The 112046-nt window shown below is 43.2% G+C and overlaps 1 protein-coding gene across 1 annotated transcript; it reads left to right on the forward strand.

Annotated features, from left to right (window-relative positions):
• The first annotated feature begins 17140 nt into the window (after window positions 1–17140).
• LOC142737618 (cilia- and flagella-associated protein 337-like) lies at window positions 17141–110024 on the forward strand. The gene is made up of 26 exons (XM_075849709.1): window positions 17141–17189; window positions 50750–50965; window positions 52536–52624; window positions 60226–60318; window positions 62809–62854; window positions 66427–66473; window positions 66810–66927; window positions 71082–71151; window positions 71473–71713; window positions 72295–72400; window positions 75521–75672; window positions 77244–77346; window positions 78992–79098; window positions 81967–82061; window positions 82164–82215; window positions 82295–82340; window positions 82958–83011; window positions 84436–84598; window positions 85408–85497; window positions 89885–89943; window positions 94506–94647; window positions 94727–94766; window positions 94860–94948; window positions 95329–95474; window positions 106799–106878; window positions 109194–110024. Exons 2-26 carry the CDS (start codon window positions 50759–50761, stop codon window positions 109354–109356), a joined length of 2598 nt encoding a protein of 865 aa, XP_075705824.1. The 5' UTR covers window positions 17141–17189; window positions 50750–50758; the 3' UTR covers window positions 109357–110024.
• Window positions 110025–112046: the final 2022 nt, after the last annotated feature.

Below are 112046 nucleotides of genomic sequence, written 5' to 3' on the forward strand. Positions count from 1 at the left end.
ATTCAATATTATAAAAAGTTTCTGACGTCCCTAGGCCCTTATTTTCTAGCCTCCTTTAATTCTTGCTCGGCCTCCTCCCCCATCCCTCCTGACGCCCTTAGGGCGCATATCGCGGTGATCCCCAAACCTGGGAAAGACCCTACACAATGTGCCAGCTACAGACCCATATCCCTCCTCAATACAGATATCAAATTGTTTGCTAAAATTCTAGCGGATCGTCTCGCACCATTGATTGGAGGAATCGTACATACGGACCAGGCAGGGTTCATGGCAGGTAGAGAGGCACGAGACAACACAACTAGAGCCATCAATCTGATCCACAAGGCCAAAATCTCCAATATACCTCTTATGCTTTTATCTACAGATGCGGAAAAAGCGTTTGATAGAGTTAACTGGACCTTTATGGAAAAAACCCTCTCACGTCTGGGCCTTGGATCACATATGCTGGGCTGGATAATGTCGCTATATTCATGCCCATCCGCCCGAGTTCGAGTAAATGGCCTTCCCTCAGATGAATTTGCTATACACAACGGCACCAGACAGGGTTGCCCCCTCTCACCCTTGATATTTATACTGACACTAGAACCCCTTTTACGCCATATACGTGCAAACCCGGATGTGAAGGGACTAGAAACAAATACTTCAGCTAACAAGGTGGCGGCCTATGCAGACGATCTGCTTTTTTTCCTGACCAATCCAACTGTCTCCCTTCCCAATCTCATGCGGGAATTCCAACGGTTTTCAAGTTTATCCAACTTTAAAATTAATTTCTCTAAGTCCGAGGCCCTGAACATCTCTCTCTCTCACCTCATCTTTCCGCAACCTTGAAACATTCTTTCAGTTTTAAATGGAACCCAACAGCTTTGAAATACCTTGGGGTTCGCTTAACAGCAGACCTGAGAGATCTCTTCCAACTAAATTTTCCCCCACTCCTTGCTGAACTTAAAGGCAATGTGTTGCCAGAAAAACATGTTTGTTTTTTTTTAATTAAACATTTAGTGCGTAGGTGATTAAACATTGTTCAAATTTTTTTTATTTTTTTCACGAGTCAGGAAATATTATAAATTAATTCTAATTTATAATATTTCCCATTGCTGGTCACTAGATGGAGCTATTCCCAAAATTGCAGCATTGCATGTGGTAAAGCAACCACATTGCTTTATGCTGCAAAATTGGGTAAAAAGCCCTCGCTCTAGTGAGCTCTCAGCATCCCCCCCCCTCCTTTATCCTGGCTAGTGCCGGGATAAACGAGGGGTTTGAACGGTCTAACCTCCTACACTGTGTGTCGCCATTTTTTGAGCTAACACACAGTGTAGTAGGTTTACATACAGTAGTAAACGTACACAAACACGAACATACATATAAATCTCTTACCTGCTCCTGCCGCCGCGGCTCCCTCCGGCCCGTCCGCTCCGTCTGCTGCCGCTGGTCCAAGTGCACAAGTCCGGAAGCCGCGACCGGAAGTAGTAATCTTACTGTCCGGGCGCGACTTCCGGTCCACACGAAAATGGCGCCGGACGGCGCGCATTTCAAATTGGACTGTGTGGGAGCGGCGCATGCGCAGTTCCCACACAGACGGCGTACATTGAAGTGGATGGGACGGGAGCCGTTCGCAGTCCCTATGGGACTGTGGCTGCCGTATTCCATGTCTGTATGTGTCGTTAATCGACACATACAGAAATGGAAAAAAAAATGGCAGCCCCCATAGGGAAGAAAAAGTGTAAAAATAAGAAAAAGTAAAACACAAACACACAAATAAATATAAACATTTTTAATAAAGCACTAACATCGTTAACATATTAAAAAAAAAATTGTGATGACACTGTTCCTTTAAGGCAGATTGTGCCAGATGGGCCAAAGGTGCCTTTACTTGGATGGGCCGTTGTAACATCTTCAAAATTAATGCTCTCCCTAGGCTACTATATTTATTTCAAACCCTTCCCATAGCCATCCCAACGCAGTTCTTTAAAACGGTCAATTCTCTTCAGATTACGTTTGTGTGGAATGGTAAGACTCCACGTCTTTCCCGCACGTTATTGTGCCGATCTAGGGCATCGGGAGGTCTATCATTACCTGACGTCCGCACCTACTACATTGCATCTCATCTTGCTCGGGTAGTTGATTGGTGCAGACATGCGACCGTTACGTCTTGGGTGTCTTTGGAGCAGAGTTTTTACTCTATCCCAATATCGGCCCTTCCATGGCTGCACCGTAGCCAACTCAGGCATCTCCATCATCACCCTACTATAGGCCCAACACTAGTATGCTGTTCCCTCCCCTCGGTAAGGGCATCTTGCTTGCCAATCCCTTCCTCTATGTTTCCGATACTGGGCAATCCATCCTTTTCCACTGGCTTGACGGACCCAATTTTCCGTATATGGCAATCCTTGGGATGGTATCGTGCAGATCGGTTCTTAAAGGACGGTGAATGGCTTTCTGCTGCAGATCTGGCCCAGATTGCTGATCTCCCTCCGTTGGGACACTGGCGTTCGCTGCAGCTGCGACACTTTTTGACGTCTATCCCAGCCCCTATGTCCTACCAGGAGGAAAAGACTCCACTAGAGACCCTCTGTACAGGCTCTGACTTGATTAGACATACATTGTCCGCTATCTACAAAATTCTCATGGACCCCCCAGATATGCCCACTCCTACATACTTGTCAAAATGGGAAGAGGATCTGGGGATATCCTTCTCCCCCGCACAAGGGCAGCGTATACTCCTTATGGCTCAAAAAACCTCCATCTGTTCAAAATACCAAGAGGCAAGCTTCAAATTACTCTCACGTTGGTATAGGACCCCAGCCCGCCTACATAACATCTTCCCCACAGTGTCCCCTATGTGCTGGAGATGTGGGCAAGACATTGGTACCCTCCTCCATACCTTCTGGTCATGTCCTGTCCTTACCTCATTTTGGGAAGGTGTAAAAAGGGTGATAATGGAAGTTACAAATACAAATGTAACTATGGATGTGGCCCTATTCCTTCTTCATCATTGCGACATTCCAGCGAACAAGTATAAGCGTTCCCTGCTTCACTTCCTAGTGATGGCAGCTCGTCATTGCATCCCACTAAGATGGAAGGATCCATCTCCCCCAACACTGTCCCTCTGGGTTTCACAGGTTAACGACATCATGCATATGGAGGACTTGACATCCGTTATCCACGATTCAAGCTCCAGGTTCTGCCAAACTTGGGCCCAATGGATAGTTTTTCAGGACTCGGACTCCTATAAAGACATCATCTGAGAGCCGCATCCCTTTAATCAGCCGTAATAACACCCTGGTCTATGGGATGCTGTGGAGGGTCCCCCCCCCTCTCCTTCTTCTCTCCGCTTTCCCCTTCTTTCCTCATTCTCTAGATTGGGAGTCTAGCTCCAACCACACTTTAGAGATTCTTGTTCCCTTGTTGTTATTCTCTCTTTTTCATTCAGTATGCCATTTTATAACAATGTACTTATTGTTTTTTCTGTACAGTTGTCTTTGGCTTATGTATCCTAAATGTACATTACCCTGTTGTATGTTCCCTTTATGTTATTAAATGGACCTCTTGGGTCAACAAAATAAAGAATTTCAAAAAAAAGAATTAGGCCTGATTTACACGAGCGTGTGCGTTTTGCGCACGCTAAAAACGCGGCGTTTTGCGTGCGCAAAAGGCACTTAACAGCTGCGTGTGTCATCAGTGTATGATGCGCGGCTGCGTGATTTTCGCGCAGCCGCCATCATTATGACACTCCGTTTGAATGTTTGTAAACAGAAAAGCATGTGGTGTTTTTCTGTTTACATTCAGTTTGACAGCTGTTGCGCGAACCACGCAGTTCGCACGGAAGTGCTTCCGTGCGATCTGCGTGGTTTTCACGCACCCATTGACTTCAATGGGTGCGTGATGCGCGAACAGCGCGCAAAGAAAGGACATGTCATGAGTTTTACGCAACGCACTCACGCTGCGCAAAACTCACGCACTGTCTGCACTGCCCCATAGCCTAATATAGGTGCGTACGACACGCGTGAAAAGCACGCGCGTATATTACGCTCGTGTAAATGATGCATTAGGCCGCGAAAATTAATGTCAACATTTCCACTAAAATGTTGAATTTTCTCATTTTCACAAGGGATAAAGGAGAAAAAAAAACAACTATTTTTGTAAAGCAGTTTCTCCCGAGTACGGAAATACCCCACATGTGGTCATACGTTTTTTCATTAGAAATGAATTAACCCTTTCAGGACTGATCCATTTTTTGCTTTCTTATTGTAGATTTTCACTCCCCGCCTTCCAAGAGCAATAACTTTTTTATTTTTCCATCAATAGAGTGGTGTGAGGGCTTATTTCTTGCGCGAGGAGCTGCAGTTTTTATTGGTACCATTTTTTGGTACATAAAAAGTGATTAAAAAGTTGTATTACATTTTTTTTTTTAGAGCTAAGGTGACAAAAAAAAACAGCGATTTTGGCGGTTTCAATTATAAAATTTTGTCACGGTGTTCACTGTGTGAATTAAATAATGGTATATTGTAATAGTTCGGACTTTTATGGACGTAGCGATACCAATTTTGTTCATTTTTTTTACATTACTTTAGAAGAAAAATGGGAAAAGGTGTTTTGTTTTGTTTTTTAACTTTAAAAAAAAAATTCTCACTACTAATAATTGTAATTCTTCTACACGTTTTATTAATCCCCTTAGCGGACTTGATCCAGCGATCATTGGATCACTGGTAAAATACACTGCAATACTAATGTACTGCAGTATATTGTTATTCTTACAGGCTTCTGTAACAGAGCGAGCGGTGTACCTGTCCGTTAATACCGGATGATTCAAAGTGAAAATTGCAATTTTCCACTGATATGTCATTTTAGTGTATAATATGTTGTACCCAGTTTGTTCTTACAGAAGACAAATACCTCATAAAACGTTAAGTGGGTTCTCTCGGGTATGGCAATGCCATATGTGTGGGCGCAAACTGCTGTTTGGGCACGCTGTAGACCTCAGAAGGGAGGGAGCGCCATTTTGCTTTTGGAGCGCATATTTTGCTTGGTAGTAGTTTTGTTTGGGGTATTGCTGGTATTTCAGTTTATAATGTGGGGGGCATATGTAATCTGTGCGGAGTACATCAGGGCGTAATAAGAGGGTATAATAATGTTGTAAATAAATAATAATTCATAGATATGTGGCCGGTGTTTCACTGATAAATGGCGCCCGATCTTATCCGCTTTTGGAACACGCTGCACATTTTGTATCGCCGTATTCTGAGAGGCAGAACTTTTTTCACCACCGGAGCCGTGTGAGGGCTTATTTGTTGTGGGACAATCAGTAGTTTTCATTGGTACCATTTTGGGGTACATGCAATTATTTTTGATCACTTTATTCAATTTTTTTGCAATCCTGACCAAAAAACAGGAATTCTGACACTGTTTTTTTAGGGTTTTTTGTGCGGCGTTCACCGTACGCTATAAATGACACTTTTACTTTATTCTGTGGGTTGGTACAATTACGTCGATACCATATGTATATAGGTTTTTTTCCTTTTTTTTAGCGTTTGCACAATAAAATCGCTTATTTATAAAAAAAAAGCTGTATAAGGGATTGTTTTTTGCGGGACGGATTGAAGTTTTTATTGGTACTATTTTTGGGTACATGCGACTATTTGATCACTTTTTATTCTTTATTTTTGGAGCGGTGGTGACCAAAAAAATTGCGATTCTGTCGTCGTTTTTTATTGATTTTTTTGGGGGTGTTCATCGTGTGGGAAAAATAACATTATAGTTTTATAGTTGGGGTCGTTACGAACGCGGTGATACCAAATATGTGTACTTTTTTAACGTGTTCATTTTTTTTCTATAATAAAAGTCTTATTATAGGAAAAAAAAGCATTTTGTGTTTATATAACTTAACTTTTATTTTTACACTTTTTTTAAAACATTTTTATTACTTTTTTTTTACTTTTTTTACTTGTCCCACTAGGGGACTACGAGACTTGCAGCTTTGATCGCTGCTAGAGTACATTACACTGCACACGTAGTGTAGTGTAATGTACTCTAACTGTCATTGTGACGTAACTGTCACTTTGACAGGAAGCCGAGGTGGACCGGCCGGAGGCTGCTCCTCCGAGGCTTCCGTACATGGCAACCCGGAGGCTATTGTCTAGCCTCCTATTGCCACAACAAGCATCGGCAGCCCCCACTTCGATGTGCTTCAAACCACTTAAATGCGGCGACGGCAATCCGTCGCTGCATTTAAGGGGTTAATTGATGAAAGCAGCGGCGATGGTCCGCTGACCGGCAAGACTGATGTGACAGCTGTCTAGGACAGCTGTCAGCGTGGGCTTGTCACTCTGTGTTTACACAGAGTGACAGTTTGGAATACTGACGAAAATGAACGTCATGATGCACGATCTAGCAGCCGACCATGACGTTCATTTTCGTCATCGGTCGGGAAAGGGTTAAGGAATCATCCTGACTGGCGTCTTGCTGTTTCCAAGCACTTCAACACTCTCTGTTTTTTACGAGAATTGATCTCTAAATTCTCTATTTCTCATTTTGTGGATCCACCAATTTCAAATTTTTATAGGGACTTTCCAGCCAGTAAAAATTGATGGCCTATCCTCAGGATAGCTGATGAGTATGGGTACGACTCCCGGGAAGCCCGCCGATCAGCTGTTTTGAAGGGAGTGCAGCACTTGTACGTGAATCGCTGCTAAATGTGTGTCTAGGATTCACAGTGAACAAGTAGAACTGAAGGGGAAGCTGCGTTCGTACGAGTGCTGCACCCCCGTTTAAAACAGATGATCGGTGGGGGTTCCGGGAGTTGGACCCCGACCCATCAGCTATCGATGGCCTATCCTGAGGCCATCAATATTTTTTGGCTGGAAAACCCCTTTAAGACCACCACCATTCCCCTGTCAAATGAGGCATCACTCAGTGAGCCTCTTCTAAAGAAGCTGGATTTCCAGAAAGTTCGCGTTTGTCGCTGTAGGTTCTGCTTTGCACGTTTAGAGTACACACCTGCACCATGGCATCCTGGAAGGTGCGTGGCAACAGGACATGGCTGACCCCACATCTTCGATAATTCAAGCTTCTAAAGTTCTTTTTGAGGCTTCCCTTGTTCCCTTGAGTCAGCTCGCTACAATGCCCGCGCATCGGCTAATCTTGTTGCCATGCAGCGTGCTATTTAGCTGATATCTTGAGCGGCTGACCAGGCTTTCTTTTATTGGTGACGGACTTTTTCAGAAGCGTTTGGACTAAATTATTGCATAGGCTACTGGCGCTAAAGCCCCATGCACACGACCGTATTTTTCATCAGTAATTACAGTCCGTAATTACAGACCCATTCATTTCTATTGGCCACGGACACCTTTCAGTATATTTTCTGATGGGTGTCCATGCTGAAAAAAATGATACAACCTGTCCTATTCTTGTCAGTAATTACGGCACGGACACTCCCATAGAAGTCTATGGGAGCTTCCGTAAATACGGACGGCTATGGATGTGCATCCGTAAACCGTCCGTATTTACAGAAGCGTTGCTAGGCAACATGATGACATAATTTGCAGCGTCCCTTTTTTTTACGGATCCATATATACGGATGCTATACGGACAGTATTTGCTGATACCAATCTGTAAATATGGATGAATTACGGATGCCTACGGATCGGTATTTACGGATGGTATTTACTGATAGATGAAAATACGGTCATGTGCATGGGGCCTAAGGCCCCATGCACACGACCGTAAAAAATCTACGTAATTGCGGATTGTAATACGGTCCGCAATAACGGACCCATTAAGTTCTATTGGCCCGGACACCTTTCCGTATTGCTAAGGATAGGTGTCCATGCCGTAGAACTGTGCCGGGAATCCTGGAGCATGTCCTATTTTTCGTATTTTACAGGCCGTGCTCCCATACTTTGTATGGGAGGACGGTCCGAAAATGTGGGCTGCGGCCGTCGGCGGGCTGTGATTACGGGCACGGCCGTGTGCATGAGGCCTTAGAGTTCTCTTTTTTTCCCCAGATCCACCCGTGCTTATCCGCAGACTCCTCTCTGATTTCAGGAATATTGGTCCTTTCCTAACTCCTCCTCCCAGAAGTCATTCTCTTACCAGAGATTGTACAGGAGGACTGCGCACACTTCCTTCAAGTCCAGACCAGCTTGGCAACCACACCCTAAGGCCTCATGCACACGACCGTAAAAACTCCCGTTATTACGGGTCGTAATTACGACCCGTAATAACGGGCTCATAATAGAACATGTTTTCAGTACGGGACAGTAGTTCCACGGAGAGGCCGGGACTCCTAGCATCGTACATAACTATGATGCTAGGAGCCCGGCTCCCTGCAGTGTGTTCGGTCCGGGATTAGCGGCCGAAATACGTTCCGTCCATTACGGACCAAACATGCTCGTGTGAATCCAGCAGCCTCACACAAAAGTTTTGTATTTTTTTAAGCTGGTTCACAGAAAAAAATAATTGCAAATTCTACTGGACCAACTGCCTATTTAGAGACAGGCAGCAGCTTCAGGAGCGACATCATAAGGGTAGGAACACACTAGGCAGATACGCTGAGTAAAACTACACAGCTTATCCGCCCCGGTAGCCGCATTGAATTCCGCCAGCAAAACCGCACCAAATAGTGGCGCAAGTTTCGTGAGGCATGTCCGCTGCGGGAATCCTGCAGGGAAAAAAAAGTTTAGACTTGCCCCGGCCGTAGTCTAGGCGACGCGTCTCTCTTCTGAACGAAGCCCGGCCTCCTGGGATGACGCTGTAGACCATGCGACCGCTGCAGCAGTCACATGGGATGAAACGTCATGACAGGAGGCCGGGCTGCGCTAAGAATAGAGGATCGCGTCACCAGGACTATGGCCGGGGTAAGTCTAAACTTTTTTATAAATTAAAAAAAATACCTTTTTTTTTCTCATTTGTCATTTTTGCGGCAGAAGCGCAGCATTTCCGCAACAGAGGAGCAGCGATTCTGCAGCATAAATTGACTTAAAAAACCACACCGCAGGTCAATTTTTTTTGCAGCGTGTGGATGAGATTTGTTCAAATCTCATCCACTCTGCTGCGACTGTAATACGCTGCGGATTTTCCGCAATAAAACGTGTTGCATAAAATCCGCAGTGTTCACGCCTAGTGTGTTCCTACCCTAACAATAAGGCCCAGTTCACAGAGTTTTTGGGCCTTGATATTGACTCAGACACTGCGTCGGAATCAGGGCCACAAAACATCCAAAACTGCCTCCCATTGATTTAATCTGAAATCAATGGGAGCCAGTCGCGGAAAAAATAAAAAGCAGCACGCCCTTTCTTGCCGCGGTTCCGCCTCTGACCTCCCATCGAAATCAATGCGAGGCAGAAAATGCATTTTTCGCTGCGTTTTTTGTCTGCTGTCCTCAATCGCCGCAGGCAAAAAACGCAGCAAAAAACGCAACAAGATAGTGTGGGCAGGTCAAAATCTGCCTAACAATTCTTTAAGGAATATTGAGGCAGATTTTTTCTGCCTGCAAAATACTCTGTGTGAACAGGGCCATGCATGATCAGCACTTTGAGACACTTTACTCACTGTGTCAGAAGAACTGCTGGCTCCCACTCCAGTCCTCGTTGTCAGGCGATGTCTTCCAGGCGATGTCTTCGGTCCAGACGTCCAGTCCTTCACTGCCAGCGAGGCTCCAGAAATGGCGGGGATCGTAGAACGCCTGCCGCCGTGCTACATTTGGACTCCTCCCCCTCTCCTTACGCAGCTACGCGGAGGTGGAGGAGGTGGACGAGGCGGAGGAGGACGAGGCGGAGGAGGACAAGGCGGAGGAGGACGAGGCGGAGGAGGACGAGGAGGACTGAGGCTTAGGAGGCGGAGAAGGACGAAGAGGACGAGGCGGAGGAGGACGAGGCGGAGGATGAGGACGAGGCGGCGGAGGAGGCGGAGGAGGACGAGGCTTAGGAGGCAGAGGAGGAGGCTTAGGAGGACAAGGCGGAGGAGGACGAGGCTTAGGAGGCGGAGGAGGACGAGGCTTAGGAGGAGGACGAGGCTTAGGAGGAGGAGGCGGAGGTTTAGGAGGACGAGGCGGAGGAGGAGGAGGTTTAGGAGGACGAGGCGGAGGAGGACGAGGCTTAGGAGGCGGAGGAGGACGAGGCGGCTTAGGAGGACGAGGCGGCTTAGGAGGACGAGGCTTAGGAGGACGAGGCGGAGGAGGAGGACAAGGCTTAGGAGGCGGACGAGGCGGCGGAGGAGGAGGAGGCGGAGGAGGACGAGGCTTAGGAGGCGGAGGAGGAGGCTTAGGAGGACGAGGCTTAGGAGGCGGAGGAGGACGAGGCTGATGAGGCGGAGGAGGAGGACGAGGCTTAGGAGGCGGAGGAGGATGAGGCGGAGGAGGAGGCTTAGGAGGAGGCTTAGGAGGACGAGGCGGAGGAGGAGGAGGAGGCTTAGGAGGACGAGGCGGAGGAGGACGAGGCTTAGGAGGCGGAGGAGGAGGACAAGGCTTAGGAGGTGGAGGAGGAGGCTTAGGAGGCGGAGGAGGACGAGGCTTAGGAGGCGGAGGAGGACGAGGCTTAGGAGGCAAGGGAGGAGGCTTAGGTGGACGAGGCGGAGGAGGACGAGGCTTAGGAGGCGGAGGCGGTGGAGCACAAGGCTTAGGAGGCGGAGGAGGACGAGGCTTAGGAGGCGGAGGAGGCCGAGGCTTAGGAGGAGGAGTCGGACGAGGCTTAGGAGGAGGCGGAGGAGAAGGAGGCTTAGGAGGCAGAGGAGGAGGAGGCAGAGGAGGACGAGAGAGGACGAGGCTTAGGAGGAGGAGGACGAGGCTTAGGAGGAGGAGGAGGAGGACGAGGCTTAGGACGAGGCTTAGGAGGAGGAGGACGAGGATGAGGACGAGGCTTAGGAGGAGGAGGACGAGGCTTAGGAGGCAGAGGAGGAGGCGGCCCAGGTAAGCTGTCTCTGCGTCGCTGTCCTTGTGTGCCCGTTGGTGCGTCTCGCTCGCGGGTGTGCGCTCCGGCGCGCGCGGGCGCGCACGAGCGGGCGGGCGCGCTTCCAAGCGGGCGGTGTTTGACGGCCCCCACGACGAGAGGGGGGGCCCGCAGCTCACGACATTACTTTGGTGAATTGCAGGGGCCTGTTTTTTCTACCAAATGCAAGTTGTGGCAGTTGCCAGGCCCCCCTTTCAATTAGGTTTGGCCGGGCCCCTTACAGAAGTACCCCTAATACCCCCCTGATGGCGTCCCTGATCTGATGAGGCCTAAGCCCCAGAAGTCCTCCTCTGCCAAGACACAATTAAACTAAAAAAGAAAAAAGGAGACACTGAGCCACATAGTGCAGGTAAAACGAGAGATGTTAGGAGAGCAACTAAGTTATTAGAAGGTACTCACCTTGAGTGTAGATACTGGCAGGTATCACAATAGGGAAGGTGTAAAAGCAAAAGCTGCTGCCTGGTCCACAGACACAACAAAACTGCGTTTGTTGTCAAAAATTATGAACAAAAAGAAAATGGAAAAAAAAAAGAACCAAAGTGGCGCTGCTAATGATAAGCAAAGAGGCTAAGCAAAGTTCATAATTTAACTTTAGTTTTGTTCATCAAGACACAATTAACTATTATCTACCCACTCGTACCAGATGTATGACTGGGGAGGTCAATTTCTTTCCTTTTAGGATTTATGGCTTGCTCATGTGGATGACAACAGGGTTCGAGAGGCGGTGTAGACAGGTAACAAGATAGATTTCTCAGCCCTTCCTACAGGAAGATTCTTTCTGCTGAGTCTACTTTGTGCATCTGAGATCGCGCTTCTACTTTTTGCAAGGATGTTCTGTTTAATCACCTTTGCGAGAAGTGGAGCACACCGAACATGGATCTCTTCGGTTCACGTCTCAACCACAAGGTTCACTCCCCTTCCGCTCTTGCCCAGAGTGCTCAAGAGAGAGGGCATTAACCACAATCCTGGTGGTGCAGGACTGTCAATCTAGTCTACCTGCTCACGGTCGCACATCCTCCACACAGAGAACAATTAAAATGAACTAAAAAATATACAGGGTGGGCCATTTATATGGATACACCTAAATAAAATGGGAATGGTTGGTGATATTAACTTCCTGTTTGTGGCACATTAGTATATGGGAGGGGGGAAACTTTTCAAGCTGGGTGTTGACCATGGTGGCCATTTTGAAGTCGGCCATTTGTATCCAACTTTCGTTTTTTCAATGGGAAGAGAGTCATGTGACACATCAAAATTATCGAGAATTTCACAAGAAAAACAATGGTGTGCTTGGTTTTAACGTTACTTTATTCTTTCATGAGTTATTTACAAGTTATGGGTGACATTATGGGTGTCAGGTCCGAGCATTCCTAGATGAACAGTTTCCTGGAAAGTGGATTGGTCGTCGTGGGCCAGTTGAATGGCCCCCTAGGTCTCCCGATCTGACCCCCTTAGACTTTTATCTTTGGGGTCATCTGAAGGCAATTGTCTATGCTGTGAAGATACGAGATGTGCAGCAACTGAAACTACGGATACTGGAAGCCTGTGCTAGCATTTCTTCTGCGGTGTTGCTATGAGTGTGTGAAGAGTGGGAGAAGAGGGTTGCATTGACAATCCAACACAATGGGCAGCACTTTGAACACATTTTATAAGTGGTCAGAAACTTGTAAATAACTCATGAAAGAATAAAGTAACTTTAAAACCAAGCACACCATTGTTTTTCTTGTGAAATTCTCGATAAGTTTGATGTGTCACATGACCCTCTTCCCATTGAAAAAACTAAAGTTGGATACAAAATGGCCGACTTCAAAATTGCCGCCATGGTCAACACCCAGCTTGAAAAGTTTCCCCCCTCCCATATACTAATGTGCCACAAACAGGAAGTTAATATCACCAACCATTCCCATTTTATTTAGGTGTATCCATATAAATGGCCCACCCTGTACACATTTTGATGTGTAAGAGGACCTAAAGAGAGGCGCTGCTGTTAGTGAAGATAATGATGATGACGAGTAATTAGCAAATAAATAACTAGTTTTAATGGAGATAAGAAGGCAACGCGTTTCAATGCTGGACTAACGTCTTCATCAAAATGTGTATTGTTTTTAGTTCATTTTAATTGTTCTCATTTACTGCGGTAACCTTCACGGTTTACCGGATTGGACCTGGCTGCAGCTGTTTAAAACTCTTTCCCAGCATTGTGCCTGTGTATAGCACAAACCTACAAGGTGAGCCTTTGCCTTCGCTACCTTATATGCCTATCTGTTACCATCATTTATTTTTCACTATGTGGCGCCGTGCTCTCTTCTTTCTCTCCTACAGCTGTCCACACATCAGAGGCGCTTAACAGTGTGGCTGTTGAAGCCGAGATTCTGAGTGCCGAGGTCTCGCTGAGCCAGTCATTTAGAAAATATTGAAGGCCAGGAAGCCTAATTGAGCCAAGGTGTACCACCACTGCACCTGGAATGCCTATTTTGCCTGGTGTAAACAGCATAGTCTCCATCCCATGGTATATTCTACACCTAGACTCTTGTCTTTCCTACAACCAGGTCTTGATCTGGTACTTGAATTGTCTTCACTTAAGGTTCAGGTTTCTGCCCTGTCCATCCTTTTTCAGGAAATATATATTTATACATAAAGTGGGGTGGATTATGACACAGTATTGTGAAGGTAAAAAATATATGGATAAAAGTGAATGCAAGTTTAGGGGTTGGAAAACTCTAAACTGGACCAAATAAAAAAGTTTTTGTATGGTGTCACTTTAAAGGGATATTCAGGGACCAGCACCTACCTGAAGGGTGGGTGTCCCCCAATCCCTGTGCTGCCTCCACTCTTTGTGCTGCATCCAGGCAGAGAATGAACAAAGATGTGGTGCGGCTCTCTTCATTCACTTCTATAAGATTTACGGAAACAGCCGAGCTAGCATGCTCGGATATGCCATAAATGAGTGTAGAATAGTCCTTTCACAGCTTAACGACTTATAACAGATATATCCGTCACTGGGGAGTTCTGGTTACCTTTCTCTGAACCATATATCCGGCACTGGGATCTTGTGGATACTACCAAGTGTACCCATTAGATCACGGTGGGACCGCGGCTCTAATACACAGCTGGGCTTCTGTTTTTGACAGGGAGTGGTGGCTCCCTCTGTCAGCCCATCGGCGTGATGTAATTGCGGAGGGTTAATGGGTTACCAGGGCAGCCGGGGGCCTAAGTATGGCCCTCAGGTTTGCTATTGATTATGCCAGAGGCATGGCCTAATATATTGCCTGTCAGTGCAATAATTGACTGATCAGCAATAATCCTTTGGAATACTGTCGCGATGTGGGGTGTGGACCCACTGGGCCGTACCTCGTAGCGGGATGGCAGCAAGCCAAACAGGTATAGTACTAAGTCTATAGTCCAGAAAAGGGTACCTGAGGCAATGTAGGCAGTAGCACGGCAGGCTCGGCTGGGACCAGGCGGCAGGTAGACGTCAGGCGTGGTGCAGTAGAACAGGCATGGAGATGCAGAAAACACGACAACAGTTCAGCACGGCAGTAGACCAGGATGGTACTGATAGCACGGGAAGCAGGATACAGGTACGGGGAACACTGGGAAGCTGAAAGACACTTAGGAGACCATTTGCAAGACAGACTAAGGGAAACAACAACAACGCTCAGGCGAGCATAAGAAGGGCGGTGACCCTCTTATAGTCCAGGAATTCAGGAGTTGATGATGATGATTTCCAGGTGCCCGCGCACACCCTCCGGGAGACAGGCTCTATACCTGGAAGTGAGTGCCGGCACCTCACAGGGGGGGGACGCAGCACAGCAGCAGGACATCCATGGCCGCGGTCGTCGAGAGGTAAGTTAGAACAACATTCCAAAGTATTATAGAAGTGATCAAAGAATCATTGCTTCAAGTCTCCTCGTGGGGGGGGGGGGGGGGGGAGAGGTAAAATTATGTTTAATTTAAAAAAAAATACACTCCTTTAAAGAGGCTCTGTCACCAGATTCTCAAATCCCTATCTCCTATTGCATGTGATCGGCGCTGCAATGTAGATAAAGTTTTTTTTTTTTTAAAAAACGTTCATTTTTGGCCAAGTTATGAGCTATTTTATATATATATGCAAATGAGCTTTGAAATGGACAACCGGTCGTGTTTTTTTTCGTATGTCCAACTGGGCGTGTATTGTGTTTTTAACTGGGCGTGTTTACGTGTATGACGTTGACCAATCAGTCACCAGTCAGCGTCATACACTCCTCTCCATTCATTTACACAGCACATAGTGTTCTTACTAGAACGATGTGCAGCCACATACACAAGTGTCCTGATAATGAATACACATGACCTCCAGCCTGGACGTCGTGTGTACTCAGAATCCTGACACTTCTGAATCTTTTCTGTGAGATTACAGCAAGCCACGTGTAATATCGCGAGATTACGAGGTAAACGAGATTTCGTTTCCCTTGCTGGAAATCTCACAGAAAAGATTCAGAAGTGTCAGGATTCTGAGTACACATGACGTCCAGGCTGGAGGTCATGTGTATTCATTATCAGGACACTTGTGTATGTGGCTGCACATCGTTCTAGTAAGAACACTATGTGCTGTGTAAATGAATGGAGAGGAGTGTATGACGCTGACTGGTCACTGATTGGTCAGCGTCATACACGTAAACACGCCCAGTTAAAAACACAATACACGCCCAGTTGGACATACGAAAAAAAACACGCCCAGTTGTCCATTTCAAAGCTCATTTGCATATATATATATAAAATAGCTCATAACTTGGCCAAAAATGAAAGTTTAAAAAAAAACAAAACGTTACTGTTCTCTACATTGCAGCGCCGATCACATGCAATAGGAGATAGGGATTTGAGAATCTGGTGACAGAGTCTCTTTTAAGGGTTTGTCCACTTTCTGGAAAATGATGACCTATCCACTGTATGGGTCAACAGTATATGATCGGTGCGTGTCCGACATCCGGACCCTGCACTGATCCGCAACTCTGGCTGCCTCCGTGCACCGGATGTTTGGAACGGGATGCAGTAGTTGGACCCGGAAACAGATGGCTCCGACCACTGCATAGCGGCCGTTCGGTGGAACGGCAGCTCTGCTCCTATTCACTTGAATACAGTACTGCAGCTCGGCCGCTATTCTGTGACCAGAGCCATCTGCTTCCGGCAACATCGTCCAGCGCTCGGAGGCAGCCAGAGTGCTGGATCGGTTCAGGGTCCCGGTGTCGGATACGTACCGATCTTATACTGATTATCTATCTGGTGGATAGGTCATCAGTTTTCAGAAAGTGGGAAAACCCCATTAATTAATAATAAACCACATTTTTTATTGAAAATTATTATATTTATTTAAAAAATGGTTCACCATAACAAAAAATACATACTGATCAGCTGGTTGAAGCGGCCACGGCCACTACCAAATGTACAGAGCTGTGTCTGGTAAGCAATAAAGAGACTGCAGCACTAGCAGGATCTCCACGGCCCCTTCATCAGAGTTTGTCTGGTTTTGAAAAATAATTTTTAAACACTATTAACGCATTCTAATTTAGTAAAGGATAGCCTCATCTGTTAGCCAGAGCGGAGAACTTCTATTCAGAGAGCATCTCATGGAAGAGCCAAAATGTCCATACATTACATAGACAACCCATTAATTTCAACTTACTTTGCCCTGTGGTAGTGATGCAGGGGAATTGAACACTTGCAGTCAGATTACATCTGATCGCTGGAGTCCCAGCAGCACGAAACCCTTTAATCAGCTCAATTTCAAGGAATCTTTATAAGAAAATAGATTGGTCGCAAGCGGACAATCCCTTTAAAAAATATTATACATAGCTTATCTGCATTATCATTTTATCAGAAATCTCTTCAAAAATATTTATGGACCCTTTTGGATTTCAAAACCGTACAGAAACTTTATATTTCTTTAATTCTAATCATGTCTTTTCACACATTGAAAGCTGTGACTATAGGAAGGACATGTAATTGAGCAATGCCACTTTTTGCCTTTGTCCTGTTTACAGAGATTATGTTAAGACGTATATGGCACTAAAAAGGTCAGTGATCTCTGTAGAAAGGTATTTGCATTCCCTATTGTTCTAGCTCTTCTTTCCCAGTGCCACTGAATGTTTCCAAATTATGTAACCATAGCAACTTCTACATGGCTAACTGCATGAGCTTTTCAGTTCAGACCTGCGGCAGGGACTACACTGCACACTGGTTCAAGGCAGCGCTCTTCTGTACCCTCTGATAGTAAGTACTGGATTCCTACCATCTCTTTCGAAAGTTATTTTATGTGAACAATAACTATTCTCATAACAAAAATTGTTATGTCATCTAATACGTACATCTTAATGTGGAAGACTAAAAAAAAATATTATTTTTTTATTAGTTAATGGATAACGGCGTTGATTATGGGCATTTACAGTGCTGCAGTTCTACTACTAGGAGTTGAGAACCAAGACAACCCTTCTCTGGCAATCCGCTGTTCTTTGCAGATCTGTCTTCTGGATCTTACCTCAATCAGCCATATATTTAGTGCCAAGAATGGGATGGATCCCATCACCTGTACTCAGGAAAGCCATTACTAAAAACATCACCAAGCATATATAGATCGGCTAAGCATGCATGTTTAATGCCCAAGTCAGAGGAAGATTAGTCGCTGTGAGACACTTTTCCATCCAGTAGCATAGATTTGTAGAATTAGCCTTTTCCAGGGCAGCTGCACTCTGAGGGTATGTTCAGACGCACTGTTTTCAGACGTAATTCGGGCGTATTACGCCTCGAATTACGCCTGAAAAAACGCCCCTAATACGTATATAAACATCTGCCCATTGCTTTTAATGGGAATTACGATGTTCTGTTCCCACGAGCCTTTATTTTACGCGTTGCTGTAAAATAACGGCTCGTCAAAAGTAGTGCAGGACAATTCTTGGGACGTTTTTGAAAGCGTTTTTCATTGACTCTATTGAAAACAGCTCCAAAAACGGCCGTAAAAAACGCTGCGAAAGTCGCGAGTGGCTTAAAAAACGTCTGAAAATCAGGAGCTGTTTTCCCTTGAAAACAGCTCCGTATTTTCAGACATTTTTGGTTAAGCGTCTGAACATCCCCTTAGATGTTACTGCTCCAGAAGCAGTTGTGTTCCCAGGAGTTCACTATACTTGCTCTCTCCTAAGGGTATGTGCACACACACTAATTACGTCCGTAATATACGGACGTATTTCGGCCGCAAGTTCCGGACCGAACTCAGTGCAGGGAGCCGGGCTCCTAGCATCATAGTTATGTACGACGCTAGGAGTCCCTGCCTCGCTGCCGGACAACTGTCCCGTACTGTAATCATGTTTTCAGTACGTGACAGTTGTCCTGCAGCGAGGCAGGGACTCCTAGCATCGTACATAAGTATGATGCTAGGAGCCCGTCTCCCTGCAGTGTGTTCGGTCCGGTATTTGCTGCCGATATACGTCCGTATATTACGGACGTAAATAGTGTGTGTGCACATACCCTAAGAGCACAGGATGAATGAATCTTTTTATTCTTATGCTGTGTATTTTGCATATGATTTGGTATACCTTTTTTCCCCCTGTATGGAATAGCATAGTCGATTATGCTATTCCACACAGAGGCATCCAGCAAAAAAAAGAATACCATGCGTACATTTTTTTACTTTTTTTCTTAAGTAGCCTATGGGCTGCCGCCGTGGCATTTGTCAGAGGATTACGTTGGAGTTATACATCGGGAAATCCGACGTATACCTTTCCTGTATACCTTTCCTATATCCTTCAAAGGCCAGCAGGATATTGTCGTGTATTAAAAGAGGCATGGACTCGCGGGACAGGGATGTAATAATGCCACTTTACAAAGCATTAGTGAGGCCTCATCTAGAATATGCAGTTCAGTTCTGGGCTCCAGTTCATAGAAAGGATGCCCTGGAGTTGGAAAAAATACAAAGAAGAGCAACGAAGCTAATAAGGGGCATGGAGAATTTAAGTTATGAGGAAAGATTGAAAGAATTAAACCTATTTAGCCTTGAAAAAAGACGACTAAGGGGGGACATGATTAACTTATATAAATATATTAATGGCACATACAAAAAATATGGTGAAATCCTGTTCCTTGTAAAACCCCCTCAAAAAACAAGGGGGCACTCCCTCCGTCTGGAGAAAAAAAGGTTCAAGCTGCAGAGGCGACAAGGCTTCTTTACAGTGAGAACTGTGAATTTATGGAATAGCCTACCGCAGGAGCTGGTCACAGCAGGGACAGTAGATGGCTTTAAAAAAGGGTTAGATAATTTCCTAGAACAAAAAAATATTAGCTCCTATGTGTAGAAATTTTTCCTTCCCTTTTCCCTTCCCTTGGTTGAACTTGATGGACATGTGTCTTTTTTCAGCCGTACTAACTATGTAACTATGTAACTATGTAACTATACCCTGCTCAAAATAAACAACTTATTAAAATCTAACACAAATCTTTTATTGTTCATTGTCACAAACCTCTCAAAAGTCTGTAATCAGAAGGAGAATTATCTCCACAACAGCGAATTATCGGCGTACTGTAAGGACACAAGGAAGTAGCGTGCCATATGGGCTTTACTGATGTATACATGGCTGAATAGGTAGTGTTTTCTTATTGCAGTTTTTTATTGCAAGGTTAGCTCTTCATTTTTTTTATGCAAGGAAACATTGACAGTGCTAATATTTGAGCGATTTACAGTGAAACAAATAGATGTGTAACAATTTGTATATACAGATATTGTAAGAATATGTACCAGTGATATATCACGTTGGCTGTTATAGTAGGTCACATAGCTTACAATAATTTATGTAACTGATGTAATGAGACCAGTATGAAATTGGCTATTTTTTACAGTAGAACAGCTTACATCGGAGTACACACAATGGACAAGCTATGTTTATATATATATATAGTTCTTGAATCTGTGTGTCCTACTTTGTCGGTTTTCTGGATCCTTCTTAGGGTCAGTTCATTACATTGTTATTTGGCGCTGATTTTATCATAATGTCATAATGATGGCGGCTGCGCGAAAATCACGCAACCACGCATCATACGCTGCTGACACACGGAGCTGTTATGTTATGTAAAACGCTGCGTTTTTTGCCCGCGCAAAACACACACGCTCGTGTGAATCCGGCCTAATGCTACAGCCACGTTAATTAAAGTCACTCTGCTGTTCCTGAAGCATGCATCTGTGTACGCTCTCAGGAAAAGCTCCCCCGTGCTTTCCCAGCATCCTCGGGACCTTTCCTATGATAACAGGACCAATCGTTATCAGCTATAAGATCATCATGATTTAACCAATTTTGATGATCCCATAGTTAAGTATGTAGAGACGCTGAATCGTGATTTACCACGGCCATCTCTCCTCTCTCACCCCCTCATGCTGGCTGACCTCCCCAGTGAAAGCTGAATCGGTTCAGTTTGCGGCTATGTAATCATCGTGATTGGTCCAATCATGATGATCACAGAGAAGTTTGTTTGCAAACAAACTTCTGACCAGCTGCTAAACTTTCAGCCCCCTTCACTCTCCTATCACAGCGATATTAGCTGAGGAGAGAGGAGACTGACTGAAACAGCAGCTTTGTTAGGCTGGGTTCACACGACCTATTTTCAGGCGTAAAAGAGGCGTATTATGCCTCGATTTACGCCTGAAAATACGGCTCCAATACGTCGGCAAACATCTGCCCATTCATTTGAATGGGTTTGCCGACGTACTGTGCCGACGACCTGTAATTTACGCGTCGTCGTTTGACAGCTGTCAAACGACGACGCGTAAAATGACTGCCTCATCAAAGAAGTGCAGGACATTTCTTTGGACGTTTTTGGAGCCATTTTCTCATAGACTCCAATGAAAACAGCTCCAAAAACGGACGTAAAAAACGCAGCGAAAACGCAGCGAAAAACGCGAGTTGCTCAAAAAAGTCTGAAAATCAGGGGCTGTTTTCCCTTGAAAACAGCTCCGTATTTTCAGACGTAATTGCAGTTATCGTGTGCACATACCCTTAGGGTATGTGCACACGAGAACTGTCTTTTACGTCTGAAAAGACAGACTGTTTTCAGGAGAAAACAGCTGCGCGGTTTCAGACGTAAAAGCTCCTCCTCGCATTATGCGAGGCGTCTTTGACGGCCGATCATTTGAGCTGTTCTTCATTGAATTCAATGAAAAACGGCTCAAATTACGTTTCAAAGAAGTGTCCTGCACTTCTTTGACGAGGCAGTCATTTTACGCGTCGTCGTTTGGCAGCTGTCAAACAACGACGCGTAAATGACAGGTCGTCGGCACAGTACGTCGGCAAACCCATTCAAATGAATGGGCAGATGTTTGCCGACGTGTTGTAGCCGTATTTTCAGACATAAAACGAGGCATAATATGCCTCGTTTACGTCTGAAAATAGGTCGTGTGAACCCAGCCTTAGGGTGTGTGCACACGGTAGCAGGCTTTTCCGTCTGAAAAGACAGACGGTTTTCAGGAGAAAACAGCTGCCTCGTTTCAGACGTAAATGCTGCTCCTCGCATTTTGCGAGGCTTCTCTGACAGCCGTAAATTTTGAGCTGTGCTTCATTCAAAAAACTTGTAAAAAACAAAAAAATATAAAAACTGCTATAGAAAAATAAGACAAAAAAAAACCCATCACTAGAATGACATGTAAAATGTACTCATTGGAGGAGGTGTATGCGCTCTTATGCTCTAAAAGCGAGCAAAGCTCAGAAAGTGAACATTTTAGTGGAAAAAATGTTGATATTCATTTTCACGGCCTAATTCTAATAAATTCTGCAAAAGACCTGTGGGGTCTAAATGCTCACTATACCCCTAGATAGATTCCTCAAAGGGTGTCGTTTCCCAAATGGGGTCAGTTTTGGAGTGTTTCCACTGTTTTGGTACCTCAGGGGCTTTGCAAATGCAACATGGCACCCGAAAACTATCCCAGCTAAATTTGAGCTCCAAAAGACAAATAGCGCTCCTTCTGTAATGGCAGGAAGGAGGTGAAGGGAAAGTGAGCCCTAATCTACCCACCGCCCTGTCCCTGCCTACTTGCAACGACCCGCCCTAGGCGATGAGGTACAACTGGGCGGCGGTCCCTACGCTGTCTAAGTGCACAGGAAAACAAACAGGGAACACGCAAGGGAAGGGGCAGTAGCCACGGAACGCCACGAGGAAACGGAGCGGCGAACGAACAGTCAGGACCAGGACGAAGTGAGTACACCCGAGCGGGCACGGAGACAGAAGCAAGCCAGGGGCAAAGCAAAGCAGGTCAAGCAGAACTGCAGCAAGGCAGAAGCACGGCAGAAGCAGGCTGGAGCAAGCAGCAGTGGGGCCAGGAATCCAAAAGAATTACAAGCACTGAGGGAGAGAACAGGGCAGGTAATAAAGGACAGGGGGCGGAGCTAACTCCAACAGACCAGGCCGCGATAGGCTCTCCCACTCCTGAGCCTGCCACCCTGGTTGGTGGGAGATGGTGTCAGTCGAACAGGTCTGGCCTCAGGTGTGGATTGATTAATCCCAGGAGTATACCTAGATGAAGTACCTGGCAGATCCCTAACAGTACTCCCCCTTTTATGAGGGGCCACCGGACCCTTACTAAGGGGACCCGGTTTAGTGGGGAAGAGAAGGTGGAACCTCCTGATCAATACCCCAGCGTGAACATCACGGGCAGGTACCCAAGTCCTCTTGGTTGGGCTGAATCAGCACGGGGGCCGAGATAAAGCACTTCTTGAGAGTCTCAAAGGCCTGGACGGCCTCAGGGGGCCAATGGAGGACATCAGCACCCTTGCGGGTAAGGTCCGTAAGAGGCTTAGCGACGACCGAGAAGTTGGCAATAAATCTCCTGTAATAGTTGGTGAACCCTAAAAAACACTGTAACGCCTTAAGGGAGGCAGGTTGGACCCATTCCGCCACAGCTTGAACCTTGGCAGGGTCCATGCGGAATTCATGAGGAGTGAGGATTTGCCCTAAAAATGGTATCTCCTGTACCCCAAAGACACATTTTTCAGTCTTAGCAAACAGATTATTCTCCCGAAGGACCTGGAGCACCTTCCTGACATGCTCCACGTGGGAGGACCAGTCCTTGGAAAACACCAGTATGTCATCAAGGTACACAACAAGAAAATTACCCAGGTACTCTCTCAGGATTTCATTAATAAAATTCTGGAAGACAGCAGGGGCATTACACAACCCAAAGGGCATGACCAGGTATTCGAAATGACCCTCGGGTGTGTTGAACGCAGTTTTCCACTCATCCCCCTCTTTGATGCGGATAAGGTTATATGCCCCCCGTAGATCGAACTTAGAAAACCATTGGGCTCCCTGAACCTGATTAAAAAGATCCGGAATCAAAGGAAGTGGGTACTGGTTCCTTACGGTGACCTTATTCAGGTTACGATAATCAATGCACGGCCTAAGACCACCATCCTTCTTCCCCACGAAGAAGAAGCCAGCACCTACAGGAGAAGTCGAGGGGCGAATGAAACCCTTGGCCAGGCATTCTTGGATATACACCCTCATAGCTTCACGTTCAGGACATGAAAGATTAAATATCCTACCCTTAGGAAGCTTGGCACTAGGCACCAAATCGATGGCGCAATCGTAATCTCTATGGGGGGGCAACACCTCGGAGGCCTCCTTAGAAAACACATCGGCGAAGTCCTGAACAAACTCAGGAAGCGTGTTTACCTCCTCCCGGGGAGAAATAGAGTTAACAGAAAAACATGACATAAGACATTCATTACCCCATTTGGTGAGATCCCCAGTATTCCAATCAAACGTGGCATTATGCAACTGCAACCAGGGAAGACCTAATACCAGATCAGACGATAATCCCTGCATCAACAGTACAGAGCACTGCTCCAAATGCATGGAGCCAACCAGGAGTTCAAAACCAGGAGTATGCTGAGTAAAATAACCATTATCAAGGGGAGTTGAGTCGATTCCTACTACAGGGATAGGATAAGGTAAATCAATACAAGGCATCTTTAGAGACATAGCAAATTCCACAGACATGATATTAGCAGATGAGCCAGAATCCACGAAAGCACTGCCCGTGGCAGACCGGCCAGCAAACGAGACCTGAAAGGGAAGCAAAATTTTATTGCGTTTCACATTAACGGGAAATACCTGTGCGCCCAAGTGACCTCCCCGATGATCACTTAGGCGCGGAAGTTTTCCGGCTTCTTATTCTTGCGCCTGGGACAGGTGTTCAGTAGATGCTTGTCGTCCCCACAGTAGAAGCAGAGACCATTCATTCTGCGAAACTCCCGACGTTGTCGAGGGGACATGGAGGCCCCGAGTTGCATAGGTACCTCCGAGTCCTCCGTGGAGGGGCGAGGAGACGGGACCTCGGGGGGGATCGCAGAAAAGTCAGAGGGGAGCACACTGAAGCGTTCTAGCTGACGTTCCCTGAGACGTCGGTCAAGTCGTACTGCTAGGGCCATAACCTGGTCAAGGGAGTCAGACGAGGGGTAGCTAACCAGCAGATCCTTCAGGGCGTCAGATAATCCTAACCTAAACTGGCACCTTAGGGCCGGATCGTTCCACTGAGAAGCTACGCACCACTTCCTAAAATCAGAACAGTATTCCTCAACCGGTCTCCTACCCTGACGTAAGGTCACCAGCTGACTCTCGGCTAAAGCAGTCCTGTCAGTCTCGTCGTAAATGAGTCCGAGGGCAGAGAAAAAATGATCAACAGAGGAAAGTTCAGGGGCGTCAGGAGCCAAGGAGAAGGCCCACTCTTGGGGCCCTTCCTGGAGTCGGGATATGATGATACCCACCCGCTGGTTCTCGGAACCTGAGGAGTGGGGCTTTAGGCGGAAATACAGTCTGCAACTCTCCCGGAAGGAGAGAAACGTCTTACGGTCCCCTGAAAACCGGTCAGGTAACTTGAGGTCGGGTTCTAGAGGTGAGGTGAGGGGTACTACTAAAGCAGCGTCACCCTGATTGACCCTTTGGGCCAGGGCCTGGACCTGTAGGGAGAGGCCCTGCATCTGCTGGGTCAGGGTCTCAAGGGGGTCCATGATAGCGTCAGCGTAGGAGAAATGGTAGACTAGGTAAGGGCTTGTAATTATGTAATGGCAGGAAGGAGGTGAAGGGAAAGTGAGCCCTAATCTACCCACCGCCCTGTCCCTGCCTACTTGCAACGACCCGCCCTAGGCGATGAGGTACAACTGGGCGGCGGTCCCTACGCTGTCTAAGTGCACAGGAAAACAAACAGGGAACACGCAAGGGAAGGGGCAGTAGCCACGGAACGCCACGAGGAAACGGAGCGGCGAACGAACAGTCAGGACCAGGACGAAGTGAGTACACCCGAGCGGGCACGGAGACAGAAGCAAGCCAGGGGCAAAGCAAAGCAGGTCAAGCAGAACTGCAGCAAGGCAGAAGCACGGCAGAAGCAGGCTGGAGCAAGCAGCAGTGGGGCCAGGAATCCAAAAGAATTACAAGCACTGAGGGAGAGAACAGGGCAGGTAATAAAGGACAGGGGGCGGAGCTAACTCCGACTGACCAGGCCGCGATAGGCTCTCCCACTCCTGAGCCTGCCACCCTGGTTGGTGGGAGATGGTGTCAGTCGAACAGGTCTGGCCTCAGGTGTGGATTGATTAATCCCAGGAGTATACCTAGATGAAGTACCTGGCAGATCCCTAACACCTTCCATTCTGAGCTCTTCTGTGGGTCCAAATAGCAGTTTATTACCACATATGGGGTATTGTCGTAATCAGCAATATTGCTTTACAAATTTTGCGGGTTTTTTTCTCCTTTATTCATTGTAAAAATTAAACATTTCTATATTTTTTCAGAAAAAAAGGCAGGACACAGTCTAATTCCACTAAATTCACTAAACAACCTGTGGGGTCAAAATGCTAACTATAACCCTAGAAGAATTCCTTGAGGGGTGTAGTTTCCAAAATGTGGTCACTTTGGGGGGGGTTTCCACTGTTTTGGTCCCTCCAGGGTGTTGCAAACGCGACATGGCACCGAAAACCAAACTAGCAAAATCTGCGCTCCAAAATCCAAATGGCACTCCTTTCCTTCTGAGCCCTGCCGTGGGTTCAAACAGCCGTTTATTCCCACATATGGGGTATTTCCGTAATCAGGAGAAATAGAGTTACAAGTTTTTGTGTGCTTTTTATTCTTTATTCCTTGTAAAGAGTACAAATTTCTATGTTTTTTCAGAAAAAAAGTAGATTTTCATTTTCACAGACTAACTCCAATAAATTTAGGAAAAGACCTGTGGAGTCAAGATGCTAACTATACCTCTAAATAAACTCCTTGAGGTGTGTTGTTTCCAAAACAGTGTAAATTTGGGGGATTTTCCACTGTTTTGGCCCCACAAGACCTCTTCAAACCTGACATGCCACATGTCAGATATTTCTAAAAACTGCAGAATCTGGGCAATAAATATTAAGTTGCGTTTCTCTGGTAAAACTTTCTGTGTTACAGTAAAAAATGTATTACAAATGAATTTCGGCAAAAAAAATTTAATTTGTAAATTTCCCCTCTACATTGCTTTCATTCCTGTGAAACGCTTAAGGGTATGTGCACACAGACTAATTACGTCTGTAATTGACGGACGTATTTCGGCCGCAAGTACCGGACCGAACACAGTGCAGGGAGCCGGGCTCCTAGCATCATACTTATGTACGATGCTAGGAGTCCCTGCCTCTCTGCAGGACAACTGTCCCGTACTGTAATCGTGTTTTCAGTACGGGACAGTAGTTCCACGGAGAGGCAGGGACTCCTAGCATCGTACATAAGTATGATGCTAGGAGCCCGGCTCCCTGCACTGAGTTCGGTCCACTACTTGCGGCCGAAATACGTCCGTCAATTACGGACGTAATTAGTGTGTGTGCACATACCCTCAGGGTTAAGAAACTTTCTGAATGCTGTTTTGAATACTTTGAGGGGTGCAGTTTTTTAAATGGGGGTGATTAATGGGGTCTAGCTAGTATATAAGGCCCTCAAAGCCACTTCAAAACTGAACTGGTCCTTGAAAAATAGCCTTTTAAAATTTTCTTGAAAATGTGAGAAATTGCTGCTAAAGTTCTAAGTCTTGTAACTTCCTAGAAAAATAAAATATTGTTCAAATAACGATGCAAACATGAAGTAGACATATGGAATATGTAAAATAGTGACTATTTTCTGTGGTATTGCTATCTGTTTTACAAGCAGATACATTTAAAATTAGAAAAATAAGAATTTTTTTGCACATTTTCTTTACATTTTGGTGTTTTTCACAAATAAGCAATACATTTATTGATGACATTTTTCCACTATCATAAAGTACAATATGTCATGAGAAAACAATCCCGGAATCACTTGGATAGGTAAAATCATTCCAGAGTTATTATCACATAAAATGACACATGTCAGATTTTAAAAAATGGGGCTGGTCCTGAAGGCCAAAATTAGCTCAATCCTGAAAGGGTCAAATACCCTATAAGTGGGTTACGTGCACAAATAAGATATAATTTTACTCAGCAGAAGTTGGCGTACAAATATTAGGTTGATCTTGCTAGGCAGCAAATAGCATGCACAAATAAGTAAAGGTGAAACAGCACCAAATTTTTAAAAAAATTTTGTTTTTTTCCATTATGTTCCAATAAAAATTGAAAATAACAAAAAGGCCCTTACTTTCCAATATATACCTTATTGAATACCGTGGGATGTCTATTTTCAGCATTGGTGGAGTTTTTGGACTGATTCTCATGTTTTAGCACTACTGGTCAGTTAATTGCAAAGACACTGTGGGGCCATAAAATAAGCCATGCAAAAAATGCATCTGAACCCCTTTCCGCTCTGCTCAGTAATAGTATATTGCGGATGAAACTCGGCACCATTTCCTCCCAATGCATTTTTTATGAGCTGTGATAACTGCTGTCTCATACAGCAGTTATCACAGGTCGTACCACGGGGACCGATCACGGTGGTCCCTGCCGATTAACCCCTTAAATGCGGCGGTCAATAGCGATCGGCGCATTTAAAGAGGCTCTGTCACCAGATTTTGCAACCCCTATCTGCTATTGCAGCAGATAGGCGCTGCAATGTAGATTACAGTAACGTTTTTATTTTAAAAAAACGAGCATTTTTGGCCAAGTTATGACCATTTTTGTATTTATGCAAATGAGGCTTTCTAAAATACAACTGGGCGTGTTGAAAAGTAAAAGTACAACTGGGCGTGTATTATGTGCGTACATCGGGGCGTTTTTACTTCTTTTACTAGCTGGGCGTTCTGACGAGAAGTATCATCCACTTCTCTTCAGAACGCCCAGCTTCTGGCAGTGCACAGACACACAGTGTGTTCTTGAGAGATCACGCTGTGACGTCACTCACTTCCTGCCCCAGGTCCTGCATCGTGTCGGCCACATCGGCACCAGAGGCTACAGTTGATTCTGCAGCAGCATCAGCGTTTGCAGGTAAGTAGCTACATCGACTTACCTGCAAACACCGATGCTGCTGCAGAATTAACTGTAGCCTCTGGTGCCGATGTGTCCTCGCTCGTCCGACACGATGCAGGACCTGGGGCAGGAAGTGAGTGACGACACAGCGTGATCTCTCGAGAACACGCTGTGTCTGCACTGCCAGAAGCTGGGCGTTGTGTAGAGAAGTGGATGATACTTCTCGTCAGAACGCCCAGCTAGTAAAAGAAGTAAACACGCCTAGATGTAACACACATAATACACGCCCAGTTGGACTTTTACTTTAAACACGCCCAGTTGTACTTTTGCAAGCCTCATTTGCATAAATACAAAAATGGTCATAACTTGGCCAAAAATTCTCGTTTTTTAAAAATAAAAACGTTACTGTAATCTACATTGCAGCGCCTATCTGCTGCAATAGCAGATAGGGGTTGCAAAATCTGGTGACAGAGCCTCTTTAAGGGGATACAACACCATCGGCGCCCCCGACTCGATTGCTATGGCAACCAGAGGTTTAAGGGTATGTTCACACGGCCTATTTACGGACGTAATTCGGGCGTTTTTGCCCCGAATTACGTCTGAAAATAGCGCCTAAATAGCGTTGACAAACATCTGCCCATTGAAAGCAATGGGCAGACGTTTGTCTGTTCACACGAGGCGTAATTTACGCGCCGCTGTCAAATGACGGCGCGTAAATAGACGCCCGCGTCAAAGAAGTGACCTGTCACTTCTTAGGCCGTAATTGGAGCCGTTATTCATTTACTCCAATGAATAGCAGCGCCAATTACGTCCGTAATTGACGCGGCGTTCAAGCGCCTGCACATGCCGTTACGGCTGAAATTACGGGGATGTTTTCAGGCTGAAACATCCCCGTAATTTCATCCGTTACGGACGCCCTCGTGTGAACATACCCTAACACTGGCCTCCAGGTCTGCCATCTACGGAAGGCGATTAGGCCCTGCCAGAGGCAGGACCTAATATGCTACCTTCCAAAGGGACACTGACCGGTATAATACCCTGCAATACATCAGTATTGCAAGGTATTATAACAACAATCACAGTTGGACCTTCAAGTCTCTAATGGGATTAAAAAAAAAAAGTTTAAAAAAATGATGTACAAAACTAAAAAAGTAAAAGTTTCATGTAATAAAATTAAAAATTTGCCTTTTTTCCTTATCAAGTCCTTTATTGTTAGAAAAAAGTGATAAAAATTAATAAACTACAGTTAGGTCCGGAATTATTTGGACAGTGACACAAGTTTTGTCATTTTAGCTGTTTACTAAAACAATGAATACACAGTTATATAATATGAGCTTAAAGTGAAAACTCTCAGCTTTAATTTGAGGGTATTCACATCCTAATTTGAGGACGGGTTTAGGAATTACAGCTCTTTAATATGTAGCTGCCTCTTTTTCAAGGGACCAAAGGTAATTGGACAATTATCTCAAAAGCTATTTAATGGGCTGTATGGACTATTTAATCGTTAATCCAACATCAATTAAGTAGGTAAAAGGTATGGAGTTAATTCCAGGTGTGGTATTTGCATTTGGAAGCTGTTGCTGTGAAACCACAATATGATGTCAAAGGAGCTCTCAATGCAAGTGAAACAGACCATCGTTAGGCTGAAATAAATGAAGAAATCCATCAGAGAGAACGCACAAATGTTAGGAGTGGCCAAATCAACAGTTTGGTACATTCTTGAAAAAAAAGAGCGCATCGGTGATCTCGTGAACTCCAAAAGGCCTGGATGTCCACGGAAGACCACAGCAGTGGATGATCCCAAAATCCTTTCCATGATGAAGAAAAACCCCTTCACAACATCTACCCAAGTGAAGAACACTCTCCTGGAAGTAGGTGGATCAGTATCTAAGTCTACCATAAAGAGAAGACTTCATGAGAGCAAATACAGAGGGTTCACCACAAGGTGCAAACCATTAATCAGCCTCAAAAATAGAAAGGCCAGATTAGACTTTGCCAAACAACATCCAAAGCCAGCCCAGTTCTGGAAACGCATTCTTTGGACAGATCAACCTGTACCAGAATGATGGGAGGAAGAAAGTATGGAGAAGGCTTGGAACGGCTCATGATCCAAAGCACATCACATCCTCTGTATAACATGGTGGAGGCAGAGTGTTGGCATGGGCATGCATGGCTACCAAAGGCATTGGGTCACGAGTGTTTATTGATGTGACTGAAGACAGAAGCAGCCGTATGAATTCTGAAGTGTTCAGGGATTTACTTTCTGTTCAGATTCAACCAAATGCAGCAAGGTTGATTGGACGTCGCTTCACAGCACAGATGGACAATGACCCAAAACATACTGCGAAAGCAACCCAGGAGTTTTTCAAGGCAAAGAAGTGGAATATTCTGCAATGGCCAAGTCAATCACCAGATGTCAACCCGATCGAGCTGCATTTCACTTGCTTAACCCCTTAATAACCGGGCCATTTTGCACGTTAATGACCAAGGATTATTTTTTGTTTTTTCACGGTCGCATTCCAAGAGTCGTAACTTTTTTTTTATTCCGTCGACATAGCCGTATAAGGGCTTGTTTTTTGCGGGACAAGTTGTATTTTGTAATTGTACCATTTTTAGATGCTTATAACATATTGATTAACTTTTATTAACTTTATTTTAGGAGAGAATTGAAAATAAGCAGCTATTCCAGCATTAATTTTCACGTTATAAATTTACGCCGTTTACTATGCAGCGTAAATAACATGCTAACTTTATTCTATGGGTCGGCACGATTACGGGGATACCAAATATGTAAAGGATTATATGTTTTTCCTACGTTTGCACAGTAAAAACCCTTTTAGAAAAAAATTACTTGTTTTTGCATCGCCGCATTCCAAGAGCCGTAACGTTTTTATTTTTCCGTCGATGTGGTCGTATGTGGGCTTGATTTTTGCGGGACAATGTGTAGTTTTCATTAGTACTATTTTAGGGTACATAGGACTTATAGATTAACTTTTATTTTATTTTTTATGGGGGGAATGGGAGAAAAGAGAGAATTTTGCCGTTGTTTTTTGCGTTTTCTTTGGACGCCGTTCATCCGGCGGTTTAATTAATGTGTTCATTTTATTGGTCAAGTTGTTACGATCGTGGGGATACCATATATGTGTATGTGTGATTTGTTTTGACAGTTTTACTAAATAAAACCACTTTTTGGACCAAAAAAGTAGTTTTATTTGACTTTGACTGTAATTATTTTTTATTTTTTTTTCACAAACTTTATTTAACTGATTGTCATTTTTTTTTAAAGTCCCATCAGGACACTTCACTATGCGATCTGTTGATCGCATATATAATGCTTTGGTATACTTAGTATACAAAAGCATTATTGCCTGTCAGTGTAAAACTGACAGGCAACTTATTAGGTCATGCCTCTGGCATCGCCTAACAGGCAGATGCTGAAGACAGACCTGGGGGTCTTTGTTAGACCCCCGGCTGTCATGGAAACCCGACGCCGACCCGCGATTTGTTTGCAGGGGCGCCGATCGGGTGACAGAGGGAGCTCCCTCCCTCTGTCAAACACATTAGATGCCGCTGTCACTATTGACAGCGGCATTTAATGGGTTAAACTGCCGGAATCGGAGCGCGCTTCGATTCCGGCAGTTGCAGCAGGAGCCAGGCTGTGTATAACAGCCGGGCTCCTGCCGCTGATCGCATGGGTACGCTGTCAGTACCCGCGCGATCACAGGACGGATATATCCGTCCTCCTGCGCGAACTAGCAGCTGCTGAGGACGGATATATCCGTCCTTCGGCGTTAAGGAGTTAAGGCAAAACTTAAGGCAGAAAGACCCACAAACAAGCAACTACTGAAGACCGCTGCAGTAAAGGCCTGGCAAACCATCACAAAGGAGGAAACCCAGCGTTTAGTGATGTCCAAGGGTTCCAGACTTCAGGTAGTCATGGCCAGCAAAGGATTCTCTACAAAGTATTAAAAAATATATATATTTTATTTATGGTAATGTTAATTTGTCCAATTACTTTTGAGCCCCTGAAATGAGGAGTCTGTGTAGAAAAATGGTTGCAATTCCCAAACGTTTCACAGGATATTTTTGTTCAGCCCCTTGAATTAAACCTGAAAGTCTACACTTCAATTTCATCTCAGTTGTTTCATTTCAAATCCAATGTGGTGGCATGCAGAGCCCAAATCATGAAGATTGTGTCACTGTCCAAATAATTCTGGACCTAACTGTATACATAATTGGTATCGCCGCATCCGTAACGGCCTAAACTATAAAAATACTATGTTATTTATCCTGCACGTTGAACGCCGTAAAAATAAATAATAAAAAACAATACCAGAATTGCTATTTTTTGTTCAGTTCACCTCACAAAAAATGGAATAATAAGGGTTCAAATAGTCGAAAGTACCTAAAAATACCAATACCAATAAAAACTAGTTTGTTATGCAAAAAAACAAGTTTTCGTATAGCTTTCTTGATGGAAAAATAAAAAAGTTATGGCTCTTAGAATATGGCAGCACAAAAACGAAATAATTTTTAAAAAAAAGTGATTTTATTGTGCAAACGCCGTAAAACATAAAAAAAAGTATATATACATTTGTTATTCCCGTAATTAAATCGACCCACAGGATAAAGTAAGTATGTCATTTATATAGCACGGAGGACGTCGTAAAAAAAAAAAAAAGAATTAAAAACCGTTGCAGAATTTATGTTTTTTGGTCACCACGCCTCTCAAAAAATAGAATAAAAAGCGATCAAAAAGTTGCATGCACCAAAAAATAGTAGCGATAAAAACTACAGATTGTCCCGCAAAAAATAAGCCCTCACACTGCTCTGTCGCAAAAAAAAAAGTTATGGCTCTCAGGATATGGTGGCACAAAATGCGCAAAGTGTGTTCCAAATAGGGGATAAGATCGGGCACCATTTATCAGTACGACACTGGCCACACATCTGTAGATTATTATTTATTTACCACATTATTATACCCTCTTATTATGCCCTGATGTACTCTGCCCAACTTACATATGCCCATGCATTATGACCTGAAATACCAAAACCACAAAGAGAACTACTACCAAGCTAAATCTACGCACCAAAAGCAAAAATGGCGCTCCCTCCCTTCTGAGCCCTGCAGCATGCCCAAACAGCAGTTTACATCTACATATATGGCACCGCCAGTGGCGTAACAACTGCTGTGGCAGCCATAGCGGCTGCTACGTGGCCCGCTGCATCAGGGAGCCCGTGCCGCCAGCCGGCACAGGACCCCCATGCCCGGAGGCTCCGCTAGAGGCCGCTATGGCTGCTACAGCGATAGCGACGCCACATTCAATAGTGTCTGCATCCTTCAGATGCAGATACTATTGAACACTATGACAGAGCAGGGAGGTATCTCCCTGCTCTGCCATAGGCTACTGTATACAGTGGCCTAGCTCTAGGGGTCTTAACGGTCTCAATTGCGACCGGGCCCCTAAAACTGAGAGGCCCACGGGGCCCCCGTAGCCACACAGTGCTCACCGCACTGGTGCCGCTTCCTGATTGCTGTAACAAGGAGCTGACAGCTCCGCGCTCCAGAATTCACTCTGCCATGAGCGGTTCGGCGCAGGCAGGAGCGATGTAGTGGACGTCATTGCCTGTCTGCACTCACAGCACAGACTGGAGGAGAAGGATCCTCCATCCGTCGTGGGAACGGGGATAGGTAAGTAATTGTTATTATTTTTCTATTAGGCACTATCGGGCATTATACTGGGTAGGGAAGGGGGGCTGGTATGTTGGCTGCTATAGGAGCATTTTACTATATAGTGGGGCATAATACTGTGGGGGCATTATACTGTGGGGACAGCTATGGGCGGCATTATACTTTGGGGACAGCTTTTGAGACATTATACTGTGGGGACAGCTATGGGGGCATTATACTGTATGGGTGCATTATACTGTGGGGCAGCTATGGGGGCATTATACTGTAGGGGGCATTATACTGAGGGGACAGCTATGGATGGCATTATACTGTGGGGGCAGCTATGGGGGCATTATATTGTGGGGTCAACTATGGGGGGCATTATACTGTGTGGGGGCAGCTATGGGGGGCATTATACTATGGGGCAGCTTTTGGGGCCATTATACTGTATGGGGGAATTATACTGTGGGGACGGCTATGGGGGCATTATACTGTGTGGGCAGCTATGGGAGGCATTATACTGTGTGGGGCATCTATGAAGAGCATTATACTTTGTGGGGGCAGTATGGGGGGCATTATACTGTATGGGACAGCTATGGGGGACATGATACTGTGGGGGCAGCTATGGGGGATATTATACTGTTGGGGCAGCTATGGTGGTATTATGCTGCATGGGGCAGCTATGGGGCATTATGCTGTATGGTGGAATTTGGGCTTTTTACTGCATGGGGCATTTGTGTGGGCATTATACTGTATGGGGCATCTGTGTGGGCATTATACTGTATGGGGCATCTGTGTGGGCATTATACTGTATGGGGCATTTATGTGAGCATTTGTAATGTCCGTGGCTGCGGGCTGTCCGCTCCAACCTCCCCCTGACAGCCGAAGCCACGAGTCGGCAAGCGCTGGCCCCAGCCTCCTCCTCAGGAGACGCCATCGCTCGCGTCCACTCACCTCAGCCGGATCCCGTAGAGTGCTCGTGCCCGCTCTTAAAGGGGCAGCGCGCGCACCGGACCTCGTGGATGAACTTTGACCCATGAGTACCCTGGACTATAAGAGGGGTCGAGCCCCCTAGTTCTATGCCTGAGCGTTGTTGTGTTCCCGAGTTTGTTTATGTGATGGCCTCCTAGTGTGTTCCCTGTTCCAGTCCCTGTTCCAGTTCCTGTCCCTGTACCTATACCTGTTTCCAGTTCCTGTTCCTAGCAATCCATACATTCCTGGTCTAGCACTGAGCTGTGCCAAAGTCGTGCTGTGCTGCATCCACGTCTGACCTGCTTCACCTCGCCTGACGTCCGCCTGCTACCTAGTCCCAGCCGAGCCTGACCTGCTGCTGTCTGAGCTGCCACAAGTACCTATAGAACTATAGACTCTCACCTGCTCCCTGTTGGCCAGCTGTCTTATCGCCAAGGCAGTATGGCCCAGTGAGTCCACAGACCCTTCGTGACAGCATTATACTGTATGGTGGCAGCTATGGGGGCATTATACTGCATGGGCTGAACCGGGTGTGTACGAGCGGGGATTGGATGGGATTAGAGGTGTGGCTAAAAAGAAAAAAAATTGCCGCTGCGAGCCACATCGATTGTCCCTCTTTGTGATACTTCAAAGTGTATCACAGTCTACAGGGAGGGCTGTATAGCACTCTATCGGGAGGCTGTATAGCAATGTCTTCAGGAGGGGCTGTATAGCACTGTCTACAGGGGGGCTTTATAGCACTGTCACAGGGGGGCTGTATACCACTTTCTACAGGGGGGCTGTATAGCACTGTCTACAGGGGGTCTGTATAGCACTCTACAAGGGGTCTGTATAGCACTGTCTACAGGGGTAGCTGTATAGCACTGTCTACAGGGGGGTCTGTATATCACTGTCTACAGGGGGGGCTGTATAGCACTCTCTACAGGGAGGGGCTGTATAGCACTGTCTACAGGGGGGCTGCATAGCACTGTCTACAGGGGGGCTGTATAGCACTGTCTACAGGGGCGGCTGTATAGCACTGTCTACAGGGGGGCTGTATAGCACTGTCTACAGGGGGACTGTATAGCACTGTCTACAGGGGGGGCTGTATAGCACTGTCTACAGGGGGCTGTATAGCACAGTCTACAGGGGGCTGTATAGCACGGTCTACAGGGGGCTGTATAGCATTGTCTACAGGGTGGGCTGAATAGCATTGTCTACAGGGTGGGCTGTATAGCATTGTCTACAGGGTGGGCTGTATAGCATTGTCTACAGGGTGGGCTTTATAGCACGGTCTACAGGGTGGGCTGTATAGCACTGTCTACAGGGTGGGCTGTATAGCACTGTCTACAGGGTGGGCTGTATAGCACTGTCTACAGGGTGGACTGTATAGCACTGTCTACAGGGTGGACTGTATAGCACTGTCTACAGGGTGGACTGTATAGGACTGTCTACAGGGGGGCTGTATAGCACTGCCTAAAGGAGGGGGCTGTATGGCACTATCTACAAGGCCAGGCTGTGTGTGGCACCCAGGGGAGGGTGGCCCAGTCAAAAGTTTGCTATGGGGCCTAGTGTTTCCTAGTTACGCCCCTGGGCATCGCCATACCCGGGAGAATGCGCTTAACAGTTTATGAGGTATTTGTCTTCAGTGGCACAAGCTGGGTATAAGATATTGTGCACTAAAATGGCATATCCGTGGAAAATCCACTGCACATTATTTTCTAGTAAAAGAGTAGAACTGGGTCAAAATACTCACTGCACCCCTTAATAAATGCCTTGAGGGGTTTAGTTTAAAAAATGGGGTCGCTTCTTGGGGGTGTGTTTTACTATTTGACCTCGGAGCCCTGCAATTGGGGGCCAATGCTGTGAAAAATCACCAAAATAGACCTCAAATGCGCATGGTGCTCTTTCACTCCTAAGCCCTGTCATATGTCCAGGCAAATGATAAATGCCTTGAGGGGTGTAGTTTTCAAAATGGGGTCACTTCTCGGGGCTTTCCAGAATTCTCTGGTACCTCAGGGGCTTTGCAAATGCGGTATGGAGCCCGAACACCAATCCAGCAAAATCTCCTAAAGCCAAATGGTTGTTCCTTCCCTTCTGAGCCCTGCCGTGTGCCCAAACACCAGTTTAGGGACACACATGGGGTATTGCTGTACTCGGGAGAAATTGAGTAATAAATTGTGTGGTATTTTTTCTCCAATTACTCCTTGTAAAAATGAAATATTTGGAGCTAAAACAACATAATTTTTGAAAAAAATTTAATTTTTCATTTTCACTGCCTAATTCTAATAAAATCTATGAAACACCTGTGGGGTCAAAATGTTCAGTAGCCCCATAAATGAATGCCCTGAGGGGTGAAGTTTCCAAAATGGAGTCACTTCTCAGGGGTTTCTGCTGTACTGGAACCTTAGGGACTCTTCAAATGCGACATGGCACACAAAAAAACAATCCAGCAAAATCTGCATGCCAAACAGCGCTCCTGCCATTCTGAGCCCTGCCATGTGTCTAAACAGCCGTTTCTGACAACATATGGGGTGTTATCGTACTCGAAAGAATTTCCTTTACAAATTTTGTGGTGCTTTTTCTCCTTTATTCTTTGTGAAAATGAAAAAAAATCTGAGCTAAAACTACTTTTTGTGTGAAAAAAAATTTGATTTTCACTTTTACAGCCTAATGCCAAGAAATTCAGCAAAACACCTGTGGGGTTAAAATGCTCACTATAACCTTAGATTCATTTCTTGGGGGGGGGGGTGTAGTTTCCAAAATTGTGTTTTTTTGGGGATGTTTCCACTGTTTTGGCCCCACAAAATCTCTGCAAACCTGACATGGTGCTAAAATATAATAATACACTGGTCTACCATTCCTTTTGTTTCAGAATTTGTCGTCTAATAAAAAGGAGTCCCCAAAATCTACTAGGTGCTCCTTTTGCTTATGAGGCCTGTGCTTCAGTCCATTATCACACTAGGGCCACATGTGGGATATTTCTAAAAACTGCAGAATCAGGGAAATAATTATTGAGTGGTGTTTCTCTGGTTATATTTTCCGTGTTACAGAAAAAAATAGATTAAAATTTAATTTCTTAAAAAAAAAATAAAAAAAATTGTCAATTTCACCTCTACTTTGCTTTAATTCCCGGGAAATGCCTAAAGGGTTAAGAAACTTTCTAAATGTTGTTGTAAATACTTTGAGGGGTGCAGTTTTTAAAATGGGGTGTTTTATGGGGGTTTCTAATATATAAGATCCTTAAAGCCACTTCTGAACTAAACAGGTCCCTATAAAAACAGGCTTTTGAAATGTTTTTAAAAATGTGTGAAATTGCTGCTAAAGTTCTAAGCCTTGTAAAGTCCTAGAAAAATAAAAGAATGTTCAAAAAATGATGATAACATAAAGTAGACATATTGGATGTGTGAACTAGTAACTATTTTGTGTTGTATTTAATATCTGTCTTACAAGCAGATACATTCAAATTTAGAAAAATTGAAATTTTTCTAACTTTTCTCTAAATGTAGGTGTTTTTCACAAATAAACACTAAAGGTATTGGCCAAATGTTTCCATTATCATAAAGTACAATGTGTCATGAGAAAACAATCTCAGAATCGCTTGGATAAATAAAAGCATTCCAAAGTTATTTCCAGATAAAGTGACACATGTCGGATTTGAAAAATGGGGTCTGAGCCTTAACCCCTTTCCGACATTTGACGTATACATATCCCAAAGGCGGGTATGGGAAGTATGGTTGAAGTCCCCTAAAAAAAAAAAAAAAATGAGTCAAAATTAGTAAAATAAAGTTGTTTTTTTTATATAAAAAAAAAATATTAAAAGTTCTAAAAATCCACCTTTTCCCATTTTCCCTCTAGAGCATAGTAAAAAATAAATAAATAAACATAATTGGTATCGCCGCATCCGTAAAAGTCTGAACTATTACAATATATCATTATTTAAAAAAATAATAATAATGTAAACACCAGAATCGCTCTTTTTTGGTCACTTCATCTCCCACAAAAAATGAAAAAAAGTGATCAAAATGTCGCATGTACCCAAAAATGGTATAGTTAAAAACTACAGCTTATCTCGCAAAAAATAAGCCCTCATACCACTTAATCTACGGAAAAATAAAAAAGTTATGGCTCTCTGAATTTTGCGACACAAAATAAATGTTCTTTTTTACACTTAGGTTTTTACTTGTAAAAGTAGTAAAATATAGAAAAAACTATATATATTTGGTATCGCCGTAATCGTATTCACCCACAGAATAAAGCTAACATGTTGTTTGAATTGCACAGTGAATTCCGTAAAAACGACGCGCAAAACACAATGGAGGAATCACTGTTTTTTTCATTTTCTACGCCACAAATAATTTTTGGCCCGTTTCCTAGTACATTATATGGCACAATAAATGGTGCTACGAAAAACTACAACTCGTCCCGCAAAAAAGAAACCCCTCATAGGACTATATTGACAAAAAAAATAAGTTATGGCTTTGGAAAGGTGGGGAGGAAAAAACAAAAATGAAAATCTGAAAAAGGGCTGTGGCGGGAAGGGGTTAAAGAAGCACTCCAAGTATTTACTTTATTGCCTCCTCCATTTATAAATTGGTGTTTCAGTGGGGTGCTGTGTGCATGGCCGCCATCAGGGCAGTACTGGCGGTACTGCTGTCAGGGGCCCGGTCATAAACTTGAAAGAACGGGGGCCCGTGCTCATGCTGGAATTAATTTGCTACCGGGCTCTTATGACTTTACTTTGGTGAAAGGAACAGGTCCCATACCGAGCCGGGGCCCGTTCTTTGCATCAAAGTTAAATCATAAGGGCCCGCTGTTCACATAGTGCCCGCCCCTCCTCCTCCACAGCGGCGTGACAGCGCGTGTGGATGAGACAAGGAGGGGAGACGTCATGAAGGGATGTTTGAATGCAGTGGAGGCGTCACACAGCAGCAGCAGAAGACTTCTGACACTGTGAGTACAGTATGTAACGTCTGTGTCACTATGTCTGTCAGGCTGCTGCTGCTGCCCGGAGCCTCCTCACATCACATTCCCACAATACAAAAGCAATGTTACCCATGTCGGCACTATACACTCTCAGCTCTGCTTCATGGTCTTGTATCACCAGTCTTATCTCCTGTGCTGTGCAAGCGGAGGGAGAAGACAGGTTTATTGTCCCGTACACAGCACAAGAGATAAGAGCCGTCATAGAGCTGCTGCTAGTGATACAATGCGGTGCTTCAGTGTCAGGAGGATCATACAGACCTGGGTAAGACACTTGCTTTCTATGGGGGGTAGGAGGGTCGGTTAGATGACAATGGGGACAGGGAGATGATGGTGTAGTGCAGGGGTCTCAAACTCGGCCGGGTAAGTGGGCCGCATATAGAAAAAATGGGAAGTTGACGGGCCGCATTACTTTCAAATTTGATACAATACAAAATTATTGTTAAATTAGTTATTTGAACTACTATAACACTATATTACATTACTATAATAATAATACTACATTACTATAATAATAATACTACATTAATATAATAATAGCGCTAGGTTTAAAATTTGAGATATTTCTCCACGTGCTTATTTCAACAATCCAGCTTTCCAGTTTAAGTGTCGCTAAATGCAGTCCGGCGGCTCAGTTAGCACACATGTCAAGATTGGGTAGCCTCTGTAGAGTGCCCTCTGTAGAGGCTGCCACAGTGCCCTCTGTAGAGGCTGCCACAGTGCCCTCTGTAGAGGCTGCCCCAGTGCCCTCTGTAGAGGCTGCCCCAGTGCCCTCTGTAGAGGCTGCCACAGTGCCCTCTGTAGAGGCTGCCACAGTGCCCTCTGTAGAGGCTGCCACAGTGCCCTCTGTAGAGGCTGCCCCAGTGCCCTCTGTAGAGGCTGACTCCAGCTGTGCTCTTGACATCACTGGGACTCCTGCTCTGGGGAAGCCCCTGACATACTGTCCATATATGGGTAGATATGTCAGGGAATTCCGCAGCGTCCCGGAGCAGAGCCTATACTAGCGCTCTGCCCGGGACTCCGCTATGGGGAAGAGCCTGACACACTGTCCACATATGGGCAGCGATGTCAGGGAATTCCACAGAGTCCCGGAGCAGAGCCTGTACTAGCGCTCTGCCCGGGACTCCGGCTCTGGGGAAGCCCCAGACATCGCTGTTCATATGTGGACAGCGATGTCAGGGAATTCCACAGAGTCCGGGAGCAGAGCCGACACCAGCGCTCTGCCCGGGACTCCGGCTCTGGGGAAGCCCCAGACATCGCTGTTCATATGTGGACAGCGATGTCAGGGAATTCCACAGAGTCCCGGAGCAGAGCCGACACCAGCGCTCTGCTCGGGACTCCGGCTCTGGGAAAGACCCTGACACACTGTCCATATATGGGCAGCGATGTCAGGGAATTCCACAGACTCCCGGAGCAGAGCCGGTACTAGCGCTCTGCCCGGGACTCCGGCTCTGGGGAAGCCCCAGACATCGCTGTTCATATGTGGACAGCGATGTCAGGGAATTCCAGAGTCTTCGAGCAGAGCCGATACTAGCGGCTCTGTGTCCCGCGGGCCGCAGATGACAGCCCCAGGGGCCGCATGCGGCCCGCGGGCCGCGTGCTTGAGACCCCTGGTGTAGTGGGTAGGAGAGGAGATAATAATGGAGGGTGGATGACACTAAAGGAGACATTATGGAGGGGTAGAGGAAGGAGAGAGGATACGTGGGGGAGGAGGAGAGATCTTAAAGGCTATTTACACCTCTTTTTTATATAAAAAGTTTATTAGTGTGTGTTATGAAACTTTGTAAATACTTTTTATTGAAAATAATTTTTACTTTATGTGATACAGCTGCTTTGTATCCTGTATAGAGAGCAGCTGTATCGTGCGCTGAGACCCGTATCCGTCAGGTCCGGGGTACTGACGGGTTCATTATCGGTGGGTCAGGATCCACCTGTTATGGATCAAATCTAAATTATGAACAGGGAAGCGCAAGACCTGTTGACAATGAACCCATCAGTCCCGCTGACCTGACAGATAAAGGTTTCAGTGCATGATACAGCTGCTCTGTATACAGGATACAAAGAAGCTGTATCTCATATAGTAAAAATCCTTTTTAAAAAAAGTATTTACAAAGTAGCACCAAACAGACTGGTAAAACAACAAAAACCACCATCAAAGGTTTACATAGCCTTCAAACCTGTGGTGGGTAGTGACAGGGCTGGCCTTAGGATAGATGGCGCCCCCTGCGAACTTATCTTTCGGCGCCCCACCCCATCATAAAAAAAATGGCCCATAAAAAAAGTATAATGCCCCCACAGTATAATGCCTCTTTAGTTTCCCCCATACAGTATAATAATAATAATAATATATTATAACCCCTTCAAGGACACAGTATTTTGTCCTTTAATTGTGCCCACACAGTATTATGCCCTCTGTAGTGCCCCTACACAGTATAATGTCCGCTTAGTTGCCTCCACACAGTATAATGCCCCCTCCCCTGGCTGCCACACACAGTATATTGCCATACAGCCCTCCACCTCCCCCTTGTAGACAGTGCCATACAGATCCCAATTTCCTCATGTAGACAGTGCCATACAGCCCCCCACCTCCCTCATGTACAGTGCCATACAGCCCCCACCTCCCCTTGTAGATTGTGCCATACAGCCCCCCACCTTATAGACAGTGCCCCCAAAGTTGTACTCACCTAGGCCCCTGTTCCCACGATGAACTGAGCTGCTCCACGATCCTTGAGTCGCCGAGGTGATCCTGTAGCTTAGTACAGAGTTTCCCAACCTTTTCAAACTCGAGGCCCCACTGGAAACATAACATTTCCTCAGGGCACCCCTACCAAAAATAGTTTTAAGACAGAAAACGGCTAAAAACAAGCACTATACACAGCATTTTTTTGGAAGGCAAAAAAAATCAGCCTCAAAATTCCGTTTTTTTTGAAGCTGTTGAAGCGAATGCAAAAGACACAGGAAAAAAAACTCCAAATGAGCGTCGAAGGTATTTTCTGCCTCCTATTAATTTCAATTGGAGGTCAAAGGTGGAAACCACTTGAAGACCATCAGCCCCCTACTCTCAGTGAAATGACCATCAGCCCCCCACTCACGGTAAAATAACCATCAGTCCCCCACTCACGGTAAAATAACCATCAGTCCCCCACTCACTGTAAAACGACCGTCAGCACCCCACTCACAGTAAAATGCCACACAGCCCCCTTGTAGGTAGTGCCACGCAGCCCCCTTGTAGGTAGTGCCACGCAGCCCCCTTGTAGGTAGTGCCACGCAGCCCCCTTGTAGGTAGTGCCACGCAGCCCCCTTGTAGGTAGTGCCACGCAGCCCCCTGGTAGGTAGTGCCACAAAGCCCCCTGGTAGTAGTGCCACAAAGCCCCATGGTAGGTAGTGCCACACAGCCCCCTTGCAGGTAGTGCCACACAGCCCCCTTGTAGATAGCACCCTCCCCTTAATGTAGATAGCGGCACTGTAGCTCCCTGAAGGAGCGGAATCCCCCTGTGGCCGGGGATTCCGCTCCTGGAGCGCTCCGCTTGATGTCTCTGTCCATATATGGACAGTGACATCAGGGGCAACTCCTGAAGCAGAATCCCCGTCCACAGCGTGCCGACGCTGTGACCGGGGATTCCACTCCAGGAGAAGCCCCTGTCGTCTGTGTCCATTTATGGACAGTGACGTCAAGGGCTTCTCCTGGAGTGGAATCCCCGGTCACAGATTCGGCAATGCTGTGGACGGGGATTCCCCTTCAGGAGTTGCCTATATACAGACAGAGACATCAAGCGGAGCACTCCAAGAGCGGAATCCCCGGCCACACAAGTATTTCACTCCTTCAGGGAGCTACAGTGGCACTAGTGGATTGCAGAGCAGGGAGATACCTCTGTTATAGTACACCGCTGGCCATGGGGAGGCCCGTTCCGACGGGCGCCCTCATGCCTTATGTCGCCACCCCTGCCACTTTCTGTTCTCCCAGAAATCCCCTCCTCCTTCCCCCACTGAGCCCTGGCACTTAGTCTCTCCACCTTGCCCCTGATACCCACCAGCTGTTTCTGCCCTGCTCCTCCAAAGAGACCCTACAAGTTTACTTTTCACCACTGCCTTACCTCCCACCCCTTTACTTTGTGCCCGCCCCAATAGTGAGGGGGGCGCCAGACTCCTTGGCTGTATGGGACCCAGAAATTTCTGATGGCGGCCCTGGCTGTGTGAAGAAATACCAATCCCTGAATCATGTCGTTTTCAAGTCCAGCACCAACCATAGGATCTTCACTCTGACCTGTCTGGAATCACTGTGCTTTTCAGTAAACCACCACTCAGGCTCTCAATGCATTCCTGTGGGAGCCGAAACGAGTCTCCCATAGAAAAACATTAATTGATGGAAAACCCCTTTAATAAAAACTATCTAAATATGGTGTCCCTGTAATCAGAAGAAATAGACAAGCATATTTTACTATATGTATGTGCAATAGTGTGTGTTTGTGTGTGTGTGTGTGTGTGTGTGTGTATGTATGTATATATATATATATATATATATATATATATATATATATATATATATATTATATATGAAAATTTCTGTTGTAGGCGAAGTTCAATTTAAATCTTTTTTACATTTTAGACCGTTTTTCTGCTTCTAACAAAAAATTTGTTTTATTTATTTAACAAATAATGTTACTTATGTCAAGCCTTATATGTCCTGAAAAAACATGGTAAAAATAGTTGAGATATGCAAAGCCGGTAAAAAAATATTGGCGTGCAAAGCAATTCATACCCAAAGTTGAAAATTTGGCCTGAGCATTGAGGCATCAATGACCATCAGTCCTAGAAAGGTTAAATTCAAACCCCATAGAGACCGACAACTTGACCAATTAACTTATGTACTTCCATGTAAAAAGTTGCTGGGAATCTACGCCTGTCAACTCCAATACGTGTTAAGGATGGGTGTGTCATCTGAGTAAACATTAGGCCTTATTCACACGAGCGTATTTGACGTCTGTGTTATGCGTGTCAAAACAACGGATGCCACACGGACCTATGCAATTCAATGGAGCCATTCAGACATTGTGTTTTTCACGCAGCGTGTCTCCGCCGCGTGAAACTCACTGCATGTCCTATTCTTGTGCGTTTTTTGTGCATCACGCACCCATTGAAGTCAATGGGTGCGCGAAAATCACGGCTGCACATCCGTGTGCTGCCCGTGATTCACACAATAGATGCTAAAGAAATTATGAGAAAAAGAAAAACACCTCCATCAGTTTTTTTTGCTGACGTAAAAAACGTGTGAGATACGGATGACATACACGCGTAAAAAATGCAGACGCGGATGTCACATGGAACTGAAATGCAGGAAAAACGCTGCGTTTTTTACACGTGCAAAACTGACACGTTCGTGTGAATAAGGCCTTAGGATCATAAAAATTTAACCCCTTCCCGACATTTGCCGTAAATATACGTCATGGAAAGCATTGACTTCCCGCAAAATGCCGTATATTTACGGCAAATGTTTGGCACCGGCTCAGAAGCTGAGTCGGTGCCATCATCGTCGGATCTCAGCTGTATCTTACAGCTGACATCCGACTGTAACGGCGGGGACCGAAATTAGCTTCGATCCCCGCCATTAACCCCTTAAGTGCAGCGCTCAAACGCGATCAATGCACTTAAGGTGTTTGCAGCTCATCGGAGCCCCAGCAATGAAATTGCCGGGGTTCCGGTGGCTGCAATGGCAACCGGAGGCCTAATACTGGCCTCCCGGTCTGCCTAGCACCGAAGCCGGTCAAGATCCGCCCGGCGGCGGAGCCTGATCGGCTTCCGTAGCTGCCGGCAAGATGGCGCCGGGTCAGGAGCTGATCCGGCGTGTAACGGCAGGAACCGGAGCTAGCTCCGATCCCTGCCATTAACCCCTTCGATGCAGCAATCGAAAGCGATTGCTGCATCGTAGCGGTTACTAGCAGATCGCCAGCCCTGACAGGCAATCGGGACTGGCGACTGCTGTTATGGCAACAGGAGACACAATGGTCTCCTGCTCTGCCATTACGGAAGCCGATTTAGGCCCCGCCGGGAGGCGAAGCCTAATCGGCTTGCTGTCAGTGAATGACTGACAGATCTAATACATTGCACTACATAGGTAGTGCAATTTATTAGAAAAAAAAAAATCTGACCGTTGGACCTTCAAGTCCCCTAGTGGGACTTGAAGAAAAGTGTAAAAAAAGTATAAAAAAGTGTAAAAAAAAAGTGCAAAAAATAAAAGTTTGAAAACAATAAAAGTTTCAAGTAATCAAATAAAACACAATCCCCCTTTTACCCTTATCAAGTCCTTTATTATTAAAAAATAATAATAAACCATATGTATTTGGTATCGCCACGACCGTAACGACCTGAGGTATCAAAATATTATATTATTTATTGCACGCGGTGAACAGCGTAAAAAAAAAACGTAAAAAACTTTACCAGAGTTTCTGTTTTTTGGTCACTTTGCCCTACAAATATTAGAATAAAAAGTGATCAAAAAGTCACACGTATCCAAAAATGGTACCTATAAAAACTATAGCTCGTCCCGCAAAAAACAAGCCCTCATACACCTCCGTCGACAAAAAAATTAAAAAGTTATGGTTCTCACAACTTGGCGACAGAAAAAATACATTCTTTTTACAAAAGTAATTTTATTGTGCAAAAAGTTGTAAAAGATAAAAAAAGTGCTATAATTTAGGTATTGCCGGAATCGTACTGACCCACAGAATAAAGTTAACATGTAATTTATAACGCATGGTGAACGCTGTATAAAAAAACCGAAAAAGGCTGTGCCAGAATTGCGTTTTTTTGTTTACCTGGCATCCCAAAAAATAGGATAAAAGGTGATCAAAAAGTCACATGTACCCCAAAATGGTACCAATAATAACTACAGCTCGTCCTGCAACAAACCAGCCCTCATACCGCTACGTCTATGAAAAATAAAATTAGTTATGGCTCCAATAAGTCAGGAAATAAAAAAATATGCAGTTGTGCCCGAGGGGAACATTTCTTCTGTTTGAAGAGGCGATTTATCAAGGACCTAAAATTAGGGAACCAGGAAGGGGAGAGCCCAAACATATCCGCTGGAAGTGACGGTGCCCGTATTATACCAGGACAACACTTTCCCAGCAAAATTCCCCAAACTACAAAAGGTGCGGAGTGTGGACCAAAAGGGGGATAAGAAATGACACCATTTATCAGTGCGACACTGGCCTGTGCGGAAAGGATTGCTTCACAGCGTAACACACATCTATGGATTATTATTTTTTTTTTATACCACCTGACTATGCCCCTTATATACTCCGCCCCGCTTACATGTACCCCCACATTATAAAACACCAGCAATACTCAAACAAATATAGTACCAAGCAAAATCCGCTCTCCAAAAGCCAAATGGTGCTCCCTCGGCTCTGAACCCTACAGCGTGCCCAAACAGCAGTTTCCTTCAACATATATGGCATCGTCATACCCGGGAGAACCCTTTTAACAATTTTTGGGGTGTGTGTCTCCAGCGTCATAAGCTTGGCATGACATATTTGCCACTGAATGGCATATCTAGGGAAAAATATAAATTTTTAATTTGCACCATCCGCAGTGCATTCATTTATGGAAAAGACCTGTGGGGTGAAAATGCTCACTACACCCCTTAATAAATGCCTTGAGGGGTGCAGTTTCCATAATGGGGTCACTTCTCAGGGGTTTCTTTTTATGATTTCACATCTGAGCCTCTGCAGTTGTGAACCAATACTTTGTAAATCGCCAAATTAGGCCTCCACTCCGCATGGTACTCTTCACTCCTGAGCCCTGTCATATGTCCAGGCAAAAGATTAGGGTCACATGTAGGGTGTTTCTAAAACCGGGAAACACCGCATAATAATTAGAGGGCTGTCTTGTTATGGTGGCACAAGCTGGGCACCACATATTGGCATATCTATGGAAAAAAATCCCATTTTCACTCTGCAACATCGAGTGAACACTAATTTCTACAAAACACCTGCAGGGTTAAAATGCTTACTACACCCCTTGGTAAATGCATTGAGGGGTGTAGTTTCCAAAATTGGGTCACTTCTGGGGGGTTTCCACTGTTTTGGTCCCACAGGCGCCCAGAAAATAATCCAGCAAAATCTCCACTTCACTTCCCTTCTGAGCCCTGCCGTGTGCCCAAACAGCAGTTTATGACCACATATGGGGTATTGCCGTACTCGGGAGAAATTACTTTACAAATGTTGGGTTCTTTTTTTCCTTTATTTGTTGAGAAAATGAAAAAATTTGCGCTAAAGCTACGTCTTATTGAAGAAAAAGGACTGTTTTTATTTTCACTGCCTAATTCTAATAAATTCTATGAAACATCTGTGGGGTCAAAATGCTTACTACACCCCTAGATGAATTCCTCAAGAGGTGTAGTTTCCTAAATGGAGTCCCTTTTTGGGCGTTTTCATTGTTTTGTCCCCTCCAGGGGCTTTGCAAATGTGACCTGGCCTCCGCAAACCATTCTTGCTAAATGTGGACTCCAAAAGCCAAATGGCACTCCATCCCTTCTAAGCCCTGCCGTGTGTCCAAATATCCGTTTATTACCACATGTGGGGTATTGTTTTACTCGGGAGAAATTGCTTTACAATTTTTATGGTGCTTTTTCTCCTTCAGTCCTTGTGGAAATGAGAAAAAATTAGCTAAACCTACATTTTCTTTGAAAAAATTTAGATTATCATTTTCACAGCCTACTTCCAATAATTTATGCAAAAAACTGTGGGGTCAAAACGCTCACTATACCCCTAGATAATTTCCTCAATGGGTGTAGTTTCTGAAATGGGGTCACTTGTGGGGGGTTTCCACAGTTTTGTCCCCTCAGGGGCTTTGTAAATGTGACATGGCCTCTCAAACCATTCCTGCTAAATTTGAGCTCCAAAAGCCAAATGGCGCTCTTTCCCTTCTAAGTCCTGCCGCGTGTCCAAATATCCATATATTACCACATGTGGGGTATTGTTTTACTCGGGAGAGATTGCTTTACAAATTTTGCAGTGCTTTTTCTCCTTTAGTCCTTGTGGAAATGAGAAAAAAAATCGCTAAACCTACATTTTCTTTGAAGAAATGTTGATTTTAATTTTCACGGCCTACTTCCAATAATTTCTGTAAAAAACCTGTGCGGTCAAAATGCTCACTACACCCCTAGATCATTTCCTTGAGGTGTCTAGTTTCCCAGATGGGGTCACTTTTGGGGGATTTTGACTGTTTTGGCACCGCAAGAGCCCTTCAAACCTGACATGGAGCCTAAAATATATTCTAACAAAAATAAGGCCCCAAAATCCCCTAGGTGTTCCTTTGCTTCTGAGGCCGGTGCTTCATTCCAGTAGCACGCTACGGCCACATGTGGGATATTTCCTAAAACTGCAGAAACTTGGCAACAAATATTGAGTTGCATTTCTCTGGTAAAACCTTCTGTGTTATAAAAAAAAATTTATTAAAAATTTATTTCTGCAAAAAAATATGACATTTGTAAATTTCACCTCTACTTTGCTTTCATTCCTGTGAAATGTGTAAAGGGTTAAGACATTTTCTAAATGCTGTTTTGAATACTTTGAGGGGTGACATTTTTAAAATGGGTTGACTTTTTGGGGGTTTCTAATATATAAGGCCCTCAAAGCCACTTCACAACTGAACTGGCCCCTGTAAAAATAGCCTTTTGAAATTTTCTTGAAAATGTGAGAAATTGCTGCTAAAGTTCTAAGCCTTGTGAGGTCATAGAAAAATAAAAGGATGTTCAAAAAACGATGCCAATCTAAAGTAGACATATGGGTGATGTTAATTAGCAACAATTTTGTGTGGTATAACTGCCTGTCTTACAAGCAGATACATTTAAATTGAGAAAAATGCTAATTTTTGCAATTTTTCGCTAATTTTTGGTGTTTTTCACAATTAAATACTGAACATATCGAGCAAATTTTGCCAGTAACTTAAAGTGCAATGTGTCACGAGAAAACAATCTCAGAATCGCTTGGATAGGTGAAAGCATTCCGGAGTTATTACCTCATAAAGTGACACATGTCAGATTTGAAAAATGAGGCTCTGTCAGGAAGGTCAAAAGTGGCTAAAGAGGGAAGGGGTTAATATTACTTTTTTTAGGGCATGTGACAAATACATGTAAATATATTCTTATGCCAATAGACATATATATTACTGCTCTCATTCAACATACTTCCACACTGGTGTACCATTCCAGTTGTTTCAGAATTTGTCGTCTTATTGAACATGTCAGCAGTTCAGGTGCAATAGAGGAGCAGTGAGTTGGGAGAGCAGCCATTGCTCATGTTTATAAAGAGGGAAACCCAAGTTTATAAGGAGAGAAACCTAATAGTAACAGGTATAAACAATATTGAAGAAGTCCTCCTCAGCCTTCATTTAAGGCCTCATGCACACGACCGTAAAAACACCCGTTATTGCGGGTCGTAATTACGACCCGCAATAACGGGCTCATAGACTTCTGTTAGCCACGGGTACCTTCCCGTTTTCTCACGGGAATGTGCCCGTGCCGTTAAAAAATAGAACATGTTCTATTTTTCTATTTTACGGGCCGTGCTGCTATACTTTATAATGACAGCACGGCTCGCAAAAGCGGCCGGCTGCCCGTGGCCGGCCGTGCCCGCCCGTGCTTGTAATTACGAGTCGTAATTACGAGCACGGTCGTGTGCATGAAGCCTAAGGCCTTAGAATAAAGATGACAATAAATGTATTTATTTGATATAAGGTACAATACTAAATATTGTGGATTAAGTTGTCTAATGTCTTTTATATGGATTTTATGTAATGCTTTCCTGCAGGTGGCAGAAATGGAAGAACAAGCATCACTGCAGCAGCAAGACAGTAACACAGTCTCCTTTCACCTTCCTGCAGTAGTGACAGATAGTAGTCCACACAGGGAACCTTTTATCCAGATATCGCCCATGCCTGATAATACACTAGTTGCTGTAGGACAAGATGGTTTAGTCTCAGTCTGGACTCCAGATCTTAAGTTGAAGAAAAGTCGCTTCATTCTGGTAAGTTTCAGCCAAGCAGAAAGACCTTTCAGTTGACTGTAAGGCTGGGTTCACACTACCTATTTTCAGGCGTAATGGAGGCGTTTTACGCCTCAAATTACGTCTGAAAACACGGCTCCAAAACGTCGGCAAACATTTGCCCATTCATTTCAATGGGCTTTACGATGTACTGTGCCGACGACCTGTAATTTTACGCGTCGCTGTCAAAAGACGGCGCGTAAAATAACAGCCTCGTCAAAAAAGTGCAGGACACTTCTTGGGACGTAATTGGAGCCGTTTTTCATTGAATCCAATGAAGAACAGCTCCAAATTACGGCCGTAATTGACGCCTCGCAAAACGCGAGTACGAGCAATTACGTCTGAAATTCAGGAGCTGTTTTCTCCTGAAAACAGCTCCGTAATTTCAGCCGTAATTGACGTTATCGTGTGCACATACCCTTAGGCTACATTCACACGAGCGTAAATCTGTCCGTATGCGTTGTGTTTTGCACCAGTGTGCTTTGCGTGTGGCATGTGTTTTTCGCGCACCTGCAAACATTTTTTTTGTTCAATGTAATTGATACGTAAAACATGGACAGCACACAGATGTGCATCCTTGTGCTGTCCGTGGTTTTCACTCACCCATTGACTACAATAGGTGGTCGGTGTGTGAAAATGCACCAATATAGGACATGCAGTGAGCTTCACGCAACAGACATTTACTGAGTGGAAACTCACACATGTGTGAATAGCCCCATTGAAATCAATGGTTCTGTGTGCTGTGCGTTGTTTCGACGCACAGCACATGGACGGGATTTACGCTCGTGTGAATGAGCACTAAGATGAAAAACGTGCCAGAGAGGGACTGCTATTTGGATCATTCAGATTTCAAGAACAATTAGCCTCTGTATGGGGGGATACTGTTCCAACTTCCGATGACCTATAGCACTTGATATCGCACAAAGAGATTTTCTAACGTGTTGGTCTATTTCAAATTGACCGTTCTTTACTTTTAATCATAGTAAAATGAAAAATCAGATCAAAAGATTATCCGTAGGTTTTTTATTTTGTAATATATCAAAACTACTGACTACTACAAGCTGCTGTGTCGTCACATTAGGAATACTTGTATATTCCTCCTAACCACTGTCATAAAACTAGAGGTTTCACCATTATTTTTTCTTAAAGAAGCAGTTATAGGACCGGTTCCTTTATTTAGTGCTATGGGAAGCTTTAGTACAGCATGTAAAACGATGAACATAGTTTAACTTGCAGTTTATCTTGATTTTTTTTTGTGTTACTTCACTACAAAGGGAAATTTGACTGTTGTGAATTTACTAATGCTGAAGAACATCAGTCACTACATACCGTGAATCCCATCTCTGCCTTGATTCAGAACTATTTTAGGTCCTTTTTATTCTGTATTATTGCAATTTTACTGCATTGAAAATTCCTGAATTTACATCTGTGTCCTCAGTCAGAATATAAACATATTCTTCAGTGTCAGCATGTTACATATAATATATGTAACAGTTTCGTTTGTGTACATGATATCTCGCATCACTTCTTGAAATTAACTTGTGTTTTACAGGATGAGAATAAACAACCAAACAGGAAAATGAAATGGATTTCTGATTCCACATTGATGCCCCAATATCACAAGTTAATTGTTGGCACTTGGTAAGAATGTCATCATGTTACTAAAGGATGCCTTGCTGCAAATAGTTCCGAATAACTGTGGGGATAATAGAACATTCATGTTGCCAGTACTTCTCTAAAACACATTATTAGAACAGTATTCCCTGATTATGGACTGAAGCATCCTCCTGAAATATGGCATCGATGATCTTCTTAAAGGAGTGTTACACCTTGAAACATTTATCATCTATCTACTTGATAGTTGATAAATGTAAGATTGTGGGAGTCCAACTGCTACATATAAACTCCTGCTCACCTTGCTCATGCGGTTGGGGGAACTGGGGTCCCTAAATCTAGAGATTGGTGGGGATCCCAGCATTTAGACAACCACTGAGCTAACATCTAGTGAATAGGTTACAAATCTTTCTAGCTGGAATACAACCTTAAAGAGGCTCTGTCACCAGATTCTCAAATCCCTATCTCCTATTGCATGTGATCGGCGCTGCAATGTAGATAACAGTAACGTTTTTGTTTTTTAAAAACGTTCATTTTTGGCCAAGTTATGAGCTATTTTATATATATGCAAATGAGGTTTGAAATGGACAACTGGACTTTTTTTTTCGTTATGTCCAACTGGGCGTGTATTGTGTTTTTAATTGGGCGTGTTTACGTGTATGACGCTGACCAATCAGTGACCAGTCAGCATCATACACTCATCTCCATTGATTTACACAGCAGCGATGTGCAGCCACATACACAGAGATTAACGTTAATCAAGTGTCCTGATAATGAATACACATGACCTCCAGCCTGATTCTGAATCCTGACACTTCTGACTCTTTTCTTTGAGATTTCCAGCAAGGGAAACGAAATCTCGTTTACCTCCGTAATCTCGCGAGATTACGCATGGCTTGCTGGAATCTCACAGAAAAGATTCAGAAGTGTCAGGATTCTGAATACACATGACGTCCAGGCTGGATTTAATGTGTATTCATTATCAGGACACTTGATTAACGTTAATCTCTGTGTATGTGGCTGCACATCGCTGCTGTGTAAATGAATGGAGAGGAGTGTATGACGCTGACTGGTCACGGATTGGTCAGTGTCATACACGTAAACACGCCCAGTTAAAAACACAATACACGCCCAGTTGGACATAACGAAAAAAAAAACGCCCAGTTGTCCATTTCAAACCTCATTTGCATATATATAAAATAGCTCATAACTTGGCCAAAAATGAACGTTTTAAAAACAAAAAACAAACGTTCCTGTTATCTACATTGCAGCGCTGATCACATGCAATAGGAGATAGGGATTAGAGAATCTGGTGACAGAGCCTCTTTAAGCCCTGTCTACCAGTAAATCTTAAGCTTGCCTCCCTGTTACCTAAACCTTTCTATTTCCTACTCATATCCATAGTGAACTTTTTTAGGTATTAATTTTTTTCTTGGATTATTTTCACACAAACGTTACTTTTTATGACGGTGGTGTCGCTAGTACCGGGCTTTCAGGGCCCTCCCTGGTAGTGCTAGCATGCTGCTGCTATGTTGTATCTGGCCGGTTATGAAAAATGGGAGGGACCCGACGTCATTTATAAAGAAAAAATAAATAAAAAAAAACAATGTGGTCCCCCCCCCCCCCGCCCTGCATCAGGCTAGCATTTGCAGGATGGGAAGGCCCACTGTTTTTGTTTTTTCCCAGTCTAATAATACCAACCTGCGGCCGCCCCCGTACCCGACCATCACTACAGATCAGGGCCGCCATCAGGAATTTCAGGGCCCCCTACAGCTAAATTTTTTGGGCCCCCCTACCGTGGCACCGCCTGTTAACGGTACTCCGTCCAGCACTATATCATGGTACCCAGGGCGGCCATCAGGGGGGGTATTAGGGGTACTGATGTGAGAGGCCCGGCCAAACCTAATTGAAAGGGGGGCCCGGCAAACTGCCGCGACTTGCCTTTGGTAGAAAAAAAAACAGGCCCCTGCAATGGGGCCCGTTTTTTTCACCAAAAGAATGTTGTGAGCTGCGGGCCCCCCTTTCAATTAGGTTTGGCCGGGCCTCTCACATCAGCACCCATAATACCCCCCCTGATGGCGGCCCTGGGTAGCATGGGGGTCGTCATGGGGCCGTCAAACACCGCCGCCCGTGCGACCGATCGCGCGCACCCGCAAACTCCTGCGCATGGGCACCCGCGACCGCCTGGAACCGCGCACCGAATTTTGAGGCAGATATTGACCTGCCCACACTATCTTGCCGCGTTTTTTGCCCACGGCGATTGATGACAGCAGACAAAAAACGCAGGGAAAAATGCATTTTCTGCCTCCCATTGATTTCGATGGGAGGTCAGAGGCAGAACCGCGGCAAGAAAGGACGTGCTGCTTTTTCTTTTTTCCGCGACTGGCTCCCATTGATTTCAGATTAAATCAATGGGAGGCGGTTTTGGAAGTTTTTTGGTGCTGATTCTGACGCAGTGTCCGAGTCAATATCAAGGCCCAAAAACTCTGTGAACTGGGCCTTATTGTTAGGGCTTATTCAGACGAACGTGTAATACGTCCGTGCAACGCGCGTGATTTTCACACGGACCTATGTTACTCTATGGGGCCATGCAGACTGTCAGTGATTTTCACGCAGCGTGTGTCCGTGTGTCCGCTGCGTAAAACTCACGACATGTCCTATATTTGTGCATTGTTCGCGCATCACGCACCCATTGAAGTCAATGGGTGGGTGAAAATCACGCCCAGCACTTCCGCAGCAGTATAAACTATGAATGAAAACAGAAAAGCACCACGTGCTACAAACAGAGTGTCATAATGATGGCGCGAAAATCACGCAGCCACGCATCATACGCAGCTGACACACGGAGCTATTATGGAACTTTTGCATGCGCAAAACGCCATGTTTTTGCGCGCGCAAATAGCACGCGCTCGTGTGAATCCGGCCTTAGGGTAGGAACACACTAGGCATGAACACTGCAGATTTTATGCAACACATTTTATTGTGGAAAATCCGCAGCGTATCACAGTCGCAGCAGAGTGGATGAGATATGAACAAATCTCATCCACACGCTGAAAAATAATGGACCTGCCGTGTGGCTTTTGGCTTTTTAAGCCGCAGCGTGTCAATGTATTCTGTGGAATCGCTGCTCCTCTGTTGTGGAAATGCTGCGATTCTGCCGCAAAAATCACAAATGAGAAAAAATAAAAAGGCACTTTTTTAAATTTATAAAAAAGTTTAGACTTGCCCCGGCCGTAGTCCTGGTGACGCGATCCTCTAGTCTTAGCGCAGCTCAGCCTTCTGTCATGACGTTTCATCCCATGTGACTGCTGCAGCGGTCACATGGTCTACAGCGTCATCCCAGGAGGCGGGGCTACGTTCAGAAGAGAGAGATGCGTCACCAGGACTACGGCCGGGGGAAGTCTAAACTTTTTTTTCCCTGCAGGATTCCCGCAGCGGACACGCCTCACGAAACCTGCACCACTACTTGGTGCGGTTTTGCTTGCAGAATTCCCTGCGGCTCCCGCGATAAGCTGTGGAGTTTTTCTCAGCATATCCGCCTAGTGTGTCCCTTATGATGTCGCTCCTGGAGCTGCTGCCGGTCTCTAAATAGGCAGTTGGTCCAGTAGAATTTGGAATTATTTTTTTTTGTGAACCAGCTTAAAAAAATACAAAACTTTTGTGTTAGGGCCTGTTCACATCACTGTTCGCTTCCGCTCCGGGGTTCCATCTGAGGTTTCCGTCGGGTGAACCCCGCAACGGAAAGTGAAAGTGACAGCACAGCTTCCGTCACAATTAGCGCAGTCGACTGCACTATTGATTCCGTCCGAAAACCAGCCGGAATGGTGACGAACGGAAACCATTAGCGATGTTTCCGTCACCATTGAGATCAATGGTGACTGAAACGGAAGCTGTGCTGTCACTTTCACTTTCCGTTGCGGTGTTCACCCGACAGAAACCTCAGATGGAACCCCGGAGCGGAAGCGAACGGTGATGTGAACAGGCCCTAACACAAAAGTTTTGTATTTTTTTAAGCTGGTTCACAAAAAAAAATAATTCCAAATTCTACTGGACCAACTGCCTATTTAGAGACCGGCAGCAGCTCCAGGAGCTGCGCTAAGAATAGAAGATCGCGTCACCAGGACTACGGCCGGGGTAAGTATAAACTTTTTTATCAATTTAAAAAAGTGCCTTTTTTTTTTCTCTTTTGTGATTTTTGCGGCAGAACCGCAACATTTCCGCACCAGACGAGTGGCGATTCTGCAGCATAAATTGACATGCTGCGGCCTAAAAAGCCACACTGCAGGTCAATTTTTTTTGCAGCGTGTGGATGAGATTTGTTCAAATCTCATCCACTCGGCTGTGACTGTGATACGCTGCGGATTTTCCACAATAAAATGTGTTGCATAAAATCCGCAGCGTTCATGCCGAGTGTGTTCCTACCCTAAGGCCGGATTTACACGAGCGTGTGATTTTTGCGTGCGCAAAAAACGTGGCGTTTTGCGCATGCAAAAGGTCCATAACAGCTCCGTGTGGCAGCAGCGTATGATGCGTGGCTGCGTGATTTTCGCGCAGCCGCCATCATTATGACACTCTGTTTGGATGTTTGTAGCACGTGGTGCTTTTCTGTTTTCATTCATAGTTTATACGGCTGCGGGAGTGCTTCCATGTGCTGGGCGTGACTTTCACGCACCCATTGACTTCAATGGGTGCGTGATACGCGAACAATGCACAAATATTGGACATGTCGTGAGTTTTACGCAGCGGACACACGCTGCGTGAAAATCACTGACAGTCTGCACGGCCCCATAGACTAACATAGGTCCGTGCGAGGCGCGTGAAAATCACGGGCATTGCACGGATGTATTACACGTTCGTCTGAATAAGCCCTAACAATAAGGCCCAGTTCACAGAGTTTTTGGGCCTTGATATTGACTCGGACACTGCGTCAGAATCAGCACCAAAAAACTTCCAAAACCGCCTCCCATTGATTTAATCTGAAATCAATGGGAGCCAGTCGCGGAAAAAAGAAAAAGCAGCACGTCCTTTCTTGCCGCGGTTCCGCCTCTGACCTCCCATCGAAATCAATGGGAGGCAGAAAATGCATTTTTCGCTGCGTTTTTTGTCTGCTGTCCTCAATCGCCGAGGGCAAAAAACGCAGCAAAAAACGCGGCAAGATAGTGTGGGCAGGTCAAAATCTGCCTCAAAATTCTTTAAGGAATTTTGAGGCAGATTTTTTTGGCCTGCAAAAATACTCTGTGTGAACAGGGCCATACATAAACAGCACTTTCAGACACTTTACTCACTGTGTCAGAAGAGCTGCTCCCTCTCCAGTCCTCGTCAGGCGATGTCTTCGGTCCAGATGTCGTCCTTCACCTCCAGGCTCCAGAAAATTGCGGGGATCGAAGAACTCCTGCCGTCGCGCAAGAACTGGACTCCTCCCCCTCTCCTTACGCAGCTACGCTCTGGAGGAGGAGAAGAAGGAGGAGGCGGAGGCGGAGTCGGACGAGGAGGCGCTGGACGAGGAGGCCGAGGAGGAGGACGAGGAGGCGGAGGAGGAGGACGAGGAGTCGGAGGCGGGCCAGCAGGTAATTAGACTGTGCGCCGCTGTTCTTGCCAGTTGATTGGTCGCTGTACTTTTGGTGCGTGCGCACCGCATCCCTCTCGGCGGCGGGCACGAGCGGGTTGCTTTCCAGCCTTCCCCAGGTCGTTCGCGCGTGAGCGCGCGTTTGCGGTCGCGCGCGGTGTTTCGCGGCAGTGTTAGATGAGAGGGGGGCCCGCAGCTCACAGCGGTGTTTGATGAGAGGGGGGCCCGCAGCTCACGACATTGCTTTGGTGAAAAGAACAGGCCCCATTGCAGGGGCCTGTTTTTTTCTAACAAAGGCAAGTCGCGGCAGTTGCCGGGCCCCCCTTTCAATTAAGTTTGGCCGGGCCCCCTACAGTAGTACCCCTAATACCCCCCTGATGGCGGCCCTGCTACAGATGGTCGGGTACTGGATCGTACCTGGCTCTTCCCGGCTCCTTGGCTAACATTAAGCCCCGCCTTAGTAATGGAAGCTGTCAATCAGCCAGCCATTACTATGGCGGTAGTAATAAAGTTGAAAAAAATACAAGGACATAGAAAAAATATTTAATTGAAATTAAAAAAAAACACACAATCCACGTTAACCATTTTATTGAAAAAAAAAACAAAACTTAATCTAAGTAGTCCTCGAATCCGCGTAGTCCAACAACCGAACTTGTAAAAAAACACAAACACAAAAAAAAAATTGTAAAACATAAAAAAGCAATTATTAGCTTACCTTTCCTGGGTCCAGTGCTGGAGCCGCAACGTCAGCGAGCTGGGCCCTATATCTAAGCCCATCATGTTTGATACTGTCTGCTGAGCCACTGTATCTAATCCTATCATGTGTGATACTGTCTGCTGTGCCGCTGTATTTAAGCCTATTATATGTGATACTGTCTGCTGATCCACTGTATCTAATCCTATCATGTGTGATACTGTCTGCTGTGCCGCTGTATTTAAGCCTATCATATGTGATACTGTCTGCTGAGCCACTTTATCTAATCCTATCATGTGTGATACTGTCTGCTGTGCCGCTGTATTTAAGCCTATCATATGTGATACAGTCTGCTGAGACAATGCATCCAATACTATCCAGCGGTGTAGCTATAGGGGCCTTAGTCTTATAGACATGCTATCTCCAATATGTGCGTAAAACTTTTTTTTTTTTGGGGGTAAACCTATGTCTTGGGGCTTGTGCCCCTGATCTTTTAAGACCATAGCAACGCCCCTGTAAAACAGTAGTTTGCTGTATGTGATATGTCAATCTGATCTTATATCTCAAATAGACATGGATATCCCTTGCGTTTTTGTATTACAATTGTAATGTAAACTTTACTATACAAAACTACCACAAAAATGTCTGGGTCTTTTTCTTTTTTTTTTTTTTTATTCTCTTTTCTACCACTGTAATATGAATGAAATGTATAAATCATACCCTTCTGTTTTAAAATATATATAAAAAAATAAATACTAAATAGGGGAAGAAAACACATATATTTTTTCTCTAACCAGCACACCTCTCTAGCATCCCTCATTCTATCCAACTACAGTCAATAGATTTGCATTAATACATTTACTATATGATCTGATCAGTATTGTTCTTGAATGCATATTCACACCTACCATGTTTGCGGTTTGATCTTTTGCATAATGAACTATAAAGGGGTTTTCAGGGGATAAACAAATAAATCAGTGAGACCAAAATGTGAAAAATAAATAACTTTGGTATACCTCCCCAGTCCCTCACTGCTGCCATTTTTCTGGGCCCCTGCTCTGTTTTAGGGGTCTGCTTGATGATGCTTTGTCCATAGTGATATAACCACATGAGCCGTGATTAAATGAATCACGTGACATGTTATCCCTAGTGATGTCATGTCATCATTTAGTCACGTAAACAGATGTAGTGAGGAATCCCATAGGCAAGTATACTGACAAGTTTATTATATTAAATTTAAAAAAATTCTCTGCGTTTTTTTTATTTATTTTTTTTATTCCTGGAAAATCCATTTAAATGTCCCTGTGTGACAAAGATAAGAGCTTTGGCAACTTATAAACCACTACTACTATGTGTTTCTGTTTTCAGTGACAGAGAGATTCGCCTTTATGAGCTTTCCAACTTTGAACCATACTGCCAGATTGTTAATCTAGAAACAATGCCTCTGCATTTAGGTTACAGGTAATCTTTACATTTACATAATCGTAGTCAAATATTGTCACTATTTTGTTATTAAAAGTAACACATTCCCTTAAGCTTATCTATATACCAATTATACATTACAGTGCTTTTCCCACTGAGTATAAGAATATAGTCACACGTGGCAGACTTGTTGCAGAAATGACATGCCACCAATAAGAACGAGTGATTCGTTGACACACGTAGGCTCATTGCATCCACTCAAAGGTGGTCGTTGCAATTTTAAGAAACCAAGCGCTTGATCAAAAAGTTGTTTTCTAATCTTTTTGCAGAAATGTCTGCGAATCTCCCCTTCATCTGAATGGAGCTTCCAGAAATCCACGCACATGTTAGAAACAACCTCATTCACATATATGGAACAAATTTTTACAAATATTTCTGCAACAAATCTGCCATGTGTGTATGTACAAGAAGGCTATGTTCATAAGTAGCGGAATTGCTGCAGATTTTCCATTTGGATTTCGGTAAGTCAGTAATTCTGCAGCGTATTACAGTAGCAGCAAAGTGCATGAGATTTTCAGAAATCTTAACCACATAACATAAAATAACATACCCACCTCCCGTAGCGATGCCTCACTGCTTTTCCGACTGTTCTCATTGCAGCCCGCCTCCTGAATGATGTTACGTCCCACGTGACCACTGCAGCCAATCCCTGCAGCGGTCACATGGTATGCAACGTCATCCCAGGAGGTCGGCTGCCAAGAGACCAACAGGTGGAGCAGTCACACGTCGCTAAGGGTTCGCCAGGAAAGGGGAGTATGGTTTATTTTTTTTATCCGCTCTGCTCTTCGCAGCAGCAACTCTGGACGAAAATCGCCAACAAATGAAACACAATTAGTGTGGATTTTCTGCCAAAATTCCCTGTGGAATCTGGGTTGGATTTCTGCAGTTTTCCGCAGCAAATTCGACATACCCTAAAACACAGCTTTATATCTTTTTCTACGTTTAATCTATCTCGGGCTCAAAAATAGAAGAATCACAAGACACAAATGCACCGAGACATAACTGCGACGTGTGTGTTGATATCCTAGTTTCACTTAATCATTGCTTTTAGACCACTTTCACGGAGTGCAGATTTGGTCAGTATTTTGCATCCATATTTTTAAGTCAAAGAAGTAGAAATGTTTCCATTTGACTTATTTTCAGTGTTTAGGTCCACTCGTGATTTTGGCTTAATAGTACAGATCCATGATACTGACCAAATCTGCACTGAGTGAAAGTGTAGATTATTGGGAGCCGAGTAATCAAGGAGTCACCAAGGTGCTGAGATCCATTTGCACTGTTCTGGTTCTAGAAAAATAATAGTAGTAATATATAGCACTTCGATTTGAAATTCTGCTCCGGTACCCCTCGGCTGGTCTCGATGGGTCCCCACTGGTTTGGCGTTTAGATGATAGTGATTTGATTGACCGCCCCCACAGCCAATACCAAATATCCTCCAGGGTCATATCATTTCAAATCATGGACCTTAAAGAGGCTCTGTCACCACATTATAAGTGCCCTGTCTCCTACATAAGGAGATGGGCGCTGTAATGTAGGTGACAGTAATGCTTTTTATTTAAAAAAACAATCTATTTTCACAACGTTAGGAGCGATTTTGGTTTATGCTAATGAGCTTTCTTAATGCCCAAGTGGGCGTACTTTTACTTTCGACCAAGTGGGCGTTGTACAGAGAAGTGTATGACGCTGACCAATCGGCATCATGCACTCCTCTCCATTCATTTACACTGCACTAGCGATATAGTTATATCACTATGTGCAGCTACATACACAAACCCTAACATTACTACAGTGTCCTGATAATGAATACACATGACCATCCAGCCTGGACGTCATGTGTACTCACAATCCTGACACTTCTGACTCTTTTTTTGTGAGATTCCGGCAAGTGAAACCAAATCTCGCGAGATCACGGAGCTAAACGAGATTTGGTTTCACTTGCCGGAATCTCACAAAAAAAGATTCAGAAGTGTCAGGATTCTGAGTACACATGACGTCCAGGCTGGATGATCATGTATATTCATTATCAGGACACTGTAGTAATGTTAGGGCTTGTGTATGAGGCTGCACATAGTGATATATCTATATCGCTAGTGCAGTGTAAATGAATGGAGAGGAGTGCATGATGCTGATTGGTCAGCGTCATGCACTCCTCTGTACAACGCCCACTTGGTCGAAAGTAAAAGTACGCCCACTTGGGCATTAAGAAAGCTCATTAGCATAAACCAAAATTGCTCCTAACGTTGTGAAAAAAGATTGTTTTTTTAAATAAAAAGCATTACTGTCACCTACATTACAGCGCCCATCTGCTTATGTAGGAGACAGGGCACTTATAATGTGGTGACAGAGCCTCTTTAATCTAAACACCATGGTTTTTTTAAAATCTCGTCTACCTCTTTTAACTATCGTAACATTCACTATTCGTGTTCCTGTATGCTTTTTGCCATATTTCATGTTTTTCTATTATTTTAGTCTACGTGATACTGACGAGTGTATCATTTATTTTGGCGATGAGCAAGTAAGTAATTATTTCTAATATTTATATTGAATAAATGAACAAGTGCTGTTGAACAATAGTGAATATAATATAATACATATGTATAAATATTGTATACATAATATGAGATATTAACAGGACGAAGTTTGTATATAGAAATACAATAGTAGCATAGTTGAAACAATTCACAAGGTAGTTCTTAGTTTTTACTAAATATACTACTATAATTTCTCCTGTGACAGCTAATCTTTTTGATGGTTTAAATAAGGGGTCTCAAACTCGGCCGGCTAAATAGGCAGCACAAAGAAAAAAATTAAATTGATGGGCCGCATTACTTTCAAATTTGACAAAATACAAAATTATTGTTCATCAATTCGTTATTTGAACTACTATAAAAATACTACATTACTCTAATAATATTACATTACTATAATAATACTACATTACTATAATAATACTACATTACTATACAATACTACATTACTATAATAATACTACATTACTATAATAATACGACATTACTATAATACTACATTACTATAATAATACTACATTACTATAATAATACGACATTACTATAATACTACATTACTATAATAATACTACATTACTATAATAATACCGCTAGGTTTAAACTTACCGGAAATTTGCGAGTTTACTCCACGTGCTTATTTTAACAATCCAATTTTCCAGTAAATGCAGTCTAGCTGCTCAATTGACAGCGTTTGGCAGACACAAGAATGTCAAGATTAGGCAGCCCCTTTTTAGATAGTGCCACCCCCTTCCCGTAGAAAATTCCCCAGTGACCTCTGTAGATAATTTCCCAATGCCCTCTGTAGATAATGACACATTGCCCTCTGTAGATAATGCCACAGTGCCCTCTGTAGATATTGCGCCCCCCCAGATAATGCCACAGTGCACTCTGTAGATATTGCCACACCCCCCTAAATAATGCCACAGTGCCCTCTGTAGATAATGCCACATTGCCCTCTGTAGATAATGCCACATTGCCCTCGGTAGATAATGCCACATTGCCCTCTGTAGATAATGCCACAGTGCACTCTGTAGATAGAGCCAAACACACCCCTTTGTACATAGTGCCACACATATCCCCTTATAGATAGCTTTGGGATACCTCAAGGAGTGGAATCCCCAGCCAAAGCGTTGCAGCACTTTGGCTGGGGATTCCTCTCCTGGAGGAGCCCCTGATGTCACTTTCCATATATGGCCAGTTAGGTGAGAGGCCTCATCTATCAACGGAATCCTCGACCAGTTCATCGGCAACGCGCTGGCCAGGCATTCCGGTCCAGGAGGAGCCACTGACTTCACTGTCCATATATGGACAGTGATGTCAGAGGCCTCGTCTATCAGCGGAATCCCCAATCAGTGCATTGGCAACGCGCTAACCGGGCATTATGATCCAGGAGGAGCTACTGACATCACTGTCCATATACAGTCATGTCAGGGGCCAGGTCTATCAGCAGAATCCCCAGCCAGGGCGCTCTGGCTGGGGATGCCACTCATAGAGGGAGCCCCAATGAAGCAATCTAAAGAGATAGGTGTGGCGCTGTCCACAGGGTGGGGTGTGTGGCGTGGCACTATCTACAGGGGGGTGGCGCTCCTCCTTTGGCCTGTTCTCTTTTCTCCTGCTGTCAGCGGGCCGCGTGTTTGAGACCTCTGGTTTTAATTGTGCTTCCTTTTTAATTTTGGTTCCATTGCATTAAATCTAATGGCCCATTCCCAGCATTTTATTTTTTGTTTTCTGTTCTTTATATCTGTTTTTACATGTGAAAGAACACATCTAAAATACACATATGAAATAAATGCTTATACATATGTATCACCCTTGGAATACCGCATCCGCTTTTTAAGCTGTTCATAACATTCCTCCTGTTGTAATATAATATATTTTATATTGCCTTTTAGATTTGGCTTAAGTAGGTTATATGCAATGGTGGGTGTAACAACCTCTATGTTATTTTATCCATTTGGAGCACTAAATAATATTATTAATTTTATCATTATTATATGCAATATTAAATACTTTTGTGTCAAAAAAGACAAAAGTATTGTAGGTATGATACCTTTTATTGGCTAACCATAAAAATTATATATGCAAGCTTTCAGAGCACACAGGTGCCTTTTTCAGGCAAGTTTACAAACACTCCTCAACGTTGAAATTGCAACACCAAGAAGGGCAAGCCGTAAGGTTATGCAAATCGAGGTAGTAGCAGGTGTCGATAAGATCTGCAAATGACCAAATTTTCAAGAACCTAGCGCCAATCTGTGGCATGTGGGAGGGGCAGAAAAGCCAGATTGAAAGCAAAATTTTTTAGCCACATGTAACCTCAAATATCAGATCAAATGGTGTGGGATAATTTTGTGATGCCTCTTGTTCGTCGACATGCCAGTTATCGCCACTTGTCACAAACTGAAAGACTTTGGTTTATCACTCCATCAGATCGCTAGGCCGAGATGTCAGCACTGTTTAACGTTGCGTGTCCTGGAGGTTGGGGGAACAACAACTAACGGGAATGACAGCAACAGGTGCGCGAATGCGAACCTCTGCACGTACAATAGTCTGATTATAAGAATGGCGCGTAGTGATCCATTCTGTACTTAAAGTAAAATTGGACGACACATCAAAAGCCTAGGGCAGCAACCAGTGTCAACGCAAACCATCAGAAGACGTTTGCACGACATTGGGCTACGATCCAGACGTCCAGCTACAGGTGTTCCATTGACCACACGCCACCGCTCTCAAAGGCTATCATGGTGCACAACCAGACGGCAATGGAGGCTGAAATGGAGGTTTATCTTTTTCAGCAATGAGTCTCGCTTTTGTGTCGGACGCAATGATAGCCGGAAATTGGTCTGGAGACCACGTGGGCAATGCCATTAAGAGGCCTTCACAGGGGAACGTCACTCCGGTCCTACGGGATTATGGTGTTGGGAGGCATAATGTACGGTAGTCTACTCTTCACTTCAGGTACACTAACAGCTCGCCGTTGCATTGATTTGGTCATGGAACCAGTGGTACGGCCATTTCTCCAAAGTGTCCCAGGGGCCTTTTTTTTTTATAAGAGGACAATGCTATGCCGCATTTTGCTCATGCTACTCTAAGCAGCCTGCGTGGCCTAAACGTGCTACCATGGTTTGCAGCGTCTCCGGACTTGTCTCCCATCGAGCAAATCTTGGACGTCATTAGTCGGCAATTGCAAAGGGAGCTTCCAGCAGCCAAACTTGAAGATTTGCATGCCCAAGTGCATACAGTGTTGCATAACATTCCTCAGACAACCATTAATAACCTCATTGATAGCATGCCAAGGGTGTAAGTGCGTGTATTTCTGAGCGTGGCACTCATACTCGGAACTGAATAAATCAAGATGTTTGGAATATTTTGTTTCTTTTTTTTAATAATTTGCATATCTTTATAACATGTCTATCCGTCCTGTGATTTCCACAATTCCAAAACTTTTCTTTCTTGGTGTTGCAATTTCAATGTTGAGGATTGCATAATAGTCAGTTGGAAACTAAACAGTTCACTGGTTACTATTCAGTTTTTATTGATATGAAAAATTGTTGTGTTTTAGGGATGTATCAACATTATTATAATGTCCCACATGGCAGAAACTCTCAGGTATGTAGGATAAATATATAAGGATAGTTTTTGGATATGATTTTGAGTTTCTGTTGACCATAATTCCATATTTAAATGAGAATTGCATATAACATGGGAATGTACAGAATTCTTTATACAGCTCATGACATGTTTTGACCTAACACTGTCCAATTCTCCTGTTTTGTGTCCCAAGCGCAGGCTTTATTTGTAATATATTTATGGGTTTATTTTTGTTTACTTCAAGCAAATACGAAAGAAAAGTATAGCGTTTGAGTCAAATCATATAATGCACTCAAATGATCGTTAAGGCAATTACATTTATTTAGTATACATTTTTTTTGTGTAATTAAACAGGAATTGGACAAAATATCCAGTTGTGGATGAGATTCCCAGTATTGCAATTGATAACATTACAGATCTGAACCATGTTAGATATGTACGTTGGAAGGTGCATAATGATTGGGTCACACAGGTAAGACAATTTAACATCTGTCATATTATTATTCAGTAGTATGAGCAAGTATATGTGTAAGGTCCATTTACTGAAAGGGAATGTGTCGCTAGAAAAAAATTATTTTTTTTTTAGTTAAACAATTAGTGTATAGGTGATTAAACATTGTTCTAATTTTTTTCACGAGTCAGGAAATATTATAAATTAGATTCTAATTTATAATATTTCCCAGCGCTGGTCACTAGATGGAGCAATTCCCCAAATTGCAGCATTGCATGTGGTAAAGCACATTGCTTTATGCTGCAAAATTTGAGAAAACTCACTCGCTCTAGTGAGCTCTCAGAATCCCCCCTCCTTTATCCTGTCTAGTGCCGGGAGAAACGAGGGGATTGAACGGTCAAACCTCCTACACTGTGTGTCGCCATTTTTTGAGCTAACACACAGTGTAGTAGGTTAACATACAGTAGTAAACACACACTAAAACACGAACATACATAGAAATAACTTACCTGCTCCTGCCGCCGCCGCTCCCTCCGGTCCATCCGCTCCGTCTGCTACCGCCGCTCCAAGTGCACAAGTCCGGAAGCCGCGACCGGAAGTAGTAATCTTACTGTCCGGCCGCGACTTCCGGTCCATAGGAAAATGGCGCCGGACGTCGCACAGTTCAACTTGGACTGTGTGGGAGCGGCGCATGCCGGCCTACAGCATAGTGGATGGAACGGGCCCCGTTCGCATTCACTATGGGACTGTATGTGCCGTATTCCATGTCTGTATGTGTCGTTAATCAGAAATGGAAAAAAAATGGCAGCCCCCATAGGGAAGAAAAAGTGAAAAAATATAAAAAAGTAAAACACAAACACACAAATAAATAAAAAAATGTTTAATAACACACTAAAGTCAAATTGATCTAAAAATTTTTTTTTTTGTGACACTCGTCCTTTAAAGGGGTTATCAGTTTGTACAATTCTTGTTTGTAATAGGAAGGTCCCTCAATGATAAGCTAATCAGTCCTAAAGCTGAGACTATCGGTAATCAGCTGAGATCTGTGGGGAAATGTGGCTTCACAAATCTATTTCATTGCCATACCACCCCAGGGAAAAGGAAACATTTTTTAAAAGTTTAGAAACACTTTAATTGTTGGAAACATTTGTTCACACATATGCTAATCAACATGGGTAGCCAAACTGGTCAAGATCTACTAATTGTTTAGGCATAGTAGTTATCAAACTGCGTGGCATTAATGGAGTTGTCTGATTTAAAAAAAAAAAACATTTTCAAATATCCAATTAGGGCTTTCTGAGTTAAAGAGGCTCTGTCACCAGATTTTGCAACCCCTATCTGCTATTGAAAACACTGAGAACAAAGGAGTCATAAACTATTAGGATAAATTTGCCAATGGCATAGAAAAATAAACTTTATTAGGACAGTACAAATTACATACAATTTAAAATTAGACTACAAAATCCAAGACCTGTACACCTCCCAAGTGGCAAAAACGAACATAGAGGAAATACCTCTTATAAATGCAGCTCCGGGAAGAAGGAGATCGTTAAATCAAACAAGCAAGGGCTCAAACAAACATATTGTCAGTTCAATGTGATTGAATATCAAATAAAGGCAAGACGCCAGAATATAAAATGTAAGTGAGATTAAGTCATATATTCATCCAGACTCATAGTAGCATTGTAGGTAAATGATTAAATGCTGAACTCAAAAAATGACGATAAATAGTTTACATAAGCCCACATCAAGCAAGATATTTCTTCCCAGCAAGTAAAGCCACAAGAGGAAAGGTAAGTAGAAAAGGTATAAGGTAAAAACCTATAGTGCTACTAACCCATATAGTTCCTATGGTTCAGTGACTTCCCGAGTACGGAGGGACCCCGACGCGCGTTTCGCGTAGATGGCTTTTTCAGAGGGGTATACAGTAACGTTTTTATTTTTTAAAAACGAGCATTTTTGGCCAAGTTATGACCATTTTTGTATTTATTCAAATGAGGCTTGCAAAAGTCCAAGTGGGCGTGTTTAAAGTAAAAGTCCAACTGGGCGTGTATTATGTACGTACATCGGGGCGTTTTTACTACTTTTACTAGCTGGGCATTCTGACGAGAAGTATCATCCACTTCTCTTCAGAATGCCCAGCTTCTGGCAGTGCAGACACAGAGCGTGTTCTCGAGAGATCACGCTGTGACGTCACTCACTTCCTGCCCCAGGTCCTGCATCGTGTCGGACGAGCGAGGACACATCGGCACCAGAGGCTACAGTTGATTCTGCAGCAGCATCGGCGTTTGCAGGTAAGTCGATGTAGCTACTTACCTGCAAACGCTGATGCTGCTGCAGAATCAACTGTAGCCTCTGGTGCCGATGTGTCCTCGCTCGTCCGACACGATGCAGGACCTGTGAGTGACGTCACAGCGTGATCTCTCGAGAACACGCTCTGTGTCTGCACTGCCAGAAGCTGGGCGTTCTGAAGAGAAGTGGATGATACTTCTCGTCAGAACGCCCAGCTAGTAAAAGTAGTAAAAACGCCCCGATGTACGCACATAATACACGCCCAGTTGGACTTTTACTTTAAACACGCCCACTTGGACTTTTGCAAGCCTCATTTGCATAAATACAAAAATGGTCATAACTTGGCCAAAAATGCTCGTTTTTTAAAAATAAAAACGTTACTGTAATCTACATTGCAGCGCCTATCTGCTGCAATAGCAGATAGGGGTTGCAAAATCTGGTGACAGAGCCTCTTTAACAGAGGAGGATCCCTCATCGCAAGGATGCAAAAAAGAGTAGCTTTGTCTCTGGAGGACCCATCATGTCTGTGCATTAAACTTACAGTCCATTGATTTCAAATAGCAGGCGTAGTCCCGCGAGATTACGCTGTAAGCGGTCATTCACAGCGAGATCTCGCTGTGCTGTGCTGTAAATCACAGAGACGCTACAGAAGTGGTCAGGAGAATGAATACACATCACGTCCCAGCTGGAGGTAATGTATATTCATTGTTATGACACATGAGTAGCGTTATAATGTGTTTAAGTGACTGCATTTGGCTATATCGCTATCTGCAGTGTAAATGAATGGAGAGAAGTGTATGACGCTGATTGGTCACTGATTGGTCAGCGTCATACACTCCTCTGTACAATGCCCACTTGGTCATATAGTAAAACACGCCCAGTTGTCCATTGAGAAACTCATTAGCATAAAGCTAATATAGGTCATAACTCCGTCAAAAATTATCGTTTTTCTAAATAAAAAACACTGCTGTAATCTACATTACAGCACCGATCACATCATGTACTATATAGGGCATTTATAATGTGTTGACAGAGCCTCTAAGTGCAATCTATGTATATCAATGCTCCTAATTTAACCAACTTGTACAACAATAAACTTTTGTTTCGTGGAGTAAGAAATTAAATAAAATAAAAAGGCTCCAAGAGGATCCTCTGGTGAGCCCAGGCTCGGACACAATAATGGTATGTTTGGATGCTGTAGATTTGTCCTGGATATACTGTGCGGATTGTGCATCGAAAATCTGAAACAATTTGCATGTGGCGGAAAGAATCCAAATGAAATTCTGGGCATGCAGTGGATTTTCAAGTTCCCAGCATGCCCATTTTGTTACAGAAATGGCTCAAATAGTTAACCATGGGTTTCAAAGGGTGAAATCCCTGCAAAATTTGCAGCGAAATCCATGTAAAAAAACAAATTTTATTTTTTTCTTAATGCGCTAAGAATTCTGCGTTGGAAAAACTCTGCTACATCTAGTCATACCCTCATAGGGCCAAAGTTCAAGCACAAAAATTGGCACAAAATTGGTGTGATACAGTCAATCACTTCCCACTAAAGTCTATTTTTATGAGTTGATTCACAAATAACATATCAACATTATTAATGATATGTACTTAAAAGTGGATGAGCACATGTTCTGTATAGATGGAAGATGGGCCCTTCATATCATTTCCTCTGGTGGCCCCAAAGAGACCAAGTCCGACACTGGTGATAGTATAGTGTTCTCAATTACACATCTGATATTAATTTACAAATCATGTGTTATAATGAAACAACTGTTTTAAACAGGTCATTCATTATCTTAGGTCGGCAATTGCCTCACCATACGTTACTTTGTACTGTGTGTTTCACCAATATAACTTATACCTTTCTTGTACATTCTCAGATCAGATATGTTCATTCCATTGAATCAATTATTTCAAGTTCCAATGATGATTACACGGCACTTATAATAGGTAGGTGTTATGCAATAAAGGACCGCTTAAGCCCAGTCATCTCTATTTAGGTAGACCCACCTGAGTGACTTGTTTATGAGGCCAGATTGGAAGCTCTAATCTTCTTCCATCTATAAGCATAAGTCAAAAAAACGCAATTTTGATTATAAAGTGTTCACAAGAAATAAATATTTAATTTAATTGGCATATGTAGAATTTATCATGATACCATGTGCCACATACCTGTTCTTACCCTTTGCCTGGTAAGTATAGTAATTGTTGTTTTGTATAATTTTTTTTTATGTTTGAAAAGTTGTACTAACTGTAGTGGGTTTCGGACAGGTTGTGTAGATGGGACCAAAAATTTACAGAAGCGCCTAAAAGACCTAATGGAATCTGGCAGCATGAAAAGCAAGAGATCTATGTTAGGTGGAAATGCTCCTCCCAAGAGAAACATGAGTGATGAATCCCTGTTCAGGGTTAAAAGAGGTGTCAAAACTTTTGATTTCTCTAAGGAAGCAAACATCCTGGTAACTGGGGGACTAGACAGAATTGTTCGTGCATGGAATCCATATGTGCCTGGGTAGGTATCATGTTCTGGCAGCTCTGACAATACTGATACACTTGATACATACATCTGTTTGCCAAAGGACTGCAACTTGTGTAATGTAATGTGTAGGGAAACTGGACCGTTTTGCCGGATGACCCAATGGATTTTTTTCTCGTAGTAGAATACCTGTCAGGCTCTCAATATTGTTGCTTTACTATCTTATAACATGTATACCATATGTAGAACTAGAGAACCATTTCAATTGCAAATTATTTTATTTTTTTATAAAAAAAAATCGATTTGGTGGTAGGTGGACACTAGTTAGATGAATCTTTTTAAAAAAAAACATCTGAAGGTCTTTTGAATATCAAGCAGTGCGATTATACACATCATTCATTGTCATAGGCAAAGACTTTAAGCGGAATTATATTATAATTCACTGATACAAGTAGCTGGGTCAGGTCTTTCAGGCTAATTTCCAAAGCACATAAAAGAGGATTTAAAGATTTTGGGCAGAGTTAATGTTTTTAACGGAAGCTTTTGCTCACTCATATCACTCTGAATAGTTTTTTTTTTTAAGAAAATTTCTTTTGTGTTTCTCCCATTTGCTATAGTTGGCCCATTGGGTCATTACGTGGACACTCCTCACCTATTACCTACTTGCAGATTGGAGATGAGAACACGAAAATTTACTCAGTGTCTACAGACTGCTCTGTGATGGTAAAATAATTATCAGTTCAGCTGGCACAAAGTATATAGTTTATGTGACGAATGCCGTGTTCAAAAATCCCATGTGTCACATTTCTGCCATATAAAAGTGTGTCCGGAAAAGAGTCCAGAGGCGTTAACAACGACTCATTTATCATAGGTTTCCGACACTGTTCTACTTAGGTCTGACCTGCCCCAATTGATGAACTAAAAGTATTCTGCAGTCGCGGGGAGACTGGCGCACCATTAATATGGTACCTCAAAATAAATTAATCTCCCCAATTGTGTAAATATGTTTCTTTTTTTATCTCTCTATAGGAAACTCTGAAAAACGTCTATAAGTCAGATATGATAGGTCCACTGAATATCTCCTTTACTGCATACTCTTTAAATACCTAATTTCTTTATTATTAATCTGTTTTTGAGCACATCACCAGGATGTTCTCTGATAACCATCTTCTCAGTTCTCTGATAACCATCTTTTTTTTTAATCTTTAACTTTTTATTGAGATTTTTCAGATTATTTCATACTTTTTTTTATCACGCATGTGGAAGTAGAAATCAAGGTAACAATGTCAATAGTAAAAAGCATACAACAATTATTGAAGGGCAGCAATAAGCATACAACAATTATTGAAGGGCAGCAATAAGCATACATTGGTGACCTCCAAACCTAAAAAGAAAAAAAAAATTAAACAAAATAATCTGGAAATTAAGGGATCAGGGAGGGGAAAGGAAAGAAGGGGAGGAGGGTCAAGAAAAGTGGATCTCCTACACATCAGTCACCAAAGTTCTTGGTCCAGGGTTCCCAAAAGGCAACACAAGAAGAATGTCTATTTTGTCTTAAATAAAAAAGGCGTTCATATAAACAGTGCGTTGACACCATATTGATCAACTCCCTACTGGTAGGGGACGTACAAGATTTCCAAGCTTTAGCTATAAGAAGTTTTGCGGAAAACAAAATATGGCAAACCAGCCGTCTAAATTCTAATGGAATCTCCTCCACTCCCAATGACAAAAGTACCAATGCCGGGTTTTTAGAAATAACCACCCCTGAAATGTTTGTAATGAGAGAAAAAATATCGTCCCAAAATGAGTGGAGTATTGGGCAGTCCCCAAAAATATGATATATGGTGCCTGTTTGTCCACTAAGACGCCAACACAAGTCGGAAGAAATTTGAGGATAACCATCTTTTGATGCTGTATATATTTATAGTTTATAGTAACTTTGTCCTTACTCTAATGCTCTCCATGCATACCCCACAGCATACATATATATATTTTTTTTAATGGCAGTCTATGGCAGACATATGTCTGTCTATACGTTTGGGAAAGACCATTTCAAATGGTACTGCCAAATTTAAAGAGGCTCTGTCACCACATTATAAGTGGCCTATATTGTACATGATGTGATCGGCGCTGTAATGTAGATTACAGCAGTGTTTTTTATTTAGAAAAACAATCATTTTTGACGGAGTGTATGACGCTGACCAATCAGTGACCAATCAGCGTCATACACTTCTCCCCATTCATTTACACCGCACTAGCGATATAGCTATATCGCTATGTGCAGCCACATAAACACACTATAACATTACTGCAGTGTCCTGACAATGTATATACATTACCTCCAGCCAGGACGTGATGTGTATTCAGAGTCCTGTCACTTCTGTAGCGTCTGTGTGATATTTACACCAAGGCAAGCGTAATCTCGTTTGAAATGACAGGTTACATCGTAATCTCGCGAGATTACGCTTGCCTTGCTGTAAATATCACAGAGACGCTACAGAAGTATCAGGATTCTGAATAGACATCACATCCCGGCTGGAGGTAATGTATATTCATTGTCAGGACCCTGCAGTAATGTTATAGTGTGTTTATGTGGCTGCACATAGTGATATAGCTATATCACTATGTGCAGTGTAAATGAATGGGGAGAAGTGTATGACGCTGATTGGTCAGCATCATACACTTCTTTCCACAACGCCCACTTGGCCATATAGTAAAACACGCCCAGTTGTTCATTAATAAACTCATTAGCATAAGGGTATGTGCACACACACTAATTACGTCCGTAATTGACGGACGTATTTCGGCCGCAAGTCCCGGACCGAACACAGTGCAGGGAGCCGGGCTCCTAGTATCATACTTATGTACGATGCTAGGAGTCCCTGCCTCGCTGCAGGACAACTGTCCCGTACTGTAATCATGTTTTCAGTACGGGACAGTAGTTCCACGGAGAGGCAGGGACTCCTAGCATCGTACATAACTATGATGCTAGGAGCTCGGCTCCCTGCACTGTGTTCGGTCCGGGACTTGCGGCCGAAATACGTCCGTCAATTACGGACGTAATTAGTGTGTGTGCACATACCCTAAAGCTAAAATAGGTCATAACTCTGTCAAAAATTCTCGTTTTTCTAAATAAAAAACAGTGCTGTATTCTACATTACAGCGCCGATCACATAATGTACAAGATAGGCCACTTATAATGTGGTGGCAGAGCCTCTTTAAACACAGGAACGCAGTCTGAATTTAGCTTTGCAGATAGTGCAGCGGCCTGAGCCTCTGATGATAAAGAAGGTACGTTTTTGACTTTAGACAACTGCAGTCACTAGTTATAGCTGTGCCCAAATAGAATTGAGGTAAAAGATAGCCAACACTGAAGAAAAAAATAAATCGCAGGTAGGCATTACCCGTAGGAAATGACTTCTAGTTTGTAAGCCAACAACTGTCATCTGCATTAATATTAATTAGGATTATAGATAAAACTTGTAAAGTGCAAGTACTTACGGTACATACTCTTAGTATCTGAAAGCTTTAATATGTAATAAAACATATAAGGGTGATGAGCACACAGACCATCCAGGTGTCAATAAAATAATTAGTATCACAGGACAATATATTTATGTGTAGATCTGTATGTATTATGTATGTCTTGTTATAGGATAAAAAAAGGTTTACATAAGCATTTTACAGTATGTCTTTTCTTATTGGGTGCATGTATTTTTCGGTTTTATGGTCTGTGCTGATAGCGGAACAGTAAGGTTCTTCAATAGTAGTTTTATGACATATTACTACTGAATATATACAAAGTGTGTGATCCTGACTTTTATGTGTCACTGTAACTAACAGGTATGGGACATAGAAAATCACAGCTGTCTGGTCAATGTAATATCCAAAGCAAGCCAGATCAGGGGAGATATTGCTACATGTTACTTTTCACATCATCTCAGAGTTCTTTACTTAGCAACAGACTACCTGTGTGCACTGCAGCTGCAAGAAATGTATGTATCTACCATTTATACTGTGCTGCAATATACCCTGATGATAGAAGTGTCATTAATAAATACTCATGTCATATTTTGCAAGCCTGAATGAAATCTATGCCAGATTAGCATAGATTTCCACTATAATTTACGCAACTTGCGACATTTATATACCAGAAAACTGGCGTAGAAACGTTAAGAGCAGTTTATAACAGCTGTTTTGTACAGATTAAATGTTGAAATGTTATTACCATTCCTGAGAAACATAGGTTTAAAAGCTATAGAAATCTTGGCATGGAAAACATTTGAATATGTATATAATATTAAAATATGACATGGTGATATGTTAGTGGTTAACTGGAGGCAAAAAAAAAAAAACTTGCGCTATTTCAAGCTACAATCTTCATTCGTTCAATAATTTTCAGATCCCCTGATATTCAGTTTGTAACCTGCTCCTAGTTTCAAAAACTTTTTGCATGTGAGCATGTCCCTTCCAGTCATACATGCTGGATGTGAGTTCAGTGACTCCAGAATACTGCTGTCTTCACTAGCTCTCACATACAAGCACAGCTATATTCTTGTACTGATTTCTCCTTCTACAGCCCCTAAGTGATTTATTCTCCCTTGCACTGACTGACACTGATGCTGAGGCATAAGATTTTCCCCTTCCCACCCCCTGCAAAGTCTGCCCTGGGTTCTCTCCTTTTTCTTTACACTGATAGCCTGTGTCACTCACTCTAGACAGTATGCCCGCAGGGAGGCAGGAACACCTAACGTCATACATAACTATGATGCTAGGAGCCTGGCTCCCTGAACTGTGTTCGGTCCGGGAAATGCGGCCGACATGCGGTCAGTATATCACGGACCGAACACGGCCGTGTGAATAAGGCCTAACACTGAGAGAAGGGGGAGAGCAGCCAGCAGCAGAGTGCTGTCGGATCTATGTCAGAATCAGCCGCACAGCCAGCTATGTAAAATAATTTGCATAGACCCTACAGCATCAACATGGTAAGACATTTATATTGAAGACTATTTAGAAAGTTGCTTAATTTTGTGTTTAGAAAACAAATGAACAAAAAACGAAAATTCAGTGGAAAAGTGTCCATAGCCTCTAAAGTATATGGAGGGTATTATAATAGGCGTTCATAGTGCGAGTACTGAACTTGCTCAGTTGAAGTTCTTGCTGTTTCATTATTTGGCATATTTTGTCTTTAGATTTTTTTACCGTTCTAAATGATTACTATCTTATTCCTATCACTCTGTTCTAATGTATGCTTATTATTCATGGCCATAGACGACTACGCTATTGCTTCTGGCAAAACAACTGTTCCGGTGCACAACAGAGACAAACGGAAACCATAGGCACCGGATCAGTCACCATTGAAATCAACCTTTGGTTTCCGTCTATGTCAGTTTGTGTCTGTTCAGGGTCCCGTTCTGACGGAAAGCTTCGACAGAACGGGACCCAAACGCAGATGTGAACAATGCCTAAAAAAGTCTGAACATACTGAATTCAAAGTTTATCATTGTATACACTTTAATAAACTGTTACATTCACTAAAGGTTATTTTCTCTCCTGTATGTTAAAGTGCCGTTGTTCATGGACCCCCATCTGTCTCCCACAATGAGCCTGTCACCAGTTGTCTCTATAACCAGCTACATCAGCAGATAATTAGTTGCTCTGAGGGATCAGTAAGTAGTTCTCTCCAGATGTTCTTCTAGGGGGTCTGACAAAAGCCTTTACAGTTATTGGTACTACATTGTTATAGGTTTGAAAATTATAACTTTAAACCCTTCCCGACATCCACCGTATCCGCCTCCGGCACGGCTTCGTAGGAGGCTGTCAGTATAACGATATACTGCAATACAATAGTATTGCAGTATATTATGCAAGCGATCTAACAATTGCTGGTTTAAGTCCCCGAGGCGGACTAGTAAAAAAAGTTAAATAAAGTTATTTTTTAATATATAAACAAAATAAAAATATTAAAAGTTAAAAAAAACCTTTTCCCATTTTCCCCAAGCGCAATAAAAAATAATAATTAACAGAACTAGTATCGCCGCATCCGTAAAAGTCCAAACTATTACAATATAACATTATTTAACCTGGTCACTTTATCTTCCACAAAAAATGTACTAAAAATTGATCAAAAAGTCCCATGTACCCCAAAATGGTACCAATAGAAACTACAGCTCGCCCTGCAAAAAATAAGCCCTCCTACCGCTCAATCGACGGAAAAAAAAGTTATTAACAATCATTTTTTTCCTTGTAAAAGTAGTAAAACATTTTAAAAAACATATGAATTTGGTATCGCCATAATCGTAATGACCCACAGTATAAAGCTAACATGCTGTTTTTACCGCACAGAGAATGCGTGAAAACGAAACCCCCCCCCCAAAAAATGGAGGTATCAGTTTTTTTTCTAATTCCACCCCACAAATAATTTTTTTCCAGTTTCCCAGTACAATACATGGTACAATAAATGGTGCTGTGAAAATCTACAAATCGTCCTGCAAAAAACCAGCCCATATACGTCTATATCGACGAAAAAATAAAGTTATGGCTTTTGGAAGGTGGGGAGGAAAAACTAAAGTGAAAATCGTAATAATGGCTGCGACGGGAAGGGGTTAAAGGACTCGATCTTGATGCTTTTCAGGCTCAGTGTAAACAAGAATATTTCCACTCACTAACAACAAAATTAGTTCAAGGTTTTGATGTTTATTATTATGATCTATGGGTGACATCTACAGAGATAATTATCCTGAAAGTCAAATTTTTCTGCATTTTATCTAATGTTAAAACAAAGTTAAAGGGGATGTCTGATTTAGAAAACCTGTTTTCAAATACTTTATTAAGGAATTATGAGTTAATAGAGGTCAAACCTTCCTTCATAAGTGCCATCAACTAACCAGAGCAAAGAGCAGCTACAAAGCACGTCCATCTATCTCTCTGGAGGACTGGGCCCATCTATGCAATACCCTGACAGCTCATTGATTTCAATTGGCAGATTGTAATAATCCTTCATTCCCCCTGTGGTGGCGCTGCAGGGGAATTTAACACTTGTTGAGAGGCTCTCTTACAGATAACAGCTGATCGCTGTCAGTCACGGTAGGTTATTTTAAGGGTACCCTTTAAAATAAAAAAAGATTATACATACTGGACCCTTTAAAATAAAAAGCATTCCAAAAGTATTATGTTTGTTCCACATATCCATTATGTCTTATTTGTTCATATTTTCAATAGACTTTCACTTTTCTTAATAAAAAATTAAAACATGTTAGAATCCGAATTATTCATATCCTATAAACAGAGAAACAAAATGTGCCTTTGATGTAGGTAATGAAGACATGGGATCTCTTGACAGGGCAGCTGGTTGGTGAAGTACGAGCTGCTCATGGACACTCTGCAGTTACATGCATAGCACTGAACACTATTGGAAATAGGTATGTGACTTATCGAATGCTGGCCAGGATACAAGCTTGATTTTAAAGTGAAGGTTTCTCCTTCCTTAGAGACATTGATTTTGTTAACCATTTAGTTGCCTATAAATAAGACACCTACAGGGAAGTTGTCCTTATTTCTGTGTTGCTGAAAAGAATAGAATTCCTTCCATTGCCGTGATGCAGGTTATATCTTGACATGAAATACTTATATTTTGGCACTATGATTTCTGTCTGCCAGAGAAAGGTACTATGTTAGTCAGATACCATGCAACCATCCCTGCAGTTTTCAGTTATTCGGACTCAATATAGTTGAGATCTTCGGGGTCCGGGAGTGGATCATTGTGTCGAAAAACACACTAGCAAAAGTGACATTTTCAGTTATTTTCTAGACACTGGCTTTAAAACAAAGAGCCTATAATTAGGGCTACATGACAGAAAAAGATTCCCCCCTGTGGCAATATCCCACTGGCTACCTACTATGTTGCCAAAGTAACGTTGCTGTTGTCCCACATCTAATTGTTAGCCACAGGCTGTATCGTCAGCTATCAGTTTTGGTCAAGTTGCATCCTAATTCACGAACACAGAAATCAAGACAATGTCACTCCATTCCTGTCACAGCAATGTCAGGCTTGAAGCCATAACCTAATAGAGTACACGTGAATCAACAGATTGGTTAAGACAAGTGGACCATTAAGACTGAAGATTATATATTGATTGATCATGCCGGGCTACCTTATATTACATGTGCATTTTTGATAACCATTTTACAGTTTACACATATCATTTTTCTTTACGTTAATTATCTACTATGGATTTACGGCCCGTATTACAGAGCTGCAGTCACACTTTTACAGGCTTCAGAGTTGAAATCTTCTAGCAATTTTTGCTGGCTCAATGTCCGCACAGAGCTTGCACTTGTGATTTGTATTCTTGGCCCATGAAAAACATTTATCACCTATAAACAGATAGGTTATAAATGCATGGTCGAGGCGGGTACCAATGGTGGGACCTCCAACAATCATGAAAACGAGTGTCCCATGTCCTCCGTTTGAATAGTAAGTTCTGACAGAGATAGCCGAGTACAGTGCTTGACTATCTCCTTCAGTCCCAAGGAGAGTGAACGGGTGACACAGGACCCCTATTCTAATGATCAGTGGGGGGTCCCAGCATTCAGACCCGTATCAATCATACAATTATTACCTATCCTATTATGGGTCAACACCTTTAACTTTACAACAGGCGGTATACAGTAATCTGTATATAAACTGTCCTACTCCATATAGGGGCGCCGCTAAGCTGTGCTGTGAATGCAGCTTTAGATATAATATCATAGATAAGTTATACTAAATAACCTAGAATATATTTTATACTTATATACTGATCAATGTTATGTGGAATCACAAAGATGGTCATCACGTGCAGTTTGTGACATACATATAAATAGCAGTATGTTGGATGATCATACCAGTGTTCCATACTTTGAGGATACATATATTTTTACAGTGTTGACTGTCTGGGCACCTTCTGAATAATATTCCATCCAGTGAAGTGTTATTTTGCATGTTCATTTTTTTATACAGTTATTTAAGATGTGTTTGGATGTATCAAGTTCTATTTTTCTTTGTGATATATAATGGTTGGCAATCATCTATATACTTGCTTAGCAACCATCAGCTTTGGCTGTCGACTGTTATGTAACCTGCAACCTGTAATTATACACATGCTCGTTGTATCCTCTACAGCACAGATAACCGTCTTTTCTAAGCTTTTAATCCCTCGCTGAGATAAATGGAGACTGGATCATTAGTCTCATGAGATGAAGAAACAATGAAATATAATGCTACTATATTGAAGCATTATTCTTTTTAATGAGAGCCCATGGGAAGGAGTGTGGCTGTAATACCAGTGTGCACTTATCCAGTTGGTCTAAACATATAGTTATTATCTTTTTACTGAGGATGACATGATGGCCTATCATTGTAGTTAGCATGGTTGCCCACTGATGAGAATGCAAGGTGATAGTGACATAAGAAGCCATTCTAGTAATTTTAGGTCAAATTGGCCACAAGTAGGTTGATTTTTGCAGAACACAAAGTCCAGTTCCAATGATAATCATAAATGAATATGTGATAACTGAATTGATATCCCATGATGCTCATTTAGCTCTAATTGACCAGTGTCATACAACAAAATTTATCTATGGGTTACACCTACTGATATTAATTATTAATAATAATAATAATAATAATAATAATAATTAATAAAAATAATATTCTCCCTGCTGTCTCATTATACTCAATGCATACAATTGTAAGCTATCTTCGGACTCTTATAAATCAGGAATAATGATAAAACAACATTATCAAGACGTCATCTGCTCAGTAAAAATGGTCACTTTCCACATTAGAGAAAAGTACTTAATTAATTTAAAGTATTTGTATGTCAGCAGGACAACCCCTTTCAATATGCCATATAAGGTCAAATGGATGTCATAAAGGGGGGACTTCCACTTGGGATCCCCCTCTATTAGCCAGAGTGGAGAGCAGCTAACAAAGAATGACTCTCGCTCTAACTCATCCAGCCCATTCTTGTATTACATGGTCGCCCTTTAATAAATCTGTGGGGAATTTCAGATTATGTTCGCCTAAATTCTGTGGTGCAGCACATAAGGGCTGTCATAAAATAGCCTGTGACTACTGAGGGATTCTGATAACTTATATTATGTGATTGCAGTTCTCCTATATAGGTAAACCTAGACCATTTCCTAGTCATAAAACAGAATGCGTGATTTATGTGATATTATTATTTTGGATGTTTAGCCGTTTTACGCCATGTCTTGTACATTTTTGCACTGTTGTGTTTTTACAGACTAGTATCAAGTGGTAAGGATGGAAGTTTAAAGATGTGGGACTACACCTCACATTCTCTCACTCCTATAAGGACACTTAGACAAGATAGAACAGGTTGGTTGCTGGAGAATTCATTTCCACCTCCATATTCATATAATGTAAGTATCTAACAACATACTTGTCAATGTTTGTTTTGTTTTTACTATTCCCTAACAGACTCAAGAGATGGAATTAGTGACATCACCTATGCAGAACATAACAAAAATCAGTACGTATTGTTTGCATTGGCATGGAGTCTTTGCCTATTGTGCAAATGAACTAACTATCACATTGTATTATATTTAAAGGTATATAGTATTCGTTTCTTATGATGGGCAGATCCGAATTTTGCTGGTAAGTGTGAAGAAATCCAGATCTGTACACATTGCGTTGCTGGTCACATGTCGAAGAGTCACATCGTCATCAAAGAAGGCTGTGCAACTAGACTTCCGGTGCCCTGGCAGTGCTAAAAAATGTATGAAAATCACAGAATGAGCGCAACGGGGGACCGGAATGTACTGTATATTTGCGAGTATACTTACATACTGCATTGAGTACACTGATAATAATTTTTGGTCCCCACATAACCCCTTTAAGAGCGAGATACCCTGAGATCAGTTTATAATCAGGAGATTCTTCGATCTAAGCGTGATTGTCTAAAGCAGATAAACCCTTTAATCTCTGACAGGAGGTCTAGAACTATGTCTTCCCTCCCTGATCACTACTTTATCGGAAATATCTGCAGTTCTAAGACACTCCAGAAACTTTTCTGTTTATGTTTGGTAATGATATTAGCAGCTATTTTTTGTAAAATGCCTTTTTCTTCTATATCCTTTAGGTTTAGTGCTCCTTTAAGACGTTGCTTTGGCACTGCCTGCAATCTCTTTAGATATGTACAATAGGGTTTATTTATGTGACTGTATTTTTTTATACCTGTATCGACTTTAAAATTAAATTTTCACCAAAAACAGGATGCGGTAATATTAGAAGATGTACTGCCACAATTTACTTGGAGCAATGATATGGTGAGTTGTACTCTGTCACTTTTATTTACAACAGCCATATTTTGCACAAAAAAAAAAATGGCGCACACTCTCCTCTTATCCATGCCCCTTTTAAAAAAAATAATTTTTGGCACACACCATGTAGGCTACTTTTTTAGCTTGCTCGAATCTTGGCACATTTTGCTCAGTAAATCTCACTCACAGGGCGCAGATTAATGGGGATACAGTTTTCTTACTTGTGTGTGGAAAGCCGGAAGAGAACTGGTTCCCACTCTGAGGCCTCATTTACACGAGCGTATTATACGCGCGTGCGACGCGCGTGCTTTTCACGCGTGTCGTACGCACCTATAATAGTCTATGGGGCTGTTTAGACGATGCGTGAATTTTGCGCAGCGTGAGTGCGTTGCGTAAAACTCACGACATGTTCTATATTCTTGCGTTTTTCACGCAACACGCACCCATTGACTTCAATGGGTGCGTGAAAACAACGCATGCCACACTGACGGTCCTGCGTTGCATGCGCGAAAATCACGCAAGAGCTGTCAAAAGGATGAATGTAAACAGAAAAGCACCACGTGCTTTTCTGGTTACAAACATCCAAACGGAGTGTCAAATTAGAGATGAGCGCACCGAACTTCACCGGGTTCGGCCGAACTCGTTTTAACCGAACCCGGCAAAAAATGTTCGGGTACGCGACGTCAGGAGACAGTCACTGCCCACGGTGCTGAAAGACTTAAACTGTTTCAGCACCATGGACAGTGACTTTCGATCACAATATACATATACGTGTAAAAAAAAAAAGAAGTTCTGACTTACCGATAACTCCCGGCTTCTTCCTCCAGTCCGACCTCCCGGGATGACAATTCAGGCCAAGTGACAGCTGCAGCCAATCACAGGCCAAGCACAGGCTGCAGCCAATCACAGGCCAAGCACAGGCTGCAGCCAATCACAGGCTGCAGCGGTCTCATGGCCTGCCGCGTCATCCTGGGAGGTGGGGCCGGATGACAAGAGAGGGACGCGTCACCAAGGCAACGGCCGGGAGACCGGACTGGAGGAAGCAGGCAGTTCATGGTAAGTGTGAACGTCTTTTTTTATTCACAGGTTGGTGTAGATTGTGATCGGCATTCACTGTCGAGGGTGCTGAAAGAGTTACTGCCGATCAGTTAGCTCTTTCAGCACCTTGGACAGTGACGGGCGTCGACTACCTCATCTCTATGATGGCGGCTGCGCGAAAATCACGCAGCCGCGCATCATACACGGATGACACACGGAGCTGTCAATTGCCTTTTGCGCACGCAAAACGCAGCGTTTTTTTGCGTGCGCAAAACGCACACGCTCGTGTAAATGAGGCCTGAAACCTACTAAAAGATTATGATCATTTTGCCACCACCGTGTTACAGAATAAAGATATATCTATATGTTTGTATTTTTCTTCTTATATAAAGATAAATGAACATGAAAAACACAAACTCTGTCTGGCTTCATCTTCCTCTGATATGGTTGCTATAGCCAATCATAATGGTGACGTTTTTGTGTGGAGCCTTGAAGGTGGGCAGTCCCTGTGCCACCTTAACCCTGCTAATGGAGAAGAAGTGGAAATTGAAATAGGTACCTACATTGCAGAGTAAAGCGACTATGATGTTATGGATCTTTATTTACTACTTTTTATCCCTTTTCCAGATTCCGCCTTTCTTTTCTATACTGGAACTGTCATTACATAAATCTGCTGATATTACCTTGATTATTAATGTTGGAGTAAACAAGATAAGGTTGCTTATCATTTCTTTTTGTAGATTCAAGCTGGGCCTAATAGATCATTATAAGCATAGCTTAATAAATTGTGGGAAAGAAGGATGGGACAGGTTGAATTTTAACCTGTCAGATCCTTCCTAGTAACAACATATTCTTGTCTGCCTTTCCTAGTCCTATATTGTACCTCACATAGCACTTTAGGGTTAAAGGGGTTGGCCAGTTTCGAAAACCCATTTTCATAGATCCGAATAGGTAATTCTAAGTTAATAGAGCGGGTTCCCCTGTTCGAGATCCTCATCTTTTGGCCAAAGTGAAAAGCAATTACAAAGAGCATGTCTTACTTCGGAGGACCTGTCTTGTCCTTAATTACACATGTAACCTATTGATTATAATGGGTACTGTGTAAGGCTCAATTTCCTCTGTGGTGGCGCTGCAGGGAAATCACTCCCTGCCAGCTTTCCCCACATTTCAGCTGATCGCTTGGGTACAGATGTGGGAACACTTTGTGATCTGCTTATTGTCAAGGGACCCTTCTAACAAGTAGGCATTTTACAAACTGAGAACCCTTTTAATGTTGTCCACAGTAACCGTTTACAAAGGGGGTTTTGTTTGCATGAATTTCATGTAATTTTTTGTGACAGTGTTTATGTGTCTCACCTTTTCAGATAATGTAGTCACAAACCAAGCTGCTTTTCTTAGCTCAAGGATTGATAGGAAAAAAGACTCTGCAGTTTTAATAACCAGTGGACCAAGGGGTAAGTTGTGGCTTTAAAATCACAGATGAAGGCCATACTTATGGATACAAGGGCAGGTGAAAACACTAGTTCCCAGAAGGATGCAGGGAAGACACAATGCTACATGGGGAACGTAGCACAGGTACAAAATAGTTTGTGGCTTGTCTGCATCCTTCTGAGAACTGGTGTTTTAACATGCCCTTGTAATGGTAAGTATGGTCTTTTTCTGTAATTTTAAAGGGAATGTGTCACTAGAATTTATTTTATTTTTTTCAGTTAAACAGTTAGTATATAAATGATTACACATTGTTTTAATTTTTTAAATTTTTTCACAAGTCAGGAAATATTATAAATTAGATTCTAATTTATAACATTTCCATGTGCTGGTCACTAGAGGGAGAAATTACCAAAATTGCAACATTGACATGTGGTAAAGCAACCTCATTGCTTTATGCTGCAAATTTGGAGTAGACACACTCGCGCTAGTGTGCTCACACAATCCCCCCTCCTTTATCCTGGCTAGTGCCAGGAGAAAGGAGGGGGTTGAATGTTCAAACCTCCTACACTGTGTGCCGCCATTTTCTGAGCGAATGCACAGTGTAGGAGGATTAGATACAGTGGTAATCAGACAGTATAACACTAACATACATACATAAACATAACTTACCTGCTCCTGCCGCCTCCACTCCTAGTCCTTACGTCTGTGTTGCCTTGACCATATGTCCGGAAGCCGCGACCGGAAGTCGTCATCTTACCGTCCGGCCGCGCCTTCCGGTCCACATGAAAATGGCGCCAGATGTCGCTCTACCAAAGACCTTCCTTTTGGTCTGTGTGGGAGCGGCGCATGCGCAGTTCCCACACAGACGGCGTATGATATAGTGAATGGAACGGCTCCCATTCGCATTCTCTATGGGGATGTATGTGCCGTATTCCATCTCTGTATGTGTCGTTATTCGACACATACAGAGATGAAATAAAAAATGGCAGCCCCCATAGAGAAGTAAAAGAAAGAAAAAATTTAAAAGTACAACACAAAAACATAAATAAATAAAATAGATTTTAATGACATACTAAAAGCAATATTATATAAAAAAAAAATTTCCGTGACACCTTCCCTTTAAGTAAATTTTATACCATTTTCTTTGATTTGTTTGTAATGTTAGTGTAGGAATTTGCAAAACGATGAAGACCCCTGATGCGGGTTGCAAGCTTGCGTCATTTGGCCAAAATATCAACTAATACTTCATGTTTATCATGTTTATTATTTTTGCAGGATGCAGTCAGTCCTTGTGATGATGGTGGAGAATGGAGTGTTAGTACTTTGTGTGGTGCATTTAGAAGGTGCTGGGCAGCCCGCCTAGTCGAATAGTATGGACATAGTTAAAGCCGGGGACTCCGGCTTTGGAGAAGCCCATAACATCACTGTGCATATATGGACAGTGATGTTAGGAGCTATGCGATGCAGGAATACCCGGCCAGAGCATCGCAATGCTCTGGCCGGGGATTCCGCCCCTGGGAGGAGCCCCTGACGTTACTGTCCATATATTGGCAGTGACGCTAGGAGCTTCATGATCCTGGAATCCCCAGTCAGAGTGACGGCAATGTACTGGCCGGGGATTCCGCCCCTGGAGTAGCCCCTGACATCCCTGTTCATATATGGACAGCAATGTTAGGAGCTTTAGGATACCGGAATCTCCGCCCAGAGCGTCGGCAACGCTCTGGCCGGGATTCCACCCCTGAAGGAGCCCCTAACGAGCTTTAAGATGCTGGAATCCCTGGCTAGAGTGTTGCCAATGCTGTGGTGATGATTTCTCCTCTAGAGAAGCCCCTGATGTCACTGTCCCCATATGGACAGTGACCACGGGGGCTTCTCCAGTCCCGGAGTTCTTGGCCAGAGTGTTTTCGATGCTCTGGCCGGGGACTGGGTAGTTGAAAGCCCTGGACATCACTGTTCATATATGTACAGTGACTTCACAGGCTTCCCGAGGGCCGGAATCCCCAGGCCGAGAGCTACCTGAATCTCTTCCTGTGGACTAATGCCCTTGGAAAACTCCCAGAGGTATATGTTTAATGTATACCTCTGATGGATGCCATATAGTGGCATCCATCACACATAAACTCCCATGTTAAAAAATTGACCACGCAAAATAAGTTTTTTTTTGCAGGATCCCTCAGGATGGAATACCATAGTCTACTACACTATTCTATTCTTTAACAAACCGAACAATACCCCAATTGATACTAGTGGTCCTAGTGACTAATTTAAACAAAACCAGAAAAAGAAACAAGTCACGACCAGGTATTTGAAAAAATACAAACAATCTTTATTGAAGTCAATTAGACACATAAAACCAACATATAACAATTAAACATAATAAAATGCCATGGACCCTCGAACAAAAACGGAATCCGAACGTAAAAGCAGAGTGGCCCCCCAGATGTAAAAATGGTCTAACTGAGCAGGTACTAGGCATGGTACGCTTTGCACAGATGAACACATAAATAAGTATAGAGAATATATATAAAGTGCAATCTTAAGTATAAACAACATGCAAAGCAATATACCTACACCTGCGTATAAGGAGATGAATAGGAGATCAGGACCGGGAGGGGGGGACCTCTGCTTGACCCGACGCGCGTTTCGCTGGTGCTTCGTCAGGGGTTAAGATTGCACTTTATATATATTCTCTATACTTATTTATGTGTTCATCTGTGCAAAGCGTACCATGCCTAGTACCTGCTCAATAATATGTATTTATGCACTTTAGACGTATATAGGTTTTTGTTAGACCATTTTTACATCTGGGGGGCCACTCTGCTTTTACGTTCGGATTCCGTTTTTGTTCGAGGGTCCATGGCATTTTATTATGTTTAATTGTTATATGTTGGTTTTATGTGTCTAATTGACTTCAATAAAGATTGTTTGTATTTTTTCAAATACCTGGTCGTGACTTGTTTCTTTTTCTGGTTTTACTATTCTATTCTTCAAATAAACAGTATACAGATATATACCAGCCCAATGGAGGCCAAAATGACATTATTTTTTGTCTCCGTCGGGAGCCCTTCCAATATACACGCTACACGTAGGGCATAAATGCAATGTGAATGAGGTCTAATTGACTGTAAGATGACATGGTGCACTACACATAATCGTGTGATTAGCACTCTATAGAAGCCGTATCTGTGTGCAATTTTAATACTAAGCAGCCACCACCCCCATGAAGGGTAGGCATGTGAGTGGCTGTTCATCAGTATTTTGCACCTGTGCTACCTCCCCCATATAGTATTGTGGCTTGTCTGCATCCTGCTGGGAATTGTTTTTTTTAACCTGCCCTTCTATCAGTAAGTATTCCTTTTTTCGGCAATTTTTAAGTACATTTTATCAAGTTTTCTGTGTTTTGTAAATTGTGGCTTTGCCATATCATCACGAATAGCCACGAGTATTAGGCTAGGCTAAACAATGGCTTTGGCCAAGACACAGGTCGCATGGCCAAAGATCCCTGTGTCGTGCTGCCTGCATCGCAGGACTACAAAAGTGAATGTGGTCGTTAGTGGGTATGGATTTCTTGCGACTGTAGTGTCGTGGTCGTGGCAACTTGCATGTCACAAAATGACCAGATTCACTTTCATTACCTACGATGCAGGCAGCGCGACACAGCGATCTTTGGATTGCAACCTGTGTTGCGGCCAAAGTGGCTGTGTAGCGCTAGTCTTAGGCCGGGTTCCCACGTAGTGTAAACGCACTGGAATTTCCACAATGGAATTCTGTGCGGAAATTCTGCAGCATTTACAGTAGCAGCAATGTGGATGAGATTTAGTAAATCTCATGCCCACGCTGCGGAAAAAAAATGCAGTGTAAATGTTAATAAATTGACCTGTGGTGCGGAATTTAAGTCCGCAGCATGTCAATTTATGTTGCGTTTTCGGAGATTTTCTGTTGTGGGTTTTCCCTATTGAATTCAATGTGGATGCAAAACCCGCAACAGAAAGCCAAGTTCTGAGACTTTTGTGGTGGAATCGCGATTCCGCTGCAAGAATTGCAACTCAGGGAAAAAAAAATCATACTTGCCCAGAACATTCTTCTTCTTTGTGCAGTCTGTCCTCCTGGGATGACGTTTCATCCCATGGGACCGCTGCAGCGTCTCATGGCTTGCAGTGTCACCTTAGGAGGCCGAGCTACGCACAGAAAACAGGGAGGGGGTAAGTATCAAGGTTTGTTTTTTTCCCAGTGCTGAATTCTACATTTTGGTTTTTCAGACGGAAAGTGCTGTGGGTTCCAGGTCGGATACGCTGCGCAGTTTTTATGCGGCGTATCCGACCTGTGGGAACCAGGCCTTAGACCCAAGTATCAAATATGTCAAGCTTAACATTCCCAATCTCTTAACTTGAATTTGATCTCATTTTTTAGGCTATATTACTTTCTGGAATATTTTTGGTGGAAGCAAAATGTTTGCAAGGTTTGAAGGTGTGAGTATCTTACCTGAGGTGGTTTACACTATTGTCAGTGTTTATAGATTTCTACTGAGTTACCGCTCAGTATAGTCAGATAAATAAATAATATTACAAAATACTGTCAAAACTGTCACATAGAAAAATGTGGTCGTATTGTCCTAATAGCACAAAGAGGTAAAGAATTTACCCATAACAACCAATTTGATATTTTCTAACCTGTATTGGAAAAATGTAATTTGGAGCCTGCGATAAGGCAATGAATTGAAGTATTCTGTTTGCATCTGTAACTTGAGACCAAGCAAGAAATCACCATTGAATTGAATTAGAGCTGTTTACAAAAAGTTTCTGTACGTGTTTTACACTGGACAAACAATGTACAGAACATGCATAGTGTGCACAGGGCATATTGGTTCAGTATATTACATAATTGTTATGAGTGACTGTGAACAGATGCTTCTACATTGAGATCGAAGGAATACGAATAAGTGTTCTGAGAAAAGCACAACAGTAATTTCATCCATACTGCTCATTAAATCTCTGCATGATGTGATATTCATTAATGAATGTTTAACTAGCAAAATGGTGTAACAATAAAAATGGTTCTATGGTATGACCATCTAGGATGGCTGTGGTACAAAAAGCTGAGTAAGAGGTTATTGACACGAACGACTTAATCAGCTGCATTAAAATCAATGTACTTCTATGGGGCTATTCACGCGCCCGTTGTTTTAACGGACTGTGTAAGCGGCCCGTGAAAAAATAGGACATTCCCTATTTTTGCCTCTTTCACGGATCCCTCAGTAGACTTAAATCTATGAGGGATCCATGAAAACGGGTTTCGCACGGATGTAAATCGGCTGTGAAAAACTGTATTCTTTCATGGCCGATTTGACAAGTTCGTGTGAATAAGCCTTTAATCCAGAAAATCTTGAACTATATTTTGTACCACATGTAGTAAAAAGGTGTTATAGATTTTTTGTATTAATGTTTTACAATTCCAGTAAAGTATTGCTGATCCTTAACATCAGTGAGAATATCTTATAATAATACGCCTAGATTTTAATACTTTTTTCAGCTTAAAACATAACACACTCCGTTTGATTGGTTAGAGAATATACCTTTAATTGTTTTAAACAGATAAAGGTCACATAAATAATGGACACCAGCATGCAACATAGTTACATAGTCCGTACGGTTGAAAAAAGACACATGTCCATCAAGTTCAATCAAGGGATGGGAAAAGGGAAGCAAAAAATTTCTACACATAGGAGCTTATATTTTTTTGTTCTAGGAAATTTTCTAAGCCTTTTTTAAAGCCATCTACTGTCCCTGCTGTGACCAGCTCCTGCGGTAGACTACTCCATAGATTCACAGTTCTCACAGTAAAGAAGGCTTGTCGCCTCTGCAGGTTGAACCCTTTTTTCTCCAGACGGAGGGAGTGCCCCCTGGTTTTTTGAGGGGGTTTTACATGGAACAGGATTTCACCATATTTTTGTATGTGCCATTAATATATTTATATAAGTTAATCATGTCCCCCCTTAGTCGTCTTTTTTCAAGGCTAAATAGGTTTAGTTCTTTTAATTTTTCCTCATAACTTAGATTCTCCATGCCCCTTATTAGCTTCATTGCTCTTCTTTATATTTTTTCCAACTCCAGGACATCCTTTCTATGAACTGGAGCCCAGAACTGAACTGCATATTCTAGATAAGGCCTCACTAATGCTTTGTAAAGTGGTAATATTACATCCCTGTCCCACGAGTCCATGCCTCTTTTAATACACGACAATATCTTGCTGGCCTTTGAAGCAGCTGATTGACATTGCATGCTGTTATTTAGTTTATGATTTACAAGTACACCCAGATCCTTCTCAACAAGTGAATCCCCCAGTATAGCTCCCCCTAGGACATATGATGTATGCAGGTTGTTCGTACCCAGGTGCATAACTTTACATTTATCTACATTAAACCTCATTTGCCAAGTGGATGTCCAAACACTCAGTTTGTTTAAATCCGCTAGCAATTCACGAACATCTTCCATAGACTGAACATTACTAAATAGCTTGGTGTCATCTACAAAAATAGAAATAGTGCTATTAATCCCATCCTCTATATCATTAATAAATAAATTGAATAATAGTGGTCCCAGCACTGAACCCTGGGGTATCACCACTCATAATCGGGGACCATTCAGAGTAGGAATCATTGACCACAACTCTCTGGATACGGTCCTTGAGCCAATTCTCAATCCAATTACAAACGATACTTTCTAAACCTATAGTCCTTCATTTACCCATTAGACGTCTATGAGGGACAGTGTCAAATGCCTTTGCAAAGTACAAAAACACTATATCCACAGCGGCCCCTCTGTCTAGGCTTCTGCTCACCTCTTCATAAAAACATCAGGTTAGTTTGACAACTTCTGTCCTTAGTAAAACCGTGCTGGCTGTCACTTATAATACTATTTATTGTCACATAATTCTGCATATAGTCCCTCAATAGCCCCTCAAACATTTTCCCCACAATGGATGTTAAGCTTACTGGTCTATAATTACCCGGAGAAGACCTAGAGCCCTTTTGGAAAATAGGCACCACATTTGCCCTGCACCAGTCCCTTGGCACTATACCAGTCACTAGAGAATCTCTAAATATTATGAAGAGGGGGACAGAAATAACTGAACTAAGCTCTTTAAGAACTCTAAGGTGTAACCCATCTGGTCCCGGGGCCTTGTGTACATTTATTTTGTTTAATTTAGCTTGGACCATATCTACATTTATCCAATTCAGTATATCAACTGATATAATAACAGCACTGGCAGCGGCTACATCAGCTGTTCTTTCTTCTGTTGTATATACAGAGCTGAAGAACCCATTTAGTAACTCTGCCTTCTCTTGATCCCCTGTGACCAACTCCCCGTTACCACTATCTAGGGGTCCCACATGTTCAGACCTTGGCTTTTTTGCATTTATATACTTAAAGAATTTTTGGGGATTTGTTTTACTATCCTTGGCCACCTGCCTTTCATTTTGTATTTTTGCTGATTTTATTACCCTTTTACAGATTTTATTAAGCTCTTTATAATTTACAAAGGCTACAGATGTACCCTCAGATTTATATTTTTCAAATGCCTTTTTTTTGTCATGTATTGCCCTTTTTACAGAAGGTGTAAGCCATGTGGAATTTAATTTTAGTCGTTTATATTTGTTACCTATAGGAATAAATTTTGTACTATAATTACCCAAAGTAGATTTGAAAATCTCCCATTTATCATTTGTTCCATTATTTGACATTAGTTCTTCCCAGTCTATATCCTGAATTGCAGCCCTCATCCTGGGGAAATTGGCCTTCTTAAAATTAAGTGTTTTTGCCCTCCCAGCCTGTGTTTGTTTTTTACAGTATAGGTAAAATGTAACTATATTATGATCACTGTTACCGAGGTTTTCACGAACATTGACATTCCCAACAAGCTCTGCATTATTAGAAATGACCAGATCCAACAGAGCTTCACCTCTAGTCGGGTCTTCCACAAACTGGCCCGTAAAATTTTCCTGCAACAGGTTGATGAAATGTCTCCTCTTTGCAGTTGAAGCCGAACAATGACGCCAATTAATTTCCTGGTAATTAAAATCTCCCATTATCACTACCGTACCAACCTGTGCAGCCCGCTACATCTGTTTATATAGCTGACCTTCCATCTCCTCAGTTATATTGGGGGGTCTATAGTTCCACCCACAAGGTTTCAACCTCCTCACAGTCTTCACTCACTATTGTCTCTTTCACACTCGCCTTCATATCACTTCTCACATACAGACATACACCACCGCCTTTCCTATTTGTCCTGTCTTTCCGAAACAGTGTAAAACCCTGTAGATTTACAGCCCAGTCATGTGAAGAGTCCAGCCATGTTTCAGCAGCACCAACTATATCTATATTTTCTTCCAGTATCAAGGCCTCCAGCTCCCCCATTTTGCTTGCATGCTTCTGGCATTTGTGAACATCGCATTTTAACTTGCCTTTAAATGTTTCACTTTCAGTATAAGATTATTTGACATTATTTGGGCATTTTTATTTTCATTTTCATTGCTGTTTTGTAACAAAAGGATCTCCTTATCCTGTTGACTAGGCCTCTCCCCCACAGTCAATTTTTCCCCTCACCAATATAGTCTGACCCCTCTCTAACCTGACTACCCCTTTATTTTCTACATTGACCTTCCTCCTCAGCCCTAGTTACAGCATAGTGTGCACCAGCATACAGCCAACGTAGTGAATGCAACGAGTAGACTGCAATTCCTGTAGTTGTTCTGCAGCAGAGATGGGATAGATGGTAGAAGGAGAATCTCATCTGCTTGTTGAAAGCAGTTATTCCATGATTATGTTATGGATTTCTCCCATTGACACTTGCCCCATTAACCTGTGCTCAGTCTACTTTACGGAGACGGCATTATACATACAGATAGATAGATATAAGGACTTACAGCATGCAACTCTAGGATATAATGTATTGTATGTACACAGACTCCAGTTACCAACACTACCATTTATAAATACCTTACTATGAAATGTTGATCTTACCATTGCAGTCACAATACAAGTGTATGGTAAACGCCATGGCTGTCAGTGAAGAGGACTCGCTACTATGTGCAGCCGACCAGCTATTCTATGTCTATGTCTGGAATATATCCCAGTATGCACTGGGTGGACCAGAGGGGCAGCCACCTATCTGTGAGTTGCTTTACTGTAGATTTAAGTTAACATGCAGTGTAGGGTTTTTACTTGAATATGTTGCCATTTGTCTCTACAGTACTGCACTGCTGGAGAGCGCACATGAGTGATATTACCAGGTAGAGACATTGTTTCCTGCCTGTGATTGAATATATCGTGAAAGGCATAAGATCTGATTCTAAAGCACGACATCATTTGTGTAACTTGAATAGAGTCATCCCTGTGGAGAAGCACAAGGTGATTGTTACTTCGTCCCAGGACTGCACTGTGAAGCTATGGACTATACAGGGGGAATATAAAGGTAATATTTGATGACTGTATGTATGTGTGTGTGTGTGTGTGTGTGTATATATATATATATATATATATATATATATAAATCTAGAAATCGAGAGATTGCAAGGATGTATTTTATAGTGGATTTCACTTCCAGAAAACTCTACATTTTTCTGTTCTGTTGTGGTGAATATTTTTCCAGTGACAACAGTCAGAAGTGCAGTCATACGGGTTGTTCCTTTTAAATAAACTTCTGAGGAATTGATCTTAGGCTTGTCAGCATGTTCCAGTCAGTTTCATCATTAGTAGCTAGTTCAGAGATGACCAGCAACAATCCTGAACACACTGTTTCTGGTGCCGTCTGATTTATTGCAATAGATTATAGATAATACTGTGTATTCCTAGGAACATTTGGGCAAAATAAACCTTGGTGCCTTATCAAGAATGAAACAAAGAAGGAAGACTCCAGTGACAAACAACCATCAGAAGATGTGTGTGGCTGTAACAAGGCTATAGAGGAAGGAAAAAAAGAAACTGTCCAGATGCCTGAGGTCAGTGCACTTCAAGTATATAGACGAGCAGAACTAGAAAGTAGCAGCAATGGCGTAATAAGAGTAAAGGCGGCCATGCACTTTAGATAGCTGTCCACCTGACAGCTATTCCTCCCGACTCCCCTATACACATGCATGCTTGACTTTTTTAAATTGGGGAGAGGGGCATAAACTGCTGCCAGACACCTCTGACAGTGGCTTATCTCCTGTGGGAACAAAGAATCGGGCACGCTGAGTCAAGCTACCCTATACACATTAGATCAGGTGTCTCAAACTCGGCCGGGTATGTGGGCCACATATAGAAAAAATGGGAAGTTGACGGGCCGCATTACTTTCAAATTTGATACAATACAAAATTATTGTTAATCAATTAGTTGTTTGATCTACTATAACACTATATTACTATAATAATACTACATTACTATAATAATACCGCTAGGTTTAAAATTTTAGATATTTCTCCACGTGCTTATTTCAACAATCCAGTTTTCCACTTTAAGTGTCGCTAGATGCAGTCCGGCGGCTCAGTTAACAGTGTTTGGCAGACACACATGTCAAGATTGGGCAGCCCCTTTTTAGATAGTGCCACAGTGCACTCTGTGGATGCTGCCACAGTGCCCTCTGTAGATGCTGCCACAGTGCCCTCTGTAGATGCTGCCACAGTGCCCTCTGTAGATGCTGCCACAGTGCCCTCTGTAGATGCTGCCACAGTGCCCTCTGTAGATGCTGCCACAGTGCCCTCTGTAGATGCTGCCACAGTGCCCTCTGTAGATGCTGCCACAGTGCCCTCTGTAGATGCGGCCACAGTGCCCTCTGTAGATGCGGCCACAGTGCCCTCTGTAGAGGCTGCCACAGTGCCCTCTGTAGAGGCTGCCACAGTGTCCTCTGTAGAGGCTGCCACAGTGTCCTCTGTAGAGGCTGCCACAGTGTCCTCTGTAGAGGCTGCCACAGTGCCCTCTGTAGAGGCTGCCACAGTGCCCTCTGTAGAGGCTGCCACAGTGCCCTCTGTAGAGGCTGCCACAGTGCCCTCTGTAGAGGCTGCCACAGTGCCCTCTGTAGAGGCTGCCACAGTGCCCTCTGTAGAGGCTGCCACAGTGCCCTCTGTAGAGGCTGGCACAGTGCTCTCTGTAAATGCTGCTACAGTGCCCTCTGTAGAGGCTGGCACAGTGCTCTCTGTAAATGCTGCTACAGTGCCCTCTGTAGATAATGCCACAGTGCCCTCTGTAGATAATGCCACAGTGCCCTCTGTAGATAATGCCACAGTGCCCTCTGTAGACAATACCAGTGCCCTCTGTAGATAATGCCACACACCCCTAGATAATGCCACAGTGCCTTCTGTAGATGCTGCCACAGTGCCCTCTGTAGATAATGTCACAGGGCCCTCTGTAGATAATGCCACAGTGCCCTCTGTAGATAATGCCACAGTGCTCTCTGTAGATTATGCCACAGAGCCCTCTGCAGATGCTGCCACAGAGCCCTCTGCAGATGCTGCCACAGAGCCCTCTGCAGATGCTGCCACAGAGCCCTCTGCAGATGCTGCCACAGAGCCCTCTGCAGATGCTGCCACAGAGCCCTCTGCAGATGCTGCCACAGTCCCCTTTGCAGATAATGCCACACACACCCCAAGTAGATAGCTCCATTGGGGCTCCCTCTAGGAGTGGAATCCCCAGCCAAAGCGTTGCCGACGCTTTGGCTGGGGATTCCTCTACTGTTGGAGCCCCTGACGTTACTGTCCATACACAGTGACGTCAGGGGAACCTCCTGGACCGGAATGTTATATCAGGGGCAACCCCAGAGCCAGAGTCCCGGAGCAGAGCACTAGTATAGGCTCTGCGCCGGAATTCTGGGGAAGCCATTAACATCAATGTCCATATATGGACAGTGATGTTAGGGGGTTGTCCAGAGCTGGAGTCCAGGAGCAGAGCTGCTTCTAGCACTCCGCCTGGGATTCCAGCTCTGCCCTGACATCACTGCCCATATATGGACATGGATGTCAGGGGAAACTCCAGAGCTGGAGTACCAGGCAGAGCGTTAATAGGCTCTTCCTGGGACTCCAGCTGTGCTCCTGACATCACTGACAGCGATGTCAGAGGCTTCCCCAGAGTCCCAGAGCAGAGCCTATACTAGCGCTTTCCCAGGGACTCCGGCTCTGGGGAAGCCCCAGACATTGTGTGTCCATACATGGACACCGTTGTCATGGAATGCCACAGAGTCCCGGAGCAGAGCCGATACTAGCGCTCTGCCCGGGACTCCGCTCTGGGGAAGACCCTGACACACTGTTAATATATGGACAGCAATGTCAGGGAATTCCAGAGTCCCAGAGCAGAGTCTATACTAGCGGCTCTGTGTCCCGCGGGCTGCAGATGACAGCCCCAGGGGCCGCGTGCTTGAGTCCCCTGCATTAGATAGTCGGCAGGTTGTATATTTCTTTATTTTCTGTACATGATTATGCCTCTGCAGCTGCTCTCCGAACATCAGTGAAGAGTTATGCTTTACCGCAGCCGCAGGAACATAGGAAACGGAAGTTTGGAGATGACTTATTGACTTCTATGGGAGAGTGTTCTAGGCATGCTCTTCGCCCTGTGCAGGGAGGGGGAGGAGGGGAACCATGTCCAACACCTATTGTCAGTGTTGAATCTTGTGTTACCTGTCATTGTAATCCTGCCATTGTAATCCTGCCTGTGATGATACTGGGATGACTGATGAGAAGTGATCTCTACAGAACAGGAAGTGTCAGTTTATTATGATGCTCAGTGGCTAGGGGTTTTTTTTTTTTTTTAAATATAGATAATAACATAAAAAATAAAAACAAAGTTACAAACTATGTTAAACATAAAAACTTAATCCCTTTTTAAATAGAAGCGAATCCGGCTTCTCTAACCTCCAGCGATCAGCTGTTATTGTCATTGGAAGCTGCATCTGGCAATATATTTTTCCTGCACCAAGTGTAGTATTACATGTTGGCCATACAAAAGAATGACCAATCATGTAATACATGGACATGCTTGGGTATCTGTAGCAAGACACGCTCTACATGACCAACTCTCCACTCTGGCACATAGAGAGTTATGAGTGGTGGACTCTCCTGTATAACTTCCATATGCCCCAATATAAGATATATATATATATATATATATATATATATTACACACACACACACACACACACTAGTCCTTCTCAACTAATTAGAATATCATCAAAAAGTTAATTTATTTCAGTAATTCAACTCAAAAAGCGAAACTCATATTATATAGATTCATTACACACAGAGTGATCTATTTCCAGCGTTTATTTCTTTTAATGTTGATGATTATGGCTAACAGTTACTGAAAGCCCAAAGTTTAGTCTCTTAGAAAATGTGAATATTGGGTAAAAGTTGAAGATCGTAGACTCATGGTGTGACACTCTAATCAGCTAATCAACAAAGAACACCTACAAAGGTTTCCTAAGCCTTTAAAAGGACTGGTCTGTTGCTCAGGGATCCAAAGTCCTGTTTTCAGATGAACGTAAATTTTGTATTTCATTTGGAAATCAAGGTCCCAGAGTCTGGAGGAAGAGTGGAGAGGCATCAATCCAAGTTGCTTGCGGTCCAGTGTGAAGTTTCCACAGTCAGTGATGGTTTGGGGAGCCATGTCATCTGCTGGTGTTGCTCCACTGTGTTATATCAAGTCCAGAGTCAACGCAGCCGTCTACCAGGACATTTTCGAGCACTTCATGCTTAAAGGGAATGTGTTGCCAGCAAAACATGTTTTTTTTTTTTTTAGTTAAACAATTAGTGTATAGGTGATTAAACATTGTTCTAATTTTTTTTTTTTTTTCACGAGTCAGGAAATATTATAAATTGGATTCAATTGGATTCTAATTTATAATATTTCCCATTGCTGGTCACTAGATGGAGCCATTCCCAAAATTGCAGCATTGCATGTGGTAAAGCAACCACATTGCTTTATGCTGCAAAATTGGGTAAAAAGCCCTCGCTCTAGTGAGCTCTCAGCATCCCCCCTTCCTTTATCCTGGCTAGTGCCGGGAGAAACGAGGGGTTTGAACGGTCTAACCTCCTACACTGTGTGTCGCCATTTTTTGAGCTAATACACAGTGTAGAAGGTTTACATACACTAGTAAAACACACTGAAACACAAACATACATAGAAATCCCTTACCTGCTCCAGTCGCCGCGGCTCCCTCCTGTCCATCCGCTCCGTCTGCTGCCGCTGTTCCATGTGCACAAGTTAGGAAGCCGCGACCGGAAGTAGTAATCTTACTGTCCGGCCGCGACTTCCGGTCCACAGGAAAATGGCGCCGGACGGCGTGCATTTCAAATTGAACTGTGTGGGAGCGGCGCATGCGCCGTTCCCACACAGCGGCGTACATGTTAGTGGATGGAACGGGCCCCGTTCGCAGTCCCTATGGGACTGGAGCTGCCGTATTCCATGTCTGTATGTGTCGTTAATCGACACATACAGAAATGGAAAAAAAAATGGCAGCCCCCATAGGGAAGAAAAAGTGCAAAAATAAGAAAAAGTAACACACAAACACACAAATTAATCCAAACGTTTTTAATAAAGCACTAACATCTTTAACATATTAAAAAAAAAATTGTGGTGACACTGTTCCTTTAACTCTGCTGACAAGCTTTATGGAGATGCTGATTTCATTTTCCAGCAGGACTTGGCACCTGCCCAAACTGACAAAAGTACCAATACCTGGATTAATAACCACAGTATCACTGCGCTTGATTGGCCAGCAAACTCGCCTGACCTAAACCCCATAGAGAATCTATGGGGTATTGTCAAGAGGAAGATGAGACACCAGACCCAACAATGCAGACGAGCTGAAGGCCGCTATCAAAGCAACCTGGGCTTCCATAACACCTCAGCAGTGCCACAGGCTGATCACCTCCATGCCACGCCACATTGATGCAGTAATTCATGCAAAAGGAGCCCCGACCAAGTATTGAGTGCATATACTGGACATACTTTTCAGTAGGCCAACATTTCGGTATTAAAAATCATTTTTGAAATTGGGCTTATTTAACCCCTTCGCGCCATTTCACGTACAGTTACGTGATGGGAGATGGTCTTTTCGCGCATCTCCACGTAACTGTACGTGAAGGAGATGAAGCTGGCTCAGGAGCTGAGCCAGCGACATCACCGCCGGGTGACAGCTGTATGTTACAGCTGGCACCCTGAGGTATCGGCCAGGACCGGAGCTAGCCTCCGATCCGACCGATTAACCCCTCACATGCTGCGTTCAATAGAGATCGCAGCATGTGAGGCGTTTATAGCCACCGGCACCCCAGCAACGTGATCGCTGGGTTGCCGGTGGCTGCAAAGGCGATCGGAGGGCTAATGCTTACCTCCCGATCAGCCTGTAACGGAATCCTCCTATGCCCCGTCGTCGGCGGGGCCCAGGAGGCTTCCGGTACCATCGGCAAGATGGCGCCGGCTCAGCTTCCGGCTCAGAAGCTGAGCCGGCGTCATCAGCAGTGGGTGTCCGCTGTATGTTACAGCGGACACCCCGATCTATCGGCAGGAACCGGAGCTAGCTCCGATTCCTGCCATTAACCCCTTCAATGCAGCGATTCAATGCAATCGCTGCATCAAAGTGGTTTGTATGCAATCGGCAGCCTTGCCATGCGATGTCAAGGCTGGCGACTGCTACTATGGCAACAGGATGCCTAACAATGGCTTCCTATCTGCCATTACGTTAGCCGATTAGGCCCCGCCCGGAGGCGGAGCCTGATCGGCTTGCTGTCAGTGAACAACTGACAGTTCTAATACATTGCACTACATAGGTAGTGCAATGTATTAGAACATCAAACAAACAGTTGGACCTTCAAGTCCCCTAGTGGGACTAAACAAAAGTGTAAAAAAAAAAGTGCAAAAAAAGTAAAAATAAAAGTTGTAAAAAATACAATAAAAGTTTCAAATAATAACACAAAACACAATCGACCTTTTTCCCTTATCAAGTCATTTATTATTGAAAAAAATAATAAAGCCATACATATTTGGTATCGCTGCGACCGTAACGACCTGAAATATAAAAATATTATGTTATTTATTCCGCACAGTGAACGCCGTAAAAAAAAAACGAAAAAATACTGACAGAATTGCTATTTTTTGGTTACTTTGTCTTCCAAAAATTGAAATAAAGTGATCAAAAAGTCGCATGTACCTAAAAATGGTACCTATAAAATATATACCTCGTCTCGCTAAAAACAAGCCCTCATACAGCTCCGTCGACGAAAAATGTAAAACCGTTATGGCTCTCACAACTTGGCGACAGAAAAAATACATTCTCTTTACAAAAGTTATTTTATTGTGCAAAAAGTTGTAAAACATAAAAAGTGCTATAAATGAGGTATTACCGGAATCGGACTGACCCGCAGAATAAAGCTAACATGTAATTTATAATGCGTGGTGAACGCTGTATAAAAAAAACTAAAAAAATATGCGAGAATTGCTGTTTTTTGGTCACCTGGCCTCCCAAAAAAAAAAGGATAACAAGTGATCAAAAAGTCGCATGTACCCCAAAATGGTACCAATAAAAACGACAGCTCGTCCCACAACAAACCAGCCGTCATACCACTACGTCTATGAAAAAATAAAATTAGTCAAGGCACCAATAAGCCAGGAAATAAAAATATGCAGTTGTGCTGGCCCGAGGGGAACGTTTTTTCTGTTTCAAGTGGCGAATTATCAAGGGCCCTAAAATTAGGGAACCAGGAAGGGGAGGGCCCAAACATATCTGCTGGAAGTGAGGGCGCCCGTATTATACCAGGACAACACTTTCCCAGCAAAATTCCCCAAACTTCAAAGGTGCCGAGTGTGGACCAAAAGGGGAATAAGTAAAGACCATTTATTAGTGCGACACCGGCCTGTGCAGAAAGGATTGCTCCCCAGCATAACACACATCTATAGATTATTTTATTGTTTTTTTTTACCCCACTATACCACCTGACTATGCCCCTTATATACTCCGCCCGCCTTACATGTACCCCCACATTATAAACGGAAACACCAGTAAGACTCAAAACAAAACTACTACAAGCAAAATCCACGCTCCAAAAGCCAAATGGCGCTACCTCCCTTCTGAACCCTACAGTGTGCCCAAACAGCAGTTTACTTCCACATATATGGCATCGCCATACCCGGGAGAACCCTTTTAACAATTTTTGGGGTGTGTGTCTCCAGTGGCACAAGCTGGGCGCCACATATTGGCATATCTATTGAAAAACCATTTTCACTCTGCAACATCGAGTGCACACCAATTTCTGCCAATCACCTGTGGGGTTAATATGCTCACTACACCCCTAGGTGAATACCTTGAGGGGTGTAGTTTCCAAAATGGGGTCACTTCTGGGGGGTTTCCACTGTTTTGGTCCCACAGGGACTTTGCAAATGCGACATAGCGCCCAGAAACCAATCCTTCAAAATCTGTACTAAAAGCCAAATGGCGCTCCTTCCCTTCTGAGCCCTACTCTCTGCCCAAACAGCAGTTTATGACCACATATGTGGTATTGCCGTACACAGGAGAAGTTTCTTTATAAGTGTTGGGGTGCTTTTTTTCATTTATTTGTTGAGAATATGAAACATTTTCAGCTAAAACTACGTCTTATTGAAGAAAAAGTATGTTTTTTATTTTCACTGCCCAATTCTAATAAAATCTATGAAACACCTGTGGGGTCAAAATGCTCACTACACCCCTAGATGAATTCCTCAAGGGGTGTAGTTTTGTGAATGGAGTCACTTTTGGGGAGTTTCCACTGTACTGGCACCTTAGGAGCTTTGCAAAAGTGACATGGTGTCAAGAAACCAATCGAGCAAAATCTGTGCTCCAAAAGCCAAATGGCACTCCTTCTCTTTTGATCCTTGCCGTATGCCCAAACAGCCGTTTATGACCACAAATTGGGTATTGCCGTACTCCAGAGAAGTTGCTTTACAAATGTTGGGGTTCTTTTATTCCTTTATTTGTTGAGAAAATGAAAAATTTTGAGCTAAAGCTATGTCTTATTGGAAAAAATGATTTTTTTTATCTTCACTGCCCAATTCTAATAAAATCTATGAAACCCCTGTGGGTTCAAAATGCTCACTACACCCCTAGATGGATTCTTCAAGGGGTGTAGTTTCCTAAATGGAGTCACTTTTTTGGTGTTTTCACTGTTTTGGTCCCTTAGGGGCTTTGCAAATGCGACGTGGTCTCCGCAAACCATTCCTGCTAAATTTGAGCTCCAAAAGACAAATGGCGCTCTTTCCCTTCTAAGCTCCGCCGTGTGTCCAAACAGCCGTTTATGACCACATGCGGGGTTTTGTTTTACTCGGGAGAAATTGCTTTACAAAAGTAGTGGTGCATTTTCTCCTTTTAGTCCTTGTGGAAATTAGAAAAAATTAGCTAAACCTACATTTTCTTTGAAAGAATGTAGGCCTACTTCCAATAATTTCTGCAATAAACCTGCGGGGTCAAAATGCTAACTATACCCCTAGATAATTTCCTCAAGAGGTATAGTTTCCAAAATGGGGTCAGTTTTGGGGGATTTCCACTGTTTTGGCGCCGCAAGAGCCTTTCAGACCCGACATGGTGCCTAAAATATTTTCTAATAAAAAGGAGGCCCCAAAATTTTCTAGGTGCTCCTTTGTTTCTGAGGTCTGTGCTTCAGTCAATAAGTGCACTAGGGCCACATGTGGGGTATTTCTAAAACCTGCAGAATCTGGGCAATAGATATTGAGTTGCGTTTCTCTGGTAAAACTTTCTGTGTTACAAAAAAAATAGATGAAAAATGAATTTCTGCAAAAAAAAAAAAGAAATTTGAACATTCCACCTCTACTTTGCCTTAATTCCTGTGAAACATCTAAAGGGTTAAGAAACTTTCTAAATGCTGTTTTTAATACTTTGAGGGGTGAAGTTTTTAAAATGGGGTGACTTATCGAGGGTTTCTAATATATAAGGCCCTAAAATCCACTTCACAACTGAACTGGCCCCTGTAAAAATAGCCTTTTGACATTTTCTTGAAAATGTGAGAAATTGCTGCTAAAGTTATAAGCCTTGTGATGTCATAGAAAAATAAAAGAATGTTCAAAAAACGATGCCAATCTAAGGCTATGTTCACACGGAGTATTTTGGGGGAGGAATATCTGCCTCAAAATTCAGTTTGGAACTTTGAGGCAGATATTCCTCTCCCTGCACGCCGATTTTCGCGGCGATTATCGCGCCGTTTTTCGCCCGCGGCCATTGAGCGCCGCGGGCATAAAACAGCGAGAAATACGCTTTCTCCTGCCTCCCATTGAAGTCAATGGGAGGTCAGAGGCAGAAGCGCCCGAAGATAGGGCATGTCGCTTCTTTTTCCCGCGAGGCAGTTTTACTGCTCGCGGGAAAAAGACGCCGACGCCTCCCATTGAAATGAATGGGAGGCGTTCTCGGGCCGTTTTTGCCGAGTTTTGCGACGCGGTTTCCGCGTCCAAAAACTCGGCAAAATACCCCGTGTGAACATAGCCTTGTGTAGACATATGGGTGATGTTAATTAGCAACAATTTTGTGTGGTATTACTATCTGTCTTGCAAGCAGATACATATAAATTTAGAAAAATGCTAATTTTTGCAATTTTTCGCTAAATTTCGCCAGTAACATAAAGTCTAATGTGTCACGAGAAAACAATCTCAGAATCGCTTGGATAGGTAAAAGCATTCCGGAGTTATTACCACATAAAGTGACACGTCAGATTTGAAAAAATAGGCTGTGTCCGTAAGGCCAAAACAGGCTCAGTCCTTAAAAGGTTAATATTCTAATTTTCTGAGACACTAAATTTTGGGTTTTCATTAACTGTTACCATAATCATCAACATTAAAAGAAAAAAAATGCTGGAAATAGATCCCTCTGTGTGTAATGAATCTATATAATATGAGTTTCACTTATTGAATTGAATTACTGAAATAAATTAACTTTTTGATGATCTAATTCATTGAGAATAACTGACTAGTGTATGTATATATATATATATATATATATATATATATATGGAAAGGGCTCGTCTGCATGAGATAACCAATTTAATGATCGTTTTAAAGTTAATATTTCACCTGGAATTTACCTTTATTAAATCTATATGATGTTCTATGCACATCAGGTTTGTCTCTATGTCTTCTGTTAGGCCCCATGCACACGAACGTGCTTTTGCGGCCGCAATTCCCCCGAAAATCCACGCGAGAATTGCGGCCCCATTCATTTCTATGGGGCCATGCACACGACCGTAGTTTTTGCAGTCTTTGCATGGCCCGGGAGCCCGCACCGCAGAAAGAACGGGCATGTCTTATTACGGCCGTCTTCTGCGGTCCGGGCTCATTGAAAACAATAGAAACCTGTAGTATACTTTTTAGGAAAGTGAAATGTAAGGCCTCATGCACACGACCGTAGCCATGTGCATGGCCCGCGATTTGGCGGCTGACAGTCCGCTGCCGGCCGACCCGAAAATCAGGGCCGTGCACATGGCTATGGTCGTATGCATGAGGCCTTACATTTCACTTTCCAAAAAAGTATACTACAGGTTTCATAAAGGGTGCCCTTTTGACACGTTTGTCTGATTTGTACCATATTGAAAGTGCTGATTAATGTGGGCATATAATTTTTTTTTCTTTGCCAAAAATAATAATATGTCCTTGTGCTGTCCGGAACAGTAAAATCTACCTATCAATTAAGTAAAATGGGAGCAGGGGATGCAGCACAGTATCACTGTTTAACCAAGCAGAGTCAACCATTCAAATGTGTGTTTTTTGTTTTTGAGGAAAATGCTTTTTAAAGTGTTCATAGGACTTATTTGTTCATTTTAAAATTATTATCGCTGTCCTTAGCAACAGATCACTTGCTGCAATTTTTAAAGAAAATCTCAAAGAAAGTAAATCTATGCTTTGAGGTAAACATTGAACCCAATCATAGGGGATATTATACTAACCAGATATGGATGTAACACACTAAGGCCTTATTCACACGAACGTCTTAAACGTCCGTGTGATGGCCGTTGAAACAACGGCCGCCACACGGACCTATATAATTCAACGTGGCTGTTCATACGGCTGTTGTTTCAACGGACCGTGTGAAGGGTCCGTGAGAAAATAGGACATGTCCTATTTTTTCACGCTTCACGTATCCCTCCATAGACTCTAGTCTATGGGGGATGCGTGATATCGCATCCCGCAGCGCAGAGCACGGATGCACCTCGGACGTGAAAAACTGCAGTTTTTCACGTCCGAGATGCGCAACGCCCGTGTGAATCTAGCCTAAGGCTGGGACAAAGAGGAAAAGGGGAGATGACAACTTATGTGTTTGTATTCTAGTTGGAGGCTGCTTCTATCCCGATAGATGATAAGGACATTGCAGATGAACTAAAAAGAATTTCTCTCAACTCCAATAACAGGTAATATGTGCCTAGTCAGCGACTTGAGGAATGGAGATTTAAAGGGGAAATCCATCCAAAATTGATTTTTCAATGTAGCCTATGAACTGAGGCCACCATATCAATTTCCAGAAAAAGGGGCTGCTCACTACAATCTCCTCAAGTCAGATAGATGGGAGGTCCATCTCTGGGACCCGCACCTATCTCTAGAACGGGGCCCCCTAAACCCCGTTATACCTTTCTCTGTTCCCGCTGCCACTTGTAGTTTCCGACCATGTATCAGGAAACCAGTGTAGCTCGCAAGCTCTTCTGCTTCCGTAACTGCCATTCACTTCTATGGGAGTTACAGAAACAGCGTAGCTCGCATGCTCTGGTGCTTCTGTAACTGCCATTCACTTCTATGGGCCTTACGGAAACAGCATAGCTCAGCGAGCTACGCTGTTTTCCTAATACATGGTCAGAAATTACGAAGTGGCCAGGAGGCAGTGGTAACTGAGAAAGGTAGAACGGGGTTTAGTGGAAACCGTTCTAGACCTAGGTGGGACATGCATCTATCCGATATTTATGGCATATTCTGTGGATATGCCATAAATGTCCCTGATGGGCAAACCCCTATAAAGACTCTGTCATGTGGTCTACTGACACTTCTCTGGTTTCAGCTGGATTTCCCTTTTTAGGTGTCTGACATATCTGCTTAGACATTAATCTCCTAAAGGGGCCTGTCTGAATAATGATGTAAAGGAAAGCACGACGTACATGTGTTAGGGTATGTTCACACAGCAGTTTTTTGCAGAAATGTCTGCAACATGTGAATATAAACCTTAGGCTGGGTTTACACCGTGTCGAAAATTTGTTTTTTTGCTGTGATCCACGGCAAAACCAAGCCATTTTGCCCCAATTTTAAGAAAATGTAAGCAAAAAACACATTTTGGCAGAACGTGGGGGTATGTTAACACAGTGTTACGTTGTTGTTGAAAAATCAGACACTGAATCCGCCTCCAAAAGCAGCACCACTATTCAGTATAAATATCAAAAATATCAAATATCCCGAGGATCCCATAGAAATACAGCTATATATTGGCTACACCTAGATGTTGAATACAGTACAAAACAATGGTAAATTCCATGTCAGCAATAAAATGCACAGTGAGTATAGAATAACATCATTATTAAGCCTGGATATATAGCCACATAGGAAGGGGCAACAAAAAAGTTTATACAATAAAGTAGCCTTCCATGACTGCCATTGCTAGATGCCCTATCAAAAAAATAAGTAAGGAATGTAAGTATTTTAAAGAGTGGATAAATAATCCAAGAGAAGTGACTTACCCATATGGGCTGAGTAGACCATGTGCCTAAATGTAGCGCCCCGAAGCGCGTTTCCTCGCTTTTTCAAGGGGTACTCGTATCCACTCTTTAAAATACTTACATTCCTTACTTATTTTTTTTTGATGGGGCATCCAGCAAGGGCAGTCATGGAAGGCTACTTTATTGTATAAACTTTTTTGTTGCCCCTTCCTATGTGGCTATATATCCAGGCTTAATAATGATGTTATTCTATACTCACTGTGCATTTTATTGCTGACATGGAATTTACCATTGTTTTGTACTGTATTCAACATCTAGGTGTAGCCAATATATAGCTGTATTTCTATGGTATCCATTATGTTTTGTTCATTAATAAAAGATTTGACGCTTTTTCTTTTTAGCGACGCTGATTTTGATTCAGTGCTCTGAAATTTGAGCGCCGTATGAATTACGGTGCCGATTCCAATTGAAAATAATGGGAGTCAAAATAGAAAATGTGCCGGAATCAGTGTGCAAAAAAACCACAGTGTGAATATAGCCTCAAAGGGCAACTTCATATCTGCATGGTTCAGTTATGGTATATACTGTACGCATCGGGGCAGATTTATTAATAATGGCTCAAAGATAGATAGCCAAAACTTTAGACGCTAGGCTGAAGATACGCCAATTTTTTCAATGATGTGCACGCTGTTTGATAGCGTTAGCGCATCTTGGCACATGTTAGACTCTGTTCCCTTCTGTACACCACCTATTGGGTGGTAAGCTTTTTAGATCAGTATTTTGCGACACAAAACTGGAGCGTGCCAGTGACGGATCTGGCGCATTTCGCAACTAGACAAATCCATATTCTAAGTATGTGACCAGACGTGGCGAGCTTGTCGTAAATCAAGGTTCTTTCTGGAGCACACATTCATAAATTTGGCCAGCAATATACGTGCCAAGAAAATAGGCGCACAAAAAGCCAGAACTGAGGCGCAGAGACAATCTTTTGTTTTTAAAACTGAATTTTAATCAATTTCTTTCAACAGAGTAAAAATGCTGAGTCCAAAGCAAGTGGAGCACCAACAAGCAAGTGGGAGACTGAACGCCTATAAGTCATTGCAAATATGTGATTTAATGTCAGTTTCAGCTACTATTCGAAAGCCAAACCCAGCAGCAGAGCTCAATGATCCATATGACCTGGCTTTCTAACACCACGATGCTTCGTTGACAATGAGAAATCCTGCGCAGACTCGATGCACATTTACTGTATTGTGAGATGAAGATACACATGTCCTTGTCTGCTAATGTTAATTATGTAACCTGGATCTTCAGGTTTTAGGCTCGGTTCCCACACAGCATAAACACTGTGGAACTTCTGTGCGGAAACTCCGCAGCATTTACAGTAGCAGCAAAGCGGATGTAATTTCTGCAAATGTCAGGCCACACGCTGCAGAAAAAAAAGCAGGGAAGTGTTCTCCGGCGTGGCTTTCAAATCCGCAGCGGGTCAATTTATGCTGCATATTCTGAGTGGAGACGCTGCGTGTTTGTGCCATAGACTTGAATAGGGAGCATAAATTCCACACTTAAAATATGCAAGTTGAGTTTTGTTGCATTTTGCACAGCGAAAACTCTGTAAAAAAAAAAAAAAAAACCAGAAAATCCGCAGGTGCACATAAAGTTTGCTATAGTCAATGCTTCACACTAAATCCACAGGTAAAACTGATGCAGAGCTTTTTAGGAGATTCCACCGCCTGTGGGAACATACGTTTAAGTTTGCCAGAGACATTAGATTACTTTGTCATCGGATCCTTGAATGCACATGGTAATATCTGGACTGATGGCCGTTATCCTGTGTCTAGAGGATCCTTAGGGTATGTGCACACACACTAATTACGTCCGTAATTGACGGACGTATTTCGGCCGCAAGTACCGGACCGAACCCAGTGCAGGGAGCCGGGCTCCTAGCATCATACTTATGTACGATGCTAGGAGTCCCTGCCTCACTGCAGGACAACTGTCCCGTACTGTAATCATGTTTTCAGTACAGGACAGTAGTTCCACGGAGAGGCAGGGACTCCTAGCATCGTACATAACTATGATGCTAGGAGCCCGGCTCCCTGCACTGTGTTCGGTCCGGGACTTGCGGCCGAATTACGTCAGTCAATTACGGACGTAATTAGTGTGTGTGCACATACCCTTAATATTCATCAATCTACATCTGACAAGTGAATACAAATAACTACCACAGTATATTACTCCACTGTTTAGAACCAATATGTGGATGTTGTCCCAGGGAACCATTTGTTGTATCCTTTGTCTCTTATGGCCTAATGCTGTTTAGCAAGGTTTAGGCTGGGTTCACACGACCTATTTTCAGACGTAAACGAGGCGTTTTATGCCTCGTTTTACGTCTGAAAATACGGCTACAATATGTCGGCCAACATCTGCCCATTAATTTGAATGGGTTTGCCGACGTACTGTGCAGACGACCTGTCATTCGACCTGTCAAACGATGACGCGTAAATTGACTGCCTCGGCAAAGAAGTGCAGGACACTTCTTTGCAACGTAATTTGAGCCGTTCTTCATTGAAGTCAATGAAGAGCAGCTCAAGATTACGGGCGTCAAAGACGCCTCGCATAATGCGAGGAGGAGCTTTTACGTCTGAAACGACGCAGCTGTTTTCTCCTGAAAACAGTCTCTCTTTTCAGACGTAAAAGCCACTTCTCGTGTGCACATACCCTTAGACTCTTTGCATATTATAGTTTTTACATTTAAAGCGGCCCTCTGGTCCCATGACAACATTTTAATAACGATGGGGAATATGGATTAATATTACCTTTTGCCCTCCTCTGCCGTTTTAGAGTCCTCTCTGTGATATCCCAAAATAGCCGCAGCGCTTCTTTGACTACGAGTGAGAGACACTCCCACTGTTCTCGGATTGGCCAGAGCTGCTTACATGTGAGCAGTTCTGTCCAATCCATAAACAGAGGGAGTGTCTTAGACTCAGTCTGAGAAGCACTGCAGCCATTTTGAGACCACACAGAGGGGACCCTAAAACGGCAGATCCACTGCAGAGGGGCACAACTGGAGGGCACCAGGTAATATTAATCCATATGCCCTATCACGGTTAAAATTTTGTCCGGAGACTGGAAGGTCGCTTTAACACTGGTTCTTTTTTACAGCTACCATTTTACTTCAGTGTACGTAAATAATGATAACTACTACAGTAGTACATAAATGCTACTTTGATACATAAATATGATTCTTAGATATAAGATGAATAAAAACAATAACCAGAAGAGCAGATAATAAAATAGAGGAAGTATTTTTATACACTTGACATAATAGGTACATAATAAGTGTCAATTTAGGACCAGCTACTTGTATCTAGAATGGGGCAAGTAAAGCTGCATGAACCAGTTTCTGAGTCAGCATGTTTGCCAACCCAGATGTAATAAAGTGCAGAGTGATGTGATGAGGGCAGCAGAGTTGAGTAGAGAGACATCTGACAAAAGCTCCCTTGAAAGCATATTTAAAGTTGTGAATGTTTGGCGTCTAAAGGTACGAGACGATGTGTTCCATAAGATGAGTGCAGCACAGGAGAAGTCAGATGAGGGGATGTATTGAAGTAGGATGCCAAGCTGTAGAACACTGGCAGTACGAATAGCACTAGTTAGGATGTATTCACACCGCATTTGCAGTATAAGTCGGAGGTATACTTGAGGACAATCCCAGTTGGGCACACAAACAGCGGGTGTGGCTTACAGTACCAAGAAGCAAGACCCAGAAAACTAATGATATGCATCAAACTAGCCACTTTATTAGGCACACCTTTTTAGTTGGGGTACAAGCCCCTTTACCCACAGAGCAGCCTAGATTCTATGTGGCATGGACTCCA

Source organism: Rhinoderma darwinii, chromosome 1 (genome assembly GCF_050947455.1).
Source record: "Rhinoderma darwinii isolate aRhiDar2 chromosome 1, aRhiDar2.hap1, whole genome shotgun sequence".
NCBI lineage: Eukaryota > Metazoa > Chordata > Amphibia > Anura > Rhinodermatidae > Rhinoderma > Rhinoderma darwinii.

Bases quoted from the DNA above. Each gene is read 5' to 3' on its own strand.
- LOC142737618 (XM_075849709.1), top strand. From the start codon at position 50,759: ATGGAAGAACAAGCATCACTGCAGCAGCAAGACAGTAACACAGTCTCC. The intron at 62,855-66,426 runs GTAAGTAATTAT...GTTGTGTTTTAG, and splicing joins TTTATTTTGGCGATGAGCAA to GGATGTATCAACATTATTAT. The intron at 72,401-75,520 runs GTAAAATAATTA...TGTAACTAACAG, and splicing joins CTACAGACTGCTCTGTGATG to GTATGGGACATAGAAAATCA.